We start from the raw sequence: 143,483 nt of genomic DNA on the forward strand, positions 1-143,483 counted from the left end.
TTTTGCTGTTTTTTATTAAGCCATTAAGTCATTGACACACTGGATGTTGTTGTTTTGTAGTCAGTTACACTGCTGCTGAGAAATCTGGACTGCACTGTGGATGACTGGAACCTTTATGAAGCATTCCTGAGATTTGGGACTGTCCTCAATGCACAGGTAATTTATAACTACAAATCCTTACATTTGATTTCTTTCCCAATAACTTGGGGTTTCCTCCCTGTACTCAGCTGGTGTATTTTCTAATTGTGGAGAGCTCTGATATTGCTAACCTCTAACACTTTTGATGCGCATTCTTTGCTTTCTGTTTCTGCTCGCGGTTCCGTACAGGTCAAGATGGAGAACGGGCAATCAAAAGGCATTGGGTATGTGACGTTTTCATCTCCTGATGAGGCTCGAGCAGCCATCGTAGAGATGAACGGCAGGGTGCTGGGCAGCAGGCCAGTGTACGTAAGTCCCTCTCAGACCACCCAGGGACGAAGTCACGGCATGAAGGTGGAAACTATCTCGCCTTCGAAACCCTCCCCAGACCCCAGACCCAATGAGAACAAGAACATCCATCCACAGAGTGAGTCAAAGCTGTTCAATTAGTTTTGTGTTAAATGCAATTAAAACTTAAAAACAGAAGCATACTATTAATATTAGCAAGTCTTACCTACTGATTGGATGCTAAAATGAAATGATTGGCTGAATCTACAGATTCAGTTCCAGAGCTCGGACAAACAAATCAGCAGCAGTGGAAAAGGCAGTCCACACCGCAGCCCCTCAGACTGGACACCCAGGTACTATTCTGATTCTTTTTTCCAGTGTATTTTATAGAGACTTTTATGAAATTTGGATGATGTTTTGTCACATCTTTGTTTGGTCACATTTTTGGCTTAATAATTGGTTTGTAATAATGACTAATAATAACTGAGTGTTTGATCATTATGTATTATTAAAGTCAACAATGCAAACACCCATATGCACTCAAACACTGGATGCTGAATTTGTTCTATTTTCTGTAGGAAGTCGAACTATTCATAAAGAACCTCGACTATGGTGTGGATCAAAATCGACTGCGGGATTTGTTCTTGCCACATGGAAACCTCACCAGCGCAAAGGTCACTTACAATTACTGATATTTATTCCTTTTCCAATAAAGTGTTTACTTGGGATTAGATCCTCTGTTATATCAGAACCAGTGTACACTTGCAGCAAATTCCTGCTATCAGAAAAATACCTTCAAAATATAAGTGCTTTATTGTTTATTCAGCAGTGAGACCAGAACGTTGATAATAAAAGAACATAGCTGTTCTGTTTATATTATGGATTACAGGCAGTGCTTGTTATTCCTCATGGTTAGCTACATGAGAGTGGTGTAATGCTCATTTTTTTTGCTTTCTGTATCTCTACACTGACTTCTACAGGTGGTACTACACAATGGACGATCCAAGGGCATTGGATTCGTCCGATTTTCCTCTCTTGATGAAGCCAATAATGCCATCAGAGAGTTAAATGGAAAGCTGGTGAGCGGGAGACCACTGTGCATCACTATAGCTAAACAGTGGACAGGGGGCAGCCGTCCCACCAAGCACTACCTTCATCCATCCACAGCGTAAGTCATACTGTCCTCATAATGTCCTACAAAATGAACACTAGTAAACACACACTGTGTATCTGACAAACACACACATTATGCAAAGTAACAAATCTCTGTTTTTCTCTTTCAGGTCATCGCTCTGTCGGACTGTTCTCATAAATTAATTTAAAACAATTTTGTTTTTTATTTCAATAAATTTAAAGCAAGACACGGAGACGTGGTGGTGGAATGAGGAAGTGCAGGAGAGCATAAGGAGAAAGAGGTTCACAAAACAGAAGTGGGATTGACAGAGTGATGAGAAAAGTAGGCAGGAGTACAAGGAGATGCGGGAGCAGGTAAAAAGGGATGTGGAAAAAGCCAAGGAAAAGGCATATGAGGAGCTGTATAAGAGGTTGGACACTAAGGAAGGAGAAAAGGATTTATACCGATTGGCCAGGCAGAGGGACCGAGCTGGGAAGGATGTACTGCAAGTTAGAGCAATAAAGGATGGAAAGGGGAAATGTGTTGACTAGTGAGGAGAGTGTGTTGAGAAGATGAAGGGAGTATTTTGAGCAGCTGATGAATGAGGAAAATCAGAGAGCGAGAAGGTTGGAGGATGTGGAGTTGGTGAAGCAGGATGTAGATAGGATTAGTAAGGAGGAAGTGAGAGCAGCGATTAAGAGGATGAAGAATGGAAAGTCGGTTGGACCAGATGACATACTGATAGAAGCGTGGAGATGTTTAGGAGAGATGGCAGTGGAGTTTTTAACCAGATTGTTTAACAGGATTCTGGAAGGGGAGAGGATGCCTGAGGAATGGAGAAGGAGTGTGCTGGTACCGATCTTTAAGCATAAGGGAGATGTGCAGACCTGCAGTAACTACAGGGGAATTAAGTTGATCAGTCACACCATTAAGTTATGGGAAAGAGTAGTGGAAGCCAGGCTGAGAGAAGAGGTGACCATCTGTGAGCAACAGTATGGTTTCATGCCAAGGAAGAGCACCACAGATGCCTTATTTGCTTTGAGGATGTTGATGGAGAAGTATAGAGAAGGACAGAAGGAATTGCATTGTGTATTTGTGGATTTAGAGAAAGCGTACGACAGAGTGCCGAGAGAGGAGTTGTGGTATTGTATGAGGAAGTCAGGTGTGTCAGAGAAGTATGTGAGGGTGGTGCAGGACATGTATAAGGACAGTGTGACGGCAGTGAAGTGTGCAGTAGGTACGACAGACTGGTTCAGGGTTTGCAGATGATATTGTGATTTGTGGTCAGAGTAGAGAGCAGGTTGAGAAGAGCCTGGAGAGGTGGAGATATGCGCTGGAGAGAAGGGGAATGAAAGTCAGTAGGAGTAAGACAGAGTACATGTGTGTGAATGAGAGGGAGGGCAGTGGAGTGATGCGGTTGCAGCGAGAAGAGGTGGAGGAGTTCAGGTACCTGGGGTCAACAGTGCAAAGTAATGGAGAGTGTGTTAGAGAAGTAAAGAAAAGAGTGCAGGCAGGGTGGAGTGGGTGGGTGGAGAAGAGTGACAGGAGTGATTTGTGATAGTAGGGTATCTGCAAGAATGAAAGGGAAAGTTTATAGGACTGTGGTGAGACCTGCAATGGATTAGAGACAGTGGCATTGAGTAAAAGACAGGAGGTGGAGCTGGAGATAGCAGAGCTAAAGATGTTGAGATTTTCGTTGGGAGTGACGAGGATGGACAAGATTAGAAATGAGTTTATTAGAGGGACAGCACATGTAGGATGTTTTGGTGACAAGGTGAGGGAGGCGAGATTGAGATGGTTTGGACATGTGCAGAGAAGGGACATGAATTATATTGGTAGAAAAATGCTGAAGGTAGTTGGTGTGAAAGAGGCAGATGTAGAGGACAGGGTGGTATGGAGACGGATGATCCGCTGTGGCGACCCCTAATGGGAGCAGCCGAAAGAAGAAGAAGAAGAAGATTTCAATAAATTTTTTTATTTTAAAGAAGTTGTCAAAATCTTTTTTACTGTAAATAAATGTGTAAATAACCAACTACGATGAAGATGCTTCATTATTTATCATCATAAAATTCCCTCTTAATACATGATAACTTGTTTTAGAAATGAAAGAGACACCGCTGTGAAAAGAGAATAGTAATAACAGTTGATGTAAATGTAAAAACATTTGCATGTGATCAAATGAATTACAATAAAACTCCCGTGCTTTATCATCTGCATGGCTGCAAATATAAAACCTGGTGTGAATCCTTTTCAGGCTGAAGAGATGCCATTAGGTGAAAGCCAAAGTTCCTCAAATTGTTCTAATAATAATAGTAAGAAAAAACAGCAAAGAATATCATATGTAACCAGGTGGAATTAGAAAAAACACAACAGAATATACTTTTCTCATTTTGGGGTTTCATTCAGACTGCAGTTTTTGTAAGAAATTACGGTGGCCGATATATATAGTTAATACTTTTTTTTTAAGGAATTAAGGCAACTATTTAACAAAGATATCTAATGTTTCTATACATATGTAGGATACATGTATTTTAATGTATTGTGTAACAACATTCATGATACATTAATGCAGTGGTCCCCAACCCCCGGGCCACGGACCCGCACTGGTCCGTGGGTTAAATGGTACAGGGCCACACAGAAAGAATACATAACTTACATTATTTCCGTTTTATTTATTATCTGATACTGGACGATGTTTTACTTTGAAAAATTACGGGAATCTCTCCGCCACATCTGTCTATAACTCACTCTAGATATGATGATCATGATGCCTCGGTCACATGTCTTACCTACATCCACTACCTTCTTAAAGGGGCTTTTCCGGCCGCTAACATGTAATACATTACCGCTAAATTGAAACCCCCAAACTAGCAAAATGAAAAAAAAACCCCACAGTGGATTCACGTTTATTATTATATTTAGAAAATGCCAGTCGTATCATTTCATTTTTATGTATTTTTCTGCCACACCTTAAAGGCCGGTTCGTGAAAATATTGTCTGTCATTAAACCGTCCGTGGCAATATATGACATACCTGATGTTTGGTTATGAAATTAGTTACTATGTAAAAATAGTGTCACAAAGATGTTAATGTAGAATTTGCTCATAAAATTTTGATAAACTCCTAAAAAGTAATTTAAGAGGTCAGTCTTGGGCTTATTTTAGGCATCTGTTGGATGTAGATCTACCAAAAGCATAAATGTAAATGCAGGAAAATTAAATTATTCAAGCTCTTTTTTTATATAGAAGCAAACAACTTAAATTAGATCTTTTTTAAATGCTATAAAATAACTTATTGTTCCAAATTCCTCTTTTATAACGCAAATGTAACGCATCCGAAACCAACCTAATCTAATTACATACTTTATTCCTGATTTGCTGCCATAATTTGCAAATGTAGATCTTGCGCAGGCAAAAGGAAAAAGATTCCTGACATGCAGAAAAATTTGACATGCAGAATCACCAAAAAACAGCTGACGCGGTCCAACTAGAGACAGCACAAAAACGAGAGAAAACACAACTAAAGCCGACTAAAGCTGACATTCCCTGATGGCCGACCATCAGCTTGTTGTGTCCTGAGCCTTACATTCTTATTATTCGTTCTTAATCTCGCCTTGTATATTTCATTGGTTAAATATAATTGATGCTTTTAGAGAAAGAATGTAACATTTAAAATCTAATTGTTGGCAAACCTTCAACCAGTTGTAGTTTAGGCTACAAGTGCACTAATTGGAGAGTCTCATGTTTAATAAATGTTTAATTTGAGCAATTTTTTGATTAGATTTTAACATGAGGGGGGATTTGTTCAAACATAATGGGCAAAAAAATAATAAAAAATCATCAGCTAGAGAAAAACCTTTATTGGTCAACCTTGAAGTAGTTATTGGAAAAGTGTAAATTTTATGTATTGAACAATGTGTATATCATAAATACAACGATAAAAATTCTTTACCTATGAACATGTTTTCCATACGCATATGTCATTTATGTGTATTTGGGAAAATGTTACATGTATAAAACCGGCCATTCTTTTCCTATTTTTGAAATATGTGGGCAACAAAAAATTTAATGTTTTTTTTGCATTTGAAAAACCACTGGACTGAGCAAATAAAATATAATAATAATAATAATAATAATAATAATAATAATAAAAAGACCAGGAGAGCCCTGGCCAATGCATTAAAAGACTTAAAACTGTTTCTGGCTACAGGTTGCTCTCTACACGGGAAAAAAAAAGTATTTTTGAACACCTTTAAAAGGTGCTTCAGGGTTGTGCATATTTGTTTTTCTCCCCTTAAATAATTCTTACAAAATCTCAGGAAATAATCAATCGACTCTCTATTATAAGCTATTATACCCACATGTAATAATATTTTGATCTTTTGTGTGTGCATATTTTGTGTGCATGTGGGTTTTCCTTGGGTTTCTCCAGTTACCAATAGGGTGGATTCTTAAATTATTGTGTGCACGATTGAAATATGATGGATTAATCACCTGCTCATTCTCAACGAGATGTGCCTTTGCATTTGCATTTTTTTCTGCAACAAATTATATACTGGCAGGAGAACAAAAGCCAATCTAAATTTGAGGAACATGTGTTCCATTGCCACAATGCTAGGATAGAAACTTAAAAGAAACAGACAAAAGCTATAAAATTCCGCCATATTTAAGAAAGTTTGGTTTTGTGTACACAGAACCAAAAAAATGCATTTCCTTGTACTATATTAAGGCTTTTTTACCCTGTTCTTCTGTGCATAAAATCAACTAAATCATCATCTCAACACTGCAATGCCTCCACATTAACAAAATGTTTGGCAGCAATACAAATGATTAAAGAGCAATCAATCAGAAGGTTCTCTGTGAAATTGAATTGTTTTACAATTTTAGCTTTTTAAAGATGTTCCACATTTTCTTAGAAAACTACCATGTCGAAGAACATCTAGGATTGTGAAAATGATTTATATCTAGAAATGTAAACTCAAGGGGAATCTTTTACAATTGATTGATTAAAGTAAGCTTGTTTTCTTTTCTGGCAAAGTAAATATCATAGCACTACTTGTTTTCACGCCCCTGCTGTTCATGTTCTTTTGGTTTAGGGTTGGGCTGATTAGGGACTTGGAATTCTGATTAGAGACATCTTGACTCCATAAAACATAACTCTTATTTCTTTTATCTGTTGTACAGAACATCCTAAACTGCTTGATGCCAATAAAAAAGAAATTTGCAAGATCCTTTCACTATTAAACATGAACATCAGGGTCAGGGCTCAAACCAGGGTTGACTTCATGAGATGCAGGAGCCTTCCAAAAACAGCTAAATATAATTCCAAAAGCTCAGAGCAAATGCAGAGCAAAAGTTCACAATTAAAAAGAGAAAAAACAAAACTACTCAGGAACTCTGGGAACAAAATCTTAAGCTAAGTCTTGCTCTAGAAAGAGGCAAAGCTGCACAAAGTCTTTTTCTGGGACTATTAAAGTCAAGCAAAAAAAAACAATCTCTTACAAAGACTTACACCAGGCAACTAGAGAAAAAAGCATGAGACTCAGGAAAGCATACCCAGAAATGAAACAACTTTAACAAACAAACCTAAAGACTGCCACAAGAGGGGAACTAAAATGCATACAGTGCTATCAGGATAGGACAGGTGATAACAATTGATATATAATTACGGACACAGGGACACAATGTGGGACATCTTGTAGGAAAACTGGGAAACACAAGGAAAGAAAAAAAAACAAAAAAAGCTGGAAATCTAAAACTATTGTAGAACTGACAACGTATTGTTGTGTTATTTAAAGGTTCTAGTAGAACAAAATAGCAACATGTTTCGAAATAAACACAAACCCAGAAACTTGCTTTGGGAGTTTACTGTGGAGGGTTAAACTCAAGAAACATGAAGATAGATTTGGGAATGGCTTCAGGCTGCAATTATCATGAACAGTTTTTGGCAATCAAGTACAAATCAGTGACATACAACCATAATGAATATGATCAATAAACTATATTGAATGGCCATTTGGTGTCAATAAGGGTGTGTTCTCTTTTGAGTCTGGTTCGTCTCTAACTTTCTTCTTCATATCATCACAGAAAGGAACATAAAGAGGACAAATTTATGGTGCTAACATGTATATAATGTATTTAATGCTGTAAAGCTTTCTGTCAATAGTTAAAAGAGCTATACAAATAGAACTGTACTTTATACTTATATTATAGATGATAAATAGCCACAAAGTTAAACAAGGCTGATTTCACTTATACGTGTTCCACTTGATTATTCAGGGTTTTGCACATTTTTTCACTGCCTTAGCCTTTCAACTTTTTACTTGTTGTACCTTTACAACATTGTCTGCACATTTTTCACTGCCATAGCCTATCTATCTATCTATCTATCTATCTATCTATCTATCTATCTATCTATCTATCTATCTATCTATCTATCTATCTATCTATCTATCTATCTATCTACTCTACTCTACTCTACTCTACTCTACTCTACTCTACTCTCATGCCAAGTTTAAAAAAGAACAGGCTATTTTCAGTTATGAGTGGGTCGTCCGTACACTGTAAACAAAGAGTGACATAGAGCAGTAGAACATTCAAGATTGAGGTTAACCTGACACCCTCTAAACGTCACAGACACACTGAAGCCTTAACCCCTCAAATCAGTGCATCTACTACTACTTTGATTCATTGCAGGTTTGAAATCACACCAATATCAGATATTTAAGGTTCCAGAGTGGTAAAATAAATACACACATTGTATGAAATAAGGAAAATTTCCACAATTGAGGTGCCATTTTTGTTTCAGTAATATTACATTAACAAATATGTAAAGGCGAGTGGAATTGGAAAAACATGTTCTTTACCACAACCTACAGTGGATATAGTGCACACACCTAATGGATTTTTTGTATTATAAATAAATAAAAAAGAAAGAAAGAAAGAAAGATTGACAAATTACAAAAATACATATTTAGTAAATAAGAATATAATAAATAAAGTATGCATACTGTAAATAAACATAAATAAGACTGACTTGATACATAAGTAGAAAGGTGGTGGTTTCCAGAATACAGATAACATCACCTGACACTGACATGACACATCTCTCCATTCACATTCACTTGTACTTTTGATAAAGTGTACTGTACATATCCACGCTGTACTTTGCAGTGCCCTGATTAGGCCACACACACACACACACACACACACACACACACACACACACACACACACACACAGACAAACAAATTAAACTTGATCTGTTTTGATAATCATGTAAAGCCGGTTATGAAAGTCTTTACCATAACATCATTAAAACTGACTCATATTTTTATGGTACAGTACATAATGATACAATCGTGCTTTTGATGATGATTGATCAATATTATAAACTGGTGGTTTTGCTTTAACCGGATTATCCATGAAAGGTTTTTAAAGATTAGTCATTTCAGGTCTGTTCTGCCAAATCATGAGGCCAGTAATCCTTTAATATTGCCAACAGTGCTCCCAATTTTAATCCAAAAATAGTCCTAGCATAATATGATGCCTTACTACATTGCACATTAAAAAAATCAATTCATGGCTCCAAAATCACTTTTTAACCTCAATCCAGTATTTATTTTCTACCTGCTTTTTTTAGTCTATACAAAGAACACTTTGTAGGCCATCCTGCCATATACCACAGTAAACAAATAAAGCATGCGTGGAGTAGTGTAGCTTGGACTGTGAGCTTGTTGGCAGGAAGAAGGTCAGTGAGATTAGTTAGGTAACTCATGCCATTGTACACTCTCACAATGACATCTATATCCAGCAACTCACAGAGAAAAAAAACACCAAACAGAGACCCTGTTTCTTTATGCGATTAAGAAAGCCCACAAACTATTTAGACATATTTCTAGATTAAATATATAAATAATTAAATGTATAGCAAGATATGGGAAAGTTGAGTTTTCCCCCATTAATTTTTCATTTATTTCTGAACGTAGATTATAAATAATATTAACACGTTAGTGAGTAGACTTAGCAAGCACTTTGAAGTCTTTACCAATAAATACATCCTGTAATTGGTTCAGTAGGTTAGGGACTATGAATACCATCAGTCCAGAACTGATATGCCAACATTGGTTGATCATTTACCTGCACAAAACAAGCTAGTAAATGCCAGAGACCGGCAAATGCTTGCCAACATGTTTGAAAACAAAAGTACAATCTGCTCATTATATACCCCTCAAAGTTAATAGAAAATGTAGGTCCATTAGCAGCTACATTTGACATGGATGTATATCCCTGAAAGGTTATTTGCTTGCTCTCTTTATAATACCTACATGTGTTAACAGAAGTGTAACTGAACATCATATACCCTGCCCACACCATCAGTTGAACTTTAGCACAACTTAGTTTAACACTAGTTGTGCTAAATCTTCTATCTGCATTTATTTATGGCTTATAGCCATGTGCAGACAGACCAGTCAGTCCTCCATTCTATTTGTGAGCTTTATTTGTGTTCATTTATTGGTTTGTGTTGGTTCTGACTCTTTTCTTTATTTAATCCAATAAACAAATAATAAAATGAATAACATTTTCTCAAAGTTAGTCCTAGTAAACTAGCCTGAGGGTTTATTGTTGATAAACTCCAAAGCACTTCTACTGTAGGAGTTACATTTAGTTTAGATTAGATAATAATAATAATATTATTATTGCAATAACCCATGTAGATTTTTTTCCAAAAGTTACAAGATTGTAATAAAATTTCTGATTTATGAATAAATCTGCATACACCGACCAGTCATAACATCATGACCGATGAATGGATAACTCTGAGTGGGTGGAATATATGGCAGCAAGTGAACATTTTGTCCTCAAAGTTGATATGTTGGAAGCGGGAAAAATGGGCAAGCGGAGTGAGTTTAATAAGGGCCAAATTGTAATAGCTAGACGACTGGGTTAAAGCATCTCCAAAACTGGAGCTCTTGTGTGGTGTTTCCAGTCTGCAGTGGTCAATATCTATCAAAAGTGGTCCAAGGAAGGAACAGTGGTGAACGTGGGGAGCAAAGGATGGTCTGATCCAGCAGATGAGCTACTGTATCTTAAATAGCTAAAGAAGTGTATGCCGTTAATGCGCGACATGCAAAGACTGTTTTGGCAGCAAAAAGGGGACCAACACAATATCAGGCAGGTGGTAATAATGTTATGCCTGGTCGTTGTATATGGTTTCATACATACCTAGGATCATATGGCCATTATGGTCTTTTTACTAAGCTTCTTTTGTTCCTAGCTTATCCAAGGTAATTTCCATCTGCCATCTTCAGTTAATCTACCTGGTAACAAGGTCCTAAATCTTAAGCCTGTAGGCTTATACATTTTGAACTTGGTAGATGTTGACCTGTTTATTTGAAAATGGTAAGCATGTGTGGCATTACATTTGCTGATAAAAGCAAGCTTAGTCATTCTTCCCCAGTGATATGATTTCACCTTTACTCTCATTCTATAACTTAAACTACAGCGGTGTTAAAAGTGTCACGGATTAGATAACATGGCTGATAAACGTGATAATGTGGCAAAAATGACACAAAAAACAAACTTGGTGGAAAACAAACAGTCTTGGTGTGCACACAAATTTGTTTTTATTTTGCTATTATTTACCGGCAGTCCACAAAAACCCAAAAAAAATGGAGAAAAAAAAAAACAAAGGATGGACAATAGTATGGTGAGCAACAAGATTAGAACAGTAATCACAATCATTGTCAATATCCATGATGACTTGCATTCGCCACTTATTTAAAAAACAAACAACCCCCCCCCCCACACACACACACGCGCGCACACACACACACACACACACACACACACACACACACACACGTAGCAGATCTGCTTTAGTGTGCATTTGTATTCCAGCTGCCAAAAACAGCCTCAAAAGCATCAGACTTTGGACTTGTGCATTAGCTGAAACTTTGTTTATAAATAAGCTTAAAAGTTTAACTTGTAATTTAAGTGCTGTCGAAAAGTAGGCAAATCATTTTGCGTTATAGTAATATACAATGGTTTATAACCATATATTTTAACTTTTAAAATAATACACTCAACATGAATGTCTTTTCAAACCAAGTACTGTTCGGACTATTACTGATACTACAGTATCATGTGTAACAGCCGAAACATTAGTACCATTATAGTACCCGACTATGTGGGTTGTTTACAAAGTTCTAAAATGAAACAGCAGCAAACTGGCTAATCAGTGTGTACTTCCAGAGGCTTTGGAGGTGCACTTAGCAATTCGAACATGTCATCAATGACCTGCCATATACAACTTTCCAGGGGAAAATCATTGTCCACTAGGTTGACTAGAAAGTAGTTATCGTGGATGTACTGAATAATCATTCTGGAAGGGGACTCATCCTCGTACAGCTTCCCCCACTGCTCAATCCACAGCGCAAAGGCCTCATCCTGTAGAGAAATTAAAGCATTTTCAACACTTACAAGTGTAGCCATGGGTAATTTCCCTTTCAGATTATATGTAGGACAGCAAACAGATTGGCCATTCCTAATGTACAATAAAGATAAGAGAAGTGGGTGAGAGTAAAGGTATTTTTGACCATAAACGCTAATAGATTCTCTTCAAAAAGATCCCAATCTGCTGCTTTAACTTCATAACCAATGCATAATGAACACTTAGAATTACACAATTGGCAAACTATGTGGTTATAGTGCAATGAATAAATTCTTGCAAAAAATAAATAAATAAATAAATAAATAAATAAATAAATAAATACATTTAAAAAAAAGCTACAGAAATTTTTGAATGATTGCTAGCCATTGGAGTATTTTAAAAACTGCTAATCTGGAAACTATCCACTCTTTACAACCACTGGGCAGAAAATACATATTAAATGTTGAGGTAGATGGTCTACAGCAGAAGACCAATCCCTAGTTCCAGTCCAAATAAACCAAGGAATCTGAACCCACATTAGACACAGTCACAAAAACTGAGACTGAAAATGACCTGGACCTCAAAAATATTAAACTTCAGATTTACTGCTTACTAGATGTCAATTTTTGTTTCTGTATAAACTCGTGACACTGTTGTACTAAAAATCCCAGGTCAGCAGTTTCTAAGTTACTCAAACCAATCCACCATGCTACGGTTTGCAGCAATCACAAGCTGATGTTTGATTTGAAAATGAATTAGAGCTTCTGACCAATTTTATGTATTGTGCTTCTCCTGGTTTTTAACTGATATTACTAAGTACATGATAGAAAAATTATACACTATATGGACAAAATTATTGGGACACTTGATTTTTCCAGCCATATCTGGTTCTTTCCTAAACTGTTACAACAAAGCTAGAGGCACACAATTGTATAGGATGTCTTTGTATGTGGTAGCATTTAATTTTCCTTTCACTTATGCCTGCTATAGAGCTATTTTCCAGCTTTGGGATGTACCGGAATGCTGACGTCACCCTAGGCCTCCTTACCCTACATCAGTACCTGATTTTACTAACACCCTTGCAGCACAAATCTCCACAATCACACTACAAAATCAACTGCAACATATTCACAGAAGAGTGGAGCTTACTATACCAGCAAATAGGAACAAAACATTAATTGGTATGTTTTTAAACAAAAAAAAAAAAAGCACCAATATTTTAGGCAGGCTTCCACTAACTTTTGTGCAGATAGTTTAGAAGCGCTCTATATAATAATTATACATTCGATCTTTCCTCACCTTCCAGTACATAAAACTGACTGGATCCACCACCGTGGGCTGAATAATCTCTCTGCCAGGGAAAATCCCCCAAGTCACAGCATTGGGTTGCATATCGTGGGCATTTGTAATATTCTTACCCTAGAAGAGAAGTTAAAGCCATGAAAAGATGATTACACAAACAGTAATGTAAACTTGCCCCAGTGTGGGAAAAAAAAAAAAAAAGAGCAGAGCGAAGAAGACGTATGTTTTACCCGCACGTTCACGATGTGATAGTTCACACGTGGTTCATATTTCTTCAGCACTTGAAGAAGTGCGTTTACATTTTCACTTGAAGTGAAAAACTCCAGGTAAGCCTTAGAGAAAAGAAAATTGTTTAATCAAAATAACCCTGATATACTTTAGATAGAATGATCAATACTAGACAGTAAAATAACTTTTTTTTGTATGAATTGTAATGATAGATATTATGCAAAGAAAGATGATTAGCCCCCTTATAATTCTACCTTTTGGAAGACATATCCTCCTGGAGGTCCCCAGCCTACAACTGGGTCAGAAGAAGGCTTGCCATTGATGTTGGGCTGGGAGTTAATGGTGAGGATACCTCTACGATTCACTTTCTCTAGCTGATCCTTTAGCATGTTTGTTTCTGGAGCCAGAGGTTCATCGTGCCATGGTAGACACATCACCTAATTAAAATAAGAATGATGCTATGGTATATAAAATTATAATTAAGAAAAGTTGCACTTTATCAATTATTGCATTTTTGCACATATTTCAAACTACAACCAACTGCTATAATACAGAAGCAAATGTTTACAAGTACCCTCTTTGTTTACAGTTCTCTTAATTTTGCATATTGTACTCTACAACATATTATACAGAATGTATACTGGTCGGCGCTACTTTGCGTACCTGTCCTGTACTGTTTTGTATTATCTGTTTGCATGGTCTTTTGTCTCTATTCAGGCTGATCGGTGTGTATGCATATCCGTTTAGTTATTTTTGAACTGCCATGTAACAGACTATAACTATACAGGGATAATAATAGAAATGTACGTAGACAGGCACACATAAGCTGTCATAGGTTTTGTATCTGTAATCAGAGTCCCTCTACCTTGTGTCCATTTTGGTTGGGCTGTGCTATAATATAGTTGGTGAAGACTTCATAAACACTCTGCTCATTCATGAGCTCCTCTCCCCACATCTTTAACAGGGCTTCTTTAGGGGACTTGCTCTTCAGGTAGAACAAATAGTAATCGGTCAGCTCTCCAAAGGCTGGAGATGAGGAGTTCCCCCTGAAATGGAAGCAAATTATATAGCACGTGTTTGAATGAAACAAAGCATTTGAAATTTTTTCCTAAATGTATTAAAATTATTACAACAAAAAGGTACTGAAATATTTAGAACACATTAGAAACAAATATAAATTTATTTATAAATAAATAAATAAATAAATAAATAAATACACACACACACACACACACACACACACACACACACACACACACACACACACACACACACACACACACACACCCCTACGTACCATCTCCCATTGGGAAAATCATCCCAATCCTGTGTCCTATAGATGTAGCTTTTGGACCTTGTGGACCAGAAAATCGGCCTGACGTCCTCCATCTTTCGTTTAGGATTAGCACTAACAGCCCAGGGCAGAGGTCGCCTTATAAAAAGATTACCTCAATGTCAACAATTCTGCCGCAAACATATGATAAAACATACATTTACTCTTTCAGCATTATTCAAAACTAATTCAAAATTAATCCACTGCAGAGCTAAAGCGCTATCTTTGATTTGCTCACCGAGGGTCCTCGGCCCATAAGCCGAGCTGTCGGAGCACTTCGGTTGTAGCCACCTCCCTGTTGAGTGTATAGAAGTGCAAGCCAGGGACTTCACCGCTGTTCAACAGCACCTTGCACATATCTACAGCCTGCTGGATGCCATAGTTGCGGATGGCAGCGTCATTATCTTTGATGGGCTCAATCACTTCCATGATCTCATCTGGCACCTCCAGCTTTGACAATTTGACAAGTTGACGTAAGGAGTGATAACCCTGTGAAGAAGAAAATATATAAACACAACAATCCAGTGCCGTGTAAAAACTACTGTCAGACGTGTTTGTTATAGAACATCAAGCTACCAGAATAGAAAACAAAGAAATAAGTTTTACTTTAATTGCTTGATTTATACCTGAAGGGGGAAGATTCCTGGCAGAATGGGACAGGTGATGCCTATAGCTCTGCAGTCCTTAAGGAATTTCAGAAACGTCTCAGCTCTGAAAAAGAGCTGAGTCACGACAAAGTGTGCTCCTGCATCGACTTTCTCTTTTAAATGTTTCAGGTCTGCTTCATAGCTCTCAGCCTCTGGGTGCCCAGTCGGGTAGCCTAGTCATCACAAAAAGCATTTTGAAATATTTTTATAAAATACTGCGAGCATTACGTTTTCTCAGCCCACATGATCCAACATACAAAGTTAGCTGATGGACTTCAGGCGTTTCAGTGAAAAAGTACACAGGATAGAACTTCCCAAACCGGTCATTTTTGACTTACCAGCAACACAAATGTCAAAGTAATCATCGAATTCGCTGCAGATGTGCTTCACCAAATCTACAGCGTAGTTGAACCCTCCTTCTTCTTCTTCCCAGTCAGCACCCACAGGATCTACGCAGAAATGGTTTTGTAATACGCTTTGTGACAGAATCTAATACACAAAAGTATGGTTGGTACCACTCTAACCTCCCCGCAGCGCCATGATGTTCTTCAGTCCCAACTGCTTGGCCTTGCTCAGATGAGATGTGAGCTTATCTTTTGTTTGCTTGCAGCAAGTCAGGTGCAGCACACTCTCTAGCCCGCAGTAGTTGACCGCTGTGCTAGCGATCATCATGGATGAGGTTTCTTTGTCTGAACCAGGATCTCCTGCTGGATGCCATGTGATGTCGATGAAGAGAGGCCCGCCAGATCCCATTCGGTCGAATCTAAAAACAAAGCCAGCTCATCTAATTAATCATCTATTTTTTTTTATTTGTGTTTCTCTATTCTCCTAGTTAATTAGTTCCCTGGTGTTAACCCGGTGTGTCAAATCTTATCAACAATCCAGGGCCAGTGTGGGTGCAGGTATTTATTCCGGCAAAGCAGGAGCCACAACTGATTCCACCCATTTAGTCAGTTAATTTTGGCTTTCAATAGACTCGGTGTGGCTTCTGCGTAGCTGGAATAAAAACTCGCACCCACATCAGTCTAGTAGTTAAGGATAGAGATGGGTACAGAGAACCGGTATTTTTTGGACAGTGCAACATTAGTAATATAATGAAACGTTTGCAAACAAAACCCATCATCTACCTCTAGCAAAGCGCAGTATTACTATGTCTCCTTGCTCCAGCTCCAACTGCAAATCTCCTGCCTCATAAAATAAGTCTTTAGTTAGCACTAGTAGTCTTTAGGAACACCATAAATCGACACAGATTGTTGATTGGTAAAACTATCCTTTAAAAAAGACTAGTTTTTCCGGCTTCTGGGCCGCCGTTATTACAAGCGCAGAACCTCCAGAGGCAAATCAATGGTGCCACTTGCTGTTTGTTTTTTTTTAGGAAAGACTGCATGATGCACAGAGAGCGCTGTATTAAATATATTATTTATAATTTATTAATTTTATTTATTAATTAATAATAAATAAATACATACTTTTATTAATATAATTAATACATTTATATAAATCAGTACTTGTTTTTTTTTTTTGTAATAAAGTTCATTACTGTTATACATAGTGTTATGGTTGTTTTCTATCCAGTATCCATTTAAAAATTTATCGGTTACTATTCGGTTATTAGAGATTACGATCCCATCTAGCTATTAGCATCGGTAAAAACCAAAACAAATTTCAAATATGTTTTGCTGTGGTATGCTGAGGAAATCTCTCTCTCTTTTTTTTTTTTGAGGGTCCTTTTTATGTAAAAAAAAATATATATATATCAGTCTCGGTATCGGTATCAATATAATATCAACAATACCCATCCCTATATAATCCCATGCTCTTTCCCCCAAATTCTATTTCTGGGCAGGAAAAAAACAAAACAAACAGTCACTGGTGTTTGCATGAGCCAGTGCACTGACAGCACTGCTTCCAAGCCCAGTTCAAATAAGAGGGTTGCATGGAGCATTGCAGAGCAATGATCCACTGCTGTGACCCTTAACAGAAGTATTTTGCTAGTTAATTAACAAACCAGTATGACTCTGGACATTATGTAACATTATGTAAGGCTTAAAAATCACCAAAGGTAATCACTTTATCTGCTTAATGCCAGATGGCTGCGCTGCTCTGACAAGGACAAGTGCATTACAACTGCTAGAGCTAAACACCTGAGCAAACTCATAGAAAATAACAAAAACAATCCCAGGTTCCTTTTCAGTACAGTCGCTAAATTAACAACAAATCAGGGATCTGAAAAATGTGTTCCATCACAGTTTAGTAGTGAAGACTTTATGAATTTCTTCACTGAAAAAATAGATAACATTAGAAAAACAATTGTGGCAGTTCAACCTCTGACAGCATCTCCCGACACAATCGTACTTACAACCCCACAACTACACTGTTTTACATGTATAGGACAGGAAGAGCTGTATGATGCTATTATGAAAGCTAAATCAACAACATGTCAGTTAGATCCAATTCCCACTAAACTACTGAAGGAAGTGTTATATACAGCTGGTGAGCCTCTTCTCAATATTATTAACTCCTCACTATCGTTAGGTCATGTCCCTAAATCCCTCAAGTTAGCAGTTATTAAGCCCCTCATTAAAAAACCTAATCTGGATCCAAACACGCTATCGAATTACAGACCAATTTCAAATCTCCCATTTATGTCTAAGATTTTAGAAAAGATTGTTGCTGCCCAGTTATGTAACCACTTGCAGGAGAACAATATCTTTGAAGAGTTTCAGTCAGGTTTTAGGCCCCATCATAGCACAGAAACTGCTCTAGTTAAAATCACTAACGACCTGTTTTTAGCTTCAGACCAAGGCTACATCTCCCTATTAGTTTTACTAGATCTTAGTGCTGCGTTCGACACTATAGATCATGATCTTCTCCTCGATCGCTTACAGAATTACATCGGTATTCAGGGACAGGCATTAAGCTGGTTTAAATCCTACCTGTCCAATCGTTACCATTTCGTAGATATAAATGGAGAGCTATCCAGGATAATGCTAGTAAATTATGGCATGCCACAAGGGTCAGTTCTAGGACCCCTGCTTTTTACAATATACATGCTTCCATTAGGAAATATTATTAGAAGGCATGGAATTAGCTTCCATTGTTATGCTGATGATACCCAGCTATATATTTCATCCAAACCAGGCGATACAGCTCAATTAGCTCGCATAACTGAGTGTGTTGAAGAAATAAGAGATTGGATGACCCATAACTTTCTGCTATTAAATTCTGATAAAACGGAGATTTTGCTCATCGGCCCAAAAAATAGTACACAGAAGCTCCAGCATCTCAGCCTGCATTTAGACGGTTGTTCTGTAACTACTAGTTCAACAGTAAAAGACCTGGGAGTTATTTTAGACAGCAACTTATCTTTTAAAAATCACATCAATCAAGTTACAAAAACAGCCTTCTTTCACCTTAGAAATATTTCTAAGCTAAGAAATATGTTATCTATATCTGATGCAGAGAAGCTCGTCCATGCGTTTATGACCTCTAGAATAGACTACTGTAATGCATTACTAGGTGGATGTCCTGCATCATTAATAAACAAGCTTCAGTTAGTTCAGAATGCCGCAGCAAGAGTTCTTACTAGGTCAAGAAAATACGATCATATAACCCCAATCTTATCGTCCCTACATTGGCTTCCTATTAAGTTTCGAATAGACTACAAACTACTGCTACTCACTTATAAAGCACTAAATGGTTTGGCTCCCATGTATCTATCCAGTCTTTTAACACGCTACAATCCGTCACGCTCCCTGAGATCTCAAAACTCTGGGCTTCTAGTAGTTCCTAGAATAGCAAAGTACACTAAAGGCGGTAGAGCATTTTCACATTTAGCTCCTAAACTCTGGAATAGTCTTCCTGACAGTGTTCGGGGTTCAGATACACTCTCCCAGTTTAAGTGTAGATTAAAAACATATCTTTTTAGCAAAGCCTACACATAACACACATCACACACATCACATCACAACCTTGTGCTCGAGAATATATGATCACATGCACATTATTAACTTGTGCTGTTAATATCATGAACAGCAGCTACGCTAATTCCTCTCCACTGCTTCTCTTTCTCTCCCCATCCCGAGGCATCCTGAGGTTTGGCCAGCTCCAGTCACGTCCCACCTCGTGAAGATTATGGACCTATGGATGATCATGGAGAAGTAGATGCCGAGTGTTTAAAGGCCCTGGCATGGAGAAGCTGATGCTGGATCTATGATGATCACAAATTGTTCTGTATTGTTGAAAGATTTATGACCAAACTCTTGATGTCACCCATATGAGGATGGGTTCCCCTTTGAGTCTGGTTCCTCTCAAGGTTTCTTCCTCATATCATCTAAGGGAGTTTTTCCTTGCCACTGTCGCCACGGCTTGCTCATCAGGGACAAACGCACACTATTCACCTTCACTGTTGTTTTTTGTAAAGCTGCTTTGAGACAATGTCTGTTGTGAAAAGCGCTATACAAATAAACTTGACTTGACTATACTAACAAAATAAATGCTGCTCGCTGACCCAGAGCTGAAATCTAAGGTCTTGTACATTTTACATTGTACACTACATGCCCAAAGGTTTGTGGACACCTGACTACACCCATATGTGCTTTTTTATCATCTCATTCCAGATTGGTCTTTTTTAGGGCACTCAAAAAGTTTGGCCACAACAATTCACACATACAGCAACAAGGGCATTTGTGAAGTCATGCTCTGTATGGAAAGGTTCTACCACGCCAATCTAACAAAAATCATGGTGCTCACTTTGTGCACAGGAGCACTTAGTACCACAGTAAAGGGTAGTGTAAAGCTACGGCATACAAAGACCTCTTATATTGTTCAAACAGTTCTTCTAACTTGGTGGCAAGAATTTGGGAAAGATACACAGTGTTTTGGTGTCCACATATTTTTCGGCTATTCCTGCTCAAAGTCACGTTCTTACATCTGAAAAACTATACAGAAAAATGTTCATAATAAAAAAAAAGTTATAATAATAAAATAAAATCGCCTTGCTGTCCCTGATGTAGAGAATTTAATACATTTGGTCTTTCATTCTCTGGGCAAGATGATTACACTCATTCAATATCACCTATTTACTAGCATGCGGACTGGCATGAGTGGCAGATGTAAGGAAACCAGAGAACCCGGAGAAGAAAAAAAGTTGTAAAACTCACCTGGAAATCAGGTTGACAGCACCGCCGGCTGTGCGTGGAGGGAAGAACTCGAGGGAGAACCAGCGGTCCCCGGACTCAATGCGACGTCTCATCTTGTCCCTCAGCCGGGTTCCGCGGTCCGACTCGCCGACAGGGGTCGAGCACCTGGAGCTCTCCTTAGAGCTCTCGCCGCTGTTACTTGCTCCGCTCGAGTCGCTTTTTAACACCTGCCAGCCATTCTCCTCCCGCTGGTTCACCATGATTCCCACTTCTGTCATGGTCAGTTAATACCATAAGCAACAAATTCATCAACAAAATTATGCCAAAGAAAAACAAGTTCAAGTTCCAAGGTATTGCTGTCAAAAACCAAAAACATTATTCTGCTGAAATAAAGCCAGGAACTTCCATTGAAAGTTTTCACCCAAAACCACAGTTAAAGAACAATCCCTGTATGCCATCTTTTTCACCATGTGTAACGCCCATTTTTTGTCCAACTATTTGCTCGGCCATCACCAATATCACAGACTATGTAGGTAAATAATCATGACAACAACCCATCCATCACTAGTTTTAAAGTGTTATTCAAGGGTTAAATTGTTGCTTGTTTTTGACACTCTAGCATGGGAACCAACTCAAATCCTGAACATTTAAGCTTCTGACACATTATTATTACACCTTATGTGCATTGTTTTTACTGATGCTTCAAATGATGCTGATTCTAATCACACTATCACTTGGTGCATATAAACGGATTGTAATACATGTTAGAAGCTTCAAGGTCGTCATATAACTGTTTTCTAGCCACAGTACCATCAATACAACTACACATAAGTCCATAATACAATGACCTGAGTAATTCATAATGAGCTACCTATTAGAGAACTTTTATGTTTGTAATAATTGGATTAACCACGTTATAGGTTAACTTATCCCCAGACAAAAAATACCTCTCAGAGATATAGTTCTAGTTTCTAGACTGTCTTTAAACTGAGCTCAATGACCACATGTTTAGGAACATGTGCGCGTATGAATAAAGCACAGTTTACACCAGCTAACTGAAAATGCTAACACATAAGATCAGCCTATAAAAGAAAAGCAGAGATAAAACCTTTACCTTAAACAATTCCTGTTTTGTTTTTAATACAGCCGTGTATTAAATATGTACAAGCAGGAGCAACTTGTCCAAACGACTGCTCCAGCATCGGCTGTATCTCACCGAAAATGTTCCTATAGATAGATGGTGGGCGGAGCCTCGGCGGACTAGATACAGTCCTGTTAAAGGAACGGAGGGGGCGGAGCGCAGAGAGGAGGATTGTGGGTAAGGATACCAAAACAACCGGAAGTACAGGTAAACCACGTGGTCCAGAAGTTTGCCACACTCCTACAGCGGGTTCAACCACATTCTGGATGCTATTTAATTCAGATGTATTTTTTTCCCCTGCATCATGAGGTGTACACAGTCAACCGCATCGATCAAAATAGGCGTGTAGATAATCTTTTGCACAACAGGGTAATTTATTAATGGAATTTCTTTTCTGTGTATTATTATAATTCTTTTTATAGGTCGCGTTGAATACACGTCAATGTGACTTGTTTTGTTTCTTTGAAAAAAAATTGCTCGTTTGTATAATTGTGCGTTGCTAAGGTTTAAAAGGTTTATGAATCATTTTAATAAGAATTATAATTTAATAAAATGCGCGAATGGTGCGCAGAAACTAATCAATGACAATTGTGCTTTTTGAATTTTTTTTAAACAACGTATTTTTTTTATCTTTTTTAAGAGCTTTTAAATATGAAAATTATTACATGTAAATAACAAGAATATTGGTGTCTACTTAAAATGTTAAATGTTGTTAATAATAATAATGATATAAAACATTTATTATTATTATTAATATAATCTACACTGTTAACATTACCACGAGTCTTTCATTAGCATATCTACCATGTAACTTGTACTATTGTGCTGTCACGCCACCAACAGAAGCGAGTGCATAAAAAAAATGCATCAGCGATGAACTCAACAGATAACTTTCCCCATTGTATACTTGCGTCTTGTCCATTTATTCAATATAGCGGGGGAAAAAATGTCTTCCTTAAAATGTGTGAGATTTGAGAGCCCTAGTCTACTATCTGTTTTTTTTTTTTTTGTTGTTTTTTTTAATTGCTAGTAAAAGCTGCAAAGTATTGCGCACTGTAGCAATAAAGTATTTAAAAGTTGCGCAGAAACTTATCAGCTAACTTGTTTTGTTTCTTAAAAAAAATAAAACATGTAATTGCTAATTCGTATAGCTGTGCGTTACTAAGAGCTGAACATTCTATGACTCATTTTAATATGAATTAATGCATGTAGATAACAGAATATTGTTGGTGTCTATTATATGTATTTGCACTACATTTTATGCAGTAATAAAAATTAAGTCTGAAAGATCTGCGCAAAACGTGCGCAGAAACAAGCTACTTAAATAACCTCCAGTGGCGTCCCTGCGCGTCATGTGACGCGCGTGGCATTCCCTCCAGTGTGTGATGCTGAAGATGGCGTGTTGTGGGAGCTGTTTGTGTTGTCAGTGCTGTTGTAGGGAGGGAGAAACCAGAACGCCGGAGGAGCTGGTAGGATTTATACTTACTGAATTGTGTGGTTTTGGACAGTATTGGGGAAATCAGCTGGACCATTCTGTAAATGTGGTTACGGATTGTGTGTGTGTTTTGCACGGTGCTAGCTAGCAGAGCTCCCACTCCAGGATCCACCCCCTGGGTTTCATTCTACACAACGGAACAAGATCATCTAACAAGAATGATACCGAATGTCCAGCCTGGACTTTTCCTGAAGTTATCAGAGTGTCTGGTTTTAAAGTGATTAATGATTAGTCAGCTCTCAACTTCACTTGGTTGAGAGAATATGATGCTTTAGTCTCTGATTATTACTACTGCCTTGTGAACACCAGGATAATAATCTGTAACTAACAACAGAATGCTCTTTTCGGTTTCTGAATTTAAAAACATTTTTGAACCACTGAAAGAACAGCCTGTGCTGTGCTTGTGACCCTTTGTTTAGAAATAATTGGCCATCTGGCTCTCTGACTTTAGTTTACGTCAATAACTCAAGCTGTTCTTCTGTAGGGCTAAATCCCTAAAGACTCCTCACTCCATAAACACCCACCAGGCATAACATTATGAGCGGTAAAGTGAATAACACCGGTTATCTCTTCATCATGGCACCTGTTAATGGGTGGGGTATATTAGGCAGCAAGTGAACATTTTGTCCTTAAATTTGTTGTGTTAGAAGCAGGAAAAATGTTCATGTGTAAGGATTTAAGCAGGTTTGACGAGGGCCAAATTATGATGGATAGAAGACTGGGTCAAAACATCTCCAAAACTGCAACTCGATCTGCAGTGGTCAGTATCTATCTATCAAAAATGGTCCAAGGAAGGAACAGTGGTGAACTGATGAAAGGGTCATAGGCAGGCAAGGCTTATTGATGCACGTGGGGAGCGAGGGCTGGCCCGTGTGGACCAATCCATCATACGAGTTACTGTAGCTCAAATTGCTAAACAAGTTAATGCTGTTTATGCGTGATTGTTTTAGGACTGTTTTGGCAGCAGAAGGGGGACCAAAACAATATTAGGCAGGTGGTCATAATATTATGCCTAATCGGTGGCCATAAAGTTATGCCTGGTACATATCAACTACCTCGCATATAAAACTTTCTGTTAATCAAAATTGATGCACAATTTAGGACAATTTTTCTTCTAAAATGACAGCGATATTATGACTATTACAAACAATACAAAACACCAGACTTTTCTCTTTTGCAGTTGTGTAGAAAACCGAAAACGATTATTGATTCTGATTGATTTGATCTCACTTCAGGTTAATCAGTCATATAAGATCATTATTAATTAAGACACATTCCTACGATTAAATGTCACTTTGATTTGGATGCTTTCATAAGAACAAAAAATTCTAAATATAGAAATAAAACACGCAGTTAGAGGAAAATAATGCACCGCAAGGTGGTGCGATAAAGCTTGGTGCAAAGCAGAGTTACTCTTGAACAACACAGCCTGGCATGTGTTCCTCATGTTCTACTACAACTACTATTCAATTCTCTTCCTTGGCTTGGGGACTTCTTTCATGAAATTGCAGAAAATTTAATTGAAGGAAACCAAGAGCCTTTTTACTTGTCACATTGCAGCACAGTTAAATTCTTTCTTCGCATATCCCAGCGATGTTAGGGTACTGGGGTCAGCCATAATACAGCACCCATGGAGCAAAAAGGGTCAAGAGCCTTGCTTAAGGGCCCAAGAGCTGTTGTTGGTGATAGTGGTGCTTAAACCCCTGCCCGATTAGTAACCCAGAGCCTTGACCACTGAGCTACCGCTTCCCCACAAAATCTACACCATATCAATGCCTATAGGTACTTCTTTTTAATGGAAGTGCATTAATATAAAGCTGACATTGGGGTTACAACATATACTCCTGTCCGTATTAAAAATGGATAAAAGAAATGTAGTTTGTTTTAAGAATGCTTTGGTTTAAAAAAAAAAAAATGTGAAAAATTGTACTTCGACATTCTACATGTCTTAATGGTTCGCTTGTAAGCCTAAGGATATACAAGAATATTTCCAATATAGTGTTTTCACAATAAATAAAAAGTGCTTTAAATGTCAGCGTTATGTTGGGCATTGTGAGACATTGTGTCGTTTTATAACTGTTTCGTAGACGATTCTGGGCGAAACCAGGGAAGACGAAGATGAAATATTACCACGCAAGGACTACGAGGTAAGACTATGAAAATCTTTAACTCAAGCCTGGTTTAAATATAAAATTTTTAAGAATACAGAGACTTGTTTTAATGCTTCTTATTTTTTGCAGAGTTTGGATTATGACCGCTGTATTAATGAGCCATATGTGGAGGTGTTGGAGGGGATGGACAATAAGGTATCTGTTCCTATTAGGGCTGTAACGATTCCTCGAATAATTCGATTCGAATTATTAATATTAATTTGCCTCGATGTTTTGTTTAGTCCATTTAACTAAACACGGAGCACTGTGTTTCCCACGGACCATTATTGCTGGCGCACCTCCCGCTAAACTCTGGCGTGCTCTGGGCAGGTAAACTCAGAAGACACTGCAGGATGAAAAAATGGAGGAACGGGGAGAAAACAGCGAAGGGCGAGGAGAAGATTCCGACCAAATAAAATGCCAAATTTAAAAAATTTTGGATAATTTCAAACTAAAACATAAAGAAAACACCGTAGAGTTCGGTTACCGTTTTTTAAGTAATTTGAAATCGATTTTTTATATTTATATTTTTATTTATATACAGTACATTCAAAAAGTCTCGCCGAAGTGGCCTCATGGAGCAGCTAGTGAAGCACATTTTTTTTAAAGCTGGCAATTAATACACAAATCCAGAGACAAGAAAACCACATCACGATACTGTGTGAGATTTAATATATAAATTGAGTTTCATTAAACAAACAGTTTCCCATAGCCTACTCTATGCAGCCACTGCAAAGGGGGATTTTTGAACGCACTGTAAAAAAAAAAGAAAACAAATGACTAAGAGGCCCGTCTTACTGTATTTTCATTCTCCTATTAAGCATCGTACTACTTCTTCGAATAATCGTTAGAATACTCGATTACTAACATTATAACAGCAGCCTTTCCTATTAATATTTCATAGTGGCTGCAGGGTTTTTCTGTCACAATTGCTTCTCAATCAGTTGTTGTCTCATTGGTTGTATGAATTATGTTTGTTCTTACTTTCCAGAAAGCCAAAAAGTATGAAGCTGTTAAGTGGATGTTGGTGTTTGCTATTGGAGTATCTACAGGCCTGGTATGCTAAGTTATGATACACTATATGGATAAACATTTGTGGACACCTGACCGTTAGAATCATATGTGCATTTTGAACATCCTTTTTCCCCACTTAGTTCCCCTTTCATGTTCAGGAACTTTAACTATTCTGGGAATATGTTCGTCCAGATTTCGGAGTGTGGATATGACTAGTTGTGCTCATTCAACCACAAGAGTGTTAGTAAAGTCACATGCTGATGTAGGCGAGATGAGGAGGCCTGAGGTGCATTCTGAGTTCCAATATATCGCAAAAGTGTACTCAAAATCTTCTACTGAAATCCAAGTAAACCATATCTTTATGGTGCTGGCTTTTGTGCCCTGGAACATTGCCATGCTGGAACAGCTTTGAGTCTCTTAGTTCAAGTGAAGGTAAAATTTAATGCTACCACATCTGAAGACATTTGATACAATTGGATATGTTTAACTTTGTGGTAACGGTTCAGGGAGCAACCACATATGGCTTGAAAAATCCGGTGTCCCAATACATTTGTTCATATAGTGTATGAATATATATACACATTTTACTATTAGCATAAACAATACTAGGAGTGTTGTATGATGTTCCATATAAGTACTATATACTTAATAAAGTATGAATGTTTTAGCTTCAAACTGAAGTTTATCTCTTTTTAGATTGGTGTGTTTGTTGATTACTTCGTGCACCTCTTCACCCAGCTGAAGTTCAGACTGGTTGGATCATGTATCCTTCTAAATGAATTGAAATTGTGTGTTTTTGAATACTAGTTTTATCTCATGAACTAAACTGCTAAACTGTTTACCTTAGCCTGTCTTTTAGCTGTGGAGGAGTGCAGTGAAAAAGGCTGCCTTGCTTTGTCATTGCTTGAACTCCTAGCATTCAACATGGCGTTTATATTTATAGCCAGCATCCTGGTTCTGATCGAGGTAACCGAGTCCTTACACTTTTCTAGTAATCAGATCTGATGTGTTCAGTGTGCTCTTATCATGTTACTGCCTGAAAACATCGCTGGCCTTCAATCCTGAGGCTGGGAAATAAATGACATCACTACATTAGCCTCAAAATGGGGATCTAAATCGAATCATGTTTAATGTTTAGAGGTCATAATTAGATTTCTTATTCTTCATAGCTTTAACATAGTAAATTTTTCATCCTGCTAAATAGGATTTACTTCCTTTTATTGTACTTGTTTAAAAAAAAAAGAAGACGAAGAACCAGACATTGTTTGTGTTATTTTTAATGCCAACATTGTGTTTTTTCAGCCTGTGGCAGCTGGATCAGGTATTCCAGAAATCAAAAGTTACCTAAATGGTGTGAAGATTCCCGGCATCGTGCGATTGCGCACATTCGTGTGCAAAGCCGTCGGGGTTCTGTTCGCCGTAGCTGGAGGTTAGCGAAATACTGCGTAATGCTGTGTATAGCTTTATAATACACCAAAGATATTTAAAAAAAAAATTTTAATTTGAAGAGGTCTGTAAATATACAAACAGCTTCTTTAATATCAACAGAAATTATGATACATTCATTTTCAGTTTAAAAAAAATCATTGTATACACCAGCTGGTATACACAGGCATGTCCATTGATTGAGAATGTTTATTGTGATGCATTTCAGGTTTGTTTGTGGGGAAAGAGGGACCCATGATACACAGTGGAGCCATTGTAGGGGCTGGACTCCCCCAGGTAATGCGTTACATGTTCTTAATAAAGTAATAAAACACTTGTGATAATAATAACTTGTAATAATCAACATAAAGATGACATGATAAGGTTACCACCCTTAAAATTGTTGTTTTATTAACAGCTGAAGTGTTTTCTTTTTCTTTCAACAAAGCAGTTTGCCATTGCTGACGATTTCTGATTCATTTTTGAATAATGTTTTTCATATGTGTTCATACTTAAGTGTAACGTTTGTGTTATCATTTACTTTATAGCAGCTATAAAGAGTCGTATCCTCACCAGCCTCTCTTCCTTTCCCTGTCTACTGGAAGAAGAAAAAATTGTTACAGCATATCTCATATTGCCCAAAACCACAAAGTCCTTTGTCGTGAAAAATTTTCAGCTGCTACCTGTGATATTGGAGACTCCTTTCAAAAATGTTTCGTGAACATTTCTTTGCAAACAGATTTAAAATAGCAAGTTGTTATCTATCATAAATATTTCAACTAGTTCACTAATATAACCTTTGAACCTGGACTAATTGTGTAGTTGCTGTATGAAAATGAGCACAGTGAAATTTTGGGCTCAGAGCGCATTAAATATTTTATATATATATATATATATATATATATATATATATATATATATATATATATATATATATATATACAGTGGGTACGGAAAGTATTCAGACCCCCTTAAATTTTTTACTCTTTGTTATATTGCAGCCATTTGCTAAAATCATTTAAGTTCATTCTTCTTCCTCATGAATGTACACACAGCTCCCCATACTGACAGAAAAACACAGAATTGTTGACCTTTTTGCAGATTTATTAAAAAAGAAAAACTGAAATATCACATGGTCCTAAGTATTCAGACCCTTTGCTGTGACACTCATATATTTAACTCAGGTGCTCTCCATTTCTTCTGATCATTCTTGAGATGGTTCTACACCTTCATTTTAGTCCAGAAATTTTTGATTATACTGATTGGACTTGATTAGGAAAGCCACACACCTGTTTATATAAGACCTTCCAGATCACAATGCATGTCAGAGCAAATGAGAATCATTAAGGTCAAAGGAACTGCCTGAAGAGCTCAGAGACAGAATTGTGGCAAGGCACAGATCTGGCCAAGGTTCCAAAAAAATTTCTGCTGCACTTAAGGTTCCTAAGAGCACAGTGGCCTCCATAATCCTCAAATGGAAGACGTTTGGGACGACCAGAACCATTCCTAGAGCTGGCCGACCGGCCAAACTGAGCTATTGGGGGAGAAGAGCCTTGGTGAGAGAGGTAAAGAAGAACCCAAAGATCACTGTGGCTGAGCTCCAGAGATGCAGTCGGGAGATGGGAGAAAGTTGTAGAAAGTCAACCATCACTGCAGCCCTTCACCAGTGGGGCTTTATAGCAGAGTGTCCCGACGGAAGCCTCTCCTCAGTGCAGGACACATGAAAACCCGCATGGAGTTCTCCAAGATGGTGAGAAATAAGATTCTCTGGTCTGATGAGACCAAGATAGAACTTTTTGGCCTTAATTCTAAGCGGTATGTGTGGAGAAAACCAGGCACTGCTCATCACCTGTCCAGTACAGTCTCAACAATGAAGCATGGTGATGGCAGCATCATGCTGTGGGGGCGTTTTTCAGCTGCAGGGACAGGACGACTGGTTGCAATCAAGGGAAAGATGAATGCGGCCAAGCACAGGGATATCCTGGACGAAAACCTTCTCCAGAGTGCTTTGGACCTCAGACTGGGCTGAAGGTTTACCTTCCAACAAGACAATGACCCTAAGCACACAGCTAAAATAACGATGGAGTGGCTTCACAACAACTCCGTGACTGTTCTTGAATGGCCCAGCCAGAGCAATGACTTAAACCCAATTGAGCATCTCTGGAGAGACCTAAAAATAGCTGTCCACCAACGTTTACCGTCCAACCTGACAGAACTGGAGAGGATCTGCAAGGAGGAATGGCAGAGGATCCCTGAATCCAGGTGTGAAAGACTTGTTGCATCTTTCCCAAAAAGACTCCTGGCTTTATTAGATCAAAAGGCGGCTTCTACTAAATACTGAGCAAAGGGTCTGAATACTTAGGACCATGTGATATTTCAGTTTTTCTTTTTTAATAAATCTGCAACAGTGTCAACAATTCTGTGTTTTTCTGTCAATATAGGGTGCTATGTGTACATTCATGAGGAAAAGAAATGAACCTAAATGATTTTAGCAAATGGCTGCAAAATAAAAAAGAGTGAAAAATTTAAGGGTGTCTGAATACTTTCCGTACCCACTGTATATATATATATATATATATATATATATATATATATATATATATAGGGAAATTGAATATGTTGGACTTCTGATTGAAAGGTCATGGGTTAAAATCCCAGCACCACCAAGCTGCCACTGTTGAAAGCCCTTAAATGCCCTTAACCCTCAATTGATCAGCTGTATAACTGAGATAACTATAAGTCACTCTGGACAAATGCCATAAATGTAAATGCGTTTATTTTTTTGAGAGATTTTGTTTACATTTCATAGATTATTTTGTCTCAAAATTGCTTCCGTTTAGTTTCAGAGCATCTCCTTCAAGAAAATCCGCTTTCAATTTCCCTACTTCCGCAGTGACAGGTGAGAAATTCACTGACGCCGTCTCACAAATACTTTTATTGATGCTAATTGAACTTTTTTGGCTTATTCTGCTGAATTAATGAAGCGGGGATTTTTTTCATCAGGGATAAGAGGGATTTTGTGTCTGCGGGAGCGGCAGCAGGAGTGGCTGCGGCATTTGGGGCTCCCATTGGGGGTACGCTCTTTAGTCTGGAGGAAGGCTCGTCTTTTTGGAATCAAGCTCTGACGTGGAAAGTGGTAAGGAAGTAGTTGACACCTATGGAAATGCTCAGAGGCTGGAGTTTTTATTAAAGCATTTGAATTTGTAGTCTACAGTAGTATATTTTATTTATAATTAATGATGTGACAGGTAGAAAATATCCTATGCTTTATACAACAAAACAGCAGACTGAAATAAAAAGTAATCTCATCTAATCTCTTTGCTTACTTTGTAGTTGTTCTGCTCCATGTCAGCCACCTTCACGCTCAACTTTTTTCGCTCTGGCATCAACTATAACAAATGGGGTTCCTTCCAGCTCCCTGGCCTGCTCAACTTCGGAGAGTTTAAGGTAAAAGGGCATTTTAATAAAATACAAAAAAAAAAGACATTTCAAGTGTAGTATTTTCTGTATTTAAATGTGGTGGATGAATAAAAGTACAAGTTAAATGTTACTCCAGTACAAGTAAAAATCCTCCTTTTTAATGTATCTACATTTCAAAAGTTAAAATATGAATCTATGATTCATCTAAGACCTGAACAGCGGTTTTCCACCTAATCCAACAGGATCATCACCATATCTGCATGTATCTTGCAGACATGTTTTTGCGCATGTTCTTGCGACCTGGTTGCAAGAATTTATAGTTTGATAGTGGGTCCTGATCCGGTGGTTGGAGAGTACACTTACTCCACACAATTTACATTTATGGCATTTGGCAGGTGCTTTTATCCAATGCGACTAACAGTGATCTCATTCATACGACTGAGCAGTTGAGGGTTAAGGGTCTTGCTCAAAGGCCCAGCACTGGCATCTTAGTGGTGGTGGGATTTCAAATCATGACTTTCTAAACGGAAGACTTTCTAATCTTAACCACAGAGTTACCACTTCCTCTATTTTGTGCAATACTGTGGGGTTACAGATTTGTGCCTGTGCCAGGTTATTTAATACAATTCATGTATTCACAGAATGGATTTATTTTTTTCTGAAATAAAAATGTAGTGAAGTAGTAATAACCTTTTTCAGAGGTTTTCCACTGGTATTAAGTAATACCAGGGGCTGAATTTAGAAGAAAAATTGTCTCTTAAGAAGTTGGATAAATCTTTCTGCCCAAGTGAACATTTTGGATGTTACCTTATTCAGTCTATGCCAATTCTTTCACTAGACACATGAAGCCAGGTGCATCCCAGGGTGGGAAAAAACATTCTGAGAAAATTGCTGTCACTGAGCTTACAGGTTGAGTCTCCGTGATTAATATGGGAGAGAACACAGCTCCCTGAGATCGCCTGAGGTGGCTGTGACACCATTTACATGACATTTAATGTAAAGCGGCTTTTTAATTGTCACGTGTACATTACAGGACAGTAAGATACTTTCTTCTCCAATCCCACCGATATTAGGAAGCTGGGGTCAGGCATAATACAGCACACCTAGAGTACAGAGTGTTAAGGACCTTGCTCAAGGGCCCAAGAGTGGCAACTTGACAATACAGACAGACATACAGACAATAAAGAAAAAAGCTGTCACCTCTATTAATTAGAACCCTGTTGTGGATGTTTCTTCTTTAGTGTGCAGATGGGGATAAGAAGTGTCACCTGTGGACAGCAGCGGACTTGGCCTTCTTCGTTCTGATGGGTTTAGTGGGCGGCCTGCTCGGAGCTATGTTCAACTGCATCAATAAGCGACTCGCCAAGTACCGCATGAGGAACGTCCACCCCAAAGCCAAATTCATTAGGTACACGTTCTAACGTAGTGCTTTTTGTTTTGGCTGTTAATTCTCTTCTAAAAAAAACTTCTAATAAGCTGATTTCAACAGACAAAACCTGATTTCGTATTGATTTTCAACTGACTCTTTTTGATGCTCAGGGTGCTGGAGAGTCTCCTGGTGTGTCTGGTCACTACCGTGGTGATATTCGTGGCCTCCATGACCCTGGGAGAGTGCAGGGATTTGGCCTCCCCAGCAGCCAACAACACGACCGTGCTAGTCAGTATAGCAATATACAGAGAAATCATTTTTCTCATTTATTTCCTGATTTATGTGTAAAGTGTTCCGAATGTTTCAAATCTCTAGAAATATACACAATAAAGATACAGTGACATAAAGGAAAAGTAAAATTTTTTTTGCAGAGATTTATCTTTGATGGGTTACATGTATATGTGTAGTTTCAATTACATTCATTTATAAAAAATCATTTTTTTTCTTTTCTAATAGGTGTCAGGAAATGAGGATGTGAACTCGACGATACGACGGTTCTTCTGCTCCAACAAGACCTACAATGACATGGCAACTCTTTTCTTCAACCCTCAGGAGACTGCAATTCATCAGCTTTTCCACCAAGATGGTGAGACGGTGTTGATGGTTCTCTCTCTCTCTCACACACACACAAACACACACACACACACATACACACACAACCATTTAGCAAGAAAGTCTAATTAACCGTGGTGCCCTGAGGGGAGTTTCTTATCAATTAACCCGTAATTAACTGTACACTTAATAACATCTGCTGAGGTGATTATAAAGTTAGTTAGTAAAACTGTTGACCACATGTCTGGCACTGAAACCCGTAACTGGATACAATGCAAATGAAGACTTGCATATCTTTTAACATCGACATGTATTTCTAATTACAATGTTATTTTTCTCGTTTTTTCCAGCCACCTTTAGTCCGGTCACCCTCTCACTGTTCTTTGTGCTGTACTTCTTGCTGAGCTGTTGGACGTATGGCGTCTCGGTCCCTAGTGGACTCTTTGTCCCTTCACTACTGTGTGGAGCTTCTTTTGGGCGCCTAGTGGCCAACATCCTCAAAATGTACATATATAGATGTATATAATATATAACTATTTTTATTTGGTAGATCTTGAGATATTTTTCAAGTAGGAAATAAATCCACTGAATAAATCATAAGTCCCAATTTAGTTACAAGTATTTCTTTTGACTTGACCTCTGTTTTATATACCATTTTGTCCCTGGTTTACTTCCTACTTTTTTTGACACTGTGAACAGTGTGAAATTATAATTTTTTTTTTATGCTTCAGGAATTTTAGTATGCACATATACTCTGGGACTTTTGCTCTGATTGGAGCAGCTGCTTTTCTGGGAGGCGTGGTGCGCATGACCATCAGCCTGACAGTCATCCTCATCGAATCAACCAACGAGATCACGTATGGTCTTCCCATCATGATTACACTAATGGTAAGAAGTAGGGCTGCAACGAACGATTATTTGATAATCGGTTAATCTGACTATTAATTGTTTCCCAAATTAATCGTTTAAAAAGGCTGCTTCGCCTATTATAACCTTATAAAACCCTTTATGTATTTATTTATGTATAAAAGTGTACTTAAAAATTCAAAAACCAGATATGTGGCATATCTAACAGCCCAACTAATCGATAACTGAATTCGTTGACATCTAATCTTATTATCGATTATTATCAATTAGCTGTTGCAGCTCTAGTAAGAAGACAGTTAGCCTTTACATGGGTAAAATATCTTTTATGAAGTTTTATTGTACAAATAAAAATTGTTTCTAAGAATGACTTTAGTAAAATGTTCAATTCATTTCCATTATTTTTGTATATTTATAGTGCTTTTTTACAATGCACATTGTTTCAAACAAGATTTTATCCTTTTTCTACATTTTTTTCTCTTTTTAGGTGGCCAAATGGACAGGAGATTTATTTAATAAAGGTATTTATGATATTCATATTCATCTGAGAGGAGTGCCACTGCTCGAGTGGGAGACCGAAGTAGAAATGGACAAGTGAGACAGTTTTTCCTTATTTCTTCTTATTGTTTCTTCATTCATTCCAAAGTGTAATAAATGATGACAATAACAAAACCAGAAACAGTAACAATATAAGGTGCTGTGTGCAAATGCAGAATGACACAAGTATGATTGGGGGGAAAATACTGAGCATAAGAGACTTATGGGATAGTTTAGATGGGCATGCTCATCCGATAGTTAAGATGGAAAAGTCTGATAGCTTGTGGCAAGACTCCTAAAATATTCCATCATACAATGGAAATGTCTAAAGCGTCATAATGTGTAGATTTAAAGCACAATGGTGTTTTTTGTTTTTGTTTTTTAAGCCCCTGTTGTGGACAGGCACTTATTCAGGAAACGAAATAAGCCAAAGACGCAGCTTTGATAAGGACGTGCACATGGGACTGTGTATGTTTGATCATTAATCTCATTCCCACTCTCAGACTAATCGCCAGCGACATCATGGAGCCCAACCTGACTTATGTGTATCCCCACACACGCATCCAGTCACTGGTCAGCATCTTGAGGACCACCGTGTATCACGCCTTCCCTGTGGTCACAGAAAACCGTGATAATGAAAAAGAGTTCATGAAGGGGAACATCTTAGTCAGCAACAACATCAGATTTAAGGTACGGGTTCAGTAATTGGCAGGATAATGACAACGGATTACAGGTTACATTTAGATTAAACTGCTTCTTAATAGGACTATTCTTTTAAAACTTTGAAATCCTTTAAAGCTCTTCAAAAATAGTATATTTTTGCCATAGTTATGTCTATCAATTATGTCAGGAATAAGCTACTATAAGGGGTATTGTGGCTGGATAATAATCACTATCATTTTCCCTAACATTCACATTTTTTATTATATATTTTATATCTTAAATAAGGATATAAGTGGTTATTTTAACATCAGGATATGACGATCTAAATTCTGTCACACATTATTTTATTATTAGTAAAATAATTTATAATAATAATTATTAGTTATCAGCTTTGAAGTCCTGCTTTATTTCCTGCAGTGTTGTTTTTGTCCACAAGGTGGAGCAATTGAACCATTTTTTTTTAATTAATTTTTCTTACCCTTGATGATGTAGCTGGTTGTTCATGTGTAAAAACCTGTCTATTAATAACAAGCATTGAGCCAGCGTTTAGGTTTTAGATACACAATAAGGACAAAAGTATTGGGACACATGACTTTTCTAGCCATATGTGGTTTTTCCCCAAGCTGTTACCACAAAAATTGAGGCGCACAATTTGGAAGCGGTCGCATGAAATTTTCCCTTCACTTAAACTAGAAGACCCAAACCTGTTCCAGCATGATAATGCCCCATTGCACAAATCAGGCTTCATGAAGATTTGCTTTTTAATGAATTGGAGTGGAAGATCTGAAGTGGCCTGCTGTAGAACTCTGACCTCAACCCTAGTGAACACCTTTGAGATGAATTGGAAATCTGCTCCGCCTACATCAGCACCTTGTGTCTTTACTATTGCTCTTGTGACTGAATGAGCAGACATCTCTACATCCACACTCCACAACTCTGTTGAATATCTTCCTAGAAGAGTAGCAGGAAATAGGGGAGTAAAGTTCGAACGGATGTTTAAAAATCACATGCAAATCTTATGGTCTTTAAGGTGTCCATAAACTTTTGTTCTGAAAGTGTATGAGAGAATTATTACTGTGACCAAAAGTAATTAACACAGCTTACTGTTTATCACATCTTTTCTCAAATACATCTATATTTCCTATGAGCTTTTTTATTTCCTCCTATTTTAATACATCTTTCCAATTTGTGTCATTTCAGTTTGATGTAAGCATCTGAACGAGGTATGTTTTTATAACTATATAAAGCATGTTGCCTTCCTGTATAGAAAACAAGTGTGTTGACACGGGCAGGGGAGCAGAGACGGAGGTGCCAGTCGATGAAATCGTACCCTTCCAGTGAACTGCGCAACATGTGTGATGAGCAGGTAGGGGTGGAGCTAGCTGAGGAAGGTCAGGACATCCTGCAGCAGATGCTGGACAGGAGGTAAGCAGTATGTAATGCTGGAACACACTTTCTTTGAAATAATCAAGCTGCCAAATTCGAACATGTTACTTCCACTATTTCCATGTCATTTGGAAGAAATAGGTCAGGTTATTCGTTTCCACTGAGTGTTAATCAACATGGATTATTTATAGATTTTTTTTTAATTTTTGGTCCTTTGATCTATCATGAGAGTAAATGTCATCCCTGCCCCCTTTTTTGGGGGGGATAATTAAGCGGTTGAAATAAGATGTCAATAATAATGGAACACTACACAAATGTATTATTTTGCACATTTTATTGCAGTAATTTATTTATTTCTGTCTTTACAATGCACCATAAAGAAGCACTGAAGCAGCAAATGTCATTTCTAGCCGCGTACATCTGTTATCAGTTCTATTTTATGTCGTGTAAGACTTAATATTGAGCATTAATATTCATGCAGCCCACAATTGGCCTTATAGTTACAATATAAAATCAAATAGGCAAAATCTAGAATCCAAACACATCCTGACTGATTTTTATTTCAGATCATGGGTATATTTTTCGAAGTTTTTTTTCAGTTAAAGTCCTACATTATTCTTCATTCTTACAGGAGCGCTCGCAAAGAAGTATTGGCACCCCTTAATGATTATTCAGGACCGATTTGTTAAATAGGTGTTATGGAAATAGACTACATGTTACAGTTTAATCACGTCTGTTTTTTGTTCACTGTACAAACGGCCTTGTAGGAAGTTAGTAAATTGTATAAGCTGACAAGAGATTGTATGAGCTACTTCAAATCATCTGATAAGTAACATATTGCAGTTTGGGCTCTGAGAGAAGCCGCATAATGTTTCACCGGAGCATGGCGTTTGTCACGGCTCGTTAAATAGCGCTCTGCCTTCAGGGGCTGCCACTTTCTACTTTCATGTGAGGATAGTTTGACATTCATGTCGCCTGACTCCTGTAGCAAGCTCGTTTCAGCAGCAGAAACAAAAAAAAAAAAACCCATCATTTAAGCTAATAATGTTTAACAGAGTCCAAAGTAGCTAGAGAGCTCGCATTCTAGAGCGAACACACCGTATTTTTTGCCGTTTTCGTCTGTGTGCAGACACCATGAACATGACACCATTGTTATAGGCATAAATAAAAATATCAACATAAACTACAGAAGAAAACCGAAACAGTTTTGCTTTTAAGACTGATACCAATCTCTAGTTGTTAGATTTATTCCTCAAATTTTATTTTCTACATTACTCCCTTATTGCTTATTTATTTATTATACACTGTATATTATAATATACAGTAACACACACTCAGTACTTCAGCTGTATTGTCTCGGACAGACACATGCCGTACCCCAGTCTGTACCCGGATCAGTCCCCCAGTGAGGAGTGGAGTATGGAGGAGCGGTTCCGCCCACTCACTTTTCACGGCCTCATCCTGCGCTCGCAGCTCGTTAACCTGCTCATTCGCGGAGTGTGTTACGCCGAAAACCAGTCGGTCAGTGTTTCATCTCATCGCAACGTTCACAACATTCTCCATAATCACATATTTTTACCAAATTAACATAACGGGCATAGGAGTTGGAGTTTTTAATATGATCACAATCACCATATTTTCAATAATTCCAATCTCTGTTTTAGCTCTGTTCTCTGTCATTTATATCATTTTCTCTTCTTGTTCGTGTGTATAATCTCACAGACTCGAATGTTTGGTTACTGTTGTTATAATTGACCAGGGAGTGAGTGTATATTATCCATCCCAACCAGAGACAATGGCTGAGTTGGCCATGGTTGGCAGTGGCATTGTAGGAATTTGAATTTCAAATTCTGTCAATGTTTTTTTTTTTTTTTTTTTTTTTTTAAATGTAATCCCATTAGCACAGATCTGACGCCTCACAAAAACATTACTCCAAGCTACAAAGCGTGTTGTTTATTCCCCTCTTGATCTAACCCACTCTCTTGCTCTCCTGCAGAGCGCGTCTCAGCCCCGGCTCTCGTACGCCGAGATGACTGAGGATTACCCACGTTTCCCTGACATTCACGATCTAGACCTCGCCCTCCTCAACCCACGCATGATCGTGGTAAGACACTCTTTGGAACAGTTGCCCCACATTTTCATCTTAAAGAGGAGAAAGCGAGACGGAAAAGGAGGGCGTGTGATGTTATATAATATTAATTTCTAACTAATTAATTATTAATTATGATCGGAGTGCATTTTCACTAAAGTCTGCTCTAATAATAGTTTATTGCTTAAACTCTTAGAACTAATTAGCCTAATTATTTCTACACAGTCTTTCCTGTTGGTCACTCATGCCTGTCTATGTTTTAACACAGGATGTGACTCCGTACATGAACCCAAGTCCGTACACAGTCTCTCCAAACACGCACGTCTCTCAGGTCTTTAACCTGTTCAGGACTATGGGGCTCCGGCATCTGCCTGTGGTCAATGCAGTAGGAGAGGTACTATTTCGTTAAGCACTGATAAATGTATACGATGACAAATTATGACTGATCTAAAGATTTGCATGTATATTCTTGGTTTGGGGACATTCCTGTTTATATTGTAACAGTCATACACTTTAATAGGAACACCTGTGCTCATTCGTGAAATTTTCCAGTCAGCCAAACATGTCATTGGCATACTTATATTTAGGCAAACCTTTATTTTTTGTTTAACATTTACAGTTAACCAATGCACAGCAGTGGCAGTCCAAATCTCTGACCTATATATATATAAAATCCAGTAGTGTGTGTTTGTTAGAGCTTCTATTTAATCTTCTATTCAATATTTCCACCATAAAATCATGTGTTGCCAGGAAGGTCTGCCAGGAGACCTTCAGAATCAACAGTGCAGGCAGCTATAATGTAAAGTACATGTTGCTTGCAGCTGTTGCTTTAACCAATCAGATTTAGAGTTAGCGACACCGGGGCAATCTGGCAGGCGTACAATAATGTTGGCGTTTTTACATCCTTTCATTGGATAGTCAGAGAGCGCACTAGTCAGATTACCACATCTGTAGCAAACTCAAGCTCAAATATATCTATGTGGATTTAATAGCTGTTTTTACATTGCACAATGCCTCAGAAGAAATTGATTTGGTCACAGATATAATTTTTAGGGGCATTTTCTTTAAAAAAAGAAAAGGTCAGCCAACGCAGTTCAAAACAGTTATGCTTTTTCACAAAACGTTTAAACTTTTATGTTTTCTATCCCATAAAATTTGCACAAAAACACACCATTTGCCTTCATTTAAAATCCTTATGAAGAAAACTTAAAGCACAGAAAACCTGGTGTCTTTTTGTTTGGTTAATACTAATTCTTCTGGAGATGACATATGCGGGCGGTGCACTAACCGGTGCACTAACCATGTCAGAGTCATTAAGAACATTAACTGAAGCTCCTGAACTTTATTTGCATAATTGTATGCATGGAACTGCTGCCACATGATTGAGAAAGATTAGATAGGATTGTTTTTTCATGTATAAACAGGTGTACAGGTGTTCCTATTAAAGTGTATGTGCTTTCGAATTTTGTCATGCAATTTGAATTTGTCTTTACGTTTACAGTCCTCTGTATTTTTCATCTCTTTTTTTTCTCAGATTGTGGGAATAATTACAAGGCACAACTTGACCCATGAGTTTTTAATGGCTAAGCTTAGACAGCATTCCATCACCATCTGAGATGAGCTCTCACATCATCCGTTATCTGCTGCAGCTCTGACAGTCCTGTGTGTGTGTGTGTGTGTGTGTGTGTGTGTGTTTGTGTGTGCACACGTGAGGGATCCACGTCTCAAATTGGACTTGGATAGAAATGCAGCTTTCACTGTTCGGCCTTTCCTGGCTATTTCCACTACAACACGGTAAAGCAAGTTCATAGTGACTGACACACACACACACACACACACACACACACACACACACACACACACACACACAGACTTTATCATACAAATTTAAAAGCTGTACACAAACTCAACATTAAACGCTGCCCACATTCTCATGTAATATATGAACTGAACTTTCACCTTGCTTTACAAATCTCGCACTTTTTTTTTTCTTTTTTAAATGTTTTTGTTTGTTTTCTGACATATTTGTGTTAATAGGCTCTTGCACTAAATGTTCATTTCAGAATGTAATGGCTAAAACAAGGCCAGACAGAAAAGAAATTACGGCATTAAACAATACATCACATCATTATAGTGGGTATAGATAGGCATGTCCACCCTGCAGTGTTTTCGTATATGATTTAGCTCCTTCATAAATGTCCTAATTTCAAGTCAGGTGTCAAATTGCGATTAAAACTAAATGTGTACACGCTCATTTATTTATTTTTTTTATTTTACTGTTTTTTCCCCCCCCTGTATGTGTAATATGTACTGTATTAAATGCAAGGACTACAGGAATATAGATTGGTTTCCCTGTACTGAGAACAAAAAACAAGCTGCTTACTATAAATGTATATATATATATTATGTTTATATTAGCTGTTCATTTTTTTATTTTTAAGTTCCATATTTCTGCCCAAATTTATTTTTAATAAGTTATAAATATATAAAATTTATAACAAATAAAAAATATTTGGAGCAGAAATATGCCATAACTTTTTTTATTTTTTTAATAAATTGATTTTTTTTTTATAATATAACTTTTCTGACATATAAGCAGCTATATTTGCTAAGAGTCAAAGCTTCTGAGAAAGTAATGTCAAAGTTTGTCTGGTTTTGATGTCGGTCTAATCACTAATACAAAGTTTTTTTAACACTAAACAATCCAGAAATTGCCTCAACAAAAAGTCTGTCTCAAAGGTAGCTTTCCAGACTGTTCCGACTGTTTCTGTAAAGTTTTGGTAGGATTTCTTTTGTTGTCACTTGATCGAAACGCAAGCAATTGACCATCAGTGAGTTTTTGAGTGGGAGGGATGGAATATGCACTTCAATCCTTCATGTCAGAGGCATTTGTTAAATAGTTACAAATGGTTTTAACTGGTAAACATTTCGTTTTCATTATATGATTCATTTAAATTTATTATGAGTGAGTTTAGAGTAAGCACGTTTTGTGTTTTTGCTCTCTCTCTCTGTACAGGGGAACATAACAGCGTGTCTACATGCTCATGTAGTAGCTACGGATTTAACTCAAAACACATTTAAGACTGAATTACGTCATTTCAGCTTACAGGAAAAAATAGAAAGACTAAGGGTATATTACACATCGTACTGTACAATGTTTACCAGACTGGACTTTCTTTCAGAGAAAAAAAGTGTTACAGGAAGGAAGAATAATACTTTCTCAGGGTGTGTCTGTATCATTGAACTGATCAAATCACCACAGAAGGACAGGTTATTCATGTTGTGTCTAATACTGTGATAGAAGGAAAAGCCACTTTTAGCCTCCATAATTCACATTCATTTGGTGTAATGATGTCTGGTGTGTGTACACTAAGCATTCCTTGTTTGTGTTTTATGAGCATTATTGTTTTTATTATTCCAATCTATATTTAAGATCAAGCATCTGTGAAATGTCTGCGTAATTATTATTTTTTTAATATGGAACAAACCAATCAGTATTATATTGGCGACGTGAATAAGTAAAAAAAAAGCAACAGGTTGAAAAGTCCAATATTAACCTTTTTTTTTTTTTTTTTTTAAATATATATTATTCCATCGATTGTCTTTCGGGTGTTGTATTTGACTAACACATACAATGTGAAACAAGTACATTGTAAAGGAGCGATCTAGATATTCTTCTGTTTCTACTCATCGTCTTCTTGTTCAAAATGTTTTGTTTATCTTCCCATTCCACATTTGGTCCCCATTTGCTTTTATAATTACCTCCACCCCTCTGGGAAGATGTTCCACTAGATTTTGGAGTGTGCTTGTGGACATTTGTGCTCATTTAGCCACAAGGGCATTAGTAAAGTTAGGGAATGATGTAGGTGAGGAGGCCTGGGGTGCAGTCGGCGTTCCGATTCATCCAAAAAAGTTTCAGTAGTATTGAAGTCAGAGCTCTATAGCAGGCCACTCAAGATCTTCCAATTCCACCCATGTAAGTCATATCTTCATGGACCGGGGCATTTTCATGCTGAAACTGGTTTGGGTCTTATAGTTCAAGTGAAGGGAAAGATATAATGCTATCACACCCAAAGACATCCTATACAATTGTGTGCCTCCAACTTTGTGGTTACAGTTTGTGGAAGAACCAGATATGACTGGAAAATTCAGGTGGTCAAATACTTTTGTACATATAGTGTATAAGCATATAGGTACCTGTAAATCTTGTCTCCTGTCTTCTGCCATTATAGACTACACTGATCTGTCCATGACTTTATGTGCTGAATTTCAATACATTTGCACATGGGAAATTCAGGATATTTTATTTATAAAAAAATCAGTATTTTTTTTATCTATCTGTTTTATTTAATTAAAGATCATCTGATTTGGAGATTCATAAGCATGCACCTGTACTGACGGAGTTGTGAGAGACTAGTAAGAAAGTTACATCTTCAGTAATTCTGATTTTTGTAAATAAAAATTCATTTAACCTCGGCTTTTACTAATATATATGTGTAATTATCTAGATCCTATGTAAATTTTTTTGAGGGAATGACAATTTCTTAGCAGCTCATGACCAGAGACCAGGCTTTTCCCCCCTGAACCCCCTGAAAGACAGTGCACACTTTTTGGCTTCGGGTAATCTGGTTTTTATTTTTCAGTTGTCCTCCCTTGTTTACTTTGTAACTGACCTGCATTAAGAGTGATGCAAAGTCCTGTGCCTTTACCTGAATTGTAATAAACATTACTGCAAGCTCCTGAAAAAAGACTCTCCTACCAATTAATTATTTTTTTCTTTCGTTTTTTTTAGTGTCTATCAAACTGATTTGCCAATTTTGACTATGGTTTCCATGCTTTCAAGTCAGCCTTGTAAATATAGTAGTCATAGGGCATTTTCACAATAAGGTCCCACCATGCTGAGTGGTTTTGACAATCTTTTATTGCTGTAAGAAAGACATCTTAAGATGCCTTTAGTCAGTTTTCCTGAATGTTCTAACGTGTAGCAGGAGGCGGAAAATCTTCAGACTCAGCTCAGAAACTAAAGACAAAGCGTATTAGATCTAAATTCAAGATTAAGATTTTTTTATTTGTCAGAAATGTAGTTATATACAGAATACAACCTGCAGTGAAATGTGAACCCGATCAGCTGCTCAGAGATTTTTACTTTAGATAAATGGGGCTATGAATAGAAAATATAAAAAAATTCATAATAAAGTGGAAGCAAAATAGGGCAAATATATTTAGATGTGCAAAGGGGAAGTACAAATTGTATGCAATGTAAAGAGGTATGACAATAACCAATCCAAAAACAGTAACAGGCGTAAGGTGCAAATGCAGAATGAGCACAATTTTAATCGTGAAGGAGAATTAAGCATAAGAGACTTATGATATAAGTTGGATGGGCATGCTCGTATTAAGAAGTCTGATAGCTTGTGGGAAGAATCTTCTAGAAGTTTCAAAGCAGTCGATTAGCACCAACATTGCATTCGATGTTTGTCCTAGAAAAAATTGGGGGGAGAAAAACTTAAACACACATGTCTCTTCTTAGCAACAAACTAGCAAGTAAACAGTTTTATTTAAAATATAAAATAAAATATAAACAAATGATTGTCTTGAATTTGTTGACTATTTGTCTAAAGCAAATTCTGAAATTGTTATACAGCATATATCACACCGTATATACAGTTGAACTGATTTCAATGTTAGAAGCGTCACTGTGTTTACTGCCTGTATTGTGGGCGGCCATGTTGTCTTGACACCACTTGCAAAACTCACACAATTTGGAATTAAAGAGACTATTTAAAGTTTCAGTTGAGAGCAGAGAAGCCCGCTTTCACTTACTTTGTATCTTTGGTGAAATCTTTTCATTTACAGTTCATGAGGACTGTACAAACATTAACAAAATGGACATAAAACATTAAGGAAAGAGTAAACCAGCCAAAATTCCTGAAAATCTAAATCTAATGTAAGAAATTAGAAGAAAAGAAAAGAGATTTTAAAAAAAAAGCCTGCATTTGCATGATGAAATCAAATGGCTCAAAACTACAGCATTGGACAAAAACTTTCTTTTTTTTACTGTATTAAAAAAACAACAAAAAAACCTATCCTTTATTTAGTCGCTCTCAGTGATGCTTGTGATCAGCCTGAACCTGACCGCAACAGCTGTCCAACTGTTGTGCATTCCATTAGCGGAGGTTGATGTGTCAGACTACGTGGACATTTCCGAGATGAGACTAATAATGTGTCAGACGGTAATCGGACATCCCTCAGTGGAATATTCTGCTGTGATCTTTTTAGTTTAGCCCCCTGAGAGCTCTGTCTAATCAAAGCAGGGAACTAACGAGCTTCCGACATAAATCTATGTTTGATTTGTGCCATTTGTTAGAACTAGGGGGTTGTAATTGAGGTTGATGTTTGAGTAGGAGGCTTAAATTGATATAGATGAACCTGACTGGACAGTTAATACCCTGTGCCAAGGAAACGCGTCTTCTGATGAGCTTCAATTTATTCCAGCTGTCACCATGTATTTATACACTGGCCACTTCATTGCATTAGAGGCTAATTCATTTGAACGGTTTCCTGGAAATTTTTATATTGTATTAATGTTGATATTATATGTTCCTGTATCTTTGAAAGTAGAACGTAAAAAGTAACAAACTACTGTACATTTGTTACAGCAGTTGACCAGATCAAAATAAAGTAGTTTGCTCTCCAAAGTCTACAGACATCAAATTATTAGCAGCAATGTATAAACAAAAACCTGTGGAAAATATTCATTTCACCTTTTAAAAACAACCTGAGAAAAAATGTACAGGAAAGCCATTAGCTAGCTGAGTTAGACTAGCTAGTCAGATTTTTTTAGACATTCCACAGTATGAAAGCTTAACATTAACTTGAGATGCCACTTCAATATTCAGAAAAGGTTGCATTTTATGTTAATAATGTCTTAACGAGGCTACAGCTTGTCTGTAGTGCTTGGCATGATGGGTAAGGGGCATCTTTGCTGTAAAATAGGTATGATTTACCATGAGTTTGCTAACTAAATATCCCTAATAGCCAGCTAATATTACCTTTCTGCAGTGAGGTTTAGTAGCTTGATGGTTGTCATGGCGATTATGAAAATATAGTTCTATTAATATAAGTTCTATTAAAGTCAGGACTGTGTTTTATATTCTTTCCACCACTGTTTTTTTGACCAGGATATAGCAAATACAAACATACAAAGCATACAACGAGGTAGTAGTAGTTCATCATGACTTCAGTATGAAAAGCAGGTGGTGGTTCAATATCTCTCTGGACTCCTTCAAGTCCACCACAGAGCTCACTAATTGCCCACATTACACCAGTCTTCACCTTCAGCAGGTGTGGGGTAGGAAAACCAAAGCCTGGCTCCTCCACCATCACACTTAAAACACGTAATTGGACAGGACAGTTAATAGCGCTTTGCGCACTGAGCGGCCTGGGGTAATTTGAGAAGCTGAAAAAGTTTGTGGAGATGAGCCACTGACAGTCTGTTAGAAATTGAAGAGGCGGGTGTCTCAAACGAACGGAAACATGGACCGGTTTCTAATCATAGACGTCTGGCATGGCGTGCTTGGAGAACCTGAGCATTATTAATGTAATCAGGAGTGGCTTCTTCGGGGCTGAGATAATAGGATTAAAGTCAGTGGCGCTCAGGCTTTTCAGTTAAGGTTAGCGCAGGTGTCAACAATGCTAATGACCCACCTGCTGTGCTACACGGTCTTGTTCTGTTAAAGCTCTGCACCCTCTATTAAGCTTTGTCCATTAGGCAGGGTTTCATTAGTCACAATTTAGAGATATGTCCCCTAATAAGACCAGTCCATTAGGAAAAACTTTGTTAGATATCCAGAATTAGTAGGTGGGAGTGGGATTTTTGACCCTGCTTACCTCATGCTGATCAGATTCGAATTTAATAATATGCTAAAGTGCCTTGAGTTCGAGACTAATTCTAGGTGTGTGTGTATATAATATATATATATATATATATATATATATATATATATATATATATATATATATATATATATATATATATATATATATACCTACACTGAGGATCTCATAAATAAAACTTTATTCACACTGAGACAATAGAAAGTATTTATTTATTTATTCACACTGAGACAGTTCAAAGTTATTTCGATCTGACCAGAAAGAGAAAGGCGTACATACAATTAGATTTATAATGTGCATAAGGAAGAGAATGGTCGAAATAGAAGAATGTTATAGATACACAAACTGAAACTCCGACAGTGAGTCCCCAGGTAAATACAATGTGAATACAGAGGCAAAATGATATTCTTTTTCTATAATAAAAAAAAAAAATCAGTGATGCATCCATTAGCTCTCAGTGCTCCGTGTTAATAAATAGATCTTCAGACACAAGCTGTGCTCAAATTAAAACCGATCAAATAAGGCGGAAAAATTCTTTTGAAATCTTAGAACTATTAATCATTGAATTACGTTCACACTTTCACAGCAATCCCCTATAGTTATGCTTGCCCAGTTCAACAGTTTTTCAGCATGTTTTTTACATGTTGTGCATGCTGTCCTCATGAGCTTCAGACAGATCCAGTCTCTCGACCGAGCTTAATCGAAGTTTTAACCTTTCATGGAGTTGCAACCGAGGCTGCTGGAGGAGCCGATGCGGTCCAACCGTCCTCCAAAGCAGCCGGAGAAGCTCTTGCTCCTTGTAGACAGTAGAAGATCCATGAGTCGCTTCCTCTGCATCTCAAGTCCCTCGTCAGTGTTGTTGTCCTCAGCTGGAGCAGCAGCCTGGTTCTCCCTGCCTGGAGAAACTTGACTTTGACTTACTGCTGTGTTCCTATCCTCATAATCCACAGCACCTTCGGTGTCTTCTTCAGCTACCAAGGCTTCTTCAAGCTGCTGGAGCAAATTCTGAGGAGCACGGCATGAAAAAGGCGCACTGTTAGACTTAACGGTTTAATGAGTGTTAGGAAAAAAAATGGTCAGCTTGAAAATAAATGGCTCTTTTTACATTCTGCAGTTGTAGTCCATGATTGGCCCTGGTTTGCTTATGTTCTCCAACCATCTTTTTCTTTAAAAATATTTTTTAGTCAAGGCTATTAGGTGTAGATTCACATACATTTTAAGTATAATGCTTGCACTTTTTTGTCATTACTGCTACGTTTTTCTATTAAAAACAATGCAGGTAGCAATAGACAGACAAATTTCATGTGCAGGATCATTTACAGTAGCTGAGGAGCAAACTACTGAGATGGTTGCATAGGTACATTTTTTTTGTTTAACTTATGTTTAATTAATCAAGTGCCAACTCTTCATCCCAAATATCTCATAAACAAAATGTAATTAAATAAATTAAACAGAAAACCATTGTTTCCTATGGTTTTGAACTTACCTTGAGCTTGCCCATGCTGCTGGCAGAGCTGTGCCTACTCAACTCATGAGCCTGAACAGTTAGCTCATGACAGAGCAGGACCAGAAGCCCTGCTAGTATAAGTCCTTTAATCATTCCTGGCTTGCTTTGAGACTTCACTGTAACGTTCTGTGATGGCTGTGTGCGTGACTCCTTTTATTGGGACACTAGACCATCCAAGACTCATCTTTTCACAAGCCACGTGAAGTGCATTCCAACACCTCGCCTGTGATAGGTTCTTGTGGTAGATTTCCTTTTAAGTGGCTGTTTGGTGCTACTTGATTTGCCTTTGAGAGAGGTTGTGGTAGGCAACGAGGCAAACACAAACAGTCAGTGACCTCAGGGGCAGTTTTTGAGGGCAGGAAGAAGTTGTGACACCCATCATCAGGCATTCGTCCACTACACATGCCTTGCGCTGTTGGAGCATTAGGTCAGAACTGATAACTTCAACCTATACTAAATATACTAATTGGTTAGTCAGGCGTTCCATAGATGTTCTATATTTAGATTGAGAAACCTTTATCTCAGTAATATGTTAAGAAATTGTTTGACCATTGTGCTTTAGTATGTGGCTTGGTTTTATTAGTTTATTAAGAAAAATCTGATTGAATCTACAGTATAATTTAAGACAAAGGCAGGTGATATTGTTGGAAATAAAACATTTTTGTATAGGTTAAGGGCCTTGTTCAGTGCAATGGCAGCTTGGCAATGCTGGGATTTTAACTTACTTTCCAGACTGCTTTATCATGTCTCCACAACTGATAATGGGAAATTTACTTCTGATTGGAAGGGTTGCTGTGGGAGTTCAAATCTCAGCAAAACCCGGCCCCTTCGACTGGACCCTTAATCCCTTACTTTCTCATTGCATGAGATAATTGTCGGTCGCTTTGAATAAAATGCATAAATGTAAATGTAAACACCATGCTAACTCATTTCACTAGTTAAAGCTGAAGAACCTACATGTATGTACTGTATATACATTATTTAGTTTGATTGTACTTCAAAACAGATAATGAGTAATATGACTTTTTAGACAATTAATGTGAACTAGCATGGCTTTAATCATAATGATAATGAATAGTTGCCTTGCAAAGGTTGGTTAGATCTCATTTATTACTTTTTATTTTACCAGGAAGTCCCACTTGAGCTGAGTAATCTCTAAAATGCTATATTTGGCCAATGTAGAATCCATGCAAAACTCAACATTAAAGCACACACATTCAAATTAAAATACAACATACAAAACACGTATTTGACACAAAGGTCTGATACTAAAAATGATCATGTGCCTTAAAATGCATCAATTAATATAAATTAATTAATTTTAAATCATTTTGCAAATGATTCCATGACCAAGGTAATAGGAAAATGAAAATGCAGATCTGTCAAAAGCTGGGATACATTAAAGAGCAACCAAAGCATTTCACTGCATGTCGTACCCTGTATATATGTGTATGTGACAAATTTGATTTGATTTGATTTGATTTGAGCCACTTGGAGGAACCCAGCTGGTAGCTACCATAGCTAATACAAAGAATTTTAAATGTAGGCTGGAAGTTTCCCTTGTATAAGTATATAGATAAAAAAATATATTTTTTAAAATATATTTCATCTTTTTGATGATAACCATAATTGAGACTATTCCTGTTATGTTTATTTTTTTACATCCATAAAATTTGACCATTTAAACCAAAAGACTCCACAGTGATAACCAGACTAGAATGAACCCTTTCCTTAGTGACCTTTAAAACTCTCAGAAGCCATGAGTTGGTCTAAATGTATTTGCCCTCACTTTTAGAACTACTTTCACTCTACCTGCTGAATAATTTATAATAGCTATGAAAATATGCTTTATTATTACAAGTTAGGGGTTCATTCATAGGGTATTTTTTCAAGAAAGTCTGAGAAAATTGTTTTTTTTAATCTGCCAAAGCACTGTTTATTGGATTGATATTAGTAAGTGAATAACAAATCTGTCTTGTTTGTATATATAGGCATCTGATTTGCAGAAACAAATGAAGTGTCCTTTACATAAATGTCTGCCTTTCACTTTCACTTAGATGTAATACTATTGACCAAATGCAGCTGTCAATTTCAAACCATCTATTAAGCTTGATCCAGGTATAAATTGGTATAAGCTTAGTTTCTATCAGACTGCAAAGGTCTGCTTTCCTAATGCACTTGGAAATTGACTTCACTTTGAACATATCAGATATGACATTTTTTGCTTGTTTTATCACAATTAGGTAAATTGTTTTATTTGCCATCACAGTTTCCATTGTTTTAACTTAGTTATGATACTTCAGTTTTCTCATAGAGCATTCACATGGGGACATATCGCTCTCCATGGTGCTGAATGAAATATTGCAACATGTTCACACATATGGCAGTGTACTGTTTCCCTGTTTCACATCCAGAGGGCTGTACACTGAAAATATTTTCCATACAAACATTTAATAAAATAAAGCTAGTGTATATAATCATGTATAGAAAATATATAAAATTAATTCATTAAAATAATTGAAAGAATTAAAATAATAAAAATATAATAAAATAATAAATACATTTAAACAAATAGTTAAAAAAAACAATATTCAGCACAATTTGTTTTTTTTTTAATAATTTATTGAATATTTAATTAAGATACAACTGACTATTGAGTATAAATAAAGAATGTATAGAAATATAAATTTATATCTAGACAGATCAATAAATATTCTAATAAATAAATGACATTTAAATATTCACTCTGGCACCATCACAGGAAATTATGTAACAGTTAAGACTTCATTTACTCTTTGGACCTGAAAAAAAATAAAAACAGAAAGAAAAGAGGAGACTGATAAGTGACACAAAAAAATACAAGCAGAACTGTAGTTTATACTGTATTTTTGTACTGTAATTTCCTAAATCTTTCTATTATGACAATTTTTACTTTTTGTAAACTCTAGACAAATGTAGGTGTGTAAAATTATAAACTAAACTTACTGGTACGTCCGATAGTTTTGCAGCCCAGTGTGGACATAGAGCCGATACGGTCCAGTGGGCGACCAAAACATCCTGAGTACTTCTTTGAGCCTGAGTCCTGGCGAACCGTCTTCAGATCCCGGGCTGAGAGGAAGTCCCTTGCAAGCACCTCAGGCTGTGGAAAAACTTCCTCTTCCTCAATTACTGTTTCTTCCTCTTCTGGGTTCAGTTTTTGAGCAGGAATTAATTCTTCCAGTTGGCTAAGCAAAAGCTGGGAGAGGGCAATGATATGTTACAATTAATACAGAGATATCTCTTAATGCTTAATTATAATGTTGTGTCCTGCATATATAAAAATAGTAACAGTCCAAACTTACCTTCAAGTCATCCAGGTCTTTGCTGGTCACAGCCATGTTTTGCATCGGGAGTGCGCTTGTGATAGTCAAACTAACAAGCAGTAAAAAGCTTACAGATGGAATGTAAAATGGTGCCATGTTCTCTGGAATCCTTAACAATTGTCTGTTGGACTCCTATATTAATTCTTTAGTCTCTTTATGCTGTGTCCGTTTTCTGTGTTTCATAGCTCCAAGCTGGGAGATGGTGCTCTTTTATACTTTAAAGTCTGACTCACAAAAGTTATGTGAGGAATTAGAGGCCACATTCCAACACCTCCAGTGATAAAGCTGTCTGTCGGAAATAACTCCATTTAAAGCTTCATTGTAGCAGATATGAGCCCTATGACATCGCCTGCAATGCGTTTTGTTTAGATAATGAGCTTGGGAAAGTAGTTCCCTGAAATTACACACATTGCGTTTATTTTGCTGACATAATGGAGCAAATCTGGTGGTATGTATATATATACACATTATAGTTAAAGGTGTTAAATATTATACTATCAGCTTCACATTACATTACCAGTCTCAGCTGGAGGATTATTGGCAACCTTGATAAATTTGGGTCAGTGATCTTAAAATCTGAAAAAAAACTTTGATTAAAGTAAATTATTTTGAATAAATTAAAACCACTTTAAACATATATGTTTGTTTATGATCATAGATATGTATTTCATCAAATACTAAATGCTATCATTTGTTTTACTGTTTTAACTTTATTCCACTGAGAGGTACACGGCATCAATGACTTCCTTTTTCACTGTGGTAGAAAATAAGGCCAGATTGCTTAAGTTACTCCTCATAAACATGGAAAAAGATTGGAGAATTGGCTCATTAAAGAAAAACAGCAGTGTGCTAACCTTAATTGTTATTGAAGTATCGAGAACATGTCCATATTCACTATCAAGGGAATAATTCAGAGGTTGAACGCACCCAATGCTGTAATGAACCTGCCTGATAGTGTTGCTCTACCTCATGGCCAAACAAACTGTGAAGAGTCCCAGTAGACTGTTTTTGTTTCTTCCACCTAACCAACAGTATGAAGACACAGAGTTCTGTCAATGCAAAAAGTTTGACCGGAATCTCAACAAGGTGGTGGATTGGAATTAAATTTAATTAATATAGAGCAAAAAACTCAAACTGTTGAATTTGTGGTATAGAGCTATTTTTCCTTCAAAGGCTGTGAGGTAAAACTCCATTAAAAAAGAAGAGCTTTTGAATTATTTTCTGGTTGCCTCTACCAAGAAGTAACAACTTGGCAACTTCCACCAGGTCAATAACTACAGAATTTTTGGCATTGTCTGTCAATTCTTTGTCATCTGACCTAGACCTCTTTTAAAACATATAAGGTAAGCTGCAGAGATAATGGCTTTGGAGGTTCGGAAGTGATTCTGTGCATAGGAGTGTTTTTGGGTTCTTTTTCCTGATTTCACCAGTATTGGAACTGATGTCTCAGTGCTGTAATGTTTGCAAAAGAAAGCTGAACATAGCACTAAATGACACGTTTTTGTTTATAAAAAAATTATTTAATGTTTGAATTATATTATTTAAAGGCTAGATTTCACTAAAATATTTTTTCTGATTAAATTAATTGACCACAAAAGCATTTTTAGAAACATTTTTACTTCTGAAATGCCAAGGGTCCCAACACTTCTAGTCCACTCTATAACGGCAATAACTCGTATTTAATTTTTCTTAGTACATAGATGCACTCCATTGTCACCCAGGTCATGATGTAGCCTTGAACTGTAAACACATATAACACAGGTAGAAGTGCACTACAATGTTGAAGTAGAAGATTGCTGTTTCATTTATATTATTCCTAATAATCTTATTTTTGAAATGTAATACTAAGTGGTGCATGCTTGTCAATTATAATACAAAAGCAAAAAAGTATATTAGAATCAAGAGAATGTCTCCCATGATCTCACATGTGAATAACTTAAAATATTAATTTATTTAAATGTCTCGTGCATGGTTTTATTATGCAGATTGTACATCTCACTTTTATAATTCTTTTTTTACCTTTAATCCCATATTGTTCCGATAATGTTTTTCTTTTTTCAAAACACACAATGTGATCTTATATTTAGTAATATGTGACCTTATCCTAATGTGAAAATCAACTTTTTGTATTCATCGATGCCCCCATGCCTAATTATGCCATTAAAAATTTATTGAATTATCTCTCTTGGTCTTGTAATACCACTGGCCTTTTCTTTACTCTAGAATTTGTGAACTGTTGATGATCCTGTTATTATTAAGACTAATTAGTAGTAGACTACTATTTAAATATCACCACAGTATTCATTTGCAGTCTCATGCTTTCTCCTCTCATTTTTGGTAATAAGGAGGTTTGATACATAATGTCTTCATGGACTATCAATCCATTGGTCTATTGGTTTTTAACACTCATTATTGTCTGTTTGTTGTCAGATTTCTTTGGGCTTCTGATGTTTTGTTTTTCGTCTGAAACATGCTCAAAAATGTGCATTCAGTACGTTCATTTAGACAGGGTCAGCACACATATTATGCAAAATATTTATTAATCATTTCACACCACATGAATTTGGACAAGAAATAAATACATATACAGAAGAAGCAGTAAAAGCACTTAGTCATAGGTTTAAAAAAAAAAAAAAAAAAAAAAAAACAATTATTTACAATACACAGTCACCAAGAAATAAATAACACACAACAGAAGATGCTCTGCAAACAGCTGTAAACATGACAATATTTCAAAATCAGGTTCAATTAAAACCAGTAACAATAAAACATGTGCTCGAGGAGTTTCAAGTTAGGAGTTTCAAAGCCCTGTTCCAGTGCAAGCCTCTCCTGTGGGTAAGGGGGGAGATGGGTAAGAAGGAAATAACGCATGGATTATGGTCCACATTAATGCTATTGAATGCATGTTTATAATATAGATATGTGGGTTCATGTACCTGACGCTTCTAGCATCCGAGACCACTGAAAGAGCCGATGCGCTCTAGCCTAACACCGAAACAGCTTCTTAAACCACCTTTCTTAAAGCGACTGCGCTTGGACACGGACAGGATGTCCCCGATCAGGCGGTCCAGCGCGTTCTCTTTAGCCGCGAGCGCGCCGTCGAGTTCCCCGACGGTCCAGGCGCTTCCACTGAGAGCGCGGCGCTCCGCCGTCCCGCCTCCACGCTCCGACTCCGACGCAGACTCCGACACCTCCGAACCGAGGAAAGGCTCGTTGGCGGTTTGCTCTTCCTCCAGGAGCTCCTTAAGGCTCTCCTGTGCCAAAATACGTCAAAAAAATTAAAGAAAGAAAGCATGCAAATACAACAAAGCATATAGTCACAAAGAAAATGCGAGGAGACACTGCGCCTTTATGGCACTGCGCCATAAATGCGCAAAGGCGCAGAACAGGATTGCGCATGGCGCACGGATCCTGGGTAACACAAAGCACTGTGTGCTCACCTGTAATTCGGAGAGCGGTTTGGCCCCGATGGAGTTCAGAAGCAGGAGAGAGGAGAGGCAGAACACGCAGAAGTTGGCGGTCATGTTGCGTTTCGCTTTAGCTGCGTGGCTGGGTTTTCTGAGCGCTCCTTCTCACGCCAGTTGGCCGAGCTCAGTCTCCAGGTGCGCGCTTTATATCCGCACCGATTTCGTCACGGGCTGCCAAAGAAACCAAACGAGCTGTAAAGTCTAATGGAAGGGGAGGTGAATCAGGGGCAATGCCGGTTTCCTTCCACTAGATGTGCGAGAGAAGCCAAATTATCCTCAGTAATATCAGGGATGCAATACAATTTTGCATAAACACATACTATAATGCAACAAGCATGCACTTTCTATTTTTTTTTTATCTAATGGGATCAAACTATAATCCACAAATCTGTGAAAACTATAGAATATCAGAGTCAAAGTTACTCAATAGGTTTAAGCGCTCATATAGAATTAAGGATTTACAGTGGAAAAGCCAAAAATCCTCCATCAGCTGTAATGTGCATCAGGTGTGTCTAAACCTGCAGGGGGTCAAACCAACTGATGTGGAAATAGCTCATACTGACATCCACCTATATACAGTATGTGTACCTGGTAAATTTTCCTAATTTGATGGAGTGTTCCTGTTTTGTCACCTTTCCAGCTCAGTTATAAATTGCAGTATTTTTGCAGCATTTCTAAATCCAGTAGTATAATACACACAAGTTATAAAAACATTATGCACAATAATGCAGTTTAAAATACATACAAAGTTGCAGGCAACTGAGAGCAACACTGAAGTATTAACTCCCCTTAAACATCTTTCAGTGTTCAGCTTATTTGGGTTTAAGTAATATAAAATGATTATTATGTACTTTTCCAGCTCAATTGAAAACGATCACCCTTAGAACCTTGTGTGCAAGTAGGACAAAAAGGGTCAAATTGATATTGATTTATGGGTACAGCTTTGTGTACATCGATGAACTAATCTACAGAAAACACAAAATTAAGGCCATATGTACATATATGACTATTAATAACAATGGAAAGAAAGCAGAGTACAACATTTACTTTGAGAAAACATCAGGAAAAGGTACTTTAGCATCTTCCTACTTCCTAACAAAACGTCTTGCGATATTTAAACAATGTACCAACGCTAACCATGTAAATCACAGTGACAGCCAGTTGCAGGCATCTGTGAGCTCTTGCATGTAGAAGCGAACAGACAGCAATTTCCTCTGAGTGTGTTTTATTTATTAGTGTGTTTATTAGTTAAATTGAAAAGTTAAATTTATTTAGTAGTGTGTGCTACATATTGCTCTGTTGTAGATACATGCATTTAACACCAGAATTCCCACACAACCTGTGGCTGTTTCTGTTTCAGGCTGTCTGTGAGAGGTGTGTAAAGTGTGTGAGGCATGTTTTCTTCCTGGGATATCCTGAATCTATTTCAAGCATGCACATTTCACCTGCTCACCTCTGTCCTCCCCTGGTACAGATCACTGAGCACAACTCATTGCCATGATTAAGAGTCATAGAGCTAATTAAGATTTTAATGGCAGGCCAGAGCAGCCCATGCCATTTCACATATCCTTTTTGCGAAGGACACGTCATTTAAAATGTCACATCAGAAATCAGCACAGGAGCAAATTTGTATACATGCGAAAGGCATTTGTGGTCCAATCTATGAGAGAGGAAATGCAACAACAATTTTTCTAAAGGGTAGACTTTTATTATAATCTTTGGTACAAAGCGAAATGTGCCAGATGGACTCAAAAGCCATTTCACCAATAGTTGTTCTGTAGGTGCCAAGAGACACTAAAAACCTAATCAGTCCCTGTCTTCCTCTGCATTGTGCTTCAGTTCAGAGCTAGCAGGAGACCATCGCTCATGCTGACTTTCTCTGGCTGCCTCTCTCACGCAGGATGGCGATGGGCCTCAGGGCATGAATGCTAAGGCTGAGACTCTCACACTTTCCGTGCAGCTTACAAAAAAATAAAAGTAAAGACAAGAATAAAGAAAGAGCTGCTCTCATGTAGACTAACCTTGAACAGCTAAGAGACAAGAATGTGATCTACCCGAGCCAGTGACTGACTGTGAACATACAATACGTCTAATAGCAAATGTGTGTGCTACAGTTTGTTAGAACAAAGCGGCATATTAAGCAACATCAGGACAATCAGTTTTGTTAGGAAATGCTTGCTAGCTTGTGCAAATAATTCATTGACCAAACATGTGGCTGCATTGCAGAGCATAATATCATTTAACTACAGGTCAAGAGCTTCAGTTAAGGTTCTTATCAAGCACCAGAATGGAGAAAATGTTGGCAAACAAATCTCAGTACCTTTTACCATGGCATGGTTTATGATGCTGGATGGGCAGGGTCTTGTGTTTAGGAAACTGATCCCCTGAGAAGAGTCCTTTATTGCTTCTTTTCTTTTAGCAGTTAGTTTTAACATCAAGCTAAGAAATACTGTATATTTATAGTAATGTCAGAAACACTATTTTTGTGGAGAATTTGTAGAAGGGCTCTTTTGTGTGCTTTTGTCACCATGACTAAATTTATATACAATAGTGGAACCAACCCTGAAATTTTTGCTTGTGTTTAAAAAAGAAGAGTAGAGAAAAAAAAGAGGAAAGTAATAGAATGGCGAATAAATCACACAGGTGTGAATGGACGAGTGCATGTCTGGGTAACGATTGGGTAATGATTGATTTCAAGACATGCTTAAAATATCAGATTATGCAACTGAAACAGGTACAGTTTCATAAAGTATGATTATATTACAATTATTATTTATCCGACTGTTTGGAGAATTAGAGAACACAATATTCTGTTTAGAAAAGGCACCTTCAGTTTACACTAGAAGTAGTTTAATTTTAAATGGCTGTTGTTGATTCTTCAATTCATTTTGATCTGTATAGCGCTTTTAACCATGGACATTGTCTGAAAGCATTTTTAAACAGATAATGTGTTACGAAAGAATCAATAAGATTCTTTATAAGTGCAAGTTTGACCCTAATGAGCAAACCGGTGGCGACTGTGGCAAAGAAAACTCCCTGAGATAGTATAAGGAGGAAACTTTGAGAGGAACCAGACTTTGAGAGGAACCGAATGCCCATTTATTACAGCTGAATAGTGTTGAGCTGTGCAGTGATGGTGATCAAATGCAACCTGTAGTCCTGAGTCAGTGTAGTACACTGTTCATGGATCCCCAGGCCAGTACAGAAGTACAGTTACTCGCGTTTTAAAAGACTCTTGTAAAAGTTGAAGTACTGACTGTCCTTTTTTTTAAAAGTCAATACTTAAGTAAAAAAGTAGCCTTTACTCCTACGTGTTTTAGTGTCATGCTGGTAACTGGAACTCACATTATATTAATATTAGGGCTGTCTTCTTCTTTCAGCTGCTTCCATTAGGGGTTGCCACAGTGGATCATCCTTACCCATACCCCCCCTGTCCTCTAGATCTGCCTCTTTCAACCCAACCACCTGCATGTCTTCCTTCACCACATCCATGAACCTCCTCTTTGGCCTTCCTCTTTTCCTCCTTCCTTGTGGCTCCAGCCTCAGCATTCTCTTACCGATATACCCCATGTCCCTCCTCTGCATATGTCCAAATTATCTCAATCGGGCCTCTCTCACTTTGTCCCCAAAATGTCCTACATGCGCTGTCCCTCTAATAAACTAGTTTCTAATCTTGTCAATCCTCATCACTCCCAATATAAATCTCATTAATATTAGGGCTATCAATCGATTAAAATATTTAATTTGTAATTAATCGTACGATTGTCATAAGATCCCAAGTTCACCAGCAAGTCTACAACATAATGTCTGTCTGTCTGTCTGTCTGTCCGTCCGTCCGTCCGTCCGTCCGTCCGTCCGTCCGTCCGTCCGTCCGTCCGTCCGTCCGTCCGTCCGTCCGTCCGTCCGTCCGTCTATCTATCTATCTATCTATCTATCTATCTATCTATCTATCTATCTATCTATCTATCTATCTATCTATCCCCCCACTAAACACATTTGGTATGAACTGTAATGCTAAGTGAACACCAGAACTCCATACATCAGTGCATGTCCTCACTAATGTCCTTGTGGCTGAATGGACACACCCCATCTACCACACTAAAAAATTTATTTGAAAGATTTCTAAGAATAGGTTATTATAACAGCAATTAGAGACTGGTGCTGTTATTTTATTTAATCTGAATTCCAGTTCAGGAGCATGTAAGTGAAATGTTGCAATTCTTCATTTCATTTATATAATTATGTAAGTGGTCATAAATGATTTTATAGAAATGAACGTTTAGTTGCTTCACACTTGGCTTTCAAAAACAATAATAAACGCACTTTCTTTTGACCCTGTAGGAGAGAATTGACAAACTACTAAATAATGCAACGGAAGTCTTAATCTAAAAAATGAGAACTCTGACCCTTTGCATTACTCACGCATATTTATGTCTCTCAGAGGAATCTCACAGCTGATAAAGGATAGGATGTTCAGTTGTATGTGTCTATTCAGAGTTGAACATGTCATCAGCACTTCTTACACTGCTGGATGACACTGGCGGTCTTATCGTTGATTTCCCAACAAGAACGTTCCACAGCTGACATCCAAAGCACTATTTAATTAAGAGTTCAGAAATCAGTAAAAGCTGCAGCTAAAAATATCCAGGAACTTCCTTTCTGAATGCAAACCAAAAAGTTTGGTCATCTGCCAAATACCTTATTTTGGGATCTGCTAAAGTGTGACAGTCATGACATAGGTGTTACAACCAATTTAATACCAAAGGTTTATTAGCTTTAAATGTAACTCAAAATCAGTATCTATTTAATTAATCTAATTACAAGTAAGTCAGGCATGCATGCTCACAGAAACAACTATTTTTTACTTCCCAGGTTCTTGGTATTTACCAGGAAAAGGTTTGGCCAGTAAAGCAATTTCATTGGTAATTAGTGGAGAAAATTTACCAGGTAGTTCCAAAAGACTTCGGAGAATTGGGTTTTAATGGAATCCTGCAAAGGCGAAAACCTTTTAAACACAACAGAGTCACTAAATGCAAAAACACGAAACTGAAATATGACTACGAACCAAATATGGAATACATTTTACATTCTTAATATTTCTAAATATTATAATGTCATCTCATACATTTAATTTCATCATTACACCTTTCATTATGAGAGCAATGTGCTCTTCAGATATGCTTATTAATTCCAGAAGAACTCAAGTTCAAATTTATTCATGGTAATAAGAAGCCGGTTTGATTACCATGACTTTAAATAGACATGTTAAATATTGTTAGTGTCACATGGGAGCTGTCGGCACATAAGGTCATGTGGCTTTATAAAATCTTTCGGTCTGCTGTAAAAAAAAAAAGAAAAAAAAAAAGAGGAACTGTCAAACACTTCCTGAGACATCTGGTCCAACTCATATTCATACCGCTTGTATAGACCCTCGATTACATCATAACTCATGGGTCAGGTGCTATTTATCCCCCTGCATTACAGCTTGCTGAAAGGCCTCCATCTGACATGAGTGCTGTAACCTCTATGCCTCTCACAGAGATAACACGATTTTAGCGGAACTAAGACCTAATTAGATATTTTTAGCCACTGTAATGGCTATTTTTAACTTTAGTCATCCAAAAGGGACCAGGAAAAGTCATTGCAGACAGCACCAAAGTGATTTGCCATTTACTATTGTCCATTTGGAGGGTCATATACGCGTAGCTTTCAGATACGTACAATAAATGTGTAGAAATCACAATAGCATCTTATCAAACCACTGTCTACGGTGTGGATAATGTCAGGAAAAAATAATGGATATCTGTTATTTTGACTCTCAACAGCAACCCGGTTTAATGTATTCAACCGAGAGTTGAAGTCTGTTCCATTCCCACACACTGACTGAGTTAATGTGGGAAATACTCCACAAGGCCAGGGACAGATAAAATGTTCTTGAAGATTTAATGACTCAGGAGTGGTGATGGTCTTTTTTGGGGGCCCAGTTCATAGCTTTCAAAGAATGCGTCAAAGAATGAGTAAGAGAGAAATTATGCATTCTGAAAACAAAATGACATTCAATCACAGTGATGAAATAGAAATTTTTTTTTTTTTTTACATTTTATGGCATTTGCCAGATGCCCTTATCCAGAGCGACTTACTTTTTGCGATTTTTTTAAATATCTTTTTTAAGCAGTTGGGGTTAAGTGCCCTGCTCAAAAGCCCAGCAGAGGCAGCTTGGGGGTGCTAATATTCAATCAGAAGTCAAACCTCTTGCAATCATTCACTGAGCTACCACTTCTTTCTACTTTTATCTGCTCCCAAGTGCTCTCAGTTATATTTTGTAAGATATAAAGTCGGAATACAGTATTACAAGAGATTTGAATCTAGCATCTCAAAGATATGTTCAAACAACTATTTTAAATTCTTAACGAATAAAGAATATTTTAACGCTAGTCTGTGAAATAATCTCCTTTGATATCTGAACTGATTTTCTACATAAGGATTAACATGTTAATATTAGAAATGTACTTGTTTGGTTGTATAACTATTTACCATACTATACTGTACTATTTGTATATTGACAGACAGACAGACAGACAGACAGACAGACAGACAGACAGACAGACAGACAGACAGATAGATAGATAGATAGATAGATAGATAGATAGATAGATAGATAGATAGATAGATAGATAGATAGATAGATAGATAGATAGATAGATAGATAGATAAACTTCTAAAAATCATACATTCTGTTTGTTGCTTTGGTTCTATCCTCCAAATGCTAAATAAATCCATTAGAGCTCCTTTAAGAGTCATTAAACTGTCTTTAGTGCTCCCCATGAATTCAGTGACAGATATGAATGGCCGACTGTGGGGCTCGAGCCTCCCCACTGTGGCTCATGTTGGAGCAGCAAATGTGCAACCACAGAAGTTCCCTTTCTCCCACATTGTACACTGTAGCAAGAGTAGAGAATAATATGTATATCTGTGTATCTGTAGGTGGTAAAGGGGCTTTCAAACTGATTTCATTCAGGTGTTACCCGGCTTTATGGCAGTACATCACAATTAATCGTGTTCATACAGATTTTACAGGCATACAGAATGTGGTGCTTTGGTGAGCTCCTAAATATTGAATGTGTATTGTTCTTCTGATGTATAAACTATGACTGGCCCTCTTTGAAACCGATCCAAATGTCCAGCGGTGCCATTCAGACACAAAGCTCAGCTGAACAGAATTAACATGAATAAGAGTCAGAGAGAGCAATCTGCATATTTGGCTCTTGTGTTTGTCACCTTATGGTCAGGCCATTGGTGCTATCCTGCCCACACCACTGCCATTTTTGGGGTTGGAATGTGGTAGACACCTTCATGCAGCATGGCCACACATAAAAGACATGGACAAAATGGTACGCCATGGTTAACAGGGTAAAAGCATTTCTAGTTTGATTACTATACTTAGATTCTTTCATTAATATCAGTTTTGTCCTTTCTATCTATCAATAACGAAAAAAAAACAGCACTCATCATATACAAGGTCATGCAGTATAGTTACCTGTTATGAGTATTTAAATAAATCAGGAAAAAAATGAAGCCCATGCTGACTTTTGTGGGGAGCATGCCTAAGTCTCTTCATCTTGAGAGCAGTGTCGCCTTCTATCACCTCACTCAACTCATTTACTGAAATTTGCCAGTTTCATTATAATGTCAATAATCAAGTTTTTCTTTTTTTAGTTTTGTATTTTCTAATGACTGTATCAGTGTGGAGAGGGAAGAGGGTGGTGCTTGTTCCCGTGACAGCTGTATTATCTTTTGGAATGTGCAGCCAGTCATTTCCAATAATGATCCCGGCAGTTTCCACACCTCCAGACAAGTGAGTGTGACTGACATGCACAGAGAAAGAGAGACAGACAGAGAGAGAGAGAGAGAGAGAGAGAGAGAGAGAGAGAGAGAGAGAGAGAGAGAGAGAGAGAGATGGAGGAAGGGAGAAGGGAAACAGTGATAAATACTCATCACCTGACTTCCAGACCCCTCACTATTAAAATGGGGTGGCAGAGGGTAATTGTTGACCTGGATAATATTTATTAATGGTATCTCTAATGTTATCTCAAATTCCGCCTCAAATAAATAAATATGATCCCACAGATTATTACTTAAATAGAATTACTATATCAAATTGTTTTATATAACTAATTTTAAGTTTTTTATTGCTTACATTTGTTTATATTGTTTTGATAATGTTTTCAGTGTTTTCAATGTTATTTCCATTGTTTTGTACAGATCTGAGATTCAGTTTGATCCTTTATTAATAATGAATTTCTACAGTTAATTTTTAAATATATGCATATCCATGTACTTTGACTTTATTATAGTTTTTCCAAGACCAATTTTCGATTCTGGTATTGCAGTGCTTTAAAAGCTCTGAGTGTCTTTCTGCACGTCCTCAATGCAGAATTATACATGTATTAACCAACATTGCCCCCTAGTGTACAGAGAGAGGACCTGCTGGAAACGGACCAAATTATATGCAGTTACTTATTTTCCAATAAGTATGTAAAAATGTGTTTTTACACATTTGGAAAATAAGTAACATTATTAAAGACAAATAACTAATATTATTTACCATAATAGTTAGAATTGATATAACTGCAATACAATTACTTTGGGTGGGAACGAATGCAAATCATAATTAGGTGTAAATGTACTCATTAAAACTGTATTAGACATTAAAATTAAAATGATAAAAATTAATATCATCAAAATGAAAGATATTGTTGCAATATATGCTAACACTTTAGAATTAGTAAGTATATAATATATTTTTAGGAGTTTTTTTAATGTATACATTTTCTCAGATCTATCTATGTAAGCTTTTGAATGGAAAGCTTCAATAGATCTGTTACAATTTTTCTTTTATTCTATAATATCTGGCTTTTTAAAAATTTTGTTACATTTATAAAATCTGGTCGAATCTAATCCAAAATAAAACCCATGTTTATATTGCTGTAAAGTCTGGCAAAGTTGTGCTAATTGTGAACCTGCGACTTTTAATTCACACCATCATGATTAAGCTAAATACACTCTACTCAGCAAGATTTCAGTCATGGTCATGAAGGACTGACCATGTGTAGGAAGCTCTGCAAGACAATTACCATATGCGATAGTTACCAGCACAACTTCCTCTTCTTTTTACGAGTTAACAGCGCCCTTGTTGGGGTGCTCTTGGCTCAGGGCAGATGGCTGTGTATGTGCCTGCTGTGAAGTGGAGTGTGCTTCAGCCAGGCAATTATCCCCAGCCTTCATCTGACTGCAGTACAATAGCTCCTTCTAGGCACAGGCCTCTGTCTTTTCATAGCAGTGTAAGAGTTAGGATTTATCCATGGGATTACACTCCACTTCTCTTTTAATGAAGACCATTTAGTTCTCTTTGATGAGTTGCGCTCACAACTTGCCATAATGACTCAAGCAATTAAACAGCATTACCACATAAACAAAACTGAGGCCAGAAGATTGAAACTGCGTTTAATTTGTTAAAAACTAAGATATGTAGGGTTTCCTAATGGAATCCTACTTACTGTCTCGTGAATCAGAGATTTGAACAAAAATAGAAAAGGGGAAAAGTACACACTGACCAACAAGAGACAAGAAGCATACAAGTGTACAATATAGTCCAAAAAGAAAAATTATAATCAAAACCAAAAAGTTTTTTTCTAAAGTTATTCTAAAAACCAATCCTGTTTTCCTGAACCTTAGCCTAACAAGCTACAAACCCTGACACCTGATCTGCTGCCTCACTCACTATTTCCCAACCAGCACACGCCCCATAATAATAGTTTTTCAGTGTTTATTTGTGTTTCTCCTACAGACAGAAATCCACTAGTTACATTACCTAACGTTTTGTTTGCATACATACATATTTTATTGGTAGTGAATTCTGCTTAGTCATATAAAAATATTTGTTGACATCTTTATTTTCTGTCTATTTTCATTTGTCATTTGCCCTTTTAAAATTTGTCTGCTTTGTGCACTTACATTCAGCTCCATAGATTTTAAACCAAACAGGGCCACATTTAAGGAATACAAAGACATGCTGCTTGCAGAATCTTTGTACACAATTTTTCTTCATTGATATTTACCAGATCCGGAAGATTGTCATGAGATCACATTTGAAATTCCAACAATGATTCTGCTACAGACAGAAGGAAACCATAATAATCACTCAATTTAATATTTGGTATGAGATATTTATAGCTCTTGTTAGCTGGAGGAAAACATTTTTTGTTTTTTGCATTGAAATATCTCATTATATATGAAATAATTCTTCATGCAGCCAAACTTTTAGAAATCTGTCCAAGATATTGTTATCTTTTTTTCAAATTGTAAAGAACATAAATAAATGTTAGCATATCTAAGTAAAAGATTTTCTGAATCTTGTTTATCAAAAAAAAAAAAAAAAGGAAACGTAATTCTTAGTTGTGTCTAGCAGTGTGGCACGAGGCCTGGTAATGAGGTTTCTCTGTGCATTTGTTTGTTGTTGGTGTTCTCCTCATCCTGAGGATCACCCATCATAGAGCCGAGCGTACCAGAGCCAGCCACAGTGTTCTCCACCTGAGCTGACACACACATCTTGACCTCTGATGTCTCTGGAATGTAAAGAGCCTCAGGCTGGGAAACTGGTGTGGTTCTTTCACTCACACTCTGCACTGTGATAACAGACTAGAAAGAAAAATATATAATATCAGAATGAGTCCTCAATGTAAGAACTGATTCCATTTTGAAATGTGTTTAGTCTTTATATTCAAGACTATAATCTTGTATTAATACAGTATATAGTAACAAAGAATAGTACTGAAACAAAACACACATTCATATCTAATTGCCCAGGAGTCACCTTCTGCCCTGGTTTTGAAAGGTTGGAGGAAACCGAAGGTGGAAACCGATGCGGACATAAGGAGAACATGAAACACCACACAGATTGTAACACAAGTTACCCAGCCATTAGGGTTGCACAAGCCAGTGCACTCTTAGTGCCAGTCCAAAGTCCAGATAAATGGGAAGGGTTGCGTTAGGAAGGGCATCCAGCGTAAAACATGCCAAATCAAGGTGGTTTAAACTGTTCTTTCATGGTGTGGATGGAAAGAGAAATGGTGTAGGGGTGATTCTGAAAGAAGAGTACAGTAAGAGTGTAGTGGAGGTAAAACAAGAGTTTCTGATAGGGTGATGGACGTGAAGCTGGAAGTTGAAGGAGTGATGATAAATTTCGTCATTGCTTATGGGGTTGCAAGTGGGTTGTGAGATGGAGAAGAAGAAAACATTTTGGAGTGAGTTAGATGAAGTGGTAGAAGGTGTACCTAGGAAAGTAAGATTAGTGATTGGGGCAGACTTTAATGGGCATGTTGGATGATGGAAACAGAGGTGTTGAGGAGGTGATGGGTAGGTATGGCCTTAAGGAGAGGAATGTGGAAGGGCAGATGGTGGCAGATTGTTTTTTGAAGGATGGAAATGCAGTGGTGAACACTTATTTCACCACTGCACTATGTTCTATGCAGGAGATGCAACCTTAAGGAGATTGGAGACTGTAAGGTGTTGGCAGGGGACAGTGCAGATAGACAGCATTGGTGGTCTGTGGGATGGTTTTGAAGGTAAAGAAGAAAAGGAGGAGAGTGAGGACAGACAGGAGTATCCATGAACTATGATGTTTGTGGTGATATTGGGATTTGTGGTGAGAGTAGGGAGCAGGTTGAGAAGAGCCTGGAGAAAAGCCGAAAGAAGAAGAATATATAAAGTATAAGTATTTGGGAGTAATAGTGATTTGGACTTGGACATGACCGTGCGCTTCTTCAACTAAGGTTTTGCTAATTTGACTAGAGGGACACCTGCATTAAATAAAGCTAAAGTAATGGAAACTACTGGGGGAATTACTCACCTGGAACCAAGATCTGGAATATGACTGGATCTGTGTAATATTTAATATGACATGTGTATACTCATAAAACTATAAAATATCATAATACACCCATACTCACATTTGCCACTGAGACATTACTCCCTACAGGGGTCTTCTTCTTTCTAGAGAGATTTGGGTTCCAGTGGCACACCAGACTGTCATTCTGGACACTGTAGTTTTTGTGGCCAATCAACCAGTAGGTATTCATTTTTCCTTTCCCCTGAAAAAAGAAATCAGAGAATCTCAGCATTATTTTCTATCTATCTATGTTTCCCTATAGTGCCTCCCTAAACTCACATCTTAAACCAGATAACCCTGCACACACTGCAGAATGGTTACTCACCTTCACCTCGATCTCTCCTCGTAACTGAAGCTCATATGCGTTGTCTTTCATCAGAGCCAGGTAAGTTGCAGAGCTGGCGTGGATTTTCTGAGCTGGAACAACAATAAACAAACAAACAAAAAAAAACAGTATTTGCAATTATTACCTTGATAACACATGTAAAATATTTTAAAATAGAAAAAGGAAAAATATATAGAATTCATTTAACATTCAGCGTTTAATTTCAATTTACTCAATTATTTATTATTATTTTCATAGGATTTTCAAATCAAATATGTGAAACACAATGGTTCACATAACATAATAAATCCCAAGAAGCCACATGTGTACGATAAAAAAAATGTATACATTCATTCAAACTTAAATTAATAGTGTGAACATTTGTCATGCTTATTTTGCTACATCTGTATTGACCAGTACTAAATCAATCATGTCTATTGATTATTTTGCCTAAAAGTCCTTTATATTGCTTAAAATAACATGGTTTTAGCAGTAAAAAAAAATAAAACAGATGCTCTGATGATTTCGAAATAAAATGAAATACGACATGATCACGGCCGAAATGGCGGTCTGTCTCTATGGTGATGTAGTAACTGAAAATATTTATGAACATCAGAGCAGCAGCTAAAAGCAGTGAGAAAACAGGCCTTTCAACTCGAGAAAAAAGCATAGTTTAATTTACACACAAGTTTTAGATGCTGATGTTGGACCATATATAATTTATCCACTAACCGAATTCGCAAATATGTGGTCACAAATATAGTCCTGAAGAACATTTAAGAGGGGGGTTGATGTCACTGTAAATGTGTAAAGTGTTATGAGAAAGACACATACGCAGACTGGTGGATTCCATTCTGGATGCTGTGTTTACTGTGTCTCCAAAAAGGCAGTACCTTGGCATCTTGTAACCTACGATTCCAGCTACACATGGTCCTGTAGCACATGATGAGATTCATTTTTCCCTGTAAGTGAAATCTCTTTTGCATCTTTTTTTTTTTTTTGCAAATCCCTTTTAGGTGAAAAAACATGAGAAGTTATAGTGTATCAACGGTTTTGCATATAATATTATTGACTTCTGATGTTGATATTATCAGTACAGTTTAATGCATTCTTTGATCATGTAACCCTATGCTCTGTTCAGTTCATGACTTATCTGAAAAATATATTTTTTTATTGCCAATCTACTGCTATGAGGATATCATATATTTGGTGTTCAGATTACTATCAAACACAAGAAACACAAGGGTTATATAATACCAGAATTCAGCACATCAAACCACACACCTGTGTGTATCCCTGCTCTAAGCTGAAGACGTTTGTTGGGCATGTGAGGAATGAGAACCTGCCTCACAGCGGCAACCAGGTCTAGAGACATCTTGGCGATCTCATCAGCATGTTTCTCCCCATTTCTCTCAGGAAGCCCACTCACTACCATGTAGGCATCGCCAATAGTCTCCACCTTTTTACAAAAAGCTCTGCATCAAAACATTTCGCTATTTATGCTTCCTTTACGTTCTTATAATTTTCTTTTTTTGCAGCTCACCTTGTAGACATCGTAAGAGTCGATGCGTGTATCAAAGCACATGTACAGATTGTTGAGCATCTCAACGACTTGCAGAGGTGTGCACGAGGCTGATATAGCGGTGAAGCCCACAATGTCTGAGAAGAAAATGGTGACCTGGAATGAAACTGTGTATTAGTGCAAACCACATAATAATGTCTTGTTGAAATGAGACTAATTCAAATGTGCATCTACAATCTGTTAAAAATGGAAGAAAATCATTAAAAAAATAGTTGTGGAAAAAAACAGCCATGAAAATTTGTCTGTTAAAAATTGTTTTGTCTGTTATGTTTATTGATGTTTTTCTGTTGCAGACAAACAAGAATATATAAAAACCAAAACCGGTCTCGACTGTGTCTTCAGGAAATGCGACATTTAGAAAATATATGGATAAAGAACCTAAATGCTATAACGGAGAGAAAATGATCTGCCAAATTTATCCCCCCATGAGAGACTGATAATTTGCTCCTCTCCACCATAGGCTGTTTTATCTCCTAATGAATATGTAATACTATAATTATAGGCAATTACTTCAACAATAAGAACAAACAAAATGGGAGCATGTGCGCCTTCTGTATACACCTATCTCGCCAACATGTCTAATAAACATGGACTCTGTTTCTAACATCTAAGTTCAAATTTAAGCGTGCATGACTAGTTTTATAGTGATGCATGCAACCATTTTTTTATTTCGACTGTCGCTTACACTCTCATAGCTCTCAGCCTCCACGTGTCTATTTTTGCTAAGCTGCTTAGCCACAGACTTAGGCAGCATCTGATGAAGGAGATTCTCAGCAAGCTGCCTCTGTTTTTTTAAATCTTCAGTCTTCTCTTTCAAAGTCTGTGCATAGTCCTGGATCCAGCCAGTCATCTGCTTAAAAGAGAGCAGCACAATGGGGTAGATGAGGCATGCAATGGTGAGCAGGCTGATCTTCAGGCTCATGCTGGATGAGACATCTCTGGATTTCAGCTTCAGGTCTGACATGGTCTTTGTAAGAAAGCAGTTCTGGATGTTCCTCAAGGCGAGAAGGAAAATGTGTGCTCCTTCCAAAGAGGAACCTGGGTTAGAAAGTGAAAAGTCTTTCAAGTTTAGTTCCTGGTCAACATTCTCCATCCAGCAGATCTGGAAATGCTCAGATATATCTTGGAGGACTATTAATGTGGTTATAGTTTGCAACCACTTATACTGGATATCTGGTCCTCCTTCATTTAAGATCCACTGATGGTTCAGCTCTTGAAATGTGACTAAAAATCTCAGCGTGATCATGCCGGTCCAGTCTGCACTGTGCCTTAGAAGACCAATATCGGCTTCTTCTATGCCCGATAAGTTTAATATCTTTTCAATTGCAGAGGTGAAAATCCAGGTCCCATTGCTGCATGCTGGATCATTTTCCCATACACTAACAAACTTGAAAAAGCCTGAATGAAGCTGCTCACAAAACTCAGCAAGCTCTGTGCCACAAGGCTTCCCCAAGCCATCCATTTCCACAGCTGTACAAGTGTGCCAGATGGTTAACATTTCCGGAAGTTCGGGTGACGAGAATTTTTCTCGATTCTTGTGTTTGCTCTCTCTCGACGAGTTTCTCATCATTTGGAGGTCATTAATGATTTGGAGTGTAGCTTGAATCCTGCAGGAGCTCAGTTCAGTAAGGCAGTTCTCTGTCTTCTGCCAGTGGTCCAAGAAGGAACTGAAATCCATAGCCACGGAGCAAGAGAGAGCTAGGAACGAGATGATGCATGCAATCAGGATCCTGCGAACCGTGCGACTGCAACTGCTGCAACTGGAACTGCGGAAAAACAGAGACTGTAGAGCAATATACTATACTATGCTAAACTATACTACACTATAATAAAATATTATATAATATAATACATATGCATATATTTCAGTGAGTCTTAATGGACAATGCTATAAAACAGTGTGTTGATATCACTATATACAAGCAATTGATCCTAATAGGTGGGTTTCTGATACATTCAGCAAGTAATGACTGTTGAAGTATTAACATGATACCTGCAAGTGTTACAGTCCTCCTCCGGTTCCTCTGCGCTGTGTGCCAAGAGCTTCTGTCGGGCTTCGTGTTTTCTGCTGTGGATTTTGGTTAAAGTGCCTTTTAATGACGTCGAGGACAAGGTGCTGGATGCCAAACACTCCTTCTTCATGGACTCCAGGGGTGACATGAGACACTTCTCCTGCGGTACACGAGCTGGGATGCGGAAAAAGTTCCGGTTCTTCTTTTATCTTTCAAAAGGCGGCTTTGATGTTATTTACAATATTATTATTATTGTTTTGAACAATTATTATTTTTTATAAATGTGTCATCTTTTCTTGAATATATCATCCATTCGTGCATCTTCCTCTCCTTTTGCCGGAGTTATTAACGGCACTCGTTCAATCGGTGACGCGGGCTAATAATTGCCCGATGCTGCGGTGCGATTGGTGGATTCACTCCTTGTTGACAAACCGGTTCTGGTTTAAACCGGTGGGTCTACTACTTAAAGCTCAATTTATAATTCCTTTTAACCATCAAGATTTGACTTTTTTTGTGGAAATTTTTGGCAAAAAAAATTTGCCAGCTTTAGTTTCAGCTTCAGTTTCAATGACAGTCTTATTTTGAATTGGTTTATGTTTTGCAGTTTATACCAATTTTAGTTTCAGTGACAGGCTTCACTTCCTATTGGTTTATGTTACGCATGTTTTTCTTTATTTTCTTTATAACTTTGCAAGTTATTCTATACATGCTTTGGAGGATTAAGTATTTTTTTGGCAACACGAAATTTAGCTCTATTAAGTGCTAATATATTAAAATAACTTGTTTGCATATAAGGAGTTGAGATTTTTGACACTTGTACAATTTTGATCTATAATGTTATTTATATTCAAAGTCTCAATCCTCTTTATTTTTTAAAATCATTCTGGAATCATCTGTTTACTATTACAGAAAACACTTTCATGTGATTTGGGTTATTAATTGATATTGAATATGTTAAACACACACATATACACACACACACATTTGTTGTGGTATTCTTGTAAGGACCTTTCTTTTGTATAGAGACAGAATTCCTAATAGGAACCAAAACAAATGATCTGTCTGATATATCCTTGGGAAGACATTGTTGTTGTTTATTTGCCAGTATGATGCAAAGAATGGGACGAAACTCAACAAGAGAAAAATTTTATTCCATTGAAAAGAAATTTTAAATAATCTGACATTAGTTAAACAATAAAAAGCAGTTTATCATCAAATTATTATATATTACAATGTCTGAAAAAAATAAATAAATTATATATGTATATATATATATATATATATATATATATATATATATATATATATATATATATATATATATATATATATATTTATATATATATATATATATATATTTTTTTTAAGTTATTTCCCCACTCGATTCCTCTGTAATAATCACTTCCTTTACCTGGATTCGTAAGGTCCATAATTTACCTTATTTTTTTTACATACATAAAACAGGACAAAACATCATTTTAATCAGCCTTCATTTTCTTATGCATCTTTGTTTATAAAGTCATGTCATTGTCTACTTAAAACAAATCCTACAAATAGATTTTTAATAGTTACTAAGATCTTAAAATGTAAATAGCACACAGAAATATGTTGTCACATCAGTGTTTAATGTTAAAATGAGTTCCTCTATAATTAGCCCTACACTACACAATATTGTACATATATCTTGATTGAGGGTATCTTAAAGGAAAGCACACACCACCTACATTATACTTGTCCCTTCACTATTCAGTACATGTGCACACATTAATCATTAGACATGAAACGACTGAATAGATTGTGTAGCTCATTATAGATAATACCAACAATTTAAATATATGTGCAAGCATGGGCATGTGTTTGAGGTTTTCAAGTCTGGAAAACACGAACACTTTTCCCCCTTCATTTTAATCTATAAATTCAAGCCATCCTTCCATTTTATATCCTTCTCTGATGTCTCTGTCTTACATTATTTATTTTATGCATAGTGCAATGATCCTCTTACAATAGTATATACTGTAGTAGGTTACATGTATCGCCATCTAGTGGCTGCTCTTCATGGCGCATCCTTTCTTATGTATAGGACACACCAAATTACGCTCTCATTTTAATCCAGAGTAGCCATTTCCACTTACTACAACTATCATGTGGTGGAAAATCTGTTCTGCAGCAGCAGCTCTGTACTTGCATTTTATTCTATCATGCGTTACCTTGAGTTAAAAAAAAAAAAAAGGAAATGTAAGAACATTATCAAATAGAAAATATGCATTAAATCAATTAAACTAAAGAAAGTTAATCCCTGTGTTATAACTTCAAGCCCATTGTTACAAAATCAGTCTTGTGGATTGTGCCGAATTTGTACATTTACATTTGCGGCATTTAGCAGAAGCATTTGTCCAGAGCGACATACAAAAGTGTTTTAAGTCTCTAGCAATGAAAATCTGTAGACATTATGAGACCGTGTTAGGGAATCAGTCATTACCCAGCTTTGATGCTAACACTTTCAACTAGCATAATATAACATATATAAGGATTTACTCTAAATGCTAAACCTGCTCTCAAAAATCCCCCCTTTTCTTTTTATCTTAATTTATATTACACTTAAATACATACACCAATGTCCTTTTAATATGCAATTTTTTTAAATATTAAATTAAAAATTACAATAGAAAACCCTATTTTCCCTGCTTTCTTTAATTAAATGAAGTTACTAACATTTAACACTCGATTCCACTGTAGATCTTGAATGATTTGTAGAAATAACGGATTGAAAGAATCGGACACTTGTCCCCAGGACTTCAGGAAGGTATCTGATGGGGTTGGAGGACATCCTCGTGCTGTAGACAGACATGCAAAATGTAGAAATCAGATACACAACGTGGCTGTCGGCATGTCAGTGCAGTGTGGATAACATTCAGTGGGTGGATTCTTGGATATTTCATTGTATTTAAAAGAAATGTAGTTTATAGGTACACCTGAAGATCAAAACTTTAATGCATTTGTCCAATTAACCAATCAAGTGGCAGTGGCATGATGAATACTATCAGTCAGCTAGAGGTCAAGAACATATAGGAATAGGTAACATGGGATCTCAGCTATTGTATTACATGGTTTTTGGTACATGATGGCCTGGTATGAGCATTTGAGATGAATAGTGTAAAATATTCAGTGGTTAAAACTTCAAAGTTGGAGTCAGTTCTGCAAGAAGAAATGTCTTGTTGATGAGAGAGATCAGAAGACTGTCCAGATTGGTATAAACTAGACAGGAAGGCTGCAATACTCAATTAAGCCCCCTTAAGCATTATAGACTGAAAAGCATCACAAACTACTTCAAACTGGAGAGTTGAAAGCCATAAAAGGCTTTTTTTATTTTTATTTGGGCGAGTCTGAACTCATTCTAGCTTCAGATTCCTGTTCTTGTAGAACAAGATTGGAACCTGAGGTGGCTTCTGCTTTTGTAAAACATCTCTCTCATGGTTCAGCATAGTGTGTGTTCTCAGATGCTTTTCTGCTTTTTTTGACGTCGCTTATCAAATAGGTATTTCAGGCCTTTGGATAATTTTCCCCCACGCTAAAAGGATCCTAGGAGATCATTTTTTCTCATGGTGATATTTGATGTGAACATTAACTGAAGCGCTTGACCGGGATCTGCATGGTTTTATGCATTGCACTGCTGCTTAATGATTGGCTGATCAAATGACTTCATGAAAGCTGAATGTGCCGGGGTTCCTAATAGTATGAATTATTAGTGTACAGATATACATTAGTCGTTTGCAATAGAACAACTTACTACTTGTTTCATTTTGAGCCAATATTCTTGTAATTATTTAAGCATGTATGTATGAGAACCACTTATTTGGATTTCTTAAATTAAAATATATCTGTCAGTCACCACTGTTTTTCTAAATATGGAAAAATAATTGGTTATAGTCAATTTTTAAGAACTACTTACATGTATTAAGTTTTTATTAATGAAAACATATCTTTGGATCTGAACATAGGGAAAAGTTTACAGGAAATTTTACCGCTTCCTTCTGGAGTATATTTAGGAATCTTGGATAATTACAAGTACCTTAAAATCCATTGACAAAACCATTTTTCAGAGCACACAGTCTATTTGAAAAATTCTACTTGTGGTTAATAGGGCTGGGCGATACTAATAAAAAGAAATAATTATTAAATACAGGATTTTCATATACCTGAACAGTGGTTTTGAATAAGATGGCATACTGAGAGATATATGCTATAGGAATCATGTAATATACATAAGATTCGATTAAATTATTTAAATTTTTGCTCACAATATCAAGTTGAAACTGTATCGCCAGGTCCTAGATCACGATCATCGCATGAAATCTGGGGGTAAATCGGTCACAGCGGACGCATCGAAGAAGAAATAAAGATGACATCTGATTCATTAATTTAATCATAGTGAGTCAATATAAAATCACAAATCAAACAAATGCAACACCGCAAAAAGAACTGCACCCAATGATTTCCAAGCTTACAAAGAAGCAAAATAATAAAATTACTGAGAGGTTTTTTTTTTTATTTTAAAAGGAAAGTCAAGTTCACCCTGAAATTTCACTCAAAGTTTCCAGTAATCAATGCAAGTTTCACATTTATAAATCAGAACAGATACAACAAAGTGACAGTGTGTTTCATTTCCAATTGGTTTCTACCACCGGTGAATAATGGCATTCTTGGCTTTTGGGTTTTCTTCGAATAAAACTGATTTAAAGCTTTACGAAGGTGTGTGTATAATGCATTTACATTCTGATGAAGAAATGAATCTAGTATGCGTTTTAGAATTTGGTTGATATGGTGTGTCTATTGAACCATGCAAGTTCTGGGCTTACTTGCATTAAAAAAAAAAAAAAAAAAAAAAAAAAAAAAAAAAAAAGAGCAATGACCATACAAACATTTTTTTGTTTTTGTTTTTTTCTTGCTCTGTGATGTCATGTAAGATGGCAAGCACGTGTTTGGTTAGAGCTCTGTAGATTGCACTGTTATGCATGGTGGTAAAAACAATTGTCTTTATATGTCAGGGAAGGACATTAACACCTAAGCCGAAAAGGGGAAAAAAGGTAAAGCGGACAGACAGAGACCCCGGTATACCAACTTGGAAGATGATCAACTTGAAGGCACCAGTGAAGAATTTATGCACACACAAAATTCAAATCCTCACTCTATAGGATTGGACTAATTCACAATTCTCTGAAGGGTGACAGGCTATACGATTAAAGAATGAATTCTAATCGTATGGCGAACATGATATTAATGAAACATTTGTTAGATAAATGATGCTGGGAATATCGCCAACTAAGAAGCATTTTTTTTTTTTTTTATAAAAAAATAAATATTTCTGTTACTTTATGACTCACAAATAATTATTAAGAGCATCGACAATAATTAAATCAAGAAAAAAAAAAAAACTTTCAGCAAAATCCTCAAGAGCTTCACACAGCAGTGCCAGCCACATTTACACTGGTGCTTTCAGTTAGTGAGGAGTTTGTGCAGGAAAAAAAACACCCAGGCAGATGACTGGCGTGAGATTCTTCATCACCTCTTTACTCTTCAACAAAATTTTCGAGAGTAACCAACATCAACCATTCTGATCAGTCCATTAATTTTTTTCAGGAAAAAAAAAAAAGAAGTGATTTTTGGAAGCAAAAAGAAAGTTAAGAGGGGGGAAGGAATTCCAACACCAACGATCCTTCATGGATTTATACCTTGCTCCTGAAGAGCGGTTTGGCACCAGGGCCGCAGTACTCGTTGTAGATGAGCTTGAAGAGGAAGAGGTGGAAGAGGGCGACGAGAGACGCCACGCTGAACCAGAACAGGAAGGGAAGACCCGGATCCTGTTTAGCCATGTGCTCGTCGTGCGCCAGGATGGCCTTGACGTGCAGAGTGTGCCGCAGGTCCTGAAGGTGCTGCAGGTCTGTCGAGATGTAGAGCAGTGGCGTCAGAGGCTGCGTCACTAAAACGGGAAAAACATGACCCCGAGGCTCGGACGTGAGCTCCACAGGCTCGTTGATGCACCCTGCTTCACAGGCGTACAGCTTCACCGGCTTCTCTTCGTCCTGCGGTTTTACAGAGACGTGCAGTGAGGGCCGACCCTCCGAGTCAGCCACCACCGAGAGACTGATGCGGTCGCGGTGGTAGCGCAAGCCACGAAGCGAGTAGCTGTTATGCAGGACGCTCGGCTCGGCCTGAAACTGCAGGTGGTTCTCTGTAAACTGCAGGCCTCCGAAACTAAGCGTCACGGCCTGCATCATGCCATGTGCACCGGCTGAAACCAGAGCCTTGCAGGCCCGTTTCTGGAGGGTTAACGTCCAGAGATTGACTAGTTGCAGGAGAGAAGCGGCGCTGTTCACGCTCTCGGGCCACAGGTTTTCCGCGTGCATGGTTGCGTGGCCGCTGAAGCAGTGATCTGCGTAGTTCAGGCTTGACTCGAGCTTCTCGAGCTCCTCAGGGCTGAGGCTGCTCTCCAGCAAGGGTGCCGTGGAGGAGGAGAGGATGTAGTACAGCGTAGTATTGACCGTGAAACTCGAGGGCGTGTGGGCGTCGGTGATTTTCCTAATCTCTATACCTATAAAAAGGAAGGCAGGAGGGAATAGCAGGACTGTTACAACAATTGAGCAAAAGTTCCAAAATTTCATAGAATATTTACAAGACAGTAAAATATCATCTCATGCTAAAGTGGTTTGACCCACAATTAAAATGTGGGTCACACAAACTATTCACTCAAACTGCATAAGCTTTATTGACCCGGTTTCATAAAAAGCCAATAAAACATTTAAATAGACATTTTGGTTGACTTGCCAGATATGAAAAGATCTGCCCACGCCTGCTGGTGCTCCTGGACCAAATCATCCGGTTTGGCTCGCAGCAACTCTACCAACTCTCTTTTGACATCATCTCGAAGCTTGCTGAAGACCTCGTCTGTCATAGAAGACCCGACAGGCTCCGACGTATGAATTACACTCACTATGTTTTCAGTACGGTCGGATTTCGCAGGGACTTGAAAGCGTGTGCTCAATCGTTTTGTACCCACAGCAATCAACACCGTTTCCTTATTTTCTTTGAGAACTTTTCCAGTGGACACCATCAATTCTTCATCTTCCACCTTCTCCGCAACCCCCCTAAGTGACAGCGACTCCACAGAAGCCTCGACTGTTATTGCTTTGTCTGTCGGGTTGTTGATGTGAACCCTCTGAATGTAGACGTTCGGCCGGCTCCGGTGGGCGATGTGCTCCTCTCGTATAATGACACAGTCCCGAGACGACTGGGAACTGTCGAGGAGGATACACCAGGAAGAGAGCACGGAGCCTTTGCGATACCACAACATCTTCGCCTGTGCCTCGGATCGCTTTCCAGATACCTGCCATCGTACAATGGGGGAATACTCGGTCAGGTGCACCGGGGCCGAACCCGGCTGAGAGGATGGCGTCACCCAGAGTTTATTAGAATCCACATCCACCAAGATGTGGCCATTCCCTGTTACAAACGGCACCGTGCCTCTCATCTGTGGCGTACTCATGATGCCCTCACCGCGCTCAACCTGGCTTTTCCATCGGTTAATATCGGTCTGCAGGCAGACTCCGGCAGCTCCCCCAGCCTCCCGGAAGAAACCAGGAAACTTGAAGATCCTGTCAGAACTCGCGTACCAGTAAAAAATGAGGAAAAGGAGCAAGACGATTAAAACCCGTCTGGCCCAGCTACTCGAAAGCAAACCAGGAAGTCCCTTCAATCTCTGCTGGAGCCACATGGTCTCGATTTTAGATCGGAGATCCTTTGAATAGTCGCACATTAGCTGATATTGATTGTGTATTAGCTGCATCAGCAGATAATGATCACGATATAAAACAATATAAAGTCAATCAGAAAATAATTTCCTGAGATGATCAAGCGTGGGAAACGGCACAAAGCCTGAATGCTACTCTACTTATGAACCAGATCTACTGTTATTTTCTTAGCAATTGATCTCCAACAAACCATAGCAAGTCATTGAGTCTTAGTTCATACAGACAGGTATGGTCCTATCCAGATATGCACCCAAGTAAACAAATCATAATTCCCAGTTAATGAGCTGCATGCTGCCTCGACAGCGTGTTTACTTTGTGTATCCTGACCTACTAACGTTATAAAATGCACACTTTACTCCACTCTTACAATATTTCCTCCTGAAACACGTCCAACTTTACTATCAGGGTTGCGCTCTTCTGAGTCAGCTGACTGACTTGGACATTACTTATATGCAGCTAGCTTTAAAGCTAACGTTGTCTGATTAAGATAACCTTAAAATCGCGCGTTGCTCCCAATATCCGCTGAATATCTCACGATTCTGTGGTTTCATCCGATTTTCTTTCTCACGTAAATGCACGGAAACTCCAATTTAAGGATCATGTCAACTAGATGCTGTTTTGTTTGTTTTTTCAACCCACCAAACTTGACATTTTGGTTTGTTTTAGCTGCCGTAAAGCAAGCTGACACTTTAAACCGGAAGTGTCGCGCTTAAAATCGCCAGTCGGTGTCGCTAAACGTTTGCAGCCACTGATCTGAGATCAGCTTGGTCTGTCGCTCAACCTTCATGTTAATCGTATGTTGTTGTTGTTCTAATCTGACCTTGCCTTAAAATAGACATTTCAACAAAATAAAGATTCCTGGTGTCTGGACTTTTCCTTTAAGACAAACATACACATTTGATATTAGATTATAGTTGTGTTTTTGGTTTTCTATTTATTATAAAATATTTCCTGTTGAAACCCACCTGCCCCATGTGCACTATATCTAAATTTATCCTTAATACATAGTTTAAAGCCAATAAAATGTTCTGTTTAATCAGATATGCATTTTAAACATTTAGGTTGACTTGCCAAAGATTTGCTCATGCCTGCGGGTGCTCCTGTACCAAATCTTCCAGTTTGGCTTGCATCAACCCTACCATTTCTCTTTTGACATAATTTCAAAGTTTTCTGAAGACCTCGTCAGTCTTAGAAGACCTGACAGACTCTGATGTATGAATTACACTCATTATGTTTTCAGTATGGTTGGATTTCACAGGGACTTGAAAGAGTGTGCTTAGTCGTTTTCTCCCCACCGCAATCCCTTCTTTTTATTAAGAACTTTTTTTGGTGGACACCATCAATTCTTTATCTTCCACCTTCTCTTCAACACCCCTAAATGATGTCGATTCCACAGATGCCTCGAATTGTTTTCGCAATTATTAATTGTATTTTTTATATTCCTGTGTTTTTAGTTTTGATCATGATAAACTGGCTAATTAATCATTTCCTGTTGTATTTCCCCCCATGTGCGCTATATCATGTATCTATTTTCATTGTATGGTTTAAAGCCTATAATATTTTCACCAAAACTGCACAGGTTGTTGCTGGATCCTCTTTCCCTCTTCCAAAATGACATCACAGAGCTGCTGAATGTTAGAAACATGGAGCTTCTCCACCTTCTCCTTGAGGATGCCCCACAGCTGCTCATAAGGGTTCAGGTCTGGAGACATTCTTGGCCACTCCATCACCTTCACTCTCAGCAAGGCAATTGTCATCTTGAGGGTGTGTATGGGGTCGTTATTATGTTGGAAAACTGCCGTTCAGCCGGTTTCTGAATAGAAGTCATCATGTTCTGCTTCAGAATGTCACAGTACATGTGGGAATCCATGGTTTCCTTAATGAACCGTAGCTCCCAAGTACCAGCAGCCCCAGACCATGATGCTACCACCACCTTGCTTGACTTTAGGCAAGACACAATTTTCTTGGTACATCTCACCACACATGCTGGACACCATCTGAGCCAATCTTTTTTATTTAAGTTTATCTAAGTCTCATCAGACCACAGGACATGGTTCCAGTAATTCATGTTCTTGCACAGGTTATCTTCAGAAAACCTTTTGTTGGATTTCTTGTGAGCCAGCTTCAGAAGAGATTTCCTTCCGGGACGATGGCCATGCAAACCAACTTGGGGCATATGGTCTGAGCACTGACAAGTGGACCTTCCGCTTCTGCAAGCTCTAAAGCAATGCTGGCAGCACTCATGCATCTGTTTTATGAGGCCAGCTTTTGCACCTGACGCACAGCACAAGGACTCTTGCGTGGCCTGTTTAAAGTAGAAACTATCTGGGAAAACCTCTGTATGACCTGGCCACCTACTCTAAAATATATACAAGTTTCATTTCTATAGTATTTTCCTTGGAGAGATACACTACAATGGTTGCTGAAATGTGAGGATTGATACTGTACACACACACACACACACACACACACACACACACACACACACACACACACACACTTACTACTAGTTTATAATTTATCATGTTTATTTATTAATCAAATAATAAATTGCTTTATTGCTTGCAGAATCAATATATCCTTGTCATTTTATACGTTTCTGGCCACAACCTTCAGAATCTTGTAGTTTGCAGTATCACTGTATTTACAATATTGCACATGGCTACATATAGTATGCATTGGCTTCCAATATCAAACACATTGATAAGTGCCTTTTGGAGCAGGCGTGACCTGTTGTAAAGGTTGTAGAAGTGAACACTATGTTTTTAAAGTCATTTTTTAATTTTATTTTGTAAGCTGTTAGTAAAGAACAAACATGACACTCTGTGGTGTTTGTTGACTCTCTCCAGGAAAAGTCAATAGGTAGTTGTTTGCAGTGACAATAAAATAGGCTCTTCCCATGAAAGTAGGTGTTTCTGGGTCATGATTAGTCAATAAACTACTGTAAAGTACTAGAGGCTTTAGTGAAAGTTACAGGTTTGCCTAGAGCTACATTAAGCTAATGCATGGCCCCTTGCTGAGGAATATATGAGGCCCCATTAACTAAAGGACTACATCAAAACATTAAATGCAACAGTAAACCAATATTTAAGCTACTCAGGCTCTAATATTAAAATAAGTTCTGTTTGCTCATGGCCCATCCCCACCAGATGTGTTTGATATTTTGTTTTGTTTTGTTTCTTCACAAATAGGTGAAGAAACAACAAATCCAATCCAATGTGCTGTAATGAACAGATGTGCTTTTCATGACATTCCAATCATTTTTCTGTAAGGATACATTCAATGCACCTCTTATAAACTTGCACATCAGTGTGGGGATGGTGGTATGGCTTTTTATTTGTAGCCTGAAGGATGTCTACGGACCTGGCTAAAGAATGCTTAGGCATGATAAGAAGCACAATGACTTAAAATCAAATCTGTATTTAAAACTATGTCTTTAAACTATTAGTAACTAAACTAGCTAGTTTAATTTATTGTTTTACTTTTACTTTCACATTTGAATGAAAGAAATGTAAGTTTATAATGTCTACTTTAAAATTGACCAGAATAACCTTCTCATTAAAATATAAGTCCAAAAAAACAAAAAAGTACAAAAAAGAAAAAAAACAGTATGTATTTTGGTTTTATTTTTCATCTTTTCACAAGCTATTTTGCTCCTCAACACAAAAACACTACAAAAATACTGGACTCTCTCTCTCTCTCTCTCACACACACACACACACACACACACACACACACACACACACACACACACACACACACACACACACACACACACACACAATTTGGTGTCTACTGTATCACTGTTTATGTTGTTCTTTTTCCACTAAATGTTGCACATATGCACTTCATATCATGTCCTAATTAGTTTAATGTATGTTTTGTGTTATGGTGTTAATTGTGTTGTTTTCGAGAGCAACTCGGTCCTGGTTGAATGTTTTGTCGTTTCATTATGTATTGTATTGTACTGTATTATGGTTGGAATGACAATAAAGCCTACTTAACTACACCTGGCTTGCTGGCTTTTGTTGGACATCATCATATGTTGCATGTTCTTCCTGGTGACCAGCAAGATCCACCATGTATCAGTCAAATATGGTAGATTTTGTGTCATGGATGTACTGTTGTTTGGCTGGTTAAATTAAAAATTTTCAAATTCATTTTCATCTGTATAGCTCTTTTAACAATAGACATTGTCTCAAAGCACATCGACAAAGCGGTTATAAAGTCGTATAACAGAATGTATTTTATTTTATTGTAGTTTAGTGCCTATATGTTTGTTTCTTATATTAGTCATATTGTTCCCTGATGAGCGAGCCTTTGGCGACTGTGGCACAGAAAAACTCCCTGAGATGGCATGAGGAAGAAACCTTAAAAGGATTCAAAAGGGAATCCATCTTCATCTAGGTGGCACTGAATGTCCATTCATTACAGGTCCATTGTTTTTAAGATTTGCTGGTGAAAGAACAGAATATAAATCATTTTACCAAATCTCTTGGTCTCAACCACAAAACATCCCAACCCTTATCACAGATTACTGTATACTTATGTACATGGTTTATTTTTTTTTACACTACTTTTGTTTTATAGCAGGGTACTGTGGTAGTACCAGACCACCAAACGTCCCAGTTAGACGTGGTGGTGTGATTTGGATCAAAAGAAAAAAGCTGTGCTCAAGCTGTGCGCCTTAAGCAAATCACTGCATGATGATTGTATCCCTGTGTCCTTTCCCTGCTTTTACTATGCTTGTATGCTAATGTAGCAAAATGTCGTAGCTAACGGGGCAGTCTCACTGGAAAGGGTGGGCTTATCTCTGTTTATATAACTTAGGCTAACTTGGACTCGAAACAACTTCAGCCTTTGGTGTACTCTTGTTTTCTGGAGAGTCGGATAAAAATAAAAAAGAAAGAGAGAAAAGATGAAGACTGAAATTCTATCAGCTTTATTTGTTCTCGTTTGCTTGAGCGTATTTTCTCCATTACACTGTGAGCCAAAGGGACCAATTCCTGAAGGTAAGGCTGAGATTTTATGTGCAAACACCAGGCTTCAGGCATGCTGTGCAAACGTAGCGTTAACCAGTCATTCCTGTAGCTGTTTGATCAAATATCGATGTTTATAAAAAAATTAACGTAAGGATTAAGGCCAATGATCAAATTCTGGGGAAGTGTAGCGTTTGCACAAGCGCACAAGCGCGCGCGCATGTGTGTATGTGTGCACGCGTGCGTGCTGTTCTCAGTGGCGCTGACGTGGTATGTACATGCCAGAGCCAGTACAGTTATGCTGTGGAAGCGGCTGCAAAGTTCATTACAGTATATCTTTATTTTTTTATATTATTTTATACATATTTCTTAGGGTCCTTTTTCGAGACATGTAGATAAAACCAGAGATATCAGATCGCCGAAATATCTCTATTTAATCCTTTATTTTTGCGTAATCAATGTTATTCCAGACTACTGTGTCAGTGCAACACCTAAATTCATCCGTCCGGAATTTCCAGCAAATTAAAAGCTTTCCGCTCTTTTTTTTGTGATTTTTGTTCAATTGTAAATAATATTCTTTACTAAAGATAACTTGATTTCTGGAATGAGTACAAAGTCACGTTAAGAAGATCCGCTTTTTTTTCATCGTTTCGTTTCCTGTTCAAAGCCCTGAAAGCTGAATAGGCAAAAAAAAAAAAAACATTTCCAGATAGTGGATAGTGAACAGGATTCCTGATTAATACTGTTATAAACTGTTGCATGCGTTCACTAAACTTGGGGAAATTCGTGGCAAAGAGAAAAAAAAGGTGGAACCTGTTCCCATTATTCAAAAGCCTTAAGGCACGTAGGCTGCAGGGTTCCCCAGTTCTGAGAGCTCCTACTGAACGAACACACACACACACACACACACACACACAGTCAGGGATTAACATTTTGGTTCTTGGCTCTCATCTTCCAGGATTTTTCAGATCCAAGCACCTTATTTGATCACATCTTCTTATAAAGACACTTATTGCATATTTCTTTAATTCTTAATTTTTCACTTCATTATTAAATTTTTTTGAAATGAAATCTATAGTTCAGAACAGAGCCAGAATGTTGGATTGTGTAAAACATTGCATAAAAAATAGCTTTTTATTATTTCTTTTATTATTGCTTGAAACATGTGAAAAATGATCTTGTTGGACACAAAACAATTAATTAATTTGAAAGAAAATGACATATAAGCCATTATGCAACACCTTCTTAATTTTCTTACTTTATCACAGTTTTTTTTTTTTTTTTTTTTATAGTTTTAAATATTTTTTTACAGAACCAGCACATGAGAAAAAATTCTTTTTTATTAATTAATTATTAATAAACTTAATAAAAGTGATTCTGATCAGTTTATTAATTTGCTGCACATCGAAATATACTTACAAGTGAGACAGGATGGAATCTAGACATAATCAGGGTTAGGCGTTAGTTGGATCAGAGTGTTCTTTTTGGTTCAATAAGAACCAATTTTTTTTTACAATATAATTTTTTAATACAATGCTTTAAACTATCTGTTAAAAATCTTCATCTGATATGTTGAATTTATTTCTGAGATTTACATCTTTAGAAGTGAGGGCATATGTGCATCTTTGCAAGAAATTAAATAAAGTTAAAATGCATGTTTTTGTCAAATAAAATAAAAATCAGTAAGCCAGTTTAGTATGTCATTTATTCTTCATGTAAAGTGAACACTATTTAGCCAGAAGATCAGGTGACTCAGAACGGTATAATAACATACAGGTATAATATAATGTCTGGAGTACAAAAGAGGTATCATTATGAACCCATAAATACAGTTTAATCATAATATCAGGTAGTTGTTTTAGATTTGTTAAGCCTTTTATGTTTCAGAAGAATGAATGAATAAATGACTTTTAACCTGTGATCTTCTCCTTCCTGAAGTGCACATTATCAGCAATCTCAAATATTTGCATTCAAACTTACACTTTCGGGGGGGAACACTGCGAGTATCTTAACTTTCTCACCCTTTTACCAAGCTTCACATCAATTCAAAACCCTCAGATTATAAATAGATAGAGGAAAAAAAGTTTCTTATAAGTTTATTTCAGAATTTTTTTATAAGCTGTTAGGAAAGTACACAGTTATTACGAATATAAAAAGGCCCACATTCCATTTTTACAAGCAGAGGAAAGTTGCATGCACGCTAAAAGAAATTACGCTCCAACAATAAAACATTAAACTCCATGACACCTATTCACACAGTGTACTTTAATTAGTGCTCTCCTATGACTTCATTGTAAAAATAATGCCATTTCTGCATGTCATTTTCTTTCTTCACAGGAAATCTCCTTGTATTAACTGTAGCTACAAAAGAAACCGATGGATTTAAGCGGTTTATGAGATCTGCACGTCACTTTAACTACACAGTTAAGGTACAGTGTCAAAGAAGATATATGATACATCTACAGTCCAGCAACTGTTGCACACAATGATAAACTCACAATCCTTTATTTTGTTCTTTTGTCCTAGGTTCTTGGGAGGGGTGAGAAATGGACAGGTGGGGATTACATGTCTGCACCTGGAGGAGGACAGAAAGTACGACTTTTGAAGTCTGCCCTGGACAGCATAAAGGAGGAGGATAAAATCATCCTTTTTGTAGATAGGTATTTACTACCTTGTGTGATCAATTTTAGAAAATGATGCGTCCGTTAAAGATAATATTGCACCAAAATATTCTTGGCTGAACCAAAAACTATAGTTCAGGACAGGGCCAGAGCATCGAATTGTCTGAATCATTGCATGAATAATTTTCTTTTTATTAATACTTTTGTTTTTAGAATGCTTGAAATGTGCAAAAAAGTGATCATTTGACACAAAACAATTAATTACATAAAAAACCCAAGTCATTATATCTTAATTTTGCCCTTGGATGCCATGCAGCTATGATGTGATCTTCTCCTCGGGCCCAAAAGAACTCCTGAAGAAGTTCCAGCAGACGAAGCACAAGGTGTTATTTTCTTCGGAGACCCTCATCTGGCCAGATCGTCATCTAGAAGACAAGCACCCGCATGTCAGAGAAGGGAAGAGGTTTCTCGGCGCAGGAGGCATGCGTTTGTTTGATTGCTAACTTAGCACAAATTGTTATGTAAGCTGTTAGCACCTGAAGCTATTAATATTTGCACTGACATTCCCCAACCTGGTCCCCGGGAACTCCTTGTCATGCGCATTTGAGTGTTTTCTTTACTTCAAAACACTTGATTCAACTACTGTAATCAGCAGGCCTTCCTCAGTTGTGTGTTAGAATAGAGAACCTGGACAGGAGGTACCCCAAAACCAGGGCAGTCAATTTTGCTTTGTTTCATATAAGTGATAATGAATTAAAGAAAGCACATTTATAAGCAAGGTGCAATTTAAGTGTAAGTATTAGAAAATAAGTAATTTAGGGATGGTTTGTTGCTTCATGTCATGATGTGGACACTGTAGCTAAGTTGATTATCTTCCAAAAAGCACATACGTTTATTTATTCTTTCTTTCTTTAATTATTAAGGATTTTTTTTATGCATTCAGAGTTACATGTGATAAGTGCATAAAATACTTACTATCTACTTTTATCACATGATTACACCTATAATTATATAAATGCTGGTTTTCCCTTATCAGCATCTCTTCACAAAATGTTACACAATACAAACACATAAATCGAATGATTCTTCTGAATGACTTATCTATAAAAGCTGATATGGATTTGTGGTTACTATACTGTAAAAACTATAGTGTTCTGGAACGATTCTTTCAGCCGGAACTGTAATTGAATATGAATAACAAGGACCAATCAGATTTAAGAATTTAGCAGTATTAGGAATAATGCTGAATGCTACAGTCTATAAATTGACAAGAAATTGTCAAAAATATTTAAAGAAGGAATTCATTTTCTTTACAACATTTATCGAACATCTTTCTGCCCCTTTCCCCCATACTATCTCTTTGACAGTTGTGGCTGTGTTCAGTTATTTTTTTGCATTGATATGAGCTGATGTAGTGAGCTAACAGCTGTGACACAATCTGGCAACGTTTACTTGTCAGTATTGATGTAAAAATCAGATGTGGGAACACAAGACAGGAAACCGTATCACAATGCCATTTGTTCTACCTTTAGTCTCTGCTGTATCACTCAAAGTGCTTCTTCCTTTCATCCAGGTTTCATCGGCTATGCCCCTAACCTTAAAGAGATGGTCTCTGATTGGTCAGGGAAAGATGATGACAGTGACCAGCTCTTTTTTACCAAAATATATATCAATCCTGAGAAGCGGGTGAGCTTAATCTTTATCACTCAAGTTTTGTATGAGAAAGAAGTGGTTTCTCTTTTTTTTCCTGTCTTCAATAACGTGTTTGAGTGCTGAGCATCTCCCCTCTGTCATTTTCTCCATAGAAATCGATCAATATAACTCTCGACAGCAAATGCAGGTTGTTCCAGAACCTGGATGGAGCTCTAGGTGAGTGTATGTTGTACATGTAGACACAGTAAAGCGAAAAACAGTACAAGAGAAGACCCTGACTCATTTTTATAGGGAAGTAAAGTTGCTGACTATTCCAAGAACAGTGTAATAACAGTGCAGCTTTTATCACCTATAAAACCCTTATACCATGAAGGTCTGAAAAAAATACCCTTTGCTGTAAACTTTCTTTTTAATGGGCTTTGGCACGTATTCATGGAAAGGTAGTGGATGGAATTGATGATCAACATAGCATTGAGCATGCGCACTTTTTCTTTCACGAGGGCTGTGCTGCAAGAAGTGGAAGCTGGAGTCTTGGCATTCATCCAAGCCTCTGTGAGCCCTGGATTTCCTGCCCGCCTCCGTTTGCCTGGGGGAGTGGAATGTGAGAGTCAACTGTAGGATGTGCCTGTGCACACGTAGGCCATCTGAGCGCAAAGCCACCATTCATTATTGTTTGGAACTTCAGTCCTGCGATAGCTGGGTGTTAAGAGAAACTTCTGCCTGCTTACAGAGCCTCAGCTCTCACACTCAAGTAACTGGTTTAAAGCCAATATAAACAGCTGGGCTTCTGGTTAACTAATGATGAGCCATCTGCCCGATGTTAAATACTGTTGTGTTTTTGGTGGTGGAACTAAACAATAAAATCTTTTCTATATTTCCAATAAGCCTCAATACATATTTGAGCAGCAGCCCAAGATGTTGAGTTGAGTTTGATCGTCTTTCCGGTACTGAATGATAAAAGATGCCAGAATCTTTCGGCGCAAGAGATCTGTGTTCAGATAAATGCAAAAATATGGAGGAAATGGTGCCAGACAAAAGAGCTTTCTTTTTTTTTTATCTCAGTGGAAAGAGTATCTTTTGGGGTCATTAAACAATACACTGTATTCATTATTACAAAAACAAGCATGAAAGGGATTGCTGATGGGATTTTTATTTTCCCCTGAGCAGATGAAGTGGTATTAAAGTTTGAGAACGGAAGAGTGCGGGCCAGAAATGTGCTCTATGACACCCTCCCAGTTATTGTCCATGGAAATGGGCCTACAAAGGTAAACGTTCTTATTTATTTATTTTTTAAATGTATTTTATGAATATGACTCTATTGTCATTAATGCCTCACGATCTTCACCACCATTTGCATTTTTCAGCTTCAGATAAATTACCTCGGCAACTACATCCCGAAAGTCTGGACCTTTGAGACTGGCTGTTCGGTTTGCAATGAAGATTTGAGGCCTCTCTCAGGACTCAAGGTGGAAATTTACTTTTAAAACACTAGCTTTTTGCTTTGAGTTTCCTATTATGGCAGCCCATGTAGGTAAAAGAATCCCATTCTCCCAGTTTAATAAATATATGAATGTAAAAACACTTTAGATTTTGTACTCTTATTGACACTATATTGTATCCTAATTAGTTTAGATGGAGTTACAGGTAAATAATTGATATGTGCTTTTTTTGTAAATAATTGAAAGAATGTGAAACTTAAATGCAGTAATACTTTGACGGGAAGTGTTTTCCACATTTATTTATTTTGGTGTGTTTGTATGTAATACTTCAAGTCCTGTCTCCAAGCTCACAAATAAACTTGGCTTTTTTAATAAGGTACATAAGAAAAATCATTATCCAGCATGTACAACCATATACTAAACTTGTAGCTGTAGATGGTTTACATATGATCTTTGAGTGTAATAAGCAAGCAACCACTACTGCCTACTGTACATGTACAAGCCTTAATAGGCAATAAATTTCTTTATCATATTTATTATCAGTTTATTATAATTTATTAGCTATTTAGTGCTATAAAATATTGCTTATTCAGAAACACTTAATAAAGGATGGTTGCTGTGGATAAGCTTATCATTCCTCTGCAGGAGAGCGAGTATCCAGGAGTCGTCATCGGCGTCTTCATTGAGCAGCCCACTCCCTTCTTAACAGTCTTCTTTGAGCGCCTTTTCCATCTCAAGTATCCCAAAAACCGCTTAAAACTCTTCATTTACAACCAGGTGAGACGTTATTCTTCATCATTTCAGTTTATACAGCAAACAGTTCAAACAGCACTCATGATGCTTGATGTAAAAATAGTTTTAAATGAAAAGCTTAATGTCTATTTGTGTAGACTGGGTAGTAGTTTGACCGATATAATATGCAAAAATGATAAAATTACCAAATGTAATACAATTCACACATGCCTTATACAACAAAAATGAGTTTATATATATATATATATATAAAAACTTTCTTTTCGGCTTCTCCCGTTAGGGGTCGCCACAGCGGATCATCCGCACGTTTGATTTATATATATATATATATATATATATATTTGAATTTATCGTATTGCATTCTTTTCCAGGAGCCCCACCACGACAAGCACGTCCACGCATTTCTACAGAATCACGAGGCCGAGTATCAAGCTGTGAAGTTGATTGGGCCTGATGAGGGTGTTGACCATATAACCTCACGCAATATAGGCTTGTGAGTTTTAAATGCCAATGACATTCATGAATTCCTGTCAGCCCAATAACCCAGTCTAGCATGTCCTGTGGGTTAGCCCTGGAATGAAGGTAATTACTATTAGTTTTTTTCTACAATAAGAAGAAATAACTGTTGGTTCGTTTTTCTCGTAGCGATATGTGTCGAGACGACCCTGACTGCGAGTACTTCTTCAGTATGGAGGCAGATGTGGTTTTGAAAAACGAAGATGCGCTTAAGATACTAATCGAGCTAAACAAGTAAGTGAGACCTTTTTTCAAAAAAATGTATGTCAACAGGATACATGAACCGAATATGCCATGATAGACTTTATTACAATCCGATTTATTTCTGCTTCATGAGGCACATAGACTTCATTATTAAAACCAGTGTCAGTCCTTGTGGTCATTTTGAAATCACAGTCTCATTCCTTTCTCCACAGGCCATTCATAGCACCAATGATGAGCAAGCCTGGTCGTCTGTGGTCTAATTTCTGGGGAGCTCTTAGTGCTGATGGCTACTACGCCAGGTCTGAAGATTATGTGGACATTGTTCAGGGACGCAGAGTGTAAGTCAGAGTGTAACTTTTTTAATTGACCGACCATTTATTAAAAGAGGGATCAGTGCGTAAAATATATTAGTAGCATATTTACTAACAGATTTTATTGGAATAATGGAATATATTTTTATGCTTTCCCCCAGAGGTATCTGGAACGTTCCATATGTGTCTCAGATCTATCTGTTGAGAGCGGACATACTACGGAACGAGCTGAAGGCTCCTGATCTCTTCCAGTCTGCGACCCTCGACCCAGATATGGCTTTCTGCTCCCGAGTGCGGGATCAGGTCAGTGCACTGACAATTTTTCCTCAGACCTAACAGGATACAGGAACAACATCCATTCTGAAAACCACTTCATAGAGGTGATGTGCAAAATAGGTTCTATCATATTATAATTAAATAAACATAAATGTAAATGGAGATCTTGACTATTGCTATGGTTTGAGTATTTCAGAAACTGCTGTTTTCTTGGAATTTTTTACACAGAATGGTGTGGGGGAAATCCCCCCAAAAATATCAAGTGAGATGAAATTCAATGGCGTTCTATTGTGCTATGAGCAGAAAAGCTTTCATTGGACAATGGCTAGAGCTGACATAAAGGTTACAATAACTTAAATAGCCACTCTTTACAGCTCTGCTGTACAGAAAAGCATATCAGAAAAGACATTAACACACAACACATTAAAACTACATCAGCAGAAAACCACAACAGGCTGTACTCCTGTAGGGTTCAAATATAATTTAAACAAATGCATTCTTATGAAGGGAAAACCTTCTTCTGGTTTAAATATGAATAATAATTAAACCATTTCATTTGTTTCAGACAGACAGCAAATCATAATTTTACTTAAGTGCCTTCTGACTTCTAATACATGGCCCTTTCTCAAACAGGCCTTTGTAGTGCAAAAAAAAAAAAAAAAAAAAAAAGCAGAATGTCATTGAGAAACATTTTAGCGAGAAGAAATCAATCTACAAATAATACTAGTATAGCGCATCTACCAATAATTATATATAAATTATATATATATGATTCAAAACCCCTTATAAGAGATACTACATCAGGGACCGTGACGTCGCCCGGTATGGCGCAGCCGGGGCCCCACCCTGGAGCCAGGCCCGGGGTTGGGGCTCGTATGCGAGCGCCTGGTGGCCGGGCCTTCCCCCACAGGGTCCGGCCGGGCTCAGCCCGAAGGAGCGACGTGGGGCCGCCTTCCAGTGGGCACACCACCTGCAGGAGGGACCGTAAGGGGCCGGTGCTAAGAGGATCGGGCAGCAGTCGAAGGTGGAGGCCTCGACAACCCGATCCCTGGACACGGAAGCTAGCTCTAGGGACGTGGAATGTCACCTCGCTGGCGGGGAAGGAGCCTGAGATTGTGCGTGAGGTTGAGAGGTTCCGACTAGAGATAGTCGGGATCACCTCTACGCACGGCCTGGGCTCTGGAACCACACTCCTCGAGAGAGGATGGACTCTTTACAACTCTGGAGCTGCCCATGGTGAAAGGCGTCGGGCTGGTGTGGGTTTGCTTATAGCCCCCCAGCTCAGCCGCCATGTGTTGGAGTTTACCCCGGTGAACGAGAGGGTCGTTTCCCTGCGCCTACGGGTCGGGGATAGGTCTCTCACTGTCGTGTGTGCCTACGGGCCAAACGGCAGTATAGAGTACCCGGCCTTCTTGGGGTCTCTGGGAGGGGTGCTGGACAGTGCTCCGACTGGGGACTCCGTCGTTCTACTAGGAGACTTCAATGCACACGTGGGCAGCGACAGTGACACCTGGAGGGGCGTGATTGGGAGGAACGGCCCCCCTGATCTGAACCCGAGCGGTGTTCAGTTATTGGACTTCTGTGCTAGTTACAGTTTGTCCATAACGAACACCATGTTCAAGCATAAGGGTGTCCATCAGTACGCGTGGCACCAGGACACCCTAGGCCGTAGGTCGATGATCGACTTTGTGGTCGTTTCATCTGACCTGCGGCCGTATGTCTTGGACACTCGGGTAAAGAGAGGGGCGGAGCTGTCAACTGATCACCACCTGGTGGTGAGTTGGATCCGATGGCGGGGGAGGAAGCTGGACAGACTCGGCAGACCCAAGCGTACTGTGAGGGTCTGCTGGGAACGTTTGGCCGAGCCTCCTGTCAGAGAGATCTTCAACTCCCACCTCCGGCGGAGCTTTGACCAGATCCCGAGGGAGGCCGGAGATATTGAGTCCGAGTGGACCATGTTCTCCACCTCCATTGTCGAAGCGGCCGCTCGGAGCTGTGGCAGTAAGGTCTCCGGTGCCTGTCGAGGCGGCAATCCCCGAACCCGGTGGTGGAAACCGGAAGTAAGGGATGCCGTCAAGCTGAAGAAGGAGTCCTACCTGGCCTGACGGGTACCGGCAGGCCAAGCGAACTGCAGCCCGGGTGGTTATCGAGGCAAAAACTCGGGCCTGGGAGGAGTTCGGTGAGGCCATGGAGAAGGACTATCGGCTGGCCTCGAAGAGATTCTGGCAAACCGTCCGGCGCCTCAGGAGGGGAAAGCAGTGCCCCACCAATGCTGTTTACAGTAGAGGTGGGGAGCTGTTGACCTCAACTGGGGATGTCGTTGGACGGTGGAAGAAATACTTCGAGGATCTCCTCAATCCCGCCGTCACGTCTTCCATTGAGGAAGCAGAGGCTGAGGGCTCAGAGGCGGACTCGTCCATCACCCAAGCTGAAGTCACCGAGGTAGTAAAGAAACTCCTCGGTGGCAGGGCACCGGGGGTGGATGAGATCCGCCCTGAGTACCTCAAGTCTCTGGATGTTGTGGGGCTGTCTTGGCTGACACGCCTCTGCAGCATCGCGTGGCGGTCGGGGACAGTGCCTCTGGAATGGCAGACCGGGGTGGTGGTCCCTCTTTTTAAGAAGGGGGACCGGAGGGTGTGTTCCAACTATAGGGGGATCACACTTCTCAGCCTACCTGGGAAAGTCTATGCCAGGGTACTGGAGAGGAGAATACGGCCGATAGTAGAACCTCGGATTCAGGAGGAACAATGTGGTTTTCGTCCAGGCCGTGGAACACTGGACCAGCTCTATACCCTCTACAGGGTGCTGGAGGGTTCATGGGAGTTTGCCCAACCAGTCCACATGTGCTTTGTGGATTTGGAAAAGGCATTCGACTGTGTCCCTCGCGGCGGCCTGTGGAGGGTGCTCCGAGGGTAGGGGTCGGGGGCCCTTTACTAAGGGCTGTCCGGTCCCTGTATGACCGAAGCAGGAGCTTGGTTCTCATTGCCGGCAGTAAGTCAGACTTGTTCCCGGTGCATGTTGGACTCCGGCAGGGCTGCCCTTTGTCACCGGTTCTGTTCATAATTTTTATGGACAGAATTTCTAGGCGCAGCCAGGGGTCGGAGGGTGTCCGGTTTGGTGACGACACGATTTCGTCTTTGCTCTTTGCAGATGATGTTGTCGTGTTGGCTTCATCAGACCAGGACCTTCAGCATGCACTGGGACGGTTTGCAGCCGAGTGTGAAGCGGCTGGGATGAGAATCAGCACCTCCAAATCCGAGGCCATGGTCCTCAGTCGGAAAAGGGTGGCTTGCCCACTTCAGGTTGGTGGGGAGTTCCTGCCGCAAGTGGAGGAGTTTAAGTATCTTGGGGTTTTGTTCACGAGTGAGGGAAGGGTGGAACGGGAGATTGACAGACGGATCGGTGCAGCTTCTGCAGTAATGCGGTCGATGTACCGGTCTGTCGTGGTGAAGAAGGAGCTGAGCCGCAAGGCGAAACTTTTGATTTACCGGTCAATCTACATTCCTACTCTCACCTATGGTCATGAGCTCTGGGTCATGACCGAAAGGACAAGATCCCGGATACAGGCGGCCGAAATGTGCTTCCTCCGCAGGGTGGCTGGGCGATCCCTTAGAGATAGGGTGAGAAGCTTAGTCACTCGGGAGGAGCTCGGAGTAGATCCGCTGCTCCTCCACATCGAGAGGGGTCAGCTGAGGTGGCTCGGGCATCTGTTCCGGATGCCTCCTGGACGCCTTCCTGGGAAGGTGTTCCGGGCGTGTCCCACTGGGAGGAGACCCCGGGGAAGACCTAGGACACGCTGGAGAGACTATGTCTCCCGGCTGGCCTGGGAACGCCTTGGTGTCCCCCTGGAAGAGCTGGAAGAAGTGTCTAGGGAGAGGGAAGTCTGGGCATCTTTGCTTAGACTGCTGCCCCCGCGACCCGGCATCGGATAAGCGGGAGAAGATGGATGGATGGATGGATTATATATATATATATATATATATATATATATATATATATATATATATATATATGTAAAACGTTTTTTTTACTAATGCAAATATGTTTAAAAACGATGCATCGCGATACGAATGCTAACTTAAATCCAATGTACACTTTTTTAAATCGCTACATCCCATCGCTAACTTTTATACTGATGCACAGATGCGAATCTGTGAATTTTACCATCCCTGGTGAGAGCAAATCCACTTATTGATTAATTTATGGATTTCTGGCAATACACAAACCCATTAAGCAATATGGAGTAAAAATTTTATGTAAATACAGGGTATACAGTATTTCGAAACAATGTTTAGGTCTCATGTAGATAGTTGTAAAAGCTTGTAACGCATTATAAATGTAGTCCAATCCTTCTTTTTCCTTTTAAGGGAGTCTTCATGTTCGTAACAAATATGCATACTTATGGCCGAATCCTGTATACAGAAAACTACCAGACGGATCACCTTCACAACGATCTTTGGCAGATCTTTGATAACCCAGTGGTATGTAGGAATCTTAGATATTGCTAAAATCACATTGCTATATTGCTCCTGTGCTTTACATGCTAATGTTTTTTTTCACCACATGATTTTATTTATTTTTTTACAGGATTGGGAAGAGCGATACATTCATCCAAACTACTCACAAATTCTGAAAGGCAATATAGTGGAGACTGTAAGTATTGGAGAATGAAAACGTTAGTCAACTGGGACATGTTTATTTGTCATATTCGCTTTACCTTGCTTACTCATTAACATCTTCGTCCATCCTACAGCCATGCCCTGATGTATACTGGTTTCCTGTTTTTTCCCAAGTGGCCTGTGACCACCTAGTTGAAGAAATGGAAAATTATGGGAAGTGGTCAGGAGGTGGCAACGTGGTATGCAGTTTTTCACCCTGACTTTTTTTTTTTTTTTTTTAAGAGCTAATTGTGCCTTTATCACTTTATAAGTTCTGTTCAGGCTCCATAATAACCAGGCAGAATTAAGTGCCCCACTTTCACAGCTCTAACCTTATTGTTTTTGCAGGACACTCGGATCCAGGGTGGCTACGAGAACGTCCCTACTATCGATATTCACATGAATCAGGTCAATTTTGATAAAGAGTGGCACAAGTTCCTCTTGGAATATGTTGCACCAGTGACAGAGAAAATGTTTCCTGGGTATTACACAAAGGTAATGCTTTTCCTCTCTCTCTGAGCTTAAATGTTTACAGTATAGAATATATCTTTTTCTATGCCCAGATGTATTTTTATGTACTGTCGAGTTATGTCCTGCAGGATTGCCTCGTGCCCGGGTTTAAGGTTGGCCTGTACTGTATTTATTGCTACAGGCTTTTGTTTCTATTACAAAAGTAAAAAGATGATTTTGTGCAGTTGATTACATCTGTTGCACTCAAACTTATTCAGAGAGATTGACAAGATAATTCAGTCACTAACACCTGGGTCACACTATAAGATTTATAGACATATTTGAAGACATATTGAGAGAATTCACATGCGGTCAACCCTTGATAATTCGCGGCTCGGAAATATGCCGGTTCTCATTTGGAACCTGACTAAATGCAAGTTGCGGATTATATGAAAATTCGAGGGAATGTTCAGAAACGTTAGGAATAACATTTTAAACTAACAAATGTCATACAAATTTTAAAAACACACCATTAAATTAAAGTGACATAATGTCTAGATGAATTCAATAAGGGACCATAGGGGCTGCGGAGGGGTGCGTTCAAAATCTGCGGATTTTGACGTGCTTTGACGTGCTCGAGAATCAGAATCACTCTTTACATTAAAACTAACATGGAAGGTGACAGTTCCCTGTGTTTTCACCCAAGACATTGCGAATTCCACACACTACACACAATGTTGAGGTTGTACTCAGAATTTTTTTTTGATTGTCCTCCATAGTGTCGCCCTTTAAGCACAAGATTTGTCTCACCAATGTCTCTTTTCTCACTAGTGTACCTCCTACCTGAACTTTGTAGTGAGGTACAAGCCTGATGAGCAGCCCCTGCTCACCCCACATCACGATGCTTCTACTTTTACTATTAACATAGCTCTCAACAGCAAAGGCATTGATTATCAGGTAAACGAGGCTCGTTTGGCGGACCGAGCGGCGCCGTAAACACAAAACGAAGGGCGGTTCTATAAGGATGCAGGGGAGCTGGGCTTTTCCTCTGTCTTCTTTGACTTGCTCTTGTGGGATGCTCTTGTGGGCTGCTTGTTTGTGAATGCTGCATGACCTCTTTTGCCTGTTTGTGTGTTCGTGTGTGTCTTGTCTGTTTTTGCAGGCTCAGTTTGACTTGGCGTTTGTAGTTAGGTATAAACCTGATGAACAGCCCTCGTTAAAGCCTCATCATGACGCCTCCACTTTTACAATAAACATTGCCCTCAATCAAGTGGGGATTGACTTTCAGGTGAGTAAGAACCTGAGTGTGTTCTAGTGTTTGTGTTTGCTGCTTTTTTTTTCCTGCACAGCTAATTTGAACACTGAAATTAATATGTCAAGGGATTATTACATATTGTATATTGAATGTGTTTAAGTAAATGGAATCATTTCACTATGAAGTCTAGTCTTAAAAAACATGTCAAGTCAAGTTTATTTCTATAGCGCTTTTCACAACAGACATTGTCTCAAAGCAGCTTTACAGAAATCAACAGTCAAGGTGAATGGTGTGCATTTATCCCTGATGAGCAAGCTGTGGAAAAACTCCCTTAGATGTAATGAGGAAGAAACCTTGAGAGGAACCAGACATATGGTGCTGCATGTTTAGGCTGAAAACTGAAAGCATTTCTATGTTGGGGATGTCATTGCACTTTTTCCTGCTCATTTTTTTGAGCTATTAATAAGCATTTCTTGCATGTAGAGCTAAATTAACATCAGTTTGCATTGCGGCTTCAGGTAATTGACATTTTATTCATTTTTTTGTATTATTTCATATATGGTTACAACACAAAGACACTTTCTGTAAGTCTGCAAATTTAGACTTGTGTTTAGACAGTTGTTTTTTAATCTTTGAAATCTTGAATATTTGTTTGGCTTAAATACATTTATATTGCATAATCATTAATCTGGGAGTGTTGCTGTATAAATCATATGCTAGCATCATTGAACTAGCATATTTCCTGTTAGAAGTTATAAATAAATACATAAATAATAGACTTAAGTATTGGGACACCTGACTTTCTTTTGGTTCTTCACCTGATGAATTGGAATGACTGAACCCCAGACCTCCTCACGTCACCTACATCAGTACCTGATTTCACTAACGCCTTGTTTCTGAATGAGCACAAATATTCACAAGCGTACTACAAAATCTAGTGGAAGATCTTCTCAGAAGAGAGAGGGTTATTATCACAGCAAATGTAGACTAAAGGTGGAATGGGACGTTCAAAAAGCACATTACGAATCTCATGGTCAGGTGTTCACAAACATTTTTCCATATAATGCAACTTTAGAGACAAGCTCATGTTTTCACATGAATTAACGATAGGGTAACGTTATACAGCATTTAACGTGTCAGCAATTATTGCCATGTGTCTAATTATCATACCCTTGTCATTTGTTCTCTTTTGTTCAGGGCGGCGGCTGCCGGTTCCTCAGATACGACTGCTCTGTACAGGCTCCGAGGAAAGGATGGGCCCTTATGCACCCAGGCCGTTTAACACACTACCACGAAGGCCTGCCCACCACAGGGGGAGTTCGATACATCGCTGTGTCATTTGTGGACCCTTAAATGAAAACGTTTCAAGAAATCCAGTACTATTAGAAAGACAATCGATTTATCGGCACGTTGAAAATCATGACAACTGTTGGAGTATATACATTATAATGTACTAACACATTGAACTCAGTGTACTTTCAATACAAATGAGGCCTGTTTTGTTTTTTTGTTTTTTATTTATTGTTTTTTTTTTTTGTTTTTTTAAAGCAGTTATTTGTTTGAGTGATTTGGTCTTTGGCAACTGATTTACACACTCGTTTTTGTACTTGATACTCATTTTCCAGGCAAGCGGTGCTACTGTTCAGAAATGGCTGATGTATGAATAATGTTTTTTTTTTTCTTTTCATTGCTCTTTTCCTTGTCATTTTTTTAATTTACACATCAATAAAAGTGACTGTTTTCTTTATCTTTTTGTGATAGTCTTACTGACTGTTAAACATCTTATTTTTATTCACCGTAAAAAGATAAATATTTATTTCACCCTAGTTAGTAAGTCTAATAAGTCTGAAATACACGAAACACACTGTATTCACAAGTACCTGCTGGTCGTCTCATGCTGTTCTCAAATTAAGCTTAAGGTCCATGACTCAGCAGTACATGCACAGAGTGTTCCCAGAGACCCGTCTCAGTGAGACCTTTGAAAAGGGAAGAAAAATAAACTGACTAAAGGACATAGTAAAAGTAGACGAACAGTCTTTCATTAATTCAGTCTTTATCCTGGCCTGGTTCCGAGATCCGTCGAGATCCTGGAACACTGTGTGAAGGCAGTAATACACCTTGAATCTAACTCGTTAAACAGTTAGACAATCATTCTGTTTGACCTAATTATTTAAAATTCATTGCATTTGTTTAGTAAATCGCAGTGATACATAATATAAAGCTGTATTGGTGCTAGGAGGGAAATTTTTATTTTTTTTTTATTCTAAAATGGGCATCCTAGATTTATCTTGGCTCTCTCTTTACTAGCATTAGTTATTAGTGTTGCTTTTAACAGGCTTTGAGTATTTGTTGGTTGTTTTCAGATTTGATCCTGCTTTTCACCAAACTTAAAACAAACATTCATTTTATCATCTGCAGTTCAGAATATGTCCAATAGGTGGCATATATATACATATATATATATATATATATATATATATATATATATATATATATATATATATATATATATATATATATATATATATATATATATATATATATAGGCAATGGGTTTACATTCAGCTTGCCTAAATAATACAGCTGTCCATGTTGTTAGATTAAATGCAGTATTTTACACATACATTATTACTTGTGTAGGTGTATCCCAGCAAGATGGGCATCTCTGAGTATGGAGGAAAAAGAAATGGGGGGTTCAGGTTATGTCTATGTTAATAAAATGAAATTAACTATTTAAATATATTTTTTTACTTGTGTTTACGAGTAATTTTAGTGAGTCTAGGTATTAACGCAAAATAAATACGCGGTTAGAATTCACGCAGGTGGTTTTAAAAGCAAATGATTACATTCCTGAGTTTATTCTGCCATCTACAGGAAGCTGTATGCATTTTCTTCAAATTGATCTTTTGGCGTTAGGACCAGGAAAACATTTGACCCAACCTTCCGTGTTTTTAGTGCCATCTACAGGAAATACGACAGTACTGTCCGCGTGCACGCGAAGGGGGGTTGATTTCAGACCGGAGGTCGGAATTAGGCACAACACCTGCCTGTTTAGGATCCTGACATTGTTTCTGCTGTTCTGCAATTAGTCATAAAAATGTTGGCGTTCTTTTTGGTGCATCTACAAAGAAATCGGAAAAATACCTTGTTTTGTCCGTAGTTTTGGTTCCGGAGTATAAGAAGAAAATAATAATAACGGTCCTTTTTCATTTCTCAAATTAATTTTTTTTTTTTAATCAAAAGTGTGAATGAACAGAAGTTACGCGGAGCTATTTATTTAACTCTATTCAAAAACTGTATTTATTTTAACATCCTTAAATATATATGACTCAGTAATTAATATGGAACTCAAACAACTAAGAGAAAGTTTGCATTCAGAATTAAAGGGGTACATTATTATATTTAGATTATTATTTATTTAAAAACCAAAATAGTTGTTCTATTTATATAGAATGATATTTACAATATTACATTTTACTTAAAAAAGGAACAAATAAATTTGGGATATCGATTGTTCAGATGAATATTTGAAGTCTAGTTAAAAATCAGATGTTTGCTTGTTTATTATTTATATTCTGTAGTATTCTCGCACACAGAACGAAAATCGTGGCGCGTTCTGATGATGTCATAGACACTGGCGGAAGGAAAGCAGGCAATGTTAACGGTGTCCTGTAATTAAACGATTGCTAGTTTTTCTTTGTAAACGAGCTACTAATTAAATTTATTGATCTCGTTCAGGAGGGTTATTTGTGTTTACTACCTATAACTGCTGTAGTTCTATGTTATATATTCACAGTTTTACTTCACGAACTGATCTGACGCAGCTTAGCTTACTAGTTTAGTGCTAATGTTCATTTCACTTTCACTCTGCCATATAGGCGGCGGGCAGGTAGCAGTCAAAGATTCATCAGTGTTTCTGTGATTTTCGTTGCTTAAAAATAAACTACTGGGAGAGAAAATAGCCGCTTTCTTGGACCAACATGCCTGAGGACTTCTCATAGTCACTTCTTGCTTGGTAAGTTGTTGATCTCGACCCTCTACTTTCATTATACTGATTAGCTGAATATTAGTTATTTAGAGGTTTTGGAGAAAACTCCGTAATCAGGTTAATCAATAGTTATTATCTTGATATTTAATTGATAAAACCGATACTAGTCAAATGCATGTCGGTGTGTTAACTAATATTAATGAACTAGTTTGGTAAAATAATGAGCTTGTATAATTATTAATACACTATATCTTATATGGCAGACCACGCCCATTTTATCAGCTTGCAACAGTGACTCTGTACAGATCCCACTAAAAAATTTAATTAAATGTTGAAAAAAAAGGATGGAGGCCAAATCCTTTTCCTGGAGTAAGCCCTCTTCACCATACAATATAGAACCAAATGTTTGTGGACACATCAACATTACACTCATATGTGCTTGTCGAAGAGCTTGTTCTCAGATTGAGTCCCCTTTTGCTGTATATATTGTGTGTGTGTGTGTGAGTGTGAGAGGGAGAGAGAGAGCGTGTGTGTGTGTGTATACACACACATCCTAGATTCTGTATATGCACTGTGCATAACGTTTGTACACCTAATATAATGTGCTAATGTCTAATGTACCCTTATTTTTCTTCTGTAGATCATATATATATATATATATGTATGTGTGTGTGAATGTATATGTATATTTTATATATAAAAGCTATATTAGAGCTTGTACCACATTTAGTATCTAAAACAACACCAAAGGAGGCGAGCTTGGTTTTTATTAACATATTTCTTCTATCTGTATAGAAACCAGTTATCATCCCTTTTGATTGAAATTTATTTTATTTCATTTCTTTTGTTACTATTATGCATCATTTCTATTATTTTCATGGATAAATAAGAGCTACAGTTACCTAAAGTTGATTCTCACAGGCAATTTTATAAAAAACCTTTCTTAAAAAGGTTCTTCTAAAATAAAAAAGGTGATATACTATTTATTTATTTATTTAGAATAATTCTAGCCCTGACCCTTTTTTTTTATGCTGTCAGATTCGTGGTAACGGATAAGTGCAGGTTTTGAGATTTGTCTTCTACTTGATTGATCGTTTTTCTTCATTTTTTGTTTACATGCTTGACGTGATAATCCATTTCGACGTGTGTCGAATAACTAATAACTAAAGAACCTTGGATACTAGTTGATGTTCTCCAGCCGAATAAAATTCGAATTGAAGTTGAGACTGAATCACAGCCTCAATAAGCACCAATTTTATGCACGTGCGACTGAATTCCCACCAGAAAGAGGGCGGGGTTTATGGGCGGGACTTTTTTTTTTTACAGACAACCCCCGCAGCCAATGAGATTCCAGTGCCGTCTGGCGCACAGTGAAAATGCGGAAGTGAAATAGGAGCTAGAGTGGAGGTGTAACCCCCTGCGCAAGAAGCATGCGGTGAAGACTTGAGGCAACTTTAAATACCCGACGAGCATGGACGATCGGAGGAGGGTTAGGAGATAGTCGTGGTGGCAGATTAACTCTTAGATTACATCTTTTCTTTCTTTCTTTTTGGACCAGATCGCGTGTATCGGAGTGCAGTGACTTGTGTGACATTGACATTGGACTTGTGCTTCCCGCTGAATCCTACAGGATTGATCTTGGAGTTGACTTCCTGTCCCGATTATCAGCAGATGGTGTTTTGTATACATTTATAAGTTGTTTTTAATATTTGATCGCTGATGTTACTGGGCTAACTGGGTGAACGGTCACTGCTGCCTCACTGGTTCACCTCTTTAATGCCTCCGGGACTTTTTCTTAGTCGCAAGATTGTTGTAATATTACAAGGTATTTTCCAATTGTATTATTATAGAATGAATATTACGTACTTTTCAAGCACCCATGGCTAATATATTTACATATCTTTTTTTTGCATGCTGTTATTTGTGCTGCTTTGAATCTTTGCTGATTCACTGCAATGCTTAATTCTGGCTTGTGCAATCTGGACATATAGAAAAATGTCCTGTTCTGCCTGTAAGGATTGAAAGGGTTTAACAGTTCAGTGGCCAGGGATGTCAGATTGACTCAAGATTTGTCGAAAGTGTTATTATTTAGTCAAGCGAACTTTAACTGTATGCAAACACACTGACCAAATTGATCATTAAGTCAGGTGAGATATGCAATGAGCCAAATGAGATCGTTTTTTATTGATCGATACCAACAGACAGAAAGAGAAAAAGATTCAATCACTTTGTGATATTACTAATTCATAGCATAATTCTGCAATATATAAGGCAATGCTTGTTCATGTTCATGGCGTAAAGAGAGTCAGTAATTTCCAGATTCAGCATCTAAACCCGGACCACCTCTTAGTGCGTCTGAAGTTGCCCTCTGTGTGTGTAAGTCAAGGTGACTTTGTATGGGAGGCGCTCGTGCAGTTGAGCATGCCTGTCAGCCGCACGTGTAAGTTTGATCAGTTACTGCCTTCTGTTGACTTTGGCAGCTCTATTATTTTGCAAACACAACCTTGCATCTTCGAGTGCATAGAGAAAGAAAGAGACACGAACCTTCTGTACAATTGTAATTTCTGGCCAAATTATTTGAACGTGCTAAAGTATACTTCATGCTTTTAGCGTTTTTATAGTCTAAAATCTGAAAGTACGCTGTCGATCAACTTCTCCAGTTGGTGTTGGTGCTATCTCTATTAGTTTTTATTATTTATTTTTTTCAAATTGAAGCTATGTTAATTGCAACCACAGTTGCACAGTTACACTGTTACACAGTTCAGCTCTGTACAAACATTTACAGATGTTAAGCGAACATGCATGTGTGGACATTATGCTAATTAATATTTAATGTGGCTATATTTATAGGTATTTTGGGCTTAGTTCTGTCGATTACTATTATTGAGTTTTTTAAGTATGTAAAAACATTTTGGACGAGTAACTTAATAAATATCCCAGAAACACGAACAAAGCAGAGAACTGGACTTTACACGCGTAATAGAATGTTTAGCCTATTCTTTTCCCCCACATAAGCCAGTCCTCTTTATTTGAAAATTGAAACATAAATTGTTACTGCAGGGCAGATGAGTTTTGATCTCAATCGGTCAGCAGGTGTTTATGTATGATTTTCTATAACAGCAGCTCTTCAGCACTTCCTGATATATTTTCCATTTAATTTAATTTAATGTGTAACGATTTCAAAAGATCACCTAAAGCTCTTTTCAGCCTCTTGATAAGTTACTGATGATTTCCCTAATCGGTCGCGCAACATTTCACAAACTTGATTTGTCTTTTGCTCTTTGCATTTTTCTCCGCATGCGTTTTTCAGGGCAATGTCTCTGGTTTTCCCACGGCCCAACAACAGCGCAGTTGGCAAAAAGGACAAGCGACTCATGGCCGAGGTGAACGCGTCCCCTCTCAAGCACTTCGTCACCGCCAAGAAGAAAATCAACGGCATTTTCGAGCAGCTCGGTGCCTACATCAAAGAGAGCTCAGGCTTTCTGGAAGGTTAGTGCTTACCAGTGGGCTGTAAATCTGACTGAAGCACATCCTTATAAACGCAGTTAGATAAGGCTTGCAGGTTCTGGTCCATGCAGCTGATAAATATGACTCCAGGAATTTCAAGCACACTGGTAAAAGGTTGGATGTCAGTCGAGCTTAATTCTCCTGAGGTTCTGAGGCTTTATAAAGAATCTTTAAAGGTTATAAAAAGATCAGATAGATGCAGATGATACTGATTATTCAGCACTATTACTGAACAGAAACAAGCTACACACTCTTTTCACTTAACCAACCCGAGTTGGAACATTAGTAATGTCATGTGAAAGAGATTTTCTACATAAATCTCATTAAATGTTCTTTTTTTAATAGAAATACTAGCGGATAGTTGCTACGAACCCCTCAGGTTTATTGCCATGTGTTTGTTAGACAGTCACACAAGCTTTCTAGAAGCAACATTGATAATCCTGTAACTATAATAACACAAAGCAAATATTTTTCCGGTTGTCTTTAGAGACAGAGGTTAATATCAGGGCTTATCTTGATATCAAAATGTGTTGCGTTTATGTAACAGAGACCTACAGCAATGAAGAGCTGGATCCAGTCACTACAGAGGAGCAAGTGGCCGAGGCACGGGGTTACCTGTCCAAGGTGGCAGGGATCGGCGAGGTGCTGTCCCGTAGACACATGAAAGTCGTGTTTTTTGGCAGGTACGTGTTCATAAAGAGTTTCTGTGTTTCTGTGCCTTTTGCGTGACTCAGTCATCGACAGCGTTCACACCTGAGCATAGACACACAGGCTCAGACACATGCTGGGAACAAAAAGGATAAAGTATTTATTGCGCAGGGTGTGGATGCTTTCAAAGGTTTCATGACGCAGCCATGACCTTGTTTGCATGTGGGAATTGTTTAAAGAGAGCACAAGGTTGTGAGAACACACAACATGAGAGAGCTGACTTTTCCTTCTAGAGCTTTTGTGCAGTCAGTTTCAAAAATGAAAATAGATTTCAAATGTTTGTAATTAATAGAAAAAAAACAGCATATATTGGTTTTAAGAGAGAAACATTTGTATGTGTGGTCCCATAGAACAATTTTAATATATAGTGTTTCTATTTCTATTTTTAATGCCCCCCCCCCCTCGAATGCTTAGGAACTATAAATGAATGTTTAGGAATCTAGAAAATGGATGTACTTATTTCTTACCTATTTTCTTTCTTGCTGAGAACCGGTCATAAAATGCTTGTTGAAAGTCAACAAGCATTTTCAAGGTTTTGCTGTTTACACACAGGACAAGCAACGGCAAAAGCTCAGTGATCAACGCCATGCTGTGGGACAAAGTTTTACCTTCGGGCATTGGCCACACCACCAACTGCTTCCTGCGGGTAGAAGGGACTGACGGCAACGATGCATTCCTGCTTACAGAAGGATCAGAGGAAAAGAAGAGTGTTAAAGTGAGCGATCTCTCTTAATATAGACATGTGTATTGTGCCCACATTAGAATTCTAGTTATCCTGTTGTGTAACTATGCCCTTTTTCAGCATTCAGAAGTTCAGGTAAATGCTTAGAAGCACATAGTTTGTGAGTGAATCATAATCTTGTCCTTTGCCCGTTCATGCCCGAGATCTTGGCCAGGCAGCTCACGCCTATATAGTCTCGCCACAAACATCTCAAAGTTCACGTCTGGTTGTGTTTTATCAGTCAGCAGAAAAAAAACAGGAAACCCAACACCCTTAAAGCAAATGGTATTTAAACCCATATGTCTCAGCACTGCATTTCCCGAAGGTGTTGAATAATCTGCTATAACAGCTGCTTGGGAAGTAACTTTCAGCTGTTATCATTTCTATTGTCACAACTCGCATGATTTATGCTCCACATTTAAAAAATGAGAATAATCCCTTATATTGTAAGCATATCGCATTGATGGAAGGAGTCTCCAGTGTCAGCATGTTAAGACTAAAAGCTGCAGCCTCATGGAGGTTTTGTGGCTGTTCTGTTACATGATAAGCTGCTTTTTTTCGCCCCTTTTCCGTATTAGTTTCAAGGGGGAAAAAGAGCCCTGGTGAGGGAACAACTCCTCATAACTGCAGTAATACAATTAATCATATAAACTTTAAAAGTAAACTATAAAAAGATAAATGCTGTGCTGTTCTTTGATTGATTCATTAAAAAAGGAATAAAACACTACAGGATTTCATTAAAAATGAATCTATTTTGGAGTATTGTCAAGGTAATTACATCACCCCATTGTTGATTGTTTCCCTCTAACAGGATGTTGTGTCATGTTTTATTCTTTATTCATTAGAAAATAAGGTTAAAATCAAGAAAGAAACTCTTATTTAATTTAGTTTAGGGAACAAAAAAAAAAAATGATCCATTATGTACATTGTTTTGCTGATTTACTGAAAGGTTCATATTTGCAACATATGATTGGACAGAAATTCTTCCAGAATAATTTTTATTTCACTGAAAATCATTTGTAGCATGTACAAGGAATTTGTCATGGTGTGCTGGTGCTATAAAAAATTATAAAAACTAGTAAATAAAATAATAAAAGTAATAAATAACTATACAATTTGTACGTCAAGTGAGGCAGTACAAATTATAATATTATACTTATCCAGTTTGATGGATGCATTTAATCTTTCATATTTGCAACATGATTGGGTTGAGGTTTAAGTTGAGGCTCATGTTGTCTGGCTGTAAGCAGCTCAAAAAAAACATTGGTCTCTTATGGAATCTTTATGGAATTGTATTTTTTTTTAGGGCCATATAAGCTAAAGGATTTAACACTGTTGAATTTTTCAGTCTGCTCATTCAGTTGGCCTATAATTAGTTCAAAATGAGTGTGGAGGGCAGTGCTGCCAGCTGTCAGAGGGCCACACGTTCGTTTTTTGCTATCTGAGCTCTGGTCTCATGACTCCACATGTTGCACCGATGAGAGAAGATCTCTTCTGAAAAAATCCGTGCAGTTTTATTAGGGCAGCATTTGCACATGGCTGCTTTTTCTGCAGTGTTTCTATTCCGGTAAACAGCAAGGGATAATAAAATATGAACAGAGGTGTGTGTGTGTGGTGCTTCAAATCACAGTCCTTATCAGGTATTTAAACATAGCACAGCCATGAAGTGCTACAAGACATGTGCCTTTCCGTGGTTCTGAAGGAGACTGCCTTTGTATAGAACCCCCCCCCCCCCACACACACACACACACACACTTAGACGCACACCATTTCCGTCACGTACTGCATTTCTGCTGTTGCTAGCCTGCGTGACGTAAGGCATAATGATAAACACAGATGCACAGCTGTCTGTCATGAAAAGGGGGCCTCATGTTACACACAGCCTTTCTCATCTTGACTTGACTTTTTCCAGTATTCACTCGGGCGTCTACTGCATTTGCAGGGTAAGCTGAGGAAAGACTTACTTGTGCACAATCATTGACTCAGGAGTGCCTTCAACGCATTGTCTTAGGAAGGGACGTGTTTATAAATTCGCACACAGTGCAGGTCCTTCCTGTCAAGCAGCCTGTGCTGGTTAACACCCCGCTCCAGAGTTACCCACGCATCAGTGCTTTCATCTTTTATCTCATATCAATGCGCTGCTTGTACAGACAGTCACAAACGGCTTGTTGTTGAACTGGCTTGTAGTTCGTCTGCTGCCACTTCCAGAAGCTTTAATGTTCTTACAAGATGTGGAAGACACCTTCATTGCAGTATAACTTGCTAACTCTGCACGATGAAAAAAGTGACGCGTGAATAAATGCACAGCTGTTAAAAAGAAACAAATAATATACATAGAGAAAGGTACAGACTGTAGTGTACCATAATTGACTGTTGAACTGGATTCTGTTGTTAAGAGGCCTGCTGATATCACTACGTTAGTGTATTTAAGATGTAATAAGCACTGGATTGCGTGTGTGTGTGCGCAGACAGTGAACCAGCTGGCCCATGCCTTGCATCAGGATCAGGATCTGGATGCGGGAAGTCTGGTGTGTGTCATGTGGCCCAAAGCTAAGTGCGCTTTACTGCGTGATGACCTGGTACTGGTGGACAGGTGAAGAAAACAATCAAACGCACATACACGCATGCACAAATAGGTTTATGTATTTGTTGGAAAAAAAAATAAAATAACAATGAACTAAGTCTTCAGACAATCCAAGTTTAACACTGCACGGACCCGAGTATGATACTGTATATTTGGCTTCTTTCTCCAGCCCAGGAATTGACGTCACCACAGAGCTGGACAGCTGGATTGACAAGTTTTGCCTGGATGCTGATGTTTTTGTGCTGGTTGCCAATTCAGAGTCCACGCTGATGCAGACAGTAAGATTTTATCACCACAGACTGTTTACTAAGCATTGATTCAAGTGATGCAAGAGCTGTTCAACTGCTTCTGTCCGAGGCAAATCGGGTTTGAATTAACCTCTCTGGGTGGGAGTGTGGTATGTCATGGGAGCTCCGAGAATGCCTGAAGATACCAGGGGCTTGTTTTGATAAAACAATTTATTTGTGGATAGAAAATAAAATCTCATTTGTTCGCTCTTTCTCATTCTGCTTGTAGGAGAAATCATTTTTTCACAAGGTGAACGAGCGACTCTCAAGCCCTAATATCTTCATCCTCAATAACCGCTGGGACGCTTCAGCCAGCGAGCCTGAGTACATGGAGGAGGTATGACAGCAAAACTCGACACGACCTGTGATCTAGTTTCTATTCTAATGACTCAACGACCCGCTGACATTAAGGCACCAGTGCATTTCCCACCAGCAACATAACAGTAAACCATTAGAGGGTTTGAAAATGCTTGTGTAAATTGATGGTGGACTAAAAGGTCAGCAGTGTCTTTCTGGACCTTTCCGGATTTACTATAGGAGCTTTTCTTTCTCACTCCCAATGATCACTGATTTAGGATTTGTAAAAGGCTTTGGTGTTAATTTTTTATTTGTCACAAAGGTTGTTAAATGACTAATATAACTTGCAGTGTAATTGTTGATATTTGGTAACATCTCACTGGACCATATTAAGTTTTCACTTAAAACAACTACCATCAAACAAACAACAGAAGCCTAAAGAAGGTAAATCCCCATTCTTAGTACTTCTTCTACTTCAACTCGTATTAGCTGTCCCTAATGAGACAGTTATTTGAGATCTATTTATAATATCAGTCTGAATTTCTTTGGATAGCAGTGTTTTCATTCCATTTTAATACATCACACATTTAAAACAATGGCAAACAAACAAGAATCTAATCACACTCTTTAGATCACATTTCTTTAAATACACAGTATCATTATCAAGTTTTTGTGTCAGAAAACTATTTGGTATTGCCACAACCTGCAGCTCTAGATTTTATTTTATTTTATTTTATTTATTTTGCTGTTGAAAATATTTGTCCATATTTGGATATTTGTCTGATTTACATAGAAATATACAGTACAGTGAGTTCTGAATTCCGTTCCGGGCGCACGTTCGTACATCCGTTTTGTTTGCAATTCCTCACTTTGTCGCATAAATCGTTCAAACATCATGACCTTGTCCTTGTGCCGATGTTTGAACGGTTCATGCGATGTCTACCGTGTTTCCGCCTCGGTCCGATCTCTGTTAGATTTACTTTTGTTTCGGTTGCACTTCTTAGCAGTCCTGTGAACATCACTGCTACTTTTCCACTTGACATCCTGGGCTTTGAGTGAGCGATGTACTGCTGTACAACCGCTTGCAGCAGAGGGTACACGCACGTCGCGATGTCCGGCGGATATGTGAGCTACTTCCACGACTTGTTCGCATCTGTGAACTTACAGCAAAATGAGTAGATGGCATCACACAAGGCGAGAGATGCTCACATCCTGCCAAAAAAACCCATTTCTGTATCGCTAACATTGTTAGAATGAAAAATCGTAAGTCGGACTCGGGGAAGTACATGTATAATGAAAATGCAACTCAACTCACCTTAATGCAAAATCAGTGGGTTTAGTTTATTGATGCATAGAAAAAAATAAACAAGCAAAACTTGGAAATAAATAAAACTTTGTGTGGCCCAGTACCAGATGATCGCAGCCTGGTGGTTGTGGTCCCCTGCCCTATACAACATAACGCATATATACGAATTATAGATGCTCCTTTTACATTGCTATAGGTTTACATAGCAGCGTTTATGGCCCATTTTTGGCACAAGTAATGTAAGAGTGAAGCTCGTTGTGTTTCAGGTCCGCCGGCAGCACATGGATCGCTGCACCAGTTTCCTGGTAGATGAGCTCGGGGTGGTGGACCGAGCACAGGCCAGCGACCGAATCTTCTTTGTGTCTGCTAAAGAGGTGCTGCAGGCACGTGTGCAGAGGGCCCAGGGCATGCCTGAAGCAGGTGATCCACAAAACTCAGATGTTTTAAGCAGGATATCGCATGGTCCCTACAATTGATAAACCACCAAGGGTCCAAGCACCTTTACCTATAAATGAAGTCTGCATTATTTTAAATACGTGTGTAAAACTGATTGAGCAGTCCATCGATTCTCATTTCCCTTTACTGCAATGCAGGTGGTGCGCTGGCTGAAGGATTTCAAGCCAGAATGTTTGAATTCCAGAATTTCGAACGCCGTTTTGAAGTGGGTATTTGGCAGCACCTGATACTTCACACTAACATGTCTTTTGGTAATTTCTTTATTGGTTGCGACATCCGTGCATAAATCATTTGTGTGATTGTAGGAGTGCATCTCCCAGTCAGCCGTGAAAACCAAGTTTGAGCAGCACACCGTGAGGGCCAAGCAGATCTCAGAAGCACTACGTCTCATCATGGACTCGGTGCATGTGGCAGCCCAAGAGCAGAGGTGTGAAATGAAACCCCACACAGTGGCTGCAGGAAGTTAATACGATTCCGCAATCAGATGTAACCCAAGAGTAATCCCGAGTAACCCAATACTCAATACATCTAGTATAATTAGTCAAAGTGATTGGTGATTTACAGACACTGTAACAAAAACAACTCCAATATTTTTATTTTTATTTTTTTTTTTTTTTATAAATGGTCTTAAAATGACATTTAACTGATCTTGTGTGTAAATCCTAATTGGTTTGAGCAAATATGTGAAAGACAGACTCAAAATGTTTTTCCAAAAAAATATGTCCAATTCTGCAAAATATCTGATGTCGTTCGATGATGATGATGATTCAGGATCCACTGCCTGGAAACAAAAGAAGAACGTGAGGAGCGACTGGATTTCATCGATCAGCAGTTGGATCTGCTCACCCAGGACTGCAAGAGCAAGATTAGGATGATCACAGAAGAGGTTGAAAAACAGGTAACATAAAAGCACCGTGTAATTACTGTGTGCCAGTTTGTTGTAAAGATTCAAAGAATTTTGCCTAGAAACATGGTATTTTAGGAAAATTGACAAATCACAGCCCCAGGATTCGCATTACTCTGGCTTGACGCCGGCTTTTACTCTTGCTGAGATTTGTTTTTGTATGCCATCTAGTGGTGAGAATCATGAAACGTGGAGGTAGAAAATGTTGAATAATTATTTGCTTTTAACCGCGGAACTTAATACATAATTTACCAAGCTTTATATTCTAATTCTTTAAATATGAAATCTAAAATATTTTGAAATATATAAAAATTATAATTAAAAAAACTGTTAATACTTAGTAGTTTATTCGCATAATGTTTTTCTAGTTTTTTTAATTGTCTGCCTAATAAAGAATTTTTTTTTGACATTAATTATATTCTCTAGATTTTGCCAACTAGTAAGTGATTTTGTGAAAAATCTACTAGCATAAATGACATTGCGTGTTTGTTAGGTCTTTTTTATATTCCAACCTAAATTTTACAATAATTGTGTGCCGACTGCTAATCAAGCTACAGTTTGCTGTGTGCCTGTGTGTATGGAAACGTTTACACCAGGTGGTTTTACTGTACAGTCAACCCCTGATAATTTGCGTTTCGTAACTCGCGGCTCTGAAAATTTGCGACTTCTCCTTTGGAACCTAACTAACAGCAAGTTGCGGATCATCTTAATAATTTGCTGGACTCTGCAACGGGACCGAATGTTCAGGAACGTTAGGAATAACATTTTAAACTATGTTTACGCTAACCAATTTTATTTCACATAATTGTATTAAAGTGACATCATGTCTACCTTAATTTACTAAGGTATCATAGGGGCTGCGGGGGTGCATCCAAAATTCACGGAACTCGCAGGGGTCTTAGGGGGGACCACTGTATTGTGTTGGCTTTCTCTCAACAGGCCTTTAATTTCTGCTGCCTTTCAGGTGTCGAATGCAATGGCTGAAGAGATCAGGAGACTGAATGTGCTGGTCGACGATTTCCACATGGACTTTCATCCCTCGCAAGTGGTCCTGAAAGTCTACAAGAATGTGAGTGCTGTAGCTCCTGCAGTAACTTTTCCTTGTTCTGCTCGCCATGTGTTTCTTTGGCTTTCACGTTCTTAAAATAACTGTTTATTGTTGATGTGTTTTTGCATTGCAGGAGCTTCACAAGCATATAGAAGAGGGTCTGGGGAGGAATATGTCTGAAAGGTGTTCCAATGCTATCGGTGCATCCCTGCAAAGCACACAAACTGAAATGATCGGTCAGTATTGCGTTTACATATAGAACATTAGTTTGCAGTAGTACAGTGGAATCTGAAGCTACATTTAATCTTATGGCGGTAGTAAAAGGCAATAACTATTATTAATCAACTACTTTCATAAGTATTACACAGTAATATTAGAGGTCGATAAATAAATAAAATAGTACTGAACTTTATTACAAAAAATAAATATAAATTCAATGCTCTGGTCTTTGTGAAGACTCCTAAAGATTGATATTTTAAGTATGTTGTTTGGATTTATGTTAAAGTAAAATTCCATTTGTAACTGAAGTTAATAAATGCTTTAGAAGTATTGTTTATTGTTTGTTAATTCAACATTTATCAATACATATTCAAATGAAATTCATTCGAGATGTATGTCAACTTTAGTGCAGTCTGTTAGTCAAAACGAACAGCATGTGGTGTCAGTGAGTTGCCTCTAGAGGCCGCTCTTGTACTGTATAATGACAGCGGACCTTCTTACCCGATCCAGCACAGGCGCAACCTGGAAAAACGCTATGGTTTTTTGCCGATAGTTCCAGCAATCAATTATCGGTCCACCTCTAGTTTATACCAATTCAGCCATGCTGGATAAACCGACTTCTCCATTGTATTTTCCCCAGATGGTCTGAAGCCCTTGCTGCCCACCTCAGTGAGGGAGCAAGTGGATAAGATGGGAGCCAGACAGTGTTTCAATCTCTGCTACGACCTCAACTGTGACAAGCTGTGCAGCGACTTCCAGGAGGACATTGGCTTCCACTTCTCCTTGGGCTGGACCATGCTGGTCAATCGCTTTCTCGGCCCTAAGAACACCCGCCGTGCCTTAATGGGCTACAATGACCAGGTATGTCTGGCTTGTTTGTATGTTGTATGATGGCACTAAGGTTTGTTGTTAGCTGACCTAGCTTATGTCACAGCGAATGTGTTTTTCTCTCATCAGATTCCCAGACCTTTGGCAATCACTCCTGTTGGTACTGCCATGCCCCCCTTCCCACAGGGCTCCCTGACCCAGGAAGAGCTCATGGTCTCTATGGTGACGGGACTTGCTTCCCTCACTTCCCGGACATCCATGGGCATTATAGTTGTGGGAGGAGTGGTGAGCTATATTAAAACAATATATATAAAAAACAATTTGATGATTATTTTATTTTATTCTTTTTTTTTTACAGGATGTCAAAAGACAAATTTTTTTTATAATTTTCTTGTGTGTATCAGATCTGGAAAGCTGTAGGTTGGAGGTTAATTGCTCTGTCAGTGGGGCTCTATGGCCTTCTTTACGTGTACGAGAGGCTCACATGGACCACTAAGGCGAAAGAGCGATCATTCAAGAGGCAGTTCGTGGACTACGCTAGTGAAAAGCTGCAGCTCATCGTCAGCTACACCGGCTCCAACTGCAGTCATCAAGTCCAGCAGTAAGTTTCAGTTGACCAGGAGTGATGCATCAGAAAGTCTCAAAGCCAGTGCCAGAAATGGATGGATGGATAAATAATTTATTGATTTAGGCAAAGTGTCAGGTGTAACAGAAACACCATGTGTGTATTAGGGCTTATATCGCGACTAATCATGTGATCGTCATGAGTCAACTCGCGTATAATCGCAACTGAATCGCACATATTTATTTATTTATTTTATCTGTTCAAAATTTACCTTACATTCTTACCTAATACTTATTAGTAAAACCATACTCAACAAAGAGCATGAAGACAAATATTCTTGTAAATGTTTTAATGTTATTATGGTGTTTTAAATTGCGGAAATCATCAGGACACCAAACAGAACTTTCTATATGTTTCCCCACGGGCGGCTTTAATTGCCGGATGTGTGCACCATACATAGGGATTTAAGTCTTTGAGCCATTACCACAATAGATAGCGGTAATGCTCTACTTAAAAATACGAACCGCCAATAAAGAAGAACAAGAAGTAGAATCATGGTTGGTTTTGATGCTTCATTTGAGACTTTTTTTTCTTAGCAACATAATTTTTTAGTGCTTCTTTTGAACTCATTCTGACTGTCTGGACTGTACATCAGGCAAATTCTCAAACCATCAGCTTTCCCAATAAATAATTACTGTAAGCTTTGTATTCTTTGGGCATTAAGAGTGTTTGATGTAAATACTGTATTTGAATGGTATTAAGATTGCTGTGTGTCAACTAGAAATTTACAAGTAAAGCATTTCTTCCAGTAAATACCCAAGCTAACGTGTGTGTCCATTTCTTCCAGGGAGCTGGCAGGCACCTTTAACCAGCTGTGCCAGCAGGTTGATGTGACACGACAGCAGCTGGAAGAAGACATTCAAGACATGAACCGCAAAATCGAACTCCTGGACACCTTGCAGAGCAAAGCCAAGCTGCTCAGGTAACACCTTGAGATTGGGTACTTTTTATATTCTCAGAAGTATTTTATGTCTGAGCAGAAAAAAAATGCTGGAAAGATAAATAACTTTTTTTTTTTTTTTTTTGTGTGTTGTGTATATTTTTTTTCTGTAGGAACAAAGCTGGTTGGTTGGACAGCGAGCTGAACATGTTCACCCAACAGTACCTTAATCAGAGCCGATAAAGGAAAACCAGTCTAATTATTCAACAACGTGACCAACGCCAACACTATTCACTTTTGCTGCTGCGTCAGTCGTTACTCCCCATCAGTCGATTGTATTCTGCTTATTTAAATAAAGAGATCGTATAGCCATGTTTTAACACAAGAACAGGAGGGAGTTGATACCAAATCAGTCAGGAAGGACTGTGCTCTTGTTTTCTTTTGGCATTTGATGTGCACTGAGGTAGCGTAATGGCACCTAAACGAAAGGCAATCTTTTTATTTGTAATTTTTTTTTCTCTTGGCATATAGATTATTGCTGTGACTGAATGAATTTATTTATTTCTTGCATTGTGAAGTTATCTAGGTGGTAGCCATTGGGGTTTAAAGCAATAGTCTGTTGTACACTAAAATGGCAAAGAGAAAAGGAGATTCATCCCGATTTCATGTGAGCTCATGTAATTTAATGAAATGAATACAGGAAGTTATGTTTCACTGACACGACCCATTTATGTCTAATGAGGTTAGCAGGGAAAATGTATTTCAGGTGACTAAGGATATATAACCAAATATAAAGTGTCTGTGCAGATGTGCAAAATAGGACGTGTCTGTCGGTTCACTTGGAAGTGTGGCGGCTTGGGGAAACTCTGTGTGGGGTGAAAAATGTTTCGCTAATACCTGGATCTAAACCAGACAAAGTTGTAGCATTAGAACATAATCAAAAAGGGAACGTTAGAAATTGGATTGAACTGTCTGTAGTCGCACATAGGTATTGATCAAAGTGTGCCGTTCACTGGCCGTGTTTTGGTACCGGTTTCTGCTACTTTAATGGTGCGGAAAGTGGGTCAGTGTTTTGTCAAGTAGGTTTGTATATGCAGAATAATTCCAGTATGTTTTCCTGATATTGTAGATTGTGCAGGCTGCAACCACAGTACAAAGCCTCTGCATTAAACTGCAGCACTGTAGATTTGCAATGGTCACTGGCACAATGCGTAGTAGTGGCACTATTTATTTCATCCAAGCTGAATGAAGTCTTCGGGTTAATGTGGAATGAAAAAAATTACAGACACGTTAAATACACATTAAATAGCAAGATGATGCATTTTGACTGATACGGAAACATGAAATTCCTTCGAGGGGAAGGATTCCTATTAATGTTTACACACTATGTATTTAATATTTGAACAGACAAGGGTTTGTGATATTTCTTTGCGCCAATATTGTCTTACACTGAGAACGATATTAACACATTGCTACAAACACAAGGCATGTTTAAAGTAAAACAAAACATTCAACTCCTACACATAACACAAGTGTGAGTGAAAGAGAGACTCATCACTGATAGCTGTTCAGTTTGGATTATAATTTGTGCCAAGTGTTTAAAAAAAAAAAAGATCCGAAGAATTCTTCAGGTTGTGCACTTTACTTTTGCTGCTTTATTTTTATTCATATTTTTTATTTAGTTGTTATTGTTTTCTTTTTTTGCTACGTGTTCAGCAAGTGAAGCGAAATTGATCTGTAGGTTCTATGTCGGTAGTAATGTGTAGCTGTGCATGCTTTATCTATTGTAACAAGTCTTATAGTCCACATGTTAAATGAAATAAAATTGATGCCATACGAGTGTTGCTTGTGTGTCATTAAAATGATTCCCCCTACTGTGTTCAAAGAATTGAATACATGCTGCTTGCAGTGGAATCAGTGGCAGGGCTTCAGGGCCAGCAAAAGCTTCTCTGTTGACATAAATAGCATCTGAATCACTGGCTTCCTTTTTTAATATATGCGCATATATTTTTTATGAATATGTATGTTTTTCTTAGTTGCTTTGGAGCATTTCTCGAATCATCCTTAATATTTGCAAACCAGTAAGTGCATTTCTCAAAACATTGTGTACAAACAGCACAACACATTGGATTTCTTGCAAAAGACTGAACTTTTCTCAAAATCCCCCTAAAAGTATTTGTCAATAAATATCTCATTCCATCAGAATTAAAGTCCCTTGGCCTTTGTCATAAACAAGATCATCAAAAAGCCATGTCATCAGTATGGCTGTGCACAGTTTCAGTATTTCTTGATACAAACTACAGTTTGGATTATAATGATTGAAAAGATAATTTTTTTCTGTTTGGCATCAATGAATTTCAGCAGCACAAATTTATTTATTTGATTGCATTTTTGATTTTTATTGATTGCAAGAAACCGGACAGGATTCACACTTTCGACTCATCCATTTTTAGAAATTGTAATTCTGTGTTTTGCTCTGTTGCCAAATGAACGTTCACATGATTCACCTTTGACCGGTTTTAGAGAACTAGTTGATCATTGGATGATGTAATGCTGTTTTCTCGCCTTTATTTTTTAAAATTCAAGATTCATCTGCACGATTCATCAATTAAAGAAACTCTTACCAAAAAAAAGTTTAATAGAAATTTTAAGCTTGACAGATTCTGACAACTGGTTTAACCATTTTGCATTCAATGCATATTAAATAAAAATTCTATTAAGGTGAAACCAGTAGAATATTTTCTGATCAACATAACAAACAACTGATAATGTAGGAAACACAGACAATTGTACACAATCGATTAAATTAATGTACTAAAGCGTTCCCAATTGGATCAAGGCGACGAGAAATATTTTTATAATGTCCAAATGATGTGGAGGTTGAACAAGGAGTTTTGAGAATTTCAGTTCTGATCTGAGAAATGCTCCAAAGCAACTGAGAAAAACCGTAAATGATTCGCTATTCTCTTCATTTCATAGCTTTTCTCTTGGTTGCAATGTTTCTGTGAGATTACGTTTATTTTAGAGTTTCTATCCAATCATATTTTAGTCATTTATTCCCACAGTCAAAGAAACCCACCAGAATCAACAGTGCGAGAGTCTGCAGCATGAAGTACATGTTTAAAGCTGTTGCTTTAATCAGATTTTGCGAAGAGTTGGCAAAAGAGGTGCCATCAAGCAAGCGTACAAAAAATACAGGATTTTCACCACCTTTCATTGGATGGTCAGCGAGCACACTTGTCATAGCTAGAAAACTGCATCTTTAGCAAACTGAACAAGTTCAGCTTTATTTGTGTAGACTTATATTCCATAATTGATGGCCAAAAATTGGTTTGGGTCGCAGTTACAGTTAAAAAGCCATTTTCAAGATGGATTTTTCAAGAAAAGGCTGGACATTGTGAAAAAAAGTTGTTAGGCTTAATTTAAATATTCTTAATTGCCTTAATCTCAAATCCCCAGGAACAAAATGCACACACAAATGAGGTTAATATTGATGCTTCTGCTAGAGATGAAGTATGTGGCTGGTGCAGCTGTGGCTACAGTGAAAGGAGAGGAGTTGTACTGTGTTAATTGGGTTTCTTGCTTTAGTAATGCCATTAATTCACACTGCATGAGATACCTGTCTGTGATTCAGTGCTCTGTTATACTGTGTTTCTGTATAATGATGCTTTCTATAGTTTCTAGAGCTATAATCACAATGATGGTATTGAGAGATGGAGTGAAAATGTTTTGTTTTGAACTTGTTTTGATGGCCGTTTGGTGGTATCTAGTGAACACAAACATACAGTCAAGCATCAGTTCAACAGCAAGCAGAACATGTTGAGAGGAATAAATGATGGAAGAAAGTTCTGACTCGAACTTTCCACAAATCCTATGGCCTTATTTGCGGGATTTTCTTTTTTTAAGTAGTTGAAAAGGAGGTTTTGGCCCTTATGATAATTTTAATAGACATCAATCAGTGTTTGACTCATTATATAGATTTGTGTACTAAGAGTAATATTATAGCAATGATAAATTATGGTAATTTGGATACTTAACTACATTTGAAGGCAAATACTTTTGTACTTTGACTCAAGTTGAAGTTTAAAGGAAGCACTTTTACTGCAGTAATATTTTACTTACTGTATTTCTACTTTAACTCAAGTACATTGTTTTTGTACTTCGTCCGCCAATAGCAGTATGCTGGAAAGAGTGGGAAAAAAGAAATTACTGCAAAGGATGACTTTTCTGTCATCCTTTGTTAAGATATATTTATAAAATGTGACTCTTTACTGCATTATTGAAACGATGCCTTAGGCACTGTATAATTTAATATGCTATTTAATTAAGGGCTGAACTTAGATAAACTGCTTAATTAAGCTGAGCTAATTAAAAGCCAAAATTACGAGGTTTAAACGCCTCCTATTTTATAATTCATTTAACCCACCCCGAGTCGAATTAATACGAAGGATGTTTAATACAATGTCTGTACATTGTAAATGAAAGTAAATATGTATAAGCTGGTATTGAACTGGACAAATTTGGCCTTGATATAAGAAATTAGGAAAATGAGACAAAAATTGTGTTCAAATAATTCAAATTTCAAGTGACTGATGATATTCATATTGGATAAAGAAAGGCAGGGGATTCTGGGTTAAAAGCACAAAAGCCTATTCAAAATCATCATAACCATCTCTCCTTCCCCAAACATGTAAAATAGCATGATTAATATCGAATGGTCAAGTATTCAAGCAGTAATTATTGCCTTAATGAATGAAGCAGCACTACCAGCCTCTCACCAGTCCCTGAACTCATTTGCATGTTAATTATCATTAGCAGCAAAGTAAAAAAAAAAAAACATACATGAGCTAAATTACCAGCTCAATCACCTTATGGTCCAGATGTTTTTCCACCTAAAGAATGAGAAAAGAAAAAAAACCACACCCTCAGGATTTCTAGTGAACTTTCAAGCAGGTAAATATTTGGTGTGTTTATATATATATATATATATATATATATATATATATATATATATATATATATATATATATATATATATATATATATATATATACTGAAACATTTTGTGATATGCTTTTTTGTTACTTCCATCAGAAGTTAGTGCTTGTCTGGCACTTTGAAGTCAATGTCAAGTAATGGAAAAATCTCAACACTCTCAAGCATTAAGGATGACTGAGCTTTTGTTTTAGCTCCTAATGACCTATTTCCCATCACCGTTTCATTTCAACATCATGTTAATGAGACTTTCTATGCACAATACTGGAGACAGCAAATTGTGGACTCAAAGTTACTATAAGAAGTTTATTTGTGCTACAGGAGCTCATGTCTGTTGGATTGGACCACACAAGCCAGCTTTCGCTTCCCACGTGCATCAATTAGCCTTGGCTGCCCATGAACCTGTCACCGATTCACCACTGTTCCTTCTTTGGATAGATTTTTGTGAATTCTGGAAATTATGAAAATGTAGAGAAAGTTTTGTACTAGTGGCTCATTTAATATTGTTTTTATTATTAAGTTAATGGTGGGCAAATGAAATGAGGCTGTTGGTCAGATTTCACTACTAGCTAGTTAGCCAAAATGATTTCCATTAAAATTACAACAAAAGCCGAACCAAAAAAGGAGGACACTGAGTAAATACGTTTTAATTAGGAATCATTTTTTAGTGTTGTTTTGCAAGCATTTTTTTTTATTTTTTTTTTATGCAAACCCAAACAAACACTTATGTCTTTTTAAAATCAAAATTGGCTGCATAAATAAAAGAGATTACTGATGATGTATGATAACCAGACGAATGAAAATTCTAGCAATTCCAGATGTAACTGCTTGGCATCCCTGCTGAAAAAACCCTCTTAATCTGACCAGCTGCCAGTTGCCAAATCTCTGTACTGGTAGAAAGGAAACAATTTTTGCAATGAAACATCATAAAACATTTGTTTTTAAGAAAATAATGCAGCAGTAAGGCATTTAGAGAAATCCCTTTTTAAAGAAGGGGTAATTTGCATAGACCTACCTAAATTCTCGTTGTGTTTTTAATTAAATGAACTCAGTTAAAAATGACTATCTGTGACCATGGAGCACCAAGTGGTATCCAGTTCAGCTCAGCTACAGCACTGTCATTCTCATTAGTTGAATTTTTCTTTACCATAAATAAGAAAACTGCTTTAGTTTGCATTTATATTTAAGTATGCTTTGGTCCTTTTTTATTTCTTAATTGTATTTTTTCAGCATGCACATCCTAAGCTGCTGTTCCATCATGCTTCACCACTATTGTTTGCTATGGCATATGCTGTAAATATTGTTCCTGTCCCTTTTTCTTTTCAATTGTGCCTGATTCTTCCGAATGTCGTACCTCTTATAAGAGTTCTCTTCAACAGGAGACTCTGTGGAGCTGAAAATGGTTCCACAAGAACAGCCTGAAGATCCATGAAGTTACTGAGCAACTCAAGAACTTAAAGGTTGTATGAACATTTCTGCATTTAAAGATGACCGGACACCTCAACAATGATAAAACTATAATGTAAGTACATTCGGTACCACCCAGGACAGGTTCCCTTTCAAGTCTGGTTCTTCTGAAGGTTTTTTCCTTTTACCATCTCAGGGAGTTTTTCCCTGCTACTGCCACTACTGGCTCATTCATTGCAGATAAACAAATACACTTATAAGGATAAACTGGCACTAAGCTTATAGGCACTAACATATAAATTCATATTTGAGATCCTATTTTTCTTTGTAAAACAGCTATACCAATAAAACTGAATAATATTGAAATGAATAGCCTACAGTTGACTTGTTTTTGACAGACCTATAACTTCCACCAAACTGATTTCAACATTTTATTTGGTTGAATAATCTTGCATGCATTTTTTAAATATGGTGGTGCTAACCAAAAATAACAAATAAATGAAAGGTGTATACATGTTGTGGTGATTTTCCTGGGAATCAAGTCCTGGATAGGTTGTGTGATAGTTATTCAATATAAAATGCATTAAAAAAAAATCTACAGTCATTTAAAAGCAGCTGTATAAAAACGAGACATTACGTGTTCTGGGAAAAGACATTACCAGAAGCACAGCTGCTGTAAAATCTATATGTATACATGTGTTTTGCTTTTTAAAAACGTGTTACCAATTGTAATTTATTCAATGTAATTTAGTTTATACTTAGAATAAACAATAAACTAGCTAAACATGCATTAAAGAGAATTTTAGAGTTAGCTAGATAGGCATACTACCGTTTATTTAGCTACTTAGCTAGCTAGTTCATGTGGAGTGTATCTTTTTTATTTAACAGGCTTGCCAAACTAAAAAATTTTTTCAGTATGACTTTTTATAATATGAGCTCAACAACAGCGACCCCCTCTGTTCATTTAAGTTAGTTTAGACGGTTGTTTTATTTTTTCCAAAAAACAACCAAAAAGCCAGTCTTTGCAGGTCTGTTAATGCACAGCAGGATTTCAGAGGACAAAAAAAGGGAGAACCAACCCTGTACTGCAGCTGTTTTTTTGCAGGTAGTAAAAATGTTGAAGTTGGTAAAAAATACCTGATACTGAATCTTTTTGACAAGACAAATATATATATATATATATATATATATATATATATATATATATATATATATATATATATATATATATATATATATATATATATATATACATACTAAAGGTCACCACAGGCCAACTTTGGGCATCTTTGCTGTAGACCAATGTGGATGTTTTTAGGTCTGGTTCTACCTTTTGGCACCGATTGTGTTCTGATTTTGGGGAGAAAGCAGAAATACATTACTCCCACTGTAAAATATTATGCAATTAGTAGTTACATAATGTAAAATGAAAGCTTTCTATATTTTCATCTATTTATTAGAATATACAGTATTATCGATTTGATACTATACTATGATGGGTAGCTGATTTGATTTTCAATTTATCCTTGGACTGTATTTGAAAACTAATTATTTGTGTGTTACTGAAGGTTAAATAGATATTGATATAATTTGTAAAATTATTTAGAAACTAATTGATTACAAATGTGTCTGCTTTAGGAAGAGACCTCTACAGCAGTTACAGCGTCAACTCTGAAATACATTGCTCAATGTAGCCTCCTAGTGGAATAATAGAGAATTACAAATCTTTCAATTCACTTACGGTTCACAAACCATTTAGTCCTGACTCATGACTTGTGCAATGATCTCCTAATAAAACAACTGGACAAATATGTGTCAAGAGATTCAAGAGATTAATTTAAATGCATAAAAACATGTTTTCCAGCTATATTCCATAGTTATAATTTGTTTCCATTTCAAGCAAAACACAATTTCTCATATCCAATATATGTTTAAAAAAAAAAAGAAGAAATGTAAGAAGAAAGAAAAGTAATATCTGACATACTGAGTCAGCACACAAATATCTCTTAGATAAAGGTTGCTTAAATTGTGTCATGCCTTGAGGTGTGTTGATGCAGAATATCATCGTGATGATATGACAGTGTCATGATTTAAAACTCTGTAACTATTTCACAATGGAAACCATAATATTGGTTTGTACGGTTATTGTACCGAATATATTTCATACTCTTCCACATAGTGAGTAATAATGCTATTTAAACTGGAACAGTAATTGTTTTGAGCACCATAGTTGTTTTTCTCACTTACATAATGAAATTCTTTGGCATTGTGGTTAAAAAAAAAATGACATTAAACAGCAGGAAAAAGCACATAAATGCCTTCCTTTGCCTATTACACAACAACCACTGACCGAGAACAGTGCTAATGCATGCTTTCTCACTCTTTACCACTATAAAACAGCAAAACAGGCTTAAAGGAAATTGCACTCCTCTTTATACACGCCCCACCCAGAGATTGGAGTAATTGTGCTGAATGTATTCTCGTCTGTTCAAAAAAAATTTTTTTTAATAAAATAAAGTGCCCAACAATTCTTCTGTGGCCTAACGACACTACTTTCAAGCTTAGAAATCTAGATTTTTATGAATACACAACTTGGATCTACATCCAAACCTAGACACATGCCTGCCATTCATGTTTCTCAATAAAACAGTTCATTTTCCCATAAGATTTTCAGCAGCTTGCTTTTTCGATAGAATTTTGTCAAACTGCTGTCAGTGTTCGCCTGTTGTTTAAGTTTTTATAAAGTTTTGGGTGACTTTCCAATGCAAGGAGGAACTATTTTGAATTAAGTAATTTGTTCCGCTGATGCCATCCAATGTCGTTTTTAAAAAACGCAACTTGAAGTTCTGACTAGTCATTAAATGCTGGTCATTGCGGTTTGGCTTTGCTAAAATATTTCTCTTAGTCCAGTTGCAATGCCGTAAACATATTAGAAATTGGGATGCGAGTGCAAAGGAAACCAGGAGCTTTTGCAGTAATATGTATTGATTTCTCAGCGACACAGCTTATTTATGTGAGCAGACTATGCCAGTCTTCTGATGTCATACTGTGTGTGTGTGTGTGTGTGTGGGTGTGTGTGTTTTGTGTGGGCACAGAGGGACAATATGGTCTTTATGAGCAGAGCTACGCTCCAAGGCAGAAACATTGTTCAGCAGTAAAACATTCTGAAACCAAAACCACATGTTCCAAAGTGCAGGACACACTTTACATTGCAAAGCTGTTACTCAAACGGGACTGGAGGCTCCTGAGCCGTGCCACACCAGTGTTGGACATTGCACTTTTTCATTTCTACCTGGAGGCTTAAATGAAGAACAGATTCTGTTTCAGGCATGCTGCAGGAAAAGAAAGGGGGAGTAGCAGCTTGAGAAGAAGGGTGATAGAGAGAGATTTTTAAGCACAATTGAGCACATTGCTTAATGCTGAATGTTTTTGTAGTCTTACAACTGTCTGTTAGGCACAAGATTTAGTGCTGACAGCTCTATTCCTTTATGCCTTAATATCATATTTGGTCATAAATACTACACAAAATGAAGTTTCCCGAAATTCTTATACATGTTCTGTTTAGTGCTGTGCAAACAATCCCCAGTGCAGTACTGAGACCAGACTGATGCTCGCTCAATCCTTCTCACTGCTTTTGTTCAAAAATGTCTTGACACAAATACCTCACTCATAATTTTTTACAGCATGGAGCTGCGAGGCCTCTTCAAAGTGGCAAGATTTCAAGACTCAATTAAAATGTGCCGTAACCAGCGACGGGGCCCCTCGCGAACAAAAAAAGCTCGGGCGCGTCTGCAATAGGATGCTGATACACGGGCAAGAGTTGCCTTTAGCTAGAGTTGAACCCTTGACCTGTGAGCTACCCGACTAGGTTTAGATGTGACAGTGTGATGTGATAGCACAAGTGTGTTTGTGTTAGTAATGAACAGTTAACAGTGCATCTAAATAAATAGGCTATTTCCATAACCGCTGCCCTGACCGACTGCTGGTGAACACATGTTTGCCCCTGTTTTGAATAGACTCCAAAGTTTGGAGATTGCTCCTTCACTGAGTTACAGGTACCCATGTTTGATATTTTGTTTATGACGTTTATGTTTCTGTCCGAAATTTCATCTTAATCAGTTTAAACCATGAAAAACTCTCAGCACATTCACGAGGTGATTCACCTGGAATGACTTTCAATTCATAGCTGTGTCCGGTTAAGAGTTGATTTGTGATATTTTTTACTTTCTTAATGTGCTTTTAACCATCAATTAAAAAAAATTGTGTGCTATAATTAATCTCAATGGTATTTTAAGTTTGTAATCTAATGAACCAGTATTGATTTGTTCATTGATAGAGACTCAAAGCACTTTTGTATGTCACTCTGGATAAGGGTGTCTGCCAAATGCTTTAAATGTAAATTGTTGTCTACTGCAGAGAAAAGGGTATGTACAGAGTCAATAGCTCTATTAGTGCTACTGTAACTACTGTACAAATCCATATTATGACAAGAAACCCTAAGTTAAGGGAAAAAGACAGATTATCATTACTTTAAGAAATCAAGATCAGTCAATATGAAAAATCTCAAGAACTTGATCTTAGTGATAATCCATAAAAATCTTTCCTGAACTGCTGCTATTTGCTCTTTTGCACAACTTTTTGTTTACATTTTGGCTACTGTTCAATTTTGTTTACTTTGTCTTGTTACAACAGGTTTACTGGCAGAGCTATTTTGTGTTTTGTCTTTCGTCTTGAACTGTCTTGTGTTGTCTTGAACTATCTTGTTTTGTCTTTGCACTGTTTGCACCAGGTTGCACACATGCACTTTATGTGGCGAGGACACCTACTAGTCCGTAGCCCTGTGTTTTCTGTTTCTGTGATTGTTGTTTAATGTAGCATAAGGATTCTGGAGGAACATTGTTTCATTTCACTGTGTACTGCGTCAGCTATATATGGTTAAAATGACAATAAAAGCTTCTTGACTCGACTTGAAATATTTGCAGTATATAAGATTGAACATTTTTGCAGGATTTTTTTAATTCATGAAAGATTAACATCTTTGTGATAATGCAAATCTCCTAAATGCTCATGCAGGAGATGTAGTGCATACTCCACTATTCCTTGATGATTTAATGGTCTTGGTTGGTGTTTCAGATCCAGAATTATTTGTACGTGAAGTGAGAGAATTAGAGAGAGAATTTTCGAAGAGAAATTGCGATAACATTTTCTAAAACATGATGAAAACCCTAACCCTGTTATGAAAAATATTTTTAACATAACACGGGTTAATTATTGGAACCCCTATACATTTTTTTTATGAACAAAATGTAAGTGAAGATTTTATATAATACATTTTCACATAGAAATTCTGTGTTTAGTGGTCATTCATGACTCCCTGTTTCACCAGGGTATAAAATATGAGGGAGCTCGGAATAATCATTCGTCAATATGGAAGTTTATCAGTCATAAGGAAAATTTGTAGATTACAAAAAAAAAGTTGGTTTTTGACCGAAATATACTTTCCACCAAATCCACAGAAACCACAGAATCAAAACCTTTGACAACGACCCCCCAGGTCTTTGATATAAATGTCACTGAAAAACTCCGAGGTAAGCTGAGAAGGAGAGATGACAAGCCAGGACACTGAAGAAATTTGCATTGAGGAGTGTGTTTAGGTAAAGTCAAATCAATGTAACATTAAGACAGAAAAAAAAATTGAGAATAAAATCTTATAATGAATAAACTAAACATCAGAGACAGCAAAAACAAAGATCAACAAGACAAAAGCAAACAGATGAGCAGGTGGATCTGTTTATTTAAATTGTTTCATTAAAGATTAGATTTCTCTGTTAGTTTTAGTGTCAGATCAAGAAAACTAATCCCAAACATGGTTAATCCTAACCATTTTTACTTACTAGAGGTGCTGTCAATCAGCATTTCTGCATACTTTCTGACCAGAGTCAAATATACGTTATTCTCTGGGTTTAATAATTTTTTTTTGTGAATAAACCCATGACCCTTCTCTCGTTAAACTAAAGTAATGTAATACCCATTACTCGTTAAACACAGAGTATGTTTTTAGAAACTTATCTAAAAGCAATCAGTTCATAATTGTCTATACCAATTATGCTGCCAGGCATACAAATATGGCTACAACTCCAAAAAACATATTTCTAGTCATATTTTCTACAGGTGCACATGACCAAGCGCATGAAAAACTGCTAACGCTTTAGATTTTTTTTAAGACACTGCCGCTGATTGTCTTTTAAGGAAATGATAGGACCTGTGGGAAATCCCCACCTTCTAGTACACTTTTTCCAAGCTGTATTGAGCAGTAGGTTGATCAAGAGTATCAGATATGCTTTGATATGGTTGTATTGCCAAACAAAGAGTCAGACCCGAGTTTCATTTTGACATTTTAACATATAAATTCGAAATTATTTTTGACTACATTTTTTATTTCTAAAACTTAGTGAAAGTGAAGAAGCAGGAAACATTTGATCTTTGTTTATTTGATTCTGTGAACATGTTTATTTCATAACGGATCATCATGAATGATCTATTCAAAATCTTTTAGTTGAGACATCGATGTAGCTAGAACAGCTGTCTGGGAGGTGAAAAGTTCTCTTGTCAAAAAAACAAACAGCTTTATTTGATTACAAGGGGATGTATGCCTCTCATTGAGGAGAAATACTGCAAAGCCTGACTCCAATCTGAGTCCAGGCATTCAGGGCTTGACCGTATGAATCTCTGAAAATAAAATATATTTTCTCCAGTATTTTGGCTTTGAAAACCTCCAAAAGCCCCTTGAGCAACCTCCAATTTTTTCATCAGGTACTGCTTGCCAGTGACTTACCACTAATATATATGTCCAAAACAAACAGCAGAAGATCCTATTGTCTTATTCCTTATGCTTGTCCATTTGCCGTGTCTTCCCTTCTATATTCCACAATTGCCAATCCCAATCTAATTTATGGAATATTTTTGAGGTAACCGTATACGTTGAGGTGGCAGCGATAACATCTCCAGGCCCCTGTGACAGGCAGGAACTGTGCAATGCGCAGTTAATAACATAAACTCCTGGAAAAGGCTAGGCCAAGTGAGCAAAGATGCCGAGAGAAGAGCGAGGAAGTCAGAGGGATCTAATTGGGAACATGTGAGGTTCCCTCGGTGGAGGATTAGCCAAGAAACGGATCTCGGCCTGAGCCCCGGGATTGCTTTCAATTAGATGCGCCCAGGGCGAACGAATCAGAGAGACCCAGAGAATGATTTGGAACGGTGCATGGAGGGCACAGTAGAATAGTCTTGGCTAGGGCTAGCATGGGGTCATATCTAAGTGGTGCTAATAGAAGGCAATGGGCTGAGTTTCGAGTGTGCACTGACTTTGACCTGCCCTGCATTAAGGCATAAAGAATTGAATATTTTAGGAAAAACGGGATGAGGAGAGGATAGGATGTAGGTATCAACGGCGCATTTGGACTTGCTGATGCTAAGCTGTAATAAAAACGGCACACTTATAAGTCCTACCTGTCCAAATCAATCTAATTTGTACTGGAGCAGTAGTTTAAAAATCAGAATGGATACAACATGAATCCAGCACACCAGATCAGTCCTATGGAATGCTCCAACCGAATTGCTTCAAAACATTTCTTTAGAAACAATACATTTAATGTTTATTACTACATTAGGCAGAGTCTGAGATACTTCTAGTCACCTGGATGTTGGCTATACAACTTGTAGTCTGTCACAGCAACAAACATGTGACTTTAATTGAAAACAGTGCAATACATAATCTCTGAGGTTTCTGCCTTCACGTGATTGTGCTCAGCAGCAGATGGAAGTGCGCTTGCTCTTTTCACACTCTGCTAATGGCCGTACCTTTTGACACACACTCTGGCATTCACCCAGCAGACTCCTGCAGCTCTGTTAAGTAAGTCTCCCTTTAGGCGGCAGTCACAAATTCAACATATAAAAACCAAGCACCCATTGGGATGTTTCATTGGTAATTAAAAGTTGAAAGCTTTGTTTTTAAGAGCTTACCAGTTGACAGACATGCAGTTCAGTATGTAGCTTTAGTAAAGTGTTGGACTAAGCATAATATAAGTGGATAAATATCATCACTGGAAAACATTGACATGGCAACGAAGTTTCCAGTCACACCCAGTTTTCACCCCCCCTTTCTGGATACTATTCACTGATGCATAGCCATTTAAAAACATAGAACAAATTAATTCATCTCTCACCTAGCAGCGACAGATTGGTGCTTACACCATATGACAGCTATGATTGATGCAGTTCGAACCCTCCTATGGTTGCTGTATACAAAGCCCCACAAAGGCTCATTTAACTCGGCCCTCACCATCTCACAGGCTCCTCTTGCTTTCTTGCAAAAGTAAGACCTTGATTGTTTAGTTGACGTAGCTTATTTTCATAACTTTTTTGAATTTTTTTATTTTTTTTTTAAGATCATACCTTCATAAAAATACACCCAGTCAAGCCTTGTTATTTTTTCTGCGTAATTGACTTTAAACTGTGTGCTTTATAAGGACATGCACCTCAAACCATCGAGTACAGTGATCAGGTTTATAAATCGGCTAACTGAAGTGTGAAGGTAAACATACACGCACAACGACACATATAAAACATGTGACTGTTGACAATCCTTTATCCATGTTCATTTATCAAAGTCTAAAAGTTCAAGAACAGAAAATAAATAGTTCCCTGATTAGGGTTTCGTGAGTCACTGTAATGCTTTAAAAAAAAAAAAAACACACTGTAGCGCAGGGTTAAGGGTCACTTTCTTTGCACGGCTCGATGAGGTAATTATGTCTTTGTGTTTATTACATGCTGACTGCTCTGCTTCTGTCTCTGTTTCTCTCATTCTCTCCCTCCCTCCCTTCTTCCTCCCTCCCTCCCTTCTTCCTACTCTCCGCTTCTCTCTCCTCCCTCCCGCACATTAGGCTTCTCCCTGTGGGTAGAGGTGCCTGAGATGCTGGCTGGGCCATACATCTCTGTCAAAATCTCTATGAATAAATTAACCTTTTAAAGATTAGTGCACCCTAATACCTCAGGGTTTTTACACAGAACAAACACTGAAAAATGTTTTTTTTTTTTCTCCCCCTCTCTTCCAAAGCCTCACTAAGTTGGGGTTAGTCATGCGTTGAATCCTTTTTAACGGGATATAGACCCTGTTGGATGCATATTCTTATGTTTATGATTTGGTTTATTGTTTATTGTTATATCCTTGAATACAATTGACTAGGTAATGCATATGTCATTTAGATGATTTATTGAGAAATTGATGCTTTATTGTCAAATTGAAAGCAGCAGCAGTGATCACTGACCGCTCCTTTTGGTGGATGCGTCGAGGTTTAGCATGAGCTTATAAAAGCACAAACGATTTCTCTGATTAAAGTAACTTTGGTGGAAATTTCCTAACCGCAAGCAGTTTTTTGTTTTTTTTCTGCTTAACATTTGCACAAATAATGCGTGTCTTTTTTTTCATGCATCCGAACGTTTGTTTGTGTGTGTTTTAAGTTTTATGATTTTTTGTAATAAGGGTTTTATAGCTAATTTAAATGTTTGGGGTATCGCAAGTTTCGACGTGCTTCCTACAATATATTTCATTGCAGCACTATGGAATTCTTTTGGTTTAAAAATGAAGCTAATTCTTGTGGTTTGCAGAATTGCTTGCAATGCAAAATTGAACAGATTTCATCAGCAGCTGCACTTGCTTAGGCTACAATGCACACCTGGATGTTTGCAGACTTTATTCGATCGAGTTATCTGCATTACGAGTATAAATAGTCAGACATATTTATTTATGGAGGAAACCTACCTGAAAGGAATTTCTAAAACGAGATGAGATTTTATACATATATATTTAACTATTTTTTTTCGATGACTGGGACTGTCCATCTAGGTTTTAAACAAATCAGGGTAATTGTGCAGGGCAGGTTTTAGGTTAAAATTCCTCCTTGAAAAATAAACTCGTCATGTAGATGGAGGGAATATGACATGTATTGACTATGTCACTGGTTTTGGGTTACACTCGCAGGACAGACGTGAGGCGTCTCCTACACTTCCTGACTTCTTACTCGTGCCAACTCGTGTACAGAAGTATTTCTTCCACCATACATTTTACATTTCAAGGCAAAAAAAAGAAACCCATTTGTGCCCATATTATTGCATGTCTTCTACCCCTTTGTTACTTAATCTTCATTTAAACCCTGATGTTTAAGGTAAGCATTCTCAGGGTTAATTTATGTCTACATCTAGCTTGCCAATATGACATCTCGAGAGAAAAGGTCACTGCTTGAGACTTATTCTGTGGCTAATTTGGTTTTTAGTGAGGAAGCAAGGATTTTATTGCCACAAACTTTATTATGCACTCCACCTTTTTTGTCAGAGAAAGTTTCAGAAGAGGATTTATTTTGTAATAACCACTTTATAACCGGTGTCTAGAAGTTCTACAAATATTCTACATTGTAATAGAAACATGTAGAGTAAAGAAAATGCATCACAATTCTCATTTTCTGGCATTTTAATGTACACTTTGGTGAAGATCATACAGCTGCAATTAATATAAATAACCAAGGCTTTGAATTACTGCTTAAGCATATTACAGTACCTCTTTCTCCATCACTTATTAATCTGTTATAGATGCATTAACACTCACAGAGAGCCACTAATCCTTAGAACTAATCCACTGAGGGTACAAATGGTGGCAATGACCTTGTTACCCAGCACAAGATCCTGAAATTATTTTCCATAGAACAGTTGAAATCCATAATACAAAACAATGCTGCATGTAGTATTAGCATTATAATGGTTTGTGTGGTTTGAGTGTGTCCTAAGCCCTGGGTTTGGCTTCTTTTCCAGGCTCAGTGGTAAACAATGCTAGTGGGCAAAGTTAAGCTCTAGTGTTCACAGTAGGTGGCTCCCTAGCCCATCATATCCCGCAACCATTTGCTCATGTCTCTGATATTAAGCTGCTGTTCAGTCACCCCCCCCCCCCCAAACACACACACACACACACACACACACACACACACACACACACACACACACACACACTGGACCACAGCAGTAACAGCCAACATATGGAAATGCTTGATTTGATATAGTGTCATTTTACATTGCAGAAATGAGTGCATGTTTTTTTTTTTTTCTTTCTTTCTATGCTTCTTTTTTTCTCACTCCCTAACCAGTGGACTACGAAATATGATCCAGGCTAACTACTAGTGTTAAAAATAAAAAACAGACATATGTTATTAAACCATTAAGCACATAGAGGATAAAGGAGCATAAGGTATGAAGTAGCAATAAGGCAAATAATGTGCCTTGGAACGGCAAAAATCTGTTTATATATATATATATATATATATATATATATATATATATATATATATATATATATATATATATATATATATATATATATGATATATCTAAATTACATTCAATTATTAAAAAGCTCTCCATAATAATGTAATTAATAACACACAAACTAGATCTTAATTATAATTGGAAATGCGATACAGCATTTCATATTATGGTGATAATCAATTTTATATGATCAAATGTATGATATGATTATGGTCAAATTTGTGTATTAGAATTTGTTTTACTCATTCTTTTGCAAAGTCTGATTCATTGTACTTGTTTTAAATGAATCTACAAGCCACCAAACATTCTCTTTTCCAGCATGTACACTCCACTCCACCGCTATTCTGCTTCAGCCTTATATTTTCTATATTTCCCTTAGGCCAATAGAACTGTTACTTTACAAGCTCTGTTTTTTCACTTTCCCCATGACGAAGGGAGAGAAAGAAAAGCAGGGGCACTCCCACAGGTCGAAAAAAAAAAGCTGATCCGTGTTACCGTTCTCAGCTGTAAGAAGTCAGTGAGCAGAGTGAATCGGTTTGGGTCAGGTCTGCATCCAGAGTGAGATCTGAATTAGAGTGAGATCATTTTAGAAACGTAGAATGGAGAAAAAAGGGGTCTGCTGTTACGATTCTGTCTGTCAAAGCAGCGGAATAACAGTGCCAGCTGTGGTTTCTACTTATGTTTGTTTATGTGGTGCTCAAATGTAACACACCAACGAGATGCTTTCTCTGGTTTTCTGGGAAACACTGTGTTCAGAAACCAAGCAGGCTCATTGTCTACTGTATGTGTGCTTATTTATTTATTAATTTATTAATTAATTAATTACTTTCTTTATTTGGTTTTACTAGATATACCCATAAGGATTGGAAGACAGTTTTGACCTTGAGGGGACACTTAGTTGGTGAACAAATAACAAAAGCTACAGCTTTTAGCTTTAATATTTCCAAATAAATCCAAATGATTATTTAAATCTTTAAATTAAAAATAAAAAGCCCAAAAAGTTTTCTTTTCGTTATTGAGGTTAAGGTTAGTGTGCATAATTTTGGCAGTGAAAGGTACTTACAGTAACAAGACAAACGTGTGTGTGTGTGTGAGTGTGTGTGTGTGTGTGTGTGTGTGTGTGTGTGTGTGTGTGTGTGTGTGTGTGTGTGTGTGGTCATGGACATCAGCGCTTCTGTGCAGTACATAAGGAAACAGGAGTAAACAAAATAAGCCATGCGCCACATGAGAAACAGACCAACAAGCCACAGACTCTGCTTCAGGCAGAGGGCATGCTGTTTCTTCTCGTTCGTTTTTTTTCTTTTACTAAAATAAATCAGATATACAGTAAGAAACGTTGAATAAAAAAAAGTTCACAAGCCAAAATAAAACTTAAAATGATGTGTGGTTATGTTGTCATGTTCCTGCTATAATGAGCAGTGGAACCTGTTGAGCTGGGTTGGGTCAATAGTGGAAAGTAACCAAATGTTTGTTCATGTTTCAGTAATGCGACTTTTTGTTCACATGACGTACAGTTTAAAAGGTTGTGACTGTGTGTTAAGTGAAAAATGAAATCAGACCATCAAAGCTTACATATGTTTTGCTGTTCTAATACTTTCTATTTACACCGACTCTGATTAATGGCATTGCATATCGCAGGTCTGAATTGGTTCAGCCTGAATATGAAGATATTTTATTAAATATATGGTTGTACATTTGTTTGTAAAAGGTGACACTGTTCACATCTCAGGCCAAACCCCCATGTGGTGCGATTTGATTTGAGCATTTTGTACAGGGTAGAAAACAGAACACGACAAAGATTTGTGGTAGTACAGAGAGATGTGAGTTCCTCTAACTGGCATTAAATAGAACTGTCTACACTCTAACATGAAAACTCGAGCGAAACACCCCTCTTTGTCTAGCTTAAGCTGATCCAGAGTGGTTTGCTGTTTCATTGGCTGTTTGTTGTTTCCTGCGAGGCTGCGGTTGAACCGGGCTCTCCTAATTTTGCATCAGTTGAGACCTCAAATGTCTGTCACCTTCGCTGCAACGCTCTGCTGCCTGTCCCCGATTGGCTGGAGGCAGATTTATTTCTCCCTGTCACAGCCAATCGCGTGGCAGCGCTGCTCAAGGCTCTGTTTAGTTACAGTGACACACATGCTGATTAGAGGCGGGACATGATGGATGAACCTGGCCCAGAAGTTTTTATCAGCTCATAATGAGCCTGACACTGCACAGACACACACACATACACACCACCTCACACTAAAGGGTCACGTCTAACACATGCACACTCGCATGGGAGGTCAGGAGCTAACAAACAAAGCATCTTTCCCTGCAGAAAATGTTGGCCAAACGAAACGGACCTGCTTTCGGTCATCGGCGTGGATACTCCATCATCATTGCCATCATCATCATCAGCGCTGTCATGCTAAACAGCGCTAACGTTCCCAGTCCTCCTCCTTTGGCAGAAAGTGTGATTGAGTTCCATTTCTGGCTTGAATGAAATAAGCCAATGATGGGAACTTTTGCAGACCCCCTTGATTATGTCAAACCATAAGCAGTACACACTCATTTCCAACCCGCAGCGGTGGTTTCTGTCTGCGTCGTATCCACCGTATTTGTGCCAATTCGAAGGGAATGCAGCCTGCGGTGTGTGACAGCTCGGCATGAAGTCATGCTTGAGATTGGGCCGTGAGAAGTGTACCATTTCAATCTGCCATGACTCCTGCCTCGAAGTCTCCAGAACTCCTGGGCAGTTAAGGTTGCCAGGCCACTTTGCGTTGGAGTTTGAGGTGGTTTCTTCGTGCATTGACCTTGACATTGATTTTCATCATTGCTCCATAAGTGTACAGTGATGGTTCACGTGCATATTTATATTGACATTTGCTTTATGAGAAGTTTATTTAACAAAATTGGCCAGGGTTTTAGCATGGCTGGGGTGTCTTTTTTTCTTCAGCAATTTCACTCCAGGTCTTAAGCTTTAGAATGGTTCTCTAAGATGGATCTGTGGTGCCAAATATGATCTTTTTAATATAATGCTAGCCAGGAGAATGATTTCTAATCAGGACCAGGTACAAGATAAGATTTATAACTGAAGGCACTCAGGTGGACATGTCAGCTGAGGAAGTATTTGATCTGAATAACAGTTGGACTAGAACACTAAAGAAAGCGAGCGTAGGGGCAGCCTCTAATTACCATTCGTCTGCATATACAACATATGCTGGCCAGAACTAAAGCATTCATACCAGTGTTACTGGATTTTAAGTAGCAAGGTTAAGAAATGCAACCTTAGAGGCCCAAAGTACACTTTCTGACTTCCTCTCCCCCTCCGTCTTTCTGTCTTTCTTTCTGTCTGTCTGCCTCTCTGTCTCTCGCTCTTTTTCTCTGTGGCCTTTCTCCTATGTTGGGACTGTCGGGTTACATCATAAGGAGCAGTGGCTCCAAATTGGATGCAGAGAGTGAGAAGTTCAGCGTTAGCCTGGGGCTGGGAATATTTTTCCATTTATTGGGGAAGAGAGCAGCGAGAGTTGAGAGAAATAAGGGGGAGAAAAGAAGCATGACATGCAGACAAAGGGGGCGGAACACATTACAGGTTAAGTAATGAGTAATCAACAATGGCTCCTTCTGTGCAGCCCCCTCCTCCCCACTCAATCTCTCTTGGAAGTGAAGCATGGTAGCAACACCAAATGCCCACAAATCCACCCTACTCCACCACACCCCTCGCCCATATACACCTCCTGGTGGTAGAAAGAGGCCAGACTTTAGGCCTTTATGGTGTTCAGAGATTCAGCAAAACGGTTTACATATACAGAATACTACAGATTCCTTTTCTCTTCTTATTGCACTTGTTTTCCCTATTTAGGTATTTAGTGTCCTGGGTTTACGATCTGAAGAAATGCTCTGCACATGCATGTATATTCCTATTATTATTATTGAGAAATCCCCCTTTGAAGTTGAAGCTAATGCAGAAAATGAATGCAGAACGATTGCAAATGAATACAGTCCAAATCCATGCACAACTTCAGCATTTTTATATTTGTGGTCCCTTCTGAATTCAATTAAAATTTATTACACACTTGTTCAGTGTTACAGGTCACATATACCGTATGAATAAACAAATAAATACACAAATAGAATTAAATATTTTTTAATAGAATGTGTACGCATGTCTACAGACATAGGGCATGTCTCACTGGTAGACACACAGTACTACATGAGCTCAGGCCTGGGGCCCGGTGACCGTGTGTGTGTGTGTGTGTGTGTGTGTGTGTGTGTGTGTGTGTGTGTGTGTGTGTGTGTGTGTGTGTGCATGTGCATGTGCATGTGCATGTGTGATCTATAACCATGCACTATGTAAAGCCTCAGGGACGCACCCAGAGCTTGTATTACATTTCTCACTCGACACTGACACACACTCTTAACACACTTATGGTTCTAATCACCTGATCATTCCCAGTATTAACACCCCCCCGCTTGGTATCAATTGCAGTCATGTTCAATCGAATAAAGATTTTCGAGCTCCTTTTCTTCACAGCGACGATTGTGATTTTCATCGCTCTTTATTCCCATTCTCAAATTAATATCGGTGTACTGGACAGGACTTTTGTGAATGATTTGGGCTTGGCTGCACTGTTAAAGTGCTATAACTCTAATCTAGACAGAGTGAAAGTGTTAAGCCGCCATGAAATAGAGGTTGGTGTTTTGGTCCAGGCCCCGTTTGCTTTGTCACTGTGCCAAACCATCTGTACCAAAAGTAAAGCTTGACGTTTTACAGTGCCTGCAATGCTGTTTGAATCTATCCTAAACGAATGTGGCAAAAAACAGAGCCCAATCACATTCGAGCTCCTACAGATTTAAGCAGTTATTTTACCTGTGCGGTACCTTCAAACATGTTAACCCTTACCCTCAATTTAGTAAAATTGCACAAATCTTGCTAGCCATGCTGCTGAGAGTTGGATTTGAGCTTAAAGACTATATCTGGTGGTAGAGATGGTTTGTGTTAGTCAATGTCAGCCAAAAGGAGACACCTACAGCCTGGTGACCCTGGCAATAAAACCTGCTAATAAAAGTCGTTTGACGGGCAGGTCTGCTCTCCACCATTCCTTCTTTTCTCAAATTCCAATTAAATACAAAGCCGATTCCTCTTAACGGTGTCTGCTTTTTTAATATCGCACCAGTTACCACCGAGCAAAAATTTTATGAGTCTGCTTCAGTAACAGGACAGGACTGTTAAAGGTATTTTAGCAATGAAAATCCCATAAAAGATGTGCCAAATTGAATTATACGGAACCCTCGTTAAAAATATGTGGAATTTGGAACTTGTGTGGTGTTTTTTTTTTTTTTTTGACATTTTAATGATCTTATGTAGTTTACAATTGTTGAATCTAAAAATTTCTTAAATTAATAGTGTGTAGGTACTAGTATATACATTTGTTCAGTGTCCAGTGAGAAAAAGTATATGACTATTTAACTAATTTATATGCATATTACATTTATAATGATAAAGAATTTCGAATGCAGTGAAGCCTGTGGTGTGGCATATGGCCCTTAATGAGGGTGTCTGAAAATGCCTAGACTATGCATGACTCCATAATTGGTCTATTATTGAAAATGATGCAGGTATGTATTGACAGTTTCTTTTTGTGCTATTGTACCTACTTTGTTCCGTCCTTTCTCGGCTTAATTCTTTACCCTTGTGACCTGCTTCCTTCCACCCAATGTGAGGTTAACGTATCCATAATGACCGTGTACGCCAGCATAGTGCTGGGGATCCGGAGAGCAGCTCACCTTGTCTCGGGACGTGACTCAATTAGTCCTTCATTAGCCTTGCTCTGCATTTTTTTGTGATTGCCGAACCAAATTGCTTTCTTATGTGCTATTTTCATTTCTACTGGCTTGCGGAAATGTATCTGATTTGGTGTCAGGGTTCAGAGAGAATGCAGCGTGCTCTTTTGCCGATAAATCTCGGGTGGGTGCCAGAATACGCAAGGCAGTTTTGCTCGACTGAAGATCAGAGATTCTAATCTGACTTGAGCTGTTTGTGCAGTGCAAAGATGCATTCAAGGGCCAGTCTAATTCTACACTAAGAATATTGCAAAAAAAAAAGCACATTCTATATGCATTGGAGGCTCTTTGACATTTGCAGTCCATATGTTTGCATGTGGAGAAGGCTGTATGTCCTGTCACATACAGGCGTCATGTTGATAGATGCAGACAAACAGTCTTGTCTCCACCCAATTCATTTCAACATCACGAAAGCCTGAACGAAGCTTAAGCACATTTATTGGGCCTTTTTCCCATTTCATTTTGAAGGCCTTCTGTGCAAGTGCATAAGAGATCGCTTCTCCAGTACAAATACATATGTAATGCGTCTTGTGCCCCAGGCCATGTTTTCTTAGGGTGATGCTGTCCTTTTAATTCCCCCTCCTCTTTCTTTTTCTCTGTTTTGATTTCTACTTAAAGTTTGATGTCTGTGCCCTCCCTCTGGGGCAACATTAGCTTGTATGCTAATAGACCTATGCATATTCTATTAGCACTGTCAGTGCAGGATGAGGGACATATGCAGTAAGAGCTGGTTTGGGGGCAATAAACCCAGCAAGGGGATTCTGTCTGCTTCTGCGCCATCAGTCATCTTCTTGCTCTGAGTGGCTCTGACTTATAGACCTTAAACAACCTCTCTATTTAGAGCTTGACTTTAACTGCTGCTATCTCAGTTCACTAGAAGTATGTGTAAATCAGTAGGAGAGATAGGAAACTTAAATACTAAATGAAATCCACATGCAGGATGTTGGATTAAATGTTTACAGGCATATTGGAGGGGTAAAAGCTTTGGTTATGTAATAAAATTTTTTGACAGATGCACTGAATCAGGGTCAGGGTGTATTATCTTTATTTTGTCAAATTTTGATGTAATTGAATTGTAACTGAGATGAGGGTATAAGGCAGATTCCTAATGTCACTTAATGTTATGCTGAGAATTATTATTATTATTTTTTTTTAACCAATTAAATTCTGATTGTCTCAGTGACAAGGAGGTATGATGCCAGCAACATATAAATTGCACACTAAGAAGCCACAAGCAACTGACATATAGTTAACATCAGGGTGATTTTGGTGGATTTCAGTAGTTCAAATTTCAGTGATTTCAGGCTTTTTAAAATTTATTTTTATTTATTGACAAATGTAGCTGCATCAGTATATGAGACAATATTCAATAGTTGTTTGTGAAAAAACATTTTTGTAAATATGACTACCTCATATACTCAATTGTTTAGTTTAAAAAAGTGTTTGTGAATATGACTACCCCATATATACCCCATATATGACTACCCCACATATACACAAACACTTTATCACACAAAAAAAGTGAGTATATGTGGTCATCATATTCACAAAAACTTTTTCCACAAGAGACTACCACATATTCTCACTTTTTTCTTAAAAAAAAAAAAAGTTTTGTGAATGTGATTACCTCATATACTCAAAAAAAACTGTTCTTAAATACACTTCATGTAGTTAGTTTTGAGTTCAGTGTAGTTCTGTGTTAAATAAATTAAGCACTGATAGTGTGCAATGTTAATTGTTAATTAAAGTACGAGATCTTAGCAGAGCCACATAACATAGGATTGATTAAAAATGTTTTAAAAAAGCCTGTATCTCCACTTTCTAGCAGGATCTCCCCCTCCTTTCTGCAGCTCACCAATAAAGTGGTGCACAAAATGAGAAAAGTCTGTTGGATAAATGTGGGCTGCTCATTTAAGATGGTGAATTAAAATGATCTGAGATGAAGTCTACACTGTTAGAGTGCCAATTCAAGCTACTTTTCAGACCCTTGGACTTACCTAAGTGCTTGGGGACAACATTTTCACTAAGCAGAGATGTTATAAAAGCAGTCAACTGCTGATTTTTCTGATTAGGGCAAAATATTTTACCTAACATGCACAAAGAACTGTTTTACACTGTTGGATATATTTCCACCGAGGTACTTTTTGGACTCTCACTGCGACATTACAATTCTCCACACCAGCCCGTAATGAAAATAGAAACCGCACTGAAGATAACACAACCACCAAAGTATTCACCATAAAAGAAAAAGAAATCCTGTTTATTCCTAAAACAGATGAACCTTTTATAAAAATGTGGAAGCATTTACTTTAAGGGTCGTCTTTTAGAGTAATTCCCAAATGAAACTCTCCGGCCCTGTATTTATGAAGCCCATTGCAGAGGACTCTAATGAGGCAATTAAGCTAAGGGTCGGACGACTTTGATCTAAATGTGGTGATTTTTACCAAAACATCTCATCATGATAGATACTCATAACTCAGGGCCCTTAATTGTGCTTAATTTGTTTGGAATAGGAATGTGTTTTCAATTAGACACTGCATTCTGCCAGCATGTTTAAAGGAGTCTGTCAGAGAAAATTAAGAACAAGTTTGCTTTGGAAGTGACTGTTTTTTATCACGAGGAGGAGTCTATAGAACAGAAGGCAGAGGATAATTAGACTCTAAAGAGAGGTCTGGGGTGGTGGTATGAGGCAGCGTGGTAACGGTGTTGGGAAAGGTAAATTAAAAAATTCATCTGGGTAATGGCAGCGAAAAGAGAAGAAGGAATGTTGAGTGAGTGGCATTTTACTGGCCACACCACATCGTACACCTGATACTGGTATTGGATGCATTGAAGGAATGCAAGAAATCCATTGTACAATGTAATGTATAAAACTAAAGAGCCGCTATAACTAGTTTGAAAATTGGAGGTTACTGGTTGCCTTTTTATATATAGAGTTGGAAGTTCTAACTGGAAATATATTGGTGAAGCAGATAAATTAAATCTTAAACATTTTTTATTTGGCACAATGCTTTAAAATTTTCATGACCAAGGCATATATTTTGCTTTTTACCTTTAAGTGTTTAAGCACTGAAAGCTATTTATTCAGACTTTTTTTTGCACTAAATTACATAGCATCCTGCAATAGCATAGTGTTTTGACACCCTACAGTATATTATTGACTCTCTCTCTGTCTCCCGTTGTCTCTCTCGGCCTCTGTCATTCACTTCGCACTCCATTAGCTTTGCCTTCTTCTATCTGTTCGCTGTCGGTTTGCCAATGATCATCTGTCAGCCTGCACACACACACACACACACACACACACACACACACACACACACACACACACACACACACACACTCCCTCACAGTCATTACCCAGCAGAGGCCTTAAAGTTTAATGCGCTGAGAAAGATACCGGTAATTGATAAAAAGCAGATGCTGACATCAATGTTTCCACTCCAGCCGACATGTGAGTTGACATGACATGGGGGAATCCCTCTCACTCAGATGCTGCTGCTTGTAAACAACATGGTTGCAGACATGGTGTCATTGTACAGGGATTTATGATTGACTACACCTGCTGCATTTGCACATATATAGTAATTTACTGTAAGGAGCTGTTAGCGTTTCCTACATCACTCAATAGGTTCTTACTTTGCTCATATAATACAATGTCTCATTGAATAAAAGTGATTTTTATTTCATACTGGGTAAACAATCCAGTCAACAAATTTCATAATTAA

The 143,483-nt window shown here is 37.9% G+C and overlaps 10 protein-coding genes and 1 long non-coding RNA gene across 20 annotated transcripts in view; 5 read left to right on the forward strand and 6 right to left on the reverse strand.

Moving 5' to 3' along the window:
• Nucleotides 1-1,743, forward strand: part of LOC310733742 (embryonic polyadenylate-binding protein A-like) — a gene marked incomplete at both ends in the record, with an annotated part of 2,093 nt that extends 350 nt beyond the window's left edge. The window contains 6 exons of the mRNA XM_083555146.1: nt 61-156; nt 328-565; nt 697-779; nt 1,005-1,100; nt 1,407-1,594; nt 1,710-1,743. Of these exons, the coding sequence (XP_083411272.1) occupies nt 61-156; nt 328-565; nt 697-779; nt 1,005-1,100; nt 1,407-1,594; nt 1,710-1,743 (735 nt within the window). The remainder of the gene's footprint in view (nt 1-60; nt 157-327; nt 566-696; nt 780-1,004; nt 1,101-1,406; nt 1,595-1,709) is intronic.
• Nucleotides 1,744-11,142: 9,399 nt separating this feature from the next.
• mthfr (methylenetetrahydrofolate reductase (NAD(P)H)) lies at nt 11,143-22,839 on the reverse strand. Of its 2 annotated transcripts, none has more exons than XM_083554761.1 (12): nt 22,630-22,839; nt 20,644-20,978; nt 16,006-16,244; nt 15,820-15,930; nt 15,461-15,654; nt 15,073-15,323; nt 14,799-14,933; nt 14,367-14,547; nt 13,756-13,938; nt 13,504-13,605; nt 13,271-13,390; nt 11,143-11,988 (listed from the first exon to the last, which is right to left on the reverse strand). In XM_083554761.1, the coding sequence occupies exons 2-12, from the start codon at nt 20,898-20,900 to the stop codon at nt 11,773-11,775; spliced, it is 1,989 nt and encodes a 662-aa protein (XP_083410887.1). In that variant the 5' UTR covers nt 20,901-20,978; nt 22,630-22,839; the 3' UTR covers nt 11,143-11,772. The 2 variants fall into 2 exon arrangements, with proteins under 2 accessions (XP_083410887.1, XP_083410886.1); XM_083554760.1 differs by lacking the exon at nt 22,630-22,839 and adding an exon at nt 21,737-21,902 and having other exon boundaries at nt 20,644-20,893.
• A 248-nt stretch (nt 22,840-23,087) lies between these two features.
• clcn6 (chloride channel 6) lies at nt 23,088-43,535 on the forward strand. The gene is made up of 23 exons (XM_083554746.1): nt 23,088-23,232; nt 25,346-25,405; nt 25,499-25,564; nt 26,400-26,465; nt 27,119-27,185; nt 27,282-27,388; nt 27,725-27,851; nt 28,077-28,144; nt 30,688-30,746; nt 30,851-30,983; nt 31,181-31,294; nt 32,509-32,675; nt 32,807-32,924; nt 33,153-33,282; nt 33,599-33,752; nt 33,980-34,136; nt 34,600-34,706; nt 35,153-35,339; nt 36,580-36,737; nt 38,063-38,219; nt 38,695-38,802; nt 39,056-39,181; nt 40,322-43,535. The coding sequence occupies exons 1-23, from the start codon at nt 23,149-23,151 to the stop codon at nt 40,400-40,402; spliced, it is 2,601 nt and encodes an 866-aa protein (XP_083410872.1). The 5' UTR covers nt 23,088-23,148; the 3' UTR covers nt 40,403-43,535.
• Nucleotides 43,536-46,878: 3,343 nt separating this feature from the next.
• On the reverse strand, nt 46,879-48,344 carry nppa (natriuretic peptide A). Its single transcript, XM_083553790.1, has 2 exons — nt 48,170-48,344; nt 46,879-47,688 (listed from the first exon to the last, which is right to left on the reverse strand). Exons 1-2 carry the CDS (start codon nt 48,281-48,283, stop codon nt 47,392-47,394), a joined length of 411 nt encoding a protein of 136 aa, XP_083409916.1. The 5' UTR covers nt 48,284-48,344; the 3' UTR covers nt 46,879-47,391.
• Nucleotides 48,345-50,812: 2,468 nt separating this feature from the next.
• nppb (natriuretic peptide B) lies at nt 50,813-51,754 on the reverse strand. Its single transcript, XM_083553519.1, has 3 exons — nt 51,532-51,754; nt 51,176-51,425; nt 50,813-50,991 (listed from the first exon to the last, which is right to left on the reverse strand). The coding sequence occupies exons 1-3, from the start codon at nt 51,646-51,648 to the stop codon at nt 50,975-50,977; spliced, it is 384 nt and encodes a 127-aa protein (XP_083409645.1). The 5' UTR covers nt 51,649-51,754; the 3' UTR covers nt 50,813-50,974.
• Nucleotides 51,755-54,073: 2,319 nt separating this feature from the next.
• nppal (natriuretic peptide A-like) lies at nt 54,074-55,199 on the reverse strand. 3 transcript variants are annotated; one of them, XM_083553728.1, is made up of 3 exons: nt 54,993-55,199; nt 54,489-54,806; nt 54,074-54,376 (listed from the first exon to the last, which is right to left on the reverse strand). In XM_083553728.1, exons 1-2 carry the CDS (start codon nt 55,074-55,076, stop codon nt 54,498-54,500), a joined length of 393 nt encoding a protein of 130 aa, XP_083409854.1. In that variant the 5' UTR covers nt 55,077-55,199; the 3' UTR covers nt 54,074-54,376; nt 54,489-54,497. The 3 variants fall into 3 exon arrangements, with proteins under 3 accessions (XP_083409854.1, XP_083409853.1, XP_083409852.1); XM_083553727.1 differs by having other exon boundaries at nt 54,074-54,381; XM_083553726.1 differs by having other exon boundaries at nt 54,074-54,806.
• A 9,363-nt stretch (nt 55,200-64,562) lies between these two features.
• Nucleotides 64,563-71,349, reverse strand: LOC310733772 (uncharacterized protein). The gene is made up of 8 exons (XM_083555174.1): nt 70,867-71,349; nt 69,559-70,639; nt 68,835-68,969; nt 68,576-68,750; nt 68,126-68,224; nt 67,292-67,383; nt 67,028-67,168; nt 64,563-65,717 (listed from the first exon to the last, which is right to left on the reverse strand). Exons 1-8 carry the CDS (start codon nt 71,031-71,033, stop codon nt 65,481-65,483), a joined length of 2,127 nt encoding a protein of 708 aa, XP_083411300.1. The 5' UTR covers nt 71,034-71,349; the 3' UTR covers nt 64,563-65,480.
• Nucleotides 71,350-71,969: 620 nt separating this feature from the next.
• On the reverse strand, nt 71,970-79,395 carry kiaa2013 (KIAA2013 ortholog). Of its 3 annotated transcripts, XM_083553536.1 has the most exons (4): nt 77,708-79,395; nt 76,615-77,474; nt 75,184-75,238; nt 72,490-73,719 (listed from the first exon to the last, which is right to left on the reverse strand). In XM_083553536.1, exons 1-3 carry the CDS (start codon nt 78,723-78,725, stop codon nt 75,188-75,190), a joined length of 1,929 nt encoding a protein of 642 aa, XP_083409662.1. In that variant the 5' UTR covers nt 78,726-79,395; the 3' UTR covers nt 72,490-73,719; nt 75,184-75,187. The 3 variants fall into 3 exon arrangements, with proteins under 3 accessions (XP_083409664.1, XP_083409662.1, XP_083409663.1); XM_083553538.1 differs by lacking the exon at nt 75,184-75,238 and having other exon boundaries at nt 71,970-73,719; XM_083553537.1 differs by lacking the exon at nt 72,490-73,719 and having other exon boundaries at nt 73,743-75,238.
• Nucleotides 79,396-83,375: 3,980 nt separating this feature from the next.
• Nucleotides 83,376-99,552, forward strand: plod1a (procollagen-lysine, 2-oxoglutarate 5-dioxygenase 1a). 4 transcript variants are annotated; one of them, XR_014535757.1, is made up of 19 exons: nt 83,376-83,702; nt 86,007-86,098; nt 86,196-86,329; nt 86,607-86,770; nt 87,864-87,976; nt 88,096-88,159; nt 89,111-89,208; nt 89,308-89,409; nt 90,028-90,159; nt 90,507-90,628; nt 90,781-90,885; nt 91,068-91,193; nt 91,328-91,469; nt 95,810-95,923; nt 96,030-96,095; nt 96,196-96,300; nt 96,449-96,595; nt 97,382-97,838; nt 99,003-99,552. XR_014535757.1 is itself a non-coding variant. In XM_083554752.1 (19 exons), the coding sequence occupies exons 1-19, from the start codon at nt 83,609-83,611 to the stop codon at nt 99,156-99,158; spliced, it is 2,202 nt and encodes a 733-aa protein (XP_083410878.1). In that variant the 5' UTR covers nt 83,376-83,608; the 3' UTR covers nt 99,159-99,552. The 4 variants fall into 4 exon arrangements, 2 of the variants coding, with proteins under 2 accessions (XP_083410878.1, XP_083410877.1); XM_083554752.1 differs by having other exon boundaries at nt 97,382-97,507; XM_083554751.1 differs by having other exon boundaries at nt 83,429-83,702; nt 97,713-97,838.
• Nucleotides 99,553-100,763: 1,211 nt separating this feature from the next.
• On the forward strand, nt 100,764-118,002 carry mfn2 (mitofusin 2). 2 transcript variants are annotated; one of them, XM_083554750.1, is made up of 19 exons: nt 100,764-102,458; nt 102,745-103,618; nt 105,104-105,282; nt 105,848-105,983; nt 106,561-106,723; nt 109,198-109,322; nt 109,483-109,591; nt 109,830-109,937; nt 111,470-111,623; nt 111,797-111,864; nt 111,965-112,086; nt 112,431-112,557; nt 113,528-113,632; nt 113,745-113,847; nt 114,471-114,691; nt 114,788-114,943; nt 115,063-115,259; nt 116,071-116,205; nt 116,337-118,002. In XM_083554750.1, the coding sequence occupies exons 3-19, from the start codon at nt 105,108-105,110 to the stop codon at nt 116,404-116,406; spliced, it is 2,274 nt and encodes a 757-aa protein (XP_083410876.1). In that variant the 5' UTR covers nt 100,764-102,458; nt 102,745-103,618; nt 105,104-105,107; the 3' UTR covers nt 116,407-118,002. The 2 variants fall into 2 exon arrangements, with proteins under 2 accessions (XP_083410876.1, XP_083410875.1); XM_083554749.1 differs by lacking the exon at nt 102,745-103,618 and having other exon boundaries at nt 100,797-101,820.
• Nucleotides 118,003-139,243: 21,241 nt separating this feature from the next.
• LOC310732836 lies at nt 139,244-142,131 on the forward strand. The gene is made up of 2 exons (XR_014535559.1): nt 139,244-141,377; nt 141,451-142,131. It is a non-coding gene; the product is annotated as an uncharacterized lncRNA (long non-coding RNA).
• The last annotated feature ends 1,352 nt before the right edge of the window (nt 142,132-143,483 follow it).

The sequence above is a fragment of the Silurus aristotelis genome (genome assembly GCF_946808225.1).
Source record: "Silurus aristotelis genome assembly, chromosome: 11".
Classification (NCBI taxonomy): domain Eukaryota; kingdom Metazoa; phylum Chordata; class Actinopteri; order Siluriformes; family Siluridae; genus Silurus; species Silurus aristotelis.

Coding starts and splice junctions, on each gene's coding strand:
- mfn2 (XM_083554750.1), top strand. CDS start 105,108: ATGTCTCTGGTTTTCCCACGGCCCAACAACAGCGCAGTTGGCAAAAAG. Junction 105,984..106,560: donor AAAGTCGTGTTTTTTGGCAG/GTACGTGTTCAT, acceptor GTTTACACACAG/GACAAGCAACGGCAAAAGCT. Junction 109,592..109,829: donor AGTCCACGCTGATGCAGACA/GTAAGATTTTAT, acceptor TTCTGCTTGTAG/GAGAAATCATTTTTTCACAA.
- LOC310733772 (XM_083555174.1), bottom strand. CDS start 71,033: ATGTCACCCCTGGAGTCCATGAAGAAGGAGTGTTTGGCATCCAGCACC. Junction 68,751..68,834: donor ACTCTTACGATGTCTACAAG/GTGAGCTGCAAA, acceptor TTTTGTAAAAAG/GTGGAGACTATTGGCGATGC. Junction 67,169..67,291: donor GAGGAGAGATCGAGGTGAAG/GTGAGTAACCAT, acceptor TTCTTTTTTCAG/GGGAAAGGAAAAATGAATAC.
- nppb (XM_083553519.1), bottom strand. CDS start 51,648: ATGGCACCATTTTACATTCCATCTGTAAGCTTTTTACTGCTTGTTAGT. Junction 51,426..51,531: donor AAGACCTGGATGACTTGAAG/GTAAGTTTGGAC, acceptor GCCCTCTCCCAG/CTTTTGCTTAGCCAACTGGA.
- kiaa2013 (XM_083553536.1), bottom strand. CDS start 78,725: ATGCAGCTAATACACAATCAATATCAGCTAATGTGCGACTATTCAAAG. Junction 77,475..77,707: donor GGCAGATCTTTTCATATCTG/GCAAGTCAACCA, acceptor TCCTTTTTATAG/GTATAGAGATTAGGAAAATC. Junction 75,239..76,614: donor AACCGCTCTTCAGGAGCAAG/GTATAAATCCAT, acceptor ATTTACCCCCAG/ATTTCATGCGATGATCGTGA.
- clcn6 (XM_083554746.1), top strand. CDS start 23,149: ATGCTGAAGATGGCGTGTTGTGGGAGCTGTTTGTGTTGTCAGTGCTGT. Junction 25,406..25,498: donor TACCACGCAAGGACTACGAG/GTAAGACTATGA, acceptor TATTTTTTGCAG/AGTTTGGATTATGACCGCTG. Junction 28,145..30,687: donor TAGGGGCTGGACTCCCCCAG/GTAATGCGTTAC, acceptor GCTTCCGTTTAG/TTTCAGAGCATCTCCTTCAA.
- nppa (XM_083553790.1), bottom strand. CDS start 48,283: ATGATTAAAGGACTTATACTAGCAGGGCTTCTGGTCCTGCTCTGTCAT. Junction 47,689..48,169: donor GCAGCATGGGCAAGCTCAAG/GTAAGTTCAAAA, acceptor CGTGCTCCTCAG/AATTTGCTCCAGCAGCTTGA.
- plod1a (XM_083554752.1), top strand. CDS start 83,609: ATGAAGACTGAAATTCTATCAGCTTTATTTGTTCTCGTTTGCTTGAGC. Junction 86,330..86,606: donor ATCATCCTTTTTGTAGATAG/GTATTTACTACC, acceptor GATGCCATGCAG/CTATGATGTGATCTTCTCCT. Junction 90,886..91,067: donor ATACTAATCGAGCTAAACAA/GTAAGTGAGACC, acceptor CTTTCTCCACAG/GCCATTCATAGCACCAATGA.
- nppal (XM_083553728.1), bottom strand. CDS start 55,076: ATGACCGCCAACTTCTGCGTGTTCTGCCTCTCCTCTCTCCTGCTTCTG. Junction 54,807..54,992: donor AACCGCTCTCCGAATTACAG/GTGAGCACACAG, acceptor ATTTTGGCACAG/GAGAGCCTTAAGGAGCTCCT.
- mthfr (XM_083554761.1), bottom strand. CDS start 20,900: ATGACAGAAGTGGGAATCATGGTGAACCAGCGGGAGGAGAATGGCTGG. Junction 15,655..15,819: donor CTTTGACATTTGTGTTGCTG/GTAAGTCAAAAA, acceptor TGTGATGACTAG/GCTACCCGACTGGGCACCCA. Junction 14,548..14,798: donor GATTTTCCCAATGGGAGATG/GTACGTAGGGGT, acceptor CTTCCATTTCAG/GGGGAACTCCTCATCTCCAG.